At 44.1% G+C, this 100,952-nt stretch overlaps 12 protein-coding genes, 2 non-coding genes and 1 pseudogene across 16 annotated transcripts; 4 read left to right on the top strand and 11 right to left on the bottom strand.

Annotated features, from left to right (window-relative positions):
• Nucleotides 17,080-21,636, top strand: LOC8079372 (serine/threonine-protein kinase STY8). The gene is made up of 11 exons (XM_002463190.2): nt 17,080-17,551; nt 18,280-18,354; nt 18,883-18,999; nt 19,112-19,206; nt 19,367-19,487; nt 19,571-19,650; nt 20,285-20,344; nt 20,424-20,545; nt 20,645-20,730; nt 20,817-20,929; nt 21,027-21,636. The coding sequence occupies exons 1-11, from the start codon at nt 17,216-17,218 to the stop codon at nt 21,148-21,150; spliced, it is 1,329 nt and encodes a 442-aa protein (XP_002463235.1). The 5' UTR covers nt 17,080-17,215; the 3' UTR covers nt 21,151-21,636.
• Nucleotides 21,857-24,536, bottom strand: LOC8079371 (transmembrane emp24 domain-containing protein p24delta9). Its single transcript, XM_002461034.2, has 4 exons — nt 24,106-24,536; nt 23,786-23,995; nt 22,371-22,447; nt 21,857-22,282 (listed from the first exon to the last, which is right to left on the bottom strand). The coding sequence occupies exons 1-4, from the start codon at nt 24,361-24,363 to the stop codon at nt 22,138-22,140; spliced, it is 690 nt and encodes a 229-aa protein (XP_002461079.1). The 5' UTR covers nt 24,364-24,536; the 3' UTR covers nt 21,857-22,137.
• LOC8079370 lies at nt 27,545-36,130 on the bottom strand. The gene is made up of 20 exons (XM_002461033.2): nt 35,899-36,130; nt 35,721-35,790; nt 35,236-35,278; nt 34,875-34,952; nt 34,672-34,756; nt 34,490-34,572; nt 34,301-34,358; nt 33,589-33,699; nt 33,274-33,331; nt 33,005-33,101; nt 32,473-32,508; nt 32,249-32,385; nt 31,302-31,372; nt 31,164-31,217; nt 30,888-31,030; nt 30,637-30,783; nt 29,646-29,876; nt 29,459-29,518; nt 28,508-28,732; nt 27,545-28,081 (listed from the first exon to the last, which is right to left on the bottom strand). Exons 1-20 carry the CDS (start codon nt 36,017-36,019, stop codon nt 27,947-27,949), a joined length of 2,043 nt encoding a protein of 680 aa, XP_002461078.1. The 5' UTR covers nt 36,020-36,130; the 3' UTR covers nt 27,545-27,946.
• LOC8079369 lies at nt 38,203-40,713 on the bottom strand. Its single transcript, XM_002461032.2, has 2 exons — nt 40,253-40,713; nt 38,203-38,469 (listed from the first exon to the last, which is right to left on the bottom strand). The coding sequence occupies exon 1, from the start codon at nt 40,696-40,698 to the stop codon at nt 40,261-40,263; it is 438 nt and encodes a 145-aa protein (XP_002461077.2). The 5' UTR covers nt 40,699-40,713; the 3' UTR covers nt 38,203-38,469; nt 40,253-40,260.
• Nucleotides 42,069-44,170, bottom strand: LOC8079368 (RNA-binding protein CP29B, chloroplastic). The gene is made up of 4 exons (XM_002461031.2): nt 43,732-44,170; nt 43,274-43,375; nt 42,591-42,908; nt 42,069-42,499 (listed from the first exon to the last, which is right to left on the bottom strand). Exons 1-4 carry the CDS (start codon nt 44,053-44,055, stop codon nt 42,437-42,439), a joined length of 807 nt encoding a protein of 268 aa, XP_002461076.1. The 5' UTR covers nt 44,056-44,170; the 3' UTR covers nt 42,069-42,436.
• LOC8079367 (exosome complex component RRP41-like) lies at nt 44,501-47,474 on the bottom strand. The gene is made up of 7 exons (XM_002461030.2): nt 47,199-47,474; nt 46,795-46,873; nt 46,030-46,132; nt 45,829-45,949; nt 45,262-45,350; nt 45,015-45,164; nt 44,501-44,931 (listed from the first exon to the last, which is right to left on the bottom strand). Exons 1-7 carry the CDS (start codon nt 47,350-47,352, stop codon nt 44,842-44,844), a joined length of 786 nt encoding a protein of 261 aa, XP_002461075.1. The 5' UTR covers nt 47,353-47,474; the 3' UTR covers nt 44,501-44,841.
• Nucleotides 47,915-47,988, bottom strand: TRNAI-AAU. Its single transcript has one exon. It is a non-coding gene; the product is annotated as a tRNA-Ile (tRNA).
• On the bottom strand, nt 49,014-50,148 carry LOC8063517 (probable calcium-binding protein CML45). The gene has a single exon (XM_002461029.2). The coding sequence runs from the start codon at nt 49,875-49,877 to the stop codon at nt 49,251-49,253; it is 627 nt and encodes a 208-aa protein (XP_002461074.1). The 5' UTR covers nt 49,878-50,148; the 3' UTR covers nt 49,014-49,250.
• LOC8079365 (E3 ubiquitin-protein ligase RING1-like) lies at nt 65,907-66,975 on the bottom strand. The gene has a single exon (XM_002461028.2). The coding sequence runs from the start codon at nt 66,742-66,744 to the stop codon at nt 66,139-66,141; it is 606 nt and encodes a 201-aa protein (XP_002461073.1). The 5' UTR covers nt 66,745-66,975; the 3' UTR covers nt 65,907-66,138.
• On the top strand, nt 67,534-71,768 carry LOC110432493 (defective in cullin neddylation protein 1). Of its 2 annotated transcripts, none has more exons than XM_021453001.1 (9): nt 67,534-67,805; nt 68,435-68,519; nt 69,109-69,157; nt 69,270-69,345; nt 69,442-69,524; nt 70,211-70,304; nt 70,434-70,479; nt 71,096-71,163; nt 71,245-71,768. In XM_021453001.1, the coding sequence occupies exons 1-9, from the start codon at nt 67,733-67,735 to the stop codon at nt 71,556-71,558; spliced, it is 888 nt and encodes a 295-aa protein (XP_021308676.1). In that variant the 5' UTR covers nt 67,534-67,732; the 3' UTR covers nt 71,559-71,768. The 2 variants fall into 2 exon arrangements, with proteins under 2 accessions (XP_021308676.1, XP_021308675.1); XM_021453000.1 differs by having other exon boundaries at nt 67,535-67,805; nt 70,208-70,304.
• LOC8063516 (probable mannan synthase 7) lies at nt 71,861-76,830 on the bottom strand. Of its 2 annotated transcripts, none has more exons than XM_002461027.2 (10): nt 76,595-76,830; nt 76,108-76,448; nt 75,837-75,935; nt 73,941-74,193; nt 73,350-73,460; nt 73,103-73,239; nt 72,897-73,010; nt 72,611-72,810; nt 72,326-72,517; nt 71,861-72,234 (listed from the first exon to the last, which is right to left on the bottom strand). In XM_002461027.2, the coding sequence occupies exons 1-10, from the start codon at nt 76,701-76,703 to the stop codon at nt 72,069-72,071; spliced, it is 1,722 nt and encodes a 573-aa protein (XP_002461072.1). In that variant the 5' UTR covers nt 76,704-76,830; the 3' UTR covers nt 71,861-72,068. The 2 variants fall into 2 exon arrangements, with proteins under 2 accessions (XP_002461072.1, XP_021308674.1); XM_021452999.1 differs by having other exon boundaries at nt 71,940-72,234; nt 76,108-76,445.
• LOC8079364 (malate dehydrogenase, chloroplastic) lies at nt 82,189-85,821 on the top strand. Its single transcript, XM_002463188.2, has 2 exons — nt 82,189-82,334; nt 84,456-85,821. Exon 2 carries the CDS (start codon nt 84,489-84,491, stop codon nt 85,653-85,655), a length of 1,167 nt encoding a protein of 388 aa, XP_002463233.1. The 5' UTR covers nt 82,189-82,334; nt 84,456-84,488; the 3' UTR covers nt 85,656-85,821.
• LOC8079363 lies at nt 85,781-86,931 on the bottom strand (annotated as a pseudogene).
• On the bottom strand, nt 89,152-90,362 carry LOC8063515 (ribonuclease 1). Its single transcript, XM_002461025.2, has 2 exons — nt 90,158-90,362; nt 89,152-89,997 (listed from the first exon to the last, which is right to left on the bottom strand). The coding sequence occupies exons 1-2, from the start codon at nt 90,245-90,247 to the stop codon at nt 89,332-89,334; spliced, it is 756 nt and encodes a 251-aa protein (XP_002461070.1). The 5' UTR covers nt 90,248-90,362; the 3' UTR covers nt 89,152-89,331.
• TRNAL-CAG lies at nt 92,379-92,459 on the top strand. Its single transcript has one exon. It is a non-coding gene; the product is annotated as a tRNA-Leu (tRNA).

The raw sequence follows: 100,952 nt of genomic DNA, 5'->3' as shown, positions 1-100,952 counted from the left end.
CCAAATTAACAGAAAAGGTGGTAAAGGAAGACGTTTACCATATTTTTCGCCCTTGATCAATTTTCGGGCTGCAACGGTCTTGTTTAGTTTCTAATTTTTTTCGGGTAGTATAACACTTTCGTTTTTATTTGACAAATATTGTCCAATCATGGACTAATTAGACTTAAAAGATTCATCTCATGATTTACAGTCAAATTGTGGAATTAGTTTTTGTTTTTATCTGTATTTAATGTTCTATGCATGTGTCGTAAGATTCGATGTGACGGCCTTTGTACGTGAAGGATGGTCAAGAAGTCATACCAAAGCATATGCTTTGAGCCTTTGCGCAGGGAAATGCTCTAAATTTCCTTAACCTCCCGTCTGATCTTTAATCGAGCTTTACGTTCCAAAAGGATATGCTCAAATACATTTGTTTAATTTCAGTGGTTTCTGACTTGAGCCATTACCTCGCCCGATTCCGGAAAGAGGTATCCATCGGCAGTGGTGCCAAAGCAGCGTGCTATTTCTTAACACAAAAAACTTGGTCCTCAATGCTTATCTCTTGTACGGCAGGCACCCATGCGTTGAACCAATATTTATTGTCACAAACTATGAACAGTTCGAAAGCTCCGCTGCGGACGTCGGTTATTGGATAAGCACGATTAGCCCATGCACGGTCACCCTGAAACTTGCCGGCCGCCTGCGTACCGTAGAGAAATCTAGCCACTCATTAGAACGGGGATGATCGCGTAATTAGACCGAAACACAAGTCATCCTTCGAAAAAACAAACACAAACGCAAGTCGGGCCTTGTTTAGTTCCAGGCGAAATCCGAAAAGATTTCGGCCTTGGGCCACTTTTCCGCTTTTCGCATCTAAACGGGTCTGGGCTAAAATTTCAGATTTCGGGCCGCACTGTTCACCAGAAAATACTGTGCTGACCGGCCCCTATAAAAGCGCGGACCGGCCGCCTTTCTCCCTCTCGCGTCTCGGCTGAACCCTAGCCCTTCTCCCCTCCGCCGCCGCACTCCCTCTCGCGTCCCGGCTCAAACCCTAGCCCTTGTCTCCTCATCTCGCCGCCGCCGCTCTCCCTCTCATCCCCCGCCGTTTAGCCGCTCCATTAGCGATTCCTGCAGCAGATCCACCGGCGGTACGTGGAGATCCGACGCGTACGCGTCTAGATCCGGGGCTTCATGGACGGCTTCAACGACGACGGCTACCACGGCGATGCCTACAACGCCGACGACTTCTTCGGCCATGACAACACCTACGCCGGCACCTACGTCGAGGACCGCACCGCCCGCGACTTCCTCTCCGAAGCGCCGTCGTTCCGGGCACCTTCCTCCTCGCGCCAGCGCTCCGCTCCAGCGCCAACCCCGACCCCAAGCCACCTTGGGTTCTCCAACCTCGACCTCAACGTCGGCGAAGGGTGGCCTAGCATGGACGCATATGGCGACACGTTCAGATCCGGTCCTGAAGAAGGCGGAGCCGACATCACCTCCGCTCCTCCGCCCGTTCGCGTGCCGGCCCCCAACACCGGTGCTGCACCTGTCTTCCGCGCGGGTCGTGGCGGGACAACGGCAGTTCGAGGGCCCGGACGACGTCGTCTCGGGTCCATGGATCCAGAGCGCGCTGTTCCTATGGGTCCTCCAAGCGCCCCGCGTGCCCGAACTGGAAGACAACGTCGCTTCCGGCAGTCGCCGCCGTCGGACACGTTGGAGGACAGCGACGACAACCCAAACCCTAGGATCCCAGTAATTGTCCATTATCCCTTTCTAAGCTACTTTACATTTTTTTGATGCTGCTCTATTACACACTTTCGCTGCACTTAGCTGTGGTCCAATGTCTTACGTGTACTATGTGTTCTCGCTGTGCGAATGTTCTTTACACATGTCTATTTCAGCACGAAACTAGCAGGGCCAACTGGACTTCTGAAAACACACAGACTTTCTGTGATATTTATTGCATGCAATTAGATTTAGGCCAGTGTGTTAGGGGTAGCATGAGCAAATGGGGATGGAAGGATGTTGCTGAAAGGTACTACGCAGCAACGGGATTAGTTCATGACAATGAGCAATTCAGTAGTAGAGTCAGGCAGTTGAGGGCCATGTGGCATTTCATTAACGACCTGCGAACCAAATGCACGGGTCTCGGAAGCAGAAACGATGGCTCCATTCTTGCACCAGATTCATGGTGGGAGGACAAGTGTGGGGTAAGTGCCTCTGCTCTTCCATTTACCTACAATCCATACAGTAACTACAATTGCAACACTTATGCCGATTGCTACAATGCAGAAACATCCAGAGTGGAAGAAGCTCAAGGATGGGTGGCCTACGTACCTCCCACAGCTGGACCGCATGTTCTGTGGCGTAGCAGTCGACGGAACAACATCGTACGCTATGGGACAACGTGACCGCACAGAGGTTGTCCTCAGCGACGACGATGACGACGAGGAAGAGGAGCAATTCACCCCTGTCAGCCTGAGTAGCAAGAGGAGCAACAGCTCACGCAGCACAGCCACTAGCCCCAACAAGAAGTCCAAGAAGCAAAGCGTTGTACGGGCTATGCAGCGAGACATTAGCAAGGTGAGCACTATCATGGAGTCTAAACATGAAACTATGAAGGGACTGTTGGCTGCCATTGACAAGGATGACCAGCACCAAAAGGACAAGATCAAGCTAGTGCAGCAGCTCACACGAGAAGCTGGCGCATCGGAGGCCAACCCAAGGCTGTGGCTTGGTGTCATGAGGATCGTCCTAGTGCCGAACCTCATGGAGTTCTTCATCAACTCCACCCGAGAAGGCAGATTGGCCGTCATCGAGCACTATGCCTCGGTCGGCAGCTAGTCCTCCTCATGCATGCATATATGTCGTGCAGCATTAGAGTAGTCATGTGCTGTGTTTTTATTAATGTCTGTTGTGTAGCACTTGTAGAGAGTCCGAGGGATGCAGTATGGTATTGTATCAGGTTTGTTGAACCTTTATTTCATGAATGATATTTGAATCTTATTTTCACTTGGCCTGCCGATTAGTGATTAACAGTTCGAAAGACTTTTTTGGGGTGCGCTGCATGAAGTCATTTGTATGCCTGAATTTGAACTCATTTGTTTGTTGTTGTTGTTCACATGAACAGACACCGGGAAGTGAAAGGTCCTAATATGGCTAGAGGGGGGGTGAATAGCCTATTTAAAAAATTCTACAAACCCACTAGAGCAAGAGGTTAGTAAATAACAAAGCGAAGCTTTTTGCTCTAGCTCTAATGGGGTGTTTGCAAGCCACCTATCCAACAATTCTAGTTGATATAATCACTAGGCACACAAGAGCTATGTTACTACTTACACTAGAAAGCTACCTAAAGTTTCTATACAAGTAAGTAAGCTACTCTAGTTTGCGGGAATGTAAAAGAGATGGTTTGAACTTTATACCGCCGCGTAGGGGGGATGAACCAATCAATAATATGAAGTCCAATCACCGGGAGAAATCCAATGAACAATCACAATGAAGACACACAATTTTTCTCCCGAGGTTCACGTGCTTGCCGGCACGCTACGTCCCCGTTGTGTCGACCAACACTTGGTGGTTCGGTGGCTAAGAGGTGTAGCACGAACCTCGTCCTCACTAGGACACCACAAGAACCTACCCACAAGTGAGGTAACTCAATGACACGAGCAATCCACTAGAGTTACCTTTCGGCTCTCCGCCGGGGAAGGTACAAGACCCCTCACAATCACCGGGAGATGGCCACGAACAATCACCAACTCGTGCCAATCCTCCTCCGCTGCTCCAAGCCGTCTAGGTGGCGGCAACCACCAAGAGTAACAAGAAAACCGCAGCCAAATCGATCCCCAAGTGCCACTAGATGCAATCACTCAAGCAAATGCACTTGGAATCACTCCCAATCTCACAAAGATGTTTAATCTATGAAGGAGATGAGTGGGAGGTGTTTGCTTAGGCTCACAAGGATGTTATGTATGCTAGAATGCCAAGAGGGTTAGCCCCAAGCCAGCCAAACACGTATTTATAGCCTCTCAAACAAATAGAGCCGTTGGCTCTTTTACTGGGTGAAATACGGGGTCACCGGACGCTCTTAAAGGGGCACCGGACGCTCAACACCAGCGTCCGGTGCTCCAACATCAGCCACGTGTCACGCTCGTGTCAGAATCTAACGGTCACCTGCAGTGCACCGGACGCTGAGCAAGTGAGCACCGGACGGTCCGGTGCACACCGGACTCATGCGCAGAGAGCTCCGCAAACTCGCAGGGTCACCGGACGCAAGCCACCGGACGCACCCTGAGCGTCCGGTGCTCACCGGACTCATGCGCAGAGAGGTTTGCAAAACATCCTCACACCGGACGCACACCACCGGACGCTCCAAGCTGCGTCCGATGTCTATCGTCCGGTGCCTAACCCTAACCGAGTCAGGCAGCCTGCACACCGGACGCTCAGACACAGCGTCCGGTGCCTCTGAGCCAGCGTCCGGTGAGTGTTCCTCAGCGAGAAACACTCCCGCGACTTCTCCAATTTTCCCACCGGCGCAATAGAAAGTATGCACTTCATTTTCTCAAAAGCTCTCTAACCTTCAAACTCCACCTCCTTCTCAAAGTGTGCCAACACCACAACGTGTAAACCAACATGTGCACGAGTGTTAGCATTTTCACAATCATTTTCTTTGAAGGAGTTAAGTTAGCTCACTAGGTTCTAAATGCAAGCACATGAACAATGACACCTAGTGGCACTTGATAACCGCTTAGCCAAAGCATTCCCCTCTTTATAGTACGGCTATCTATCCTAAATGTGATCACACCCTCTATGGTGTCTTGATCACCAAAACCAAAACCCTAAGCAATACCTTTGCCTTGAACTCCATAGGGTTTTGTTTTTCTCTTTCTTCTTTTCCAAGTTGAGCACTTGATCATCTTGTGGTCATCACCATCATCACCATGATCATCACTTGCTCCATCACTTGGCATGGACCAACCTCATTAAGTCTACACATACTTAGCATAGAGGTTAGTACTAGGGTTTCATCAATTATCCAAAACCAAACTAGGGCTTTCAATCTCCCCCTTTTTGGTAATTGATGACAACCCTTTTTACAAAGATTTTCAATAAAAATTTTCTTGGATTCATGTTGCTTGCCCAAGCATTTTACCATGTGCAAAGGTTATGGACAAGTTTCATAAACCCAAATTGGTAGCAATTGCTCCCCCTACATATGTGCTAAGAGTTTGGATTTGAAAGCTTGCACATATGCTTGAATAGGAAATATAGGAGTCAATTTCTACCAAATGATGCTAAGGTGTAGAGAATGGACCTTTGAAGCGTGATACCAATCGGAGTTGCCAATTTACACCATCCTTAGCACCATTAGTAACTAGACATTCACGAAACTAGAACACCCCGTGAGATCAACATTATAAACAAGGTTCTAATACTACTTGTGAAGCAAATAAAGGTCTAGTTACACTACCTATGTATGCTAGTTTTTCATTTTATCAAGCAAACCTATAACTAGCATACACCACACAAGCAAGGTATCAGAGAGAAAGCTTCTAAAGCTAAATGCAAATGCAAGCAACCATATGTGATGCACATACAAATGCAACATACAAGTTTATGAGCTTGCTCCCCTTACTTGTGTGCTTCAAAAAATTTTAATTGATCCTCTTCTTTTATCATCTTAATTGATCCCCTTCTTTTATCATGGTACCTTCTTTTATTTGATCCCCTTCTTTTAATCTTTGGGAAATTCTCTCCCCCTTTGTCATCAAAGACCACAAAAGGTGAGCTCAAATTTTAGAAAGGTTAGTGTGAAACCATGTGAAGTGAGATCATCTTACCAAATTGGTCCAATCTAGATTACTTGCCTAAGATATTTAACTCGGTTTGATCCAAGGACAAGCTTCTTCACACCTCCAAATAAGGGTTATCTTGTACCATGTTGAGTTAAACACTTATAGCTCATATTCTAGATCAAACTCTAGGATTGCAAGCCAACAAACATGTCATATGCTACCACTAGATCAAGTCAAGCATAAAAGCAATAGTGGTACCATACAAGCATCAAATTCATTTGATTTTCATGAATGAGCCTAAGACATGTAAGGAATGACTAGATGCACTAAACAAGTCCTTAGCAAAGATGGATGACATGTCAAACAATTTCACCTTGCTTTGCTCGAAGGAGAGGCAAGTCATAAAGTGGGGGTGCATCAACACATATTTGAGAAGTCAAGTATGTTCAATTCATTCCTTAGCTTGCAAAATCTCTTCTCATCAAGTGGCTTGGTGAATATGTCGGCAAGTTGATCATCGGTGCCTATACTCTCAATGCAAATGTCCCCTTTTTGTTGATGATCTCTTATGAAGTGATGGCGGACATCTATGTGCTTTGTTCTTGAGTGTTGAACCGGATTGTTGGTGAGCTTCACGGCACTTTCATTGTCACATAACAATGGCACTTGTTTGAAGTTGATTCCAAAATCCTTCAATGTTGCCTTCATCCATAGAATTTGTGCACAACAACTACCGGCCGCAATGTACTCCGCTTCGGCGGTTGATAGTGCAACACTATTTTGCTTCTTGGATGACCATGAGACAAGTGATCTTCCCAATAGTTGACATGTGCCCGATGTGCTTCTTCTTTCAACTTTGCATCCCGCATAGTCCGAATCGGAATATCCAACAAGTTCAAACTTTGCACCTTTGGGATACCACAAACCAACATTTTGTGTATGCTTCAAGTACCTCAATATTCTCTTTGTTGCTTTCAAATGACTTTCTCTTGGTGAGGCTTGGAATCTTGCACACATGCATACACTAAACATGACATCCGGTCTTGATGCGGTCACATAAAGTAGGCTTCCAATCATAGATCGATACAACTTTTGATCCACCATATTTCCACTTGTATCACTATCTAGGCTTCCATTTGTTCCCATTGGAGTGCTAATTGATTTTGCATCATCCATACCAAACTTCTTGAGCATGTCTTTTATGTACTTGCCTTGACTCACAAATGTGCCATTCTTCAATTGCTTGATTTGAAGACCAAGGAAGTAGCTAAGCTCTCCAATCATTGACATCTCAAACTCATTAGCCATCATGTTGCCAAACTCCTCACAAAATTCTTGGTTGGTTGATCCAAATATGATATCATCAACATATATTTGCAACACAAACAAGTCCTTGCCAATCTTCTTGGTGAAGAGAGTGGTGTCAACCTTGCCCATCTTGAAACCTTTAGAGAGTAAGAAATCTCTCAATCTCTCATACCATGCTCTAGGTGCTTGCTTCAAACCATACAATGCCTTTCTTAGCTTGTATACATGGTTGGGTTTCTTGTCATCTTCAAAACCGGGAGGTTGCTCAACATAAACTTCTTCATTGATATATCCATTGAGAAATGCACTTTTCACATCCATTTGATATAGCTTGATGTTATGAGCACAAGCATAGGCCAACAAGATCCTAATTGCTTCCAATCTTGCAACCGGGGCATATGTTTCACCAAAGTCAAGACCTTCAACTTGAGTATAGCCTTGTGCTACCAATCTTGCTTTGTTCCTTACAACTATCCCATCTTGATCTTGTTTGTTGCGAAAGACCCATCTAGTACCAATGACATTATGATCACTAGGCCTCTGAACTAATTCCCATACTTGATTTCTCTTGAAGTTGTTAAGCTCTTCATGCATAGCATTAACCCAATCAACATCTCTCAATGCTTCATCAATCTTCTTTGGCTCAATGTGAGATACAAAGGAGAAATGCTCGCAAAATGATGCTAATCTTGATCTAGTTTGCACTCCTCTTTGAATATCACCAATGATATGATCCAATGGATGATTTCTTGCAATGTTTGTTGGTTGGAGTATTTGCACTTGATTGCTTGCACTTGGTTGATCATGAGATGATGTACTAGCTTGTTGATCTTGCACTTGAGTATCACTTGTACTAGCTTGATTTTGATCATGAGAACCACTAGCTTGCACATTAGAGGTAGGAAGCACTTGATCTTTGTCATCTTCAACATCAATCACCTCTCTAGGCCTTAAATCACCAATGTCCATATTCTTCATTGCATCGGCCAATTGAGTGCCTCTCACATCATCTAGATTTTCTTCTTCCTCTTGAGAGCCATTGGTTTCATCAAATTCAACATCATGCACTTCTTCAAGAGTACCACTAGCCAAATTCCACACTCTATAAGCTTTGCTAGTAGTAGAGTAACCAAGCAAGAATCCTTCATCACATTTCTTTTCAAATTTACTCAATCTAGTGCCTTTCCTCAATATGTAGCATTTGCAACCAAAAACCCGAAAATATGCAATGTTGGGCTTTCTTCCATTCAAGAGCTCATATGGTGTCTTTTCCATCATTGGGTGACAATAGAGTCGGTTGCTATAGTAGCAAGCCGTGTTGATTGCTTCGGCCCAAAAAGAATGACTCACATTGTACTCACTCAACATTGATCTCGCCATATCAATCAAGGTTCTATTCTTCCTCTCAACAAGACCATTTGATTGTGGAGTATACTTGGCCGAGAATTGATGCCTAATGCCAAATTCATCACAAAGCTCATCAACTCTTGTATTCTTGAATTCACTTCCATTGTCACTTCTCACTTTCTTGATGGTTGTTTCAAACTCATTGTGTATTCTCTTGACAAATGATTTGAAGGTTGCAAAAGCATCACTCTTGTCACTAAGAAAGAATACCCATGTGTATCTTGTGAAATCATCCACTGTCACAAATCCATATTTGTTTCCACCAATGCTTGTGTATGTGGTTGGTCCAAATAAGTCCATGTGCAACAACTCAAATGCTTTGCATGTACTCATGATGCTCTTCTTTGGATGAGTGTTGCCAACTTGTTTTCCGGCTTGACATGCACTACAGAGCTTGTCTTTCTCAAATGTGACATCTTTCAATCCTCTAACAAGATCATGCTTGACTAACTTGTTTAATTGTTTCATTCCAACATGACCAAGCCTTCTATGCCATAACCAACCCATGCTAGATTTAGTGAGCAAGCATGTTGACAATTGAGCTTCACTAGCATTGAAATCAATGTATAGATTCTCATATCTAAAGCCTTTGAAGATCAAGTTAGAGCCATCTACACTTATGATCTCTACATCATCAACTCCAAATATGCATTTGAAACCAAGATCACAAAGTTGAGCTACGGATAGCAAGTTGAAGTTCAAGCTCTCTACTAGTAGCACATTGGAAATGCTCAAGTCATTAGATATAGCAATTTTACCAAGCCCTTTGACCTTGCCTTTGCCATTGTCACCAAATGTGATACTATCAACACCATGATCATCATTTTGATTGATTGAATTGAACATTCTTGAATCACCGGTCATGTGTTGTGTGCACCCACTATCAAGCACCCAATGCCTTCCTCCGGCTTTATAGTTTACCTACAAAACAAATCAATGTTTCTTAGGTACCCATACTTGCTTGGGTCCTTGGAGGTTAGTGACTAAGCTTTTTGGTACCCAAATGGCCTTCTTCTTTGGACCCACAATTGGTGTACCAACAAACTTAGCATGCACACCCTTCTCACCCTTGGTAAGCACATAACAAGAATCAAAAGGAATGTAAGGTACATTAGCAATTTTCTTGTTCTTGTTCATTTTGTTGCAATTAAGCTCTAGGTGCCCAACTTGCTTGCACTTGTTGCAATACCAACCATTGCTTTTCACAAAGCTAGGCTTGTGAGTTGCAAAGGCTTTCTTGCCCTTCTTGGGGGTATAGCCTAATCCCTCTTTGTTGAGAGAAAACCTTTGGCTACCCAAGCACTTTAGCAAGCGGGCCTCACCACCATAGGCTTTGCCTAGGGCGTGAGTGAGCTCATCCACCTCTCTCTTGAGAGTCTCATTCTCAACCTTTAGTGAGGTATCACAAGTGACACTAACACTAGAAGTAGAGGTAGAGTTGATGGTGGTGGATGAAGGCCTACATGAAGAGTTAGTGGCAACAACAATAGGTGGGTTGGGTGATTCTTTAATTAAGTCACATGTTGTGCCCACATCACATGATACAACAACCTTTTCCTTGTTCTCTTCTAACAACAAGGAGTGAGCTTTCTCAAGCTTGGTGTGAGCCTTGCCAAGCTTCTCATGGGCTTCCACTAGCCTCTCATGATTAGCATTGAGCTCATCAAAGGATTGCTCAAGAGCTTTTAACTTCTTGGCCAATTCTTTGCACTTCTTGTTTTTAGATTGAATGAGAGAATCGGCTTGTTCTAACATGTCCATGAGTTGTTCATTAGTGAATTCATTTTCATCATCACTATCACTATCATGTTCATGTTCACTTTCACTTTCACTCTCATCATATTGTACCTTGTGGCCCTTGGCCATGAAGCATGAAGGAGTGTCGAAGAGTGATGGCTTGTTGTTGATAGCAATGCTAGCAAGTGCCTTCTTCTTGGATGCTTTGTCATCATCACTTGAATCATCATCCGAAGAGGCATCACTATCCCATGTCACAACATAGGATCCACCCTTCTTCTTCTTTTTGAAGACCATCTTCTTCTCCTTCTTTTCTTTCTTTTCCTTCTTGTTCTTCTTGTCATGCTCATCATTGTCACTATTGTAAGGACAATCCGCCACAATATGATCGGGGCTCTTGCACTTGTAGCATAGCCTCACATGCTCCTTGTTCTTGAAGTGATCTCTTCTCTTTCTTGTGTGATAGCCCTTCTTCTTCATCATCTTGCCAAACTTGCGGACGAAGAGTGCTAGTGCTTCATCATCACTATCATCATTAGAGCACTCCTCATCACTTGATTCTTCCTTCTTGGCCTTGCCCTTGTTCTTGCTCTTGGATGAAGAACTAGCTTTGAATGCTACACTCTTCTTCTTCTTGTCATCATCATCCTTCTTTATGACCTCATCATCATCATTATCGTTATATTGATCTTCGGTCATGACATCTCCAAGTACCTCATTGGGAGATACACCGGTCAATCCACCTCTAAAGATGATTGTTCTCAATGTCTTGAACCTCTTGGGCAAGCACATCAAGAACTTGTGAATGAAGTCCTCATCCTTTACTTTCTCACCAAGGCCCTTGAGATCATTGATGATGACTTGGAGCCTATAGAACATCTCCGGTATAGACTCATCATCCTTCATCTTGAAGTTTGAAAGCTTGTCCTTGAGCATGTACAACTTGGCACTTTTTACCGTTGTAGTTCCCTCATATGTTTCTTCAAGTCTTGTCCATACTTCACTAGCCTTCTCAAGATCTTTGACTTGTTCAAATACTTTTGAATCAATGCCATTGTATATTGTGTTGAGAGCCATAGTATTGCATTGCTTGTTTGCTCTCTCATTGTCGGTGGGGTTAGCGGGGTCAAGGATCACAAAATCATTCTCCGTGACTTCCCACACTCTATCATTGATTGATCCAAGGTACATCTTCATTTTTCTCTTCCAATAGTCAAAAGAGCTTGTGCCATCAAAGAACGGTGGTTTGCCCCCAACATGGTTGAACACTATTTGAGCCATAATTTGAGCACCGAGGTTGTTAAGCCTTCACAAACGGTGACCACGACTCTGATACCACTTGAAAGGTCCTAATATGGCTAGAGGGGGGGGGGTGAATAGCCTATTTAAAAAATTCTACAAACCCACTAGAGCAAGAGGTTAGTAAATAACAAAGCGAAGCTTTTTGCTCTAGCTCTAATGGGGTGTTTGCAAGCCACCTATCCAACAATTCTAGTTGATATAATCACTAGGCACACAAGAGCTATGTTACTACTTACACTAGAAAGCTACCTAAAGTTTCTATACAAGTAAGTAAGCTACTCTAGTTTGCGGGAATGTAAAAGAGATGGTTTGAACTTTATACCGCCGCGTAGGGGGGATGAACCAATCAATAATATGAAGTCCAATCACCGGGAGAAATCCAATGAACAATCACAATGAAGACACACAATTTTTCTCCCGAGGTTCACGTGCTTGCCGGCACGCTACGTCCCCGTTGTGTCGACCAACACTTGGTGGTTCGGTGGCTAAGAGGTGTAGCACGAACCTCGTCCTCACTAGGACACCACAAGAACCTACCCACAAGTGAGGTAACTCAATGACACGAGCAATCCACTAGAGTTACCTTTCGGCTCTCCGCCGGGGAAGGTACAAGACCCCTCACAATCACCGGGAGATGGCCACGAACAATCACCAACTCGTGCCAATCCTCCTCCGCTGCTCCAAGCCGTCTAGGTGGCGGCAACCACCAAGAGTAACAAGAAAACCGCAGCCAAATCGATCCCCAAGTGCCACTAGATGCAATCACTCAAGCAAATGCACTTGGAATCACTCCCAATCTCACAAAGATGTTTAATCTATGAAGGAGATGAGTGGGAGGTGTTTGCTTAGGCTCACAAGGATGTTATGTATGCTAGAATGCCAAGAGGGTTAGCCCCAAGCCAGCCAAACACGTATTTATAGCCTCTCAAACAAATAGAGCCGTTGGCTCTTTTACTGGGTGAAATACGGGGTCACCGGACGCTCTTAAAGGGGCACCGGACGCTCAACACCAGCGTCCGGTGCTCCAACATCAGCCACGTGTCACGCTCGTGTCAGAATCTAACGGTCACCTGCAGTGCACCGGACGCTGAGCAAGTGAGCACCGGACGGTCCGGTGCACACCGGACTCATGCGCAGAGAGCTCCGCAAACTCGCAGGGTCACCGGACGCAAGCCACCGGACGCACCCTGAGCGTCCGGTGCTCACCGGACTCATGCGCAGAGAGGTTTGCAAAACATCCTCACACCGGACGCACACCACCGGACGCTCCAAGCTGCGTCCGATGTCTATCGTCCGGTGCCTAACCCTAACCGAGTCAGGCAGCCTGCACACCGGACGCTCAGACACAGCGTCCGGTGCCTCTGAGCCAGCGTCCGGTGAGTGTTCCTCAGCGAGAAACACTCCCGCGACTTCTCCAATTTTCCCACCGGCGCAATAGAAAGTATGCACTTCATTTTCTCAAAAGCGCCGAATCCCGCCTCGCAAGCTCGGCGGGAGGGAGAGAGGAACCCATCCTCTCTCTAACCTTCAAACTCCACCTCCTTCTCAAAGTGTGCCAACACCACAACGTGTAAACCAACATGTGCACGAGTGTTAGCATTTTCACAATCATTTTCTTTGAAGGAGTTAAGTTAGCTCACTAGGTTCTAAATGCAAGCACATGAACAATGACACCTAGTGGCACTTGATAACCGCTTAGCCAAAGCATTCCCCTCTTTATAGTACGGCTATCTATCCTAAATGTGATCACACCCTCTATGGTGTCTTGATCACCAAAACCAAAACCCTAAGCAATACCTTTGCCTTGAACTCCATAGGGTTTTGTTTTTCTCTTTCTTCTTTTCCAAGTTGAGCACTTGATCATCTTGTGGTCATCACCATCATCACCATGATCATCACTTGCTCCATCACTTGGCATGGACCAACCTCATTAAGTCTACACATACTTAGCATAGAGGTTAGTACTAGGGTTTCATCAATTATCCAAAACCAAACTAGGGCTTTCAGGAAGGCACGAGGATGTCGGAGAGATTGGCAATACCCTTGGTAGGCAGGAGTCTCGACGTGCTAAGTTGTTGAAATTTCTGATGTTAGACGATGATGACGATGAAGTTACTGTTCTCATGACCGGTACGTACATGTATGCCACACATTTAGAGAAGTACTGCAATAGGGGTCCTTATAGGGTTCCACCTTTGAGTGGGTTGGAATGGGTACAAAGGAAGCTTGCGAACACTAATTCTTGCTACAACATGTTTAGGATGACCCCAGATATGTTCTTTAGGCTACATTCCTTACTGACAGATAGATATGGCCTCAAATCGAACCCAAAAACTACCTCTATTGAAGCCCTAGGAATGTTCCTGTGGATGGTAGGTGCACCACAATCTGTTAGGCAAGCTGAGGATAGATTTGAGAGATCACTAGCCACTGTTCACAACCTTTTCCATAGAGTGTTGAAGTGTGTCATTAAGCTTGGTGATGACATCATTGCCCCCGGGACCCACTATTTAGAACAATGCATGATAGGCTGCAGAACCGTAGGTTTTTTCCATTCTTCAACGGATGTATAGGGGCTATAGATGGCACTCACGTTCCTATGGTTGTGCCATCGGACAAGTTCATTCAGCACCTGTGTAGGAAGGGCAAAACAACACAGAATGTGCTGGCTGCATGTGACTTTGACATGGTCTTCACATTTGTCCTGGCTGGGTGGCCAGGATCAATGCATGACATGAGAGTCTTCGATGATGCTTTGACAATGTACAAGGATGTGTTTCCTCATCCCCCTACAGGTATACAACTAGTACACAGTTCAATATTTTTGTCTAATTCAACCATTGACGCTTACAGGAACTTGGTGGTGCTCTAGGGAAATACTATCTGGTGGACTCGGGCTATCCAAACCGACCCGGATACCTAGCACCATACAGGGGAAGCAAGTACCATCTGCAAGACTTTCAAAACGGCGCAGAACCTCGAGGTAGAAAAGAGGTATTCAACTATGCCCACTCGTCTCTAAGAAATGTGATTGAAAGGGCCTTTGGCGTAATGAAGATAAAGTGGCGTATATTGTTGAGTGTCCCTAGCTATCCACCGGAAACCCAAACACACATTATAGTTGCTTGTTGTGCTCTCCATAATTTTATGAGATTGAGTGGTGCATTTGATAGTGACTTCGATCGCCTTGACCGTGATCCAAACTTTGTGCATCCGGAAGCATATATGGATCAGCCGGAGTGTGTCCCTGCGCCCGCCTCTGCAGAATATGAGCAGATGAATGCATTTCGTGACTCCATCGCAAATGGTTTGTTCAATAGGTATTGATTTGTATGATTTCTATTTCAAAGTGTTGGACATGTAATTTGTTTGTACTGCATGCTGGCATGTATCAGTTTTTGCCGGTTGTATCTTTACATTTGTTATAGACATTTGTGCAATGTATTTTTATTGGACATGTACAGTTTGAACATGTAATTTTAATTGGACATTTGTAAGTTCATAAATTTGTAATAAGATGCTGCATGTTGTGCATTTTCAGATGCACAGCTGTTGGTACTGCATGTCACTGCAACATTAATGCAGTGTACTATTCATTGTTAGGTTTTTGGTTGAACAGTATCCGAAAATTTGGTTGAACAGTACGAAAACTTTTCAGCTGAAAAATTTTGCCCGACAAAAACATCACCATCGCTATCCTTTCAGAGTCTCAGGGCCTGTGTTAGTTTCTAGTATAATTCAAATGTCAATTACTTTGAAACGATAAAATATAAAATACTAAAATTTTCATGGTTATGTTTAGTTGTATCTAAAATACAAAATTTATTGTCCTTATTATGACCTCTAGAAGCTTTTTTTTGAGCTTTTTTTAGTCTCTTGAGACTAAAATCCAAAATAAAGAATGACAACTATTTTATCAAAAATTTTGTATGATATTTAATTTTATTATCTAAAATAATAGACCAAAGCCTAGAGAAAAAGATTTTGGATTTCGTTATTGTAGCATTTTCGTTTGTTTGTAGCAAATATTGTCCAATCATAGACTAATTATGATCAAAAGATTCGTCTCGCGATTTACAGTTAAACTGTGCAATTAGTTTTTATTTTCGTCTATATTTAATGCTTAATGTATGTGCCAAAAGATTTGATGTGACACAGAATCTTGAAATTTTTTTGGTTTTTTTGTGTGAACTAAACAAGGCCTAGTCGCCTCATCAGAAAACCATGGAAAAGCGCGGCGGGGACCGGTTCCGCACCTGCTGCAAAGCCAAAGCATTTGCCAAATCCTGGGCGGAATCCATGTGCCGCACATGGAACCGCCCGGTGGCCCCCTGTCCCGGCCCACCGCTTCTCGCCTGCTTTGCCGATCGATGGACGGTGATAAGTGCACCGCCCTCTCGCTCTCAGCGCGGAATCGGGATGGGAGCACCGCACCCAGCGAGAGCCGAGAGATACGATACGCCGCCGCATACGCAGCAGCGTTTGTCACGCTCAGGATGGCCCCAAAAGGCATGGGTGGAAAAGGTACGCAGGAATGAGCGAATGGCAATCGCCTCCTGGGACCGACCGGAGAAGGCAGAGCACAACGGGGACCGGGGAGCACTAGCTCTCGTGCGTAACGAGCGCGGGCAGCGCTGCCTGCAAATTTTGCATAGCAAGTCACAATTGTCGTTGTCAGGTCAGCACACCTGCCTTGTAGTTCTAGGTTCGTTATTGGTTGCCTACCCCATCTTCTGCGCGATATGAGTTCGGTGCTGGGTTTCTGCTGGCCTGTTTAGTTCACTCTAAAATTCAAAATTCTTTTAAGATTTTTTCTCATATTAAATCTTACGGCACGTGTATGAAATATTAAATATAGATAAAAAATAATTAATTATATAATTTGTCAATAATTTATGAGATAAAACTTTTAAATCTAATTAATCTATAAAAACAAAATTGTTACAATCCTAAAAAAATTTCCATTCCTCAAACAGTCAGACTAGGCGCACAGTTCGTACAGCGCGTGCGGACCAGTGCAAAAATGGCACACCATCTGGCGGCAATTTCCCAAACAAACTCGGATATCTTTGCGCGACAGGCAAAACAGACCGCAAGGGATGGGAGCAAAGACGGCGTCAGCTCGAGCTCCACCTCCGTGGAAAAATCACCGGTTTTTGGATGCATCCGAGCCTGACTGATCGGGGGTCGCCCATGCCCATGCCAACCTGGCACATACGACAAGTGGAAGTCGGCTAGCGGGTTTGTTAACGAAACGGCTATGGTAGTGTCAATGTATAGTTTCATGCCACAATTACCAAGACTGTAAACTAGATAGGGATGAAACTCCTCTCTCATATGATGAAACTTCTTCATTTAATGATCCTGCCAAGTCAGCAATTTTACTTATATGGCACCCTATTTAATGTGCATGGCACTCTTATGAAACTTATACTGGCGCTTGACGCTGTGATCAGACGCTAAACAGTCACGCGGGTCGGGTCAGATTCAGAGATCAGATTCAGATCTCGTGCCCTGCACGCGGGCCGAGGGCGATTAAAAGTCCCCCAGCTCCCCGCACCGGAATAGTAGGATTTCCAGAGGGAGAGACAGAAACAAACGGAGAGGCAGAGAAACCCTTTCCACGCAGATTCATCCGGTCCGGTTCGGTTCGCTTCGGTTCAGACCACGCGGGCGCGGGCGCGGGAGAGATGAGCGCGTCGGAGGAGGACGCGGCGCCCGCTGCGGCGGATGGGGGATCCGGAGGCGGGAGCAGCGGCGCGGGGTCGTCGGAAGGGGGCGCGCGGCGCCGGTTCGACGACAAGGGCCTCGTCGCCCGCACCTCGCTCATCCTGTGGCACACGCACCAGAACGACGTCGGCGCCGTGCGGAAGCTGCTGGAGGAGGACGCCGCGCTCGTCAACGCCCGGGACTACGACAGCCGCACGCCGCTCCACGTCGCCGCGCTCCACGGCTGGCACGACGTCGCCGAGTGCCTCATCGCCAACGGCGCCGATGTCAACGCCCAAGACCGCTGGCAGAACACGGTGGGTGGGAGTGGGATGGGCCAATCTTCTCCGACGATCCTCCCCTGTACCTTGCATCTGCGTTTGATTTGCATGCTTTGTCTGTTCCGATGGTCGTGGGCTCGATTTGGGTCGGTGCTGCACTTGGTCTCTGTTTGTTTTCGTGCTGCAACGATTATGAGGTTTCAGATCCTACTCGCTTCTGTTAGGATACGATTTGGTTTGTCGAATTTGGAAAGCAAGCGATCAGCTACAGCCATCACGCCATGCTCTGCAGCTTTTCATCCTACTATTGGGTGGTACTCTTGTCATCTTCTGCGTTGGGTGGTACTCTCGACCTTCCTACATTTCAGGAATTTGCAAATTGTGCTGCGAATTTATGGGGCCTCGTGCTATGTTGGCTTATCAAATGTTGCCGGTGCTACAATGATCGGTTCATTCCACTCTTAAAGCATGTTTTTTTGTTGCCTCACGATGAGTCTTACTTTCACTCAGTCTCGATTGTTGCTTATTTTTTTGGTTTTCATTCAGTCTCGATTGTTGCTTATTTGGTTCGTTTTGGTGTTAAGTTTTGAGGTAGAAGCGTGACATGTTTCTGTCCAGTGCACTTCTAGGTTTCTGCTTGCGGATGGGTTATATTTGTGCTGCAGTGCTGTAAATATTGACTGGCTTCGTCCAGACTCTAATATTATGATGTCGCACTTAGGACCATTGCTAATCATGCTAACATTTCTTTGGTTTGTGTACAGCCACTAGCTGATGCGGAGGGCGCAAAGAGGCAGTCCATGATTGAGCTGCTCAAGGAGCACGGTGGATTGACATATGTATGTGATCAATAACTTGATTTAACAGGTTGTCTTGGTTGTTGGATTGCAAAGTTTTAGGGTTGTATAGGTTTGACCTGTAGCTCAAGATTACTGAATCTGTAACTTGAACACCAGGTATTCCAATTCCACCTGTCAATGTAGGTATTCCAATTCCACCTGTCAATGTATGGTATGGATTTAGTGGGTGAGTCCCCTGTATATTGCTCTGCAGCTGTTATTGATGCAATGTTTCTAAATACGTATTCAGGACACATGATCCCCAATATTGTTGTCGGAAGTAGAGGTGTCCTTTCTTTCTTTGGAAAAATATTAGGTGACCTAAGGGGAGGGCTTGGTGATTTACACATGGCTCTGTTTAATTGATAGTTTTGGTTGACCTTTTGCTTGCAACGAGATTAGTCATGCTATACTGGACCTATTGCTGAATGATATGATTTGGCGATTGTAAATATGATATGATTTTGCAGGTTGATGCATCATGTGATTGTTCTCATCTCCTTTGAATTTTTCCTTTTTACCCTGTAGGGGAAAACTGGAAGCCATTTTGAACCAAAGACGATTCCACCACCTCTAACAAATAAGGCTGACTGGGAGATTAATCCACTTGAATTGGACTTCACAAAAGCACTCGTTATCGGAAAGGTTTCAAGTTTTGAAACATCTCTTACTCAATACAATTATTTGATAAAGTACTTAGTGTAGTCCTTTTTGTATTGGATTATCTAAAGTTCGTCAAACCTGCTACCTACAACAGGGCTCTTTCGGTGAAATTCTGAAAGCAAATTGGCGAGGAACACCTATTGCTGTCAAGCGCATTCTTCCATCCTTATCTGATGACAGGCTGGTGATGTAAGTCAATCATATAAGAATAACCATCAACCTCCTTGCTTGTTCCAACTGATTGGCTGTACACCAACTTTTCATCAACCGTAGTTGACTATGGTGTTCTAGTTACAAGATACATGTTTACGTATGCATATTTATGTAATTTTTTTTTCTTTTCCTGCAGCCAAGACTTTAAGCATGAAGTCAACTTGCTAATAAAGCTGAGGCATCCAAATATTGTCCAGTTCCTTGGAGCAGTTACAGAAACTAAGCCTCTAATGCTAATTACTGAGTTTCTACGAGGAGTATGTATTTTTCTTTGTGTTCAAGTATCATTTTGCGTGCACTATTTGGAACCTGGTCATGTTAAGTTAAATGCATTTTTCAGGGCGATCTTCATCAATATCTGAAGGAAAAAGGTGCACTCAACCCACTTACTGCTGTTAGTTTTGCGCTGGATATTGCAAGGTACTCTCACCTCATGTGCTTGACTCTTAGTGCATACCCCCTCTGTTTCACTGTGTTTCTCCATAGCACAACATGCACACCAACCATGTGATTAGGGATGGTCATGCGCTCTCCTATTAATTACATGATACCATTATTTCTCTTGTTTCAAAGCACTTGATTCGGGATAAGGAGTGAAAACATATATACAATAATTACACAATTGATGTTCCAGCGAAATGTCCTCGAGTAAAAATGTGTGCTCCTCGAGGCCTTTATAGTTGCAATATAGTTGTTATGAACAGCCTTGACCATGAGTACCTTGACTCTGCAGTTACAAATACATCTATTTATCATCCTCTCGTGAGATCATGTCAAATCTATGTAGTTAGAAATACAGCATTATAAACTTATAGTAACACTGTTGGATCTATTTTAACTGTAGATTGAGATGGCATGCCATAATAGTATATGCATTCTAGTTATGCCAGAAACACCATGTCCTTGAGCCTTCATATACTGCCTGCATGTATTTCTGACTCACCTCATTGCATACCACTATCACTCCTCCAATGTATTAGCTGGATTTCTGTAATTCTTAGCTGTGATAATTGATTCTTGTGTTATTATCTTCATTATGTTTTTTCTTTTGCAGAGGAATGGCATATCTTCACAATGAGCCTAATGTTGTGATTCACCGAGATTTAAAACCAAGGTTCGTTTTGGGATTGCTTGCTTTTGATAATGTGACAATATTTTTTTGTCCCAGTCTAACTCAATGTGTCAACTTCTAGAAATATTCTTCTGGTGAATTCTGCTGCCAACCACTTAAAGGTTGGAGATTTCGGCCTTAGCAAGATCATCAGAGCGCAGCATGCGAATGATGTATACAAGATGACTGGAGAGACAGGAAGCTGTAAGCTTCAGGAGCTACTACTCTCCTTTGAATATCTTCTCTTGAATTCAATATATTATGCAATTGTTAATTGTTATGTTTAACTTTGGACAAACATAGATCGGTACATGGCCCCTGAAGTTTTCAAGCACCGGAAATATGACAAGAAAGTTGATATCTTCTCTTTTGCCATGATTCTATATGAGGTAATTTCATCCCTAAAAGTCGAAGCCACCACCCAGCAGTAAGGTGGTATCACTGAATGACCTAAGATTATTCTGTATGATCGTAGATGATGGAAGGTGATCCACCCTTCTCCAGCTACGAACCTTATGAGGCTGCTAAGTACGTGGCAGATGGGCATCGCCCCATTTTCCGTAAAAGTCATACCAATGAGTTGAAGGAGTATGTATATAAGTCAAAAAATCCTTGACACTCTTACAATTGCCACGTTAACATGGAGAGTGTGCTGCAGTATTTTAACTTGTTTTTCTTATTGCAGTTTGGTTGAGCTATGTTGGTCTGGGGATATCAGTCTGAGACCATCTTTCTTGGAGATCCTCAAGAGGCTTGAGAAGCTTAAGGAGCATTATTCGCATGAGAACCACTGGCATTTGTTCCAGTAGCAGTGCTTATATATAATTATATATTCTTTACTACAACTGGTGTCTTGAATGGGGTTTTCTCGGGAGATCTGACATTGATGAATGTACAAAATTAGCTGCCTCGAGAAAGGTCCACTGAGACTGCAAAAATTTTCTTGCTGTTTTACGTCGATGATTCTGCTAAACAAAACAGAAGCTTTGTTTGTACCACATCCTCTGCAACTTTGTCTTTAGGTTTTCTCGTTAGTTGATTCTCTCCGTGAATTATGAAAAATCTTGAGCTATTAGACCATAGTTCTGCAGCATATAGGTTGATACGGGGGGTTCATAGATCAGATGGTTTCCTTTTTCTATTCTTTTCTGTTGCCAGGATCTTTATATGCTTATTATTGAGAACTGTCTCATTGGCAATGGGAAGTAAATTTACCGTGCATATTCTGTAAGTGTTACTTGTCAAAGAAGTTACTGTAAATTTTATACAGAGAAATATTTGCGGATTACAAATTTTGTTGTGATTACAATATACTATTACCTTTGTCAACTGGAGAAGGTGTTCTTTGCCTGTAACTGTTACGATGCTGCAGTCAGGTTACCAACATATAATAGTTATCATCAGGTTACCAGCCATCAATCATTATGATGCAGACTGCACCCAGACTATTCATGTGGAACTGGCGACTAGAGTCTAGTAACGTCGTGCTTTTCATTGCTCAAACTAGCAGGTAAATAAAACAGGCGCTCAAGATACACAACTATCACGTAAAGAAGAGTCAACACGGTGCTCCAAAAGTACAAATTACAACACAAACTATTGCACGGAAGACAATTTAGTTTCTATTTTAAGTTTCTTATAGAAGTTCAACCAGACAGGCTAAAGCATAATGAAGCATATTTCTCTAGTATGACATACCAGTTTCTTACATGGGATTCCAAGCTCTGTAACAGATCGACATTTCACCCAAAAATAGGTTACACCTGCGGTGAGGTCTACCGTGAATCATGGGGCAACTACAGCAACTTCTTCCTCTCAAAGAAGGTCTTCAGGTGCCACAGCTGCAAACCTGCCACTGATAAGCAGATGCCAAGGGAGAGGAACCCTAACCAAGCCATCCTTGAGTTTGTTCGCCTGTTCAGGTCCTGCATTTCCTCTTCCCTGGACACAAGACATGGCCATGTGGTATCAGAATTGCTTTTTAGTTTTCCACAAAATCCATTTTCTCGCTGACTTAGTAGACTACTACCTTTCACGCAGATAAAACATCTCTTCATGTATATTTCTAATAGTTTCCTCTAGCTTCTTCAGCTCCAATTCCATCATCTGCAACATATGAGTAACAGACATGCATGAACAGAGGAACTAAGAAACATGGCAAAAAGTAGTACTATTCTCACAAAAATAAGACAACTTGCTCAGTCTCAGGAATTGATTATGACTTATGAGCAGTGTCAACACGACCAATAAATAACTAGAGGAGCAAATGTTATATTGGACACATTATTAGCAATATAAATCCTAGATAGCACTCAAAGTTTAAATTACAACCCAATAACTTGCAAATATGAGGTGAAAAGCAGGTAAGCTACACATAGCCACCAAAATGCCCAGTTTCAAGTTCTATTAGGTCAGCAAAAAGATAAGTCTTCTTTTCTCCCATTCCTTTTTCTTTCAATGGGAAGTTAAAAAAAAATACCCCTGATCAACATTAACATATAATAGTTCAATGCTGAAACCATGACATCCCACCTTCATCACATATCATCTCTCTGAGATCACTTCTCTAGAATTTTATGCCAAGAGACCAAACTCATTTAACATATGTTCAATAAGAATCCGACTATAAATCACACATGATGTTTACCATTAAGTCATGCATAATTAAAACAAGATAAAAAAAACAAGTCAGAGATTAAAACATTACAAATGTCAATTGTGTACCTGTTATTCATTCAAGCACAGTCAAATTGTGCACAACTTGTATGAAACTAAGTACACATTGCAATGGAAACCAAGAAAAATACCACAAAAAAAAGTAACAAGCAACCTGTTGGTTACTAAGCTTATGACCTTTCTATATCCACATTGAAGAACATATAATAGAACTGTAGCAATTACTTACTAATATCAATATACTTTTAAAAAATGAGCTTCTTGATTCAAATTACAAAACTACACAAACATGTATTTTTTTTCAAAAAAATCCAGCCCTACACGTGTACCATACTTGAACCCAGCACCAGGGCTAGAAAATATCAATATAGCACAGGTCGCAAAACTAAAAAGAACTCATTATGACCACATAAAACAGGCTATAAAAGCATACACAGTCCATACCGAAATTGAACCTAACTTATTTCAGAAAATTGAAAAGCTCTCACCAGTAAAATCTAGCAGTCCAACATACAAATACACCAAAGTCACTAACAAGCTGAAAATTGCAAAACCAAATGCTCTTCAACATCAATGTGAAATAGAATTGATCAACAAACTGTCAGCATCTGTAATTATGCTGCCACAAGTAAATGAGAACTCATGATCTATTTTCTTAACTCCAAAAGGTGAAGCACTAAACATCGCTGTATCTATCGACGTGATCAGATTGGTGGTGAATTGACCAAAACAACAATAGGAATCTGGAGGGCGAAGCGAAATACTCACATCGACCTTGCCCTTCTTGGCGACGCTGGGATAGTCCTTGGCGGAGACGCCGCTCCTCCAGTCGAACTCGAACCCGATGGTGACCGGAGGCTTGTGGTCGGGCGCCCAGAAGCAGGCCAGGTAGTCGCCGGCCTCCGCCGCGGTGAAGGCGAAGTGGCCCGACTGCACGTTCTCCGCGTAGTGCATGCTGTTCCCGTACGGCGACGTCACCTGCCCATCAATCGAAGGAAAGCGCCCCCAGTCATCACACGCACATCGCCATGGGTTCCCCTCCCAAGCCAGATCACCCAATAGCCGCTTGGCGCTGCTCGCTTGCTTACCCTGAGGGAGATGCGGTGCGATTCGGGGAGCTGGGCGTCGGGGAAGTTGGGGTCGGGCCCGACGATGTGGTACTTGCCGACGGCCATGGCGTTGACCTTGATCTCGTCGGAGATGCACTTGGTGTGGCCGGACTCGAGGTCGAACCGGAGGGCCCTGGCCGGCGACGGGGCCAAGAGGAGAGCGGAGGCGACCAGGAGAAGCAGCGCGGACGGGCGCAGCCACCTGGAGGCGGTGGATCCGAGACGCCGCGCGGCCATCGCCGGAGATCGGGGAGGTCACGGGGCTGGAATTCGCGTTTGGCTTGTGGAGAGGGGAACGCGATGCGCTGGGCCGTGTCAGAGAGCCGACTAGTTGAAGAGGTTTCTCAAGTCTGACGTCAGGGGGCTTAAAGCTGCAGTGTATATGAGTCCTAGCTTGCAACTGCAGATCAATGGCACTATAAGAAAATTTGCTACTCCAGATACTTTGTTTAGCCCTGTATAAAAACAGCTTAATATACTTTGTTTAGCCCTGAATCTGCCCCTCTTTTGAGATGGTCACCATTCTCCAAACTCTGGTAGAGTACCATAATGCTTGATTTTCACCAAAAGTGAAGTCGTTCTAGTTTTGTCTTAAGTCAATTTTTTTAGTTATACAAAATAAACTAACATATGAATAATCTCACAACCTCTCAGTGAATTGAGTTATGAGAGTATTGTTATTTTGTCATATATAGAGTTTGATTGATTGTTCAACCTAGCATTGGTATGACTATGAGCCAAAGTGCAGGTTCAATTTAGCTAGAACACGGAGATGTAATTCAAGGTACTTGGTTGGCACCCTAGCACGAGCCAGGCATACATAAGGCCAGGAATAATGTACGCTAACAATTGTGTTGGCTTTAGCCCAAGGCCTTCCACAATGTAAAAAGTGAAGCCTAAAAAGTTATGTACCTCATCACTCAAGGTCTTCCACGATGTAGGCATCAATTTTATTGATGGACACATCAACCACTCGCAGGCTTCTTTCGCTTATGGCACACCTGGACAAGCTCCAAGGCGTAGACAAAGGTATCAGAGATGGATTTGCCCCTGATAAAAATCGTTTGATTGAGGTCGATGAGATTCGAAATGTCGTCTTGCAGCCTCCTGGTGAGGACCTTGGACAGGATCTTGGGACTGCAATTTTGCAAGCAAATCGACCTGAACGCATCGACGTCAACAGCTCCCAGTTTCTTTGGGATGAGAACCATGTGTCAGCGATTAAATTCGCTCGAGCTGTGCGTCCCTGCAGTGGAAGGCCATCATGAAGTTCATGATCTGCATTCCCAAGCGGCCTTGTAGAAGGTCGGTATAAGCCGTTCGGGCCAGGCGCACTATTCAGATTCATGGACTAGAGAGTAAGCTTGGTTTCGGCTTCCGTAAAGGTCTTAGTTCGGCGAGGGCTATGGTCGTCCCACATATAAGTTGTCCAAGTCAGTAGCCACCGAGCTCCTAGGTACCCTGATAAAGGAACTGAAAAAACTAGTGAGGGCTGATGTTTTTCCATCGTGGTTGACAATTTCCTCTCCATTGACTCACACCATACGAATGAAGTTGTGGCGCATGCGCTGAGTTGCCTGCGCATGGTGGAAGGCGGTGTTGCAGTCTCCCTCCAGGATGGCTCTGTTCTTGCTTCTATGTTGTTGCTTTGGCCTTGACAACCTGCTCAAGGCCTTCCTGTGCATTCTTTCTGACCTGAAACTCATTGTTGGATAAATGTCGTGTTTCTTCAAAGTAATCAAGTAGCTGAATTAGGAATTGGCAATTATGGATTAGGTGTGATGGTGTCTTGTTACACCGCGCCCAAACCTTGGCCGCTGCTCTTGTCAACTTGATGCAGGGGGATAGCTGGCCAACTGCCTCTGTGCGAACCGGTGTTTGCTGCCAAGCAGGGAGAACAGAGGGTAGGAAAGTTTGATTCGTAGTTTTCGAAACGGAAGAAGCCATCTTTAGGGAGGGAGGTGGACAAAGCGAGGAGGAGAGGTGTGTGATTAGAACTAGGTCTAGGGAGAGAGGAGAGATTGGTGAGGGGGAAGACAAGGTTGAGGGAGTTGTTGGAGAAGACGCGATCCAATTTGGCAAGGATTGAAAAAGGTTGCTTATTGATCCAGGTGAAGAGACGATCGGAAAGATCAACCTCAGATATGTTTAAATCCTCGATGGCGTCATTGAAAGTTGTGGCAAGGGAGGAGTTGTACTGCCCATTGTTCTTGTCTACATCTGACACGGTTGAAGTCGTCCAAAAGAATCCACGGACCACCAATCAGAGGTGGAAGCTCTTGGAGGTTTTGAAGAAAGGGCAGCGAGCCTGAATGGTCCGAGGGCCCATAAGTGTTGGTGACTGTGAAATCCAAGTTAGAGGCGTTGCAAGAGAAAGAGGTAGTGAGGGAGTGAGGTTTTAGAAAAAGTTCGTAAGGGAGAACAGAACAGGGTCCCAACTCCCAAGCAGTAAGAATTCCACCTCTAGTGTCATCCACCGGTGCGAATACAAAGGTGGATGCAAGGTTACTAGGCAAGAAAGATTTAGCTTTGAAATGGTTGACACAATCCAGTTTTGTCTCCTGGAGGCAAATAATAGAAGGTTTTACATCAAAGAAAGCATTGCGAACGATGGTACTTTTGTCCAAGTCGCCAAGGCCGCGGACGTTCCAAGACACAACATAAAAACACCGATTCATAGTTCCAGGTTATAGCACCGACAAGCACTGGTGGTACTAAAACGAAGGCGAACGCCCCAAGCACAAGGGGAAATGTAAAAGGCATTGAGCAACATGATCCACTACGATAGACGCACCAACAAAATAAACTTCCCAACGACCGTTGGGTTGTTGACGCAAGCCGCCACAAAGAAGAGACTGTTGCAAGATCATTCAGGCACATTAGGCGCCGTGTCGGCAACGTCAATGTTCTTGCAGCTCAGCCCCGTGGCCGACACCAGCTTGCGCAGGTCCGCGACCCCGATCAGCAGCTTGTTGCGAGAGAGAATGTTCTTTTTGGTGACATGCTTTTTGAGGCTGGCGGAGCAGCCAGACAGCAAGTTGAGCAGGGCCTTGCGCTGGAATGCCAACATTAGAATTTAGAACCACAAATTTGGTGGCACTACTTTTGGCTTTTCTCTCTTCACCAATTAGAATTACCAACTTCCTAGCAGAATGAAGCAAACTTGATAACAAACCAAACACAACAATAAACCTAAAATTTTTACCACTCCCCTTAAGATATTAACAACTTTCAAGCTGATCTGCGTTTGGTTTGAGTTTTTGCCCAAACTAGCTCTCCTAAATCTCAGCCGGTGTTTGGCAACCTGCAGTTTGATCGAGCATTGCAGCAAATGCACGCGGCATGCCTGAACGGCATTATAATTTTTTTTTTATAGAAAAAAATCAAAACATTGAAGCCCGTATCACAATTTTAGCTGTTTTGGCTTGGACACGACGCAAATACATGCCAGCTTAAACCAAATATGCATGTACGTTGTTTGTTGTGGGATACATCATTTACATATTCTAGAGACAGACATGTTCCTGTCTACTATAGTTCACTCCATTCTGAGATCATAGTTTAACAGAAATCTCCACCAGGCTTGTCAGTTTACAAGCAGGTGTCAACATAACAATAGCAAAAATATGTCTCTGGATTACTTCAGAGATCCAACTGTTTTCACTATAACTTGATTACTTCAGTGATACAACTGTTTTCACTAAATCGGTTATACTATGCCTCATTTGCCAAAACTAGGGCCACCGCACTACTATATATAGTTTACTAAAGTTTAACACATCCTTGCAGTAGGTCAGGTCCAAATGTAAGGAGCAAGTCATTAGTCTGAATCCGAGTCTGACATCTCCCACTGACGAGCGTCTTTTGGGTCAATGTCTGCGACAGAAGGTTCACCGAAGAGCGACGTGCTAAGCTTTGGACGAGGCCTCTTTGTCTTGTCTTTCGGAGCTTTCTCCTGTGAGATGACACCACATACTGTTAGAGTTCTGAATGCTGAGTAACAAGTAAAACATAAACATACTTTCTTAAGTGTTAAGAACGTGATGTTTCGATTTGCAAGGAAATGAGTCGGTTTTATGGAATGTGAGAACCTTCAGATCAAATACCACCCAAGTGACTTTTTTTTGTTGGAAACAAATGAATAGTGAATCATGTGGGAGTGTAACAGTTAGATCAGCGACATCACAATTTATTCAGATTGTATTTCTATGGTATTTTGGGTTTACAAATTCAGGTGTATGTAGTGTAGTAGTAGACAAAACCTACATCACAAACTAACTGTAACTGACTGATCAACATTAAGAAAATTGAGCATAGACATGGGGAGAACTCAGTAAATAAGGTAAATGCTCATCTAATTTTAGATCAAACATGAAACTACCTGTCGAGTACTTTGAGTTGATTTGTTGTTCCTGAACCATATTATTCCCATAGAAATACATCCGCACATAAGCAAATATGAACCAATCATTGGGTGGGTTAGGTAATCTTGGACATGGAAACCAATGTTATCTTTTAGACTTTTCCCTGCTGAGCGGATACTTTTAGAACTTCTCAGCCATTCTTTGTTCGTTTCCTCTGGTACAAGGTCTGGCACCTTTGAAGTCTACACACACAAAAGAACACCGCAAAGATTAACAGTATGGGGGATATGGTATACACTTTGTGCAATGTGACTGCTCAGAAAGCATTATTTTCAGAAGTTAAGTGAAAGCATTTTCGTCCCTGGTACAATTAATGCTTAGACCTCAATTGCATATAGTAATTGTTAAGCCATGGTGAATTTTTACTGCTAGTGCCAACAAGTTTCTAGGTGCTTGGGTAGATAGAACGGGTGTTCATACAAAAATGGTTAGAGGCAACTTGTATCGACCAAATAATGTTGACTGTCGTCGAAAGCAGGAGATACATTGGACAAAGACTGGATCAAGTAAGACAAGTCAAGCAATTGAGTCAATCGTCCTTTGGTGTATGTGGAAGTACATTTCATTTCTTATATATTCTTACCCCTTTCATTTAAGGATACATGCCAGGGAGACTATTTCTTATATATTCTTACCCCTTTCATTTAAGGATACATGCTAGGGAGACTATAAGAGCATTCTTTAACTGAAAAGGCAATCTAATTCAAAATCATTAATGGAATGGGCATTCTTGAAGTCTACATATGTCTAGCTAACCTTAAGACGTTTTAGCATTTCTATAGATGCATAGATTTTGCTATGCGCTTAGATATACACTATGTCTAGATACATAGCAAAAACAATGTATCTAGAAAAAGCCAAAACGTCTTATAATTTGGAACAGAGGGAGTAACATGCAAGAGACTTACAAAGTAAGGAATTTCTCTAGTATCTCCATCTTTGATAATCTGAGAGATCCACCTATTTATCTGCAATATTAGTTAAAACAGGTATAGAATTAGCAGCGATCTTTTAGTGTTGAGGTACCAAACCTGACATAATTATCAGAAGACACATAGATAATGCACTAGAAGGTACAAACCATTAAATTCTCACCTCTTCAATTTCATCTAGACCCTTGTACCTTGCCACTAGCTGGGACGCATCAGTATGCTGTCCCTGGAGAACGTCCACAAGATTGTTCTTTTTTTCAGCTTTCAGTGCCTCATATGTTGCATTTCTTTGGAATCGAACAATGAAAATTTCAGGTTTATCATTGTCATCTCCAAAGTCTCTAGGACCACAGGCTCCAGTATAATCAGTGGCAAGATAGAAGGCACAAATTTGCTGCCAAAATATATGCTCATGATGTTATTCGTATTTACAAATATAAGAAAAGCAATTTCATTGCTGACACTGGAATGGCCCACACATTTGCTGAAGTCAGGATCTGATGTGTTTCTGTTGCTCAGGTTCCAGTGACGTACATGGGAATTAAGGACAACTATAATATAACCAGAGGTCCGGAGCATTTCATTCGGTGGGAAACACATATTTCAGAATCAACAACTCATTATCCTCTAAGCAATTGGAGGACAACTTGAAGTTCTAAAAAGGCTACAAGTAACAAATAGACAAAAGCACAGACCAATCTCGCATGTAGTGTTTTTTCACAGAATCAATGAAGCACGCACTGTAAACTACTGGTCCACATAATTGTTATGACTACCACAGAACATTTTGAATCAAATCCATTATGGTTCTATCCACAAGGGTCTAGTATTCTGGCCCCTAAGGTAGTACTTGTTATGACCATTAGATCATGTCGGGATAACCATCGCAGGCAATGAGGCCGCATGGCATGGCTTGAAATGGAGGGACTTTGGGAGAAACTCAGGCTGGTGGATACTTCTTTGATTCATTTTTCCTTTTTTATATATAAAAAAAGTTTAATACCATGCCTTATACAGAGCTGGTCCTAACAAATCAATCTATACCTGCCAACTAACAAGAGATAACATTCCAAACTGGATAAGATCCTATCCCCAAGATGACTTATAGATAATAAGAGATAAATAGTAAAGTTCGAAATTATAAAGCACTCTACCTTTTGTACTTCTCCATCTAACCAAACAAAGGTCAACCTATCATCTTTGAAGGCAGTTGCAGCACTTGATGTCTCTACTGAATTATCGACTTCCCCAGCACTTCCGTCAACATCACCTAACAGTTTGTCTTGGGCCTTACGCAAAATCTAGTTTCAAATGCAAACCAATATACTTAGCAAACTAGTAATGAAGATTATTCAGATAATAAACCATACCAATTTGTGCATTGCAATTAACTATGAAAACTTACTTGTCTCTTCTTACTTAATTCTGCACCCGGACGACCAGCGACAATTACACAATACCAAATTGCTGCATCATTGCCAGCACGTGAATGGCCTCTAGCATCACAACCCAGTTCCAAAGATGTGTCACTTCTTAGCTGTCGCAGTTCTAAACAAGAACAGTAAAGGAGTGAATGTGGTGATAAAGAAATGTTTTGTTTCATTTAAGGAAACTGCATCCTAAACAATACTACGCGGCTTGATAATTCAGTACAATTGGTTCAGAAACTGTTCAACAATACCATGGTGCTTGTGCTCCTCCATCATCTCTATGAACTCTGACTTGCTAAAAATTCCTGAATGGGGATGTCAACAATCAGCATAACCTCTGCATTGCAAAAATAAAAAAAAAAAAAAACTTAAGGGGAGAGGAATCTTGCCATGATGTACAAAAGGCTTTGTGCCTGGTCCCTTCAAGAAAACAAGTGCTGGAGCCGATTCCACCCCTAACCTGATCCGAAGTAGACAAGATTGTGTGACCAATTTTACCATGTGTACTAACAGATGGGACCATAATAATGTTTCGCTTCATTAAAATGCGGTAGCTCAATTGCTCAATGCTCACTGATCTTGAAATCAGTAAATCACATGCTGTCGATCTAAGTAGCTACTATTGTGGCATCAGCATTCAATTGTCAGACTGTAACACTAATTATCTGATTAAGAGTTTCTTTGTAGCCAAAAAATGGGAAACTTTCAAGTCAAGGCATATAAACATATCCAAAAAAAAAGAAAAAACAAAGGATCAGGAAATAGATCATTGACAAAGCTGAGTTGAGACTATTTTTGAACTTAAGGTTGGATGCACCATCATATGTAAAACCATATATACATGCACGAAATGGTATGTGCAATAAGACTCTGAACAATGAAGATGATTGTAATAGTAGTATATAATACCACTTTGAAACAATAAAAGCCGCAGGATGGGAAGGATATGTTCAGACCAGCAAAAAGCAATTTGGTGATTCTTATCCGCTATATCTAAATATATTTTAGCCAGAATATATCTAATGTCATCTGAGAAAATTTGATGATCAACGATTAGTAGCTAAGTATGAAATAGTTACTGTAAATAGGAAGTGATGAATAATTGTGTAAAATGTGCAGACTCTGCAGAATGAATTTCTGCAACTAATAGAGCCTTAAATGCTAGTAATCAATAGTTTTAGTAAATTGTATCAGTTGATAAAATTTTTCATATTTATTTACTCATTATAAACATATATATAATATTAAACTGTGATAAATAGCTACTGTTAATAGATTATACAAAGGCATGATTTATAGATAACAAAAAGTTGTACAAAACTCAAAAAGCACATACGAATTCCACCAAATCTGGGATTCATCTTCTCTCCATAGGACAAATCCAAATGATGAATAACTTGAAAACTCTTGGGCAGCTTGGCGAAAGAATGGAGCAGCACGCTGTCCAGTACTTGAGAAAAAGATAACTTTGACCTACATAATGCATGCAAAGATGGTATGAGCAATTGTGAGTGGCCAAAAGCCCAAAAGGTAAAGGTGCTCCAGCAAAAGCTATACAACCTTATGATGGCCGCTCTTCCCAATGAATTGGGGGCCCTGGAAATAAAGCTCTGCATTAGAACCATAATTCCTCTCAAATGAAGCCTATCAAACCTAACTGCAATTGCTGAATAATAACACTGAGCGGGGCAGCAATATGCAAAGCAACAAGAACAATACGTAGAGGAGTGTGTTGGTTGGTTACATTTATATTACAATTTAGCCATAAGGATTGTATAATTAAAATAGTTCCATGATGTCATAAGATAAACATCCCAAATAAGTGGGTGAGAAACCTAGTCCTGAGTCCTGACTGCTCCCCATGCAAGAAATGACAATTTTTCACTAACCATACTAGAATCTGTATCTCTAAAAAGGAATTGTGGATGCAGATTCATACTGATGATTCAGTAAGTCACATGCATCTTAGTTACAAACTCAAATAATAGATTACATTTCGAACAGGCCTCCAATTTGCTTTCAATTTCAAATATTTAGAAAGAACACATCGACATAGGATAAATAAAGAAATAGAGCTAATCATAAGGCTCACCAATGTCTCCTTTGAATAGTACAAGATTCGAGGCAACCCTACAACTGATGTTGCAACCCAATCAACAACAGAATCGACAAAAAGCCCACCTGGGTACCTAGGCATAGAAAACATGGTTATTTAGACCGTGTACCGAATATGCCATGTCTTCAGCACAGATGGAAAATGGCGTGGCATAAAATCTCAACATGGGAATGCTGATATATCAGGAAAAGAGGAATCACAGACTTAAATATGATCAGGAAACTGAGTCTGGCCAAAATAGTCACCTCTTGTAACAGGATGAACTTTTGCAGTTAGCAGGGTATGCAACAAGTGTTGGTACACCTGCACGAGTATGGAATGAATGAACCATAGAATAAGAATACCTTTTTTCTCAAAAGAAAATTGAGGACAGAACTTCTCCACTACCAAAAAATAGCAATCCACTTCCCTCACTGACCTACTCTGTTTGACAAAACCATGTAACAAACTAACAATGTTTCAAATAGAGGGTCAGTATGTTGAAGTGGATCACCTGTGAAACCTAAACTAACTTAAAGTTCGCATCATTATGACTAACAAGACTTGTTGCGTTGACATACCATTACGGAAAAATGGCTGTTTGGAGAACCGTTTTTCGGCGAAATAACCTGCCACTTGTGAATCACCAACTTCTACCATAGCAGTTTTGGCGATTCCATCCAATTGAGTGCCTAGACCATGCAATCAAATATTATGAGGGGGGGAACCAAGTCGGAGATTTTTTCTTGGGAATTCTAAATTCACAATGTTTGTCAGTAGTTATTGTTGGAAACACCAAATAATTTCTAAAGGAACAGAAAATACTGTCGAGTGTCAACTAAACTGCCAAAAGATCAATAAAGTACCTCCCAGACAAAACACTAAAATTTCAAAGCTTGCTCACCTGAGGAATATTCTCAGTCTTAAAAATAACAAATTCTAAGTAGACAAATTCGATTATATGTATATCAGCATATGACTTTCTCATAGCATGCCGCTTGGCAGTTAAATAGTAAAGAATGTTTTTTCTAGATCTGACCATGCAATTTACTGCAATTCCAATTTTCATCATCCTTCAATACTGTTAATAACTACTAAAGTCAATGCACTTACCCCATCAATAGTAAATAATTTCATGTAAGACTATCAGTGTGAAGCAACAAACAAAACAGCAGCCAAATGTGTAATCCTACAATAGGTTGCATTTTCCATTAAGTATCTAAATGTGTTGGTTTCTTTCCAAACGAAGCAACAAACTAAAAATAGCATCCAAGTCAGAATGAAGAAACATACCAATTTGCTTCCAGTACTCAATAAATTGAGCACACCGAGGACTGCCCTTTGAATATACCTAGAAAACAGAGCAAGAATCAGCAGTAAGTTCAGTGATTCGTTCCAGAAGAAGATACTAAAAATATGCATAAGTAATGTAAATAAAACAACGGAAGCTTAATCGCTTATAGAGGTAGCATAAAATCTAACCAGTATGATTAACGGGTGTTCTTCATTAATAGCAGACATGAACGACTCATGTGTGAGTACATTGAAGGCATCATCAATCAAACCTAACAAATTGACATAGTTTTATGCCAAACATAACAAAAGCAAAGAAATACATCAGTAGTCAGTACAATTTACAAGTGATTAGATAGGCGGGAACTTACTGACTACAGAGTCTTTTAACAATGGGAGATCAATTTTGAGAAAGTGCTCCGTTTGATATTTTTCTTTGACTCTCTCGAGGACATCCTACCAGATGGAAGGGGAAAACTCTTAAGACCAATAGGGAAATAGAAGTGATAAAACTGAAGAAACTTTCAACTGATAGGCGTGCACGCAAACGGAGAGAAGGGGAGAGAGTGGTCACCTTATGCTCATCCAGTCCAAAAAGATCATAGTCCCTCTTTAAAACTGGATTTGTCAACAGCTCATATGCATAACGGATCTGTACGAACCATCAAAGACTTGTGAAGTTTCATATATTACTCTCATAGCAAGCATTTGGAGGGAAAACAGAGAAAAAGTTGGATTATAATCTCAATGGTTCTTAAAGTTGAAAGACAGAAGGTGTGAAAAGTTTATGACTACATAGATACATGAATGGTCTGCTATGGAAAGTTATTCCCATGCCTAGGACGTAGGCAATTCTTACAAAACAATTACTATATTCTATGCAAACATTACCAACTACCAAGTCTAGTAGACTGAGCTCTAGATTTTGACCTCACCTTTATAATATCAACAGTTGGTTGGTGATTCGTTTCAGATAGCCTGGGTTAACATCAACAAAAGATTCACTCAGATTCTGTAAAGCAGGTATGCAAAAGAACAATATCAACCAGTATAAGCAACAAGCAAGCAATCATCCTCAGTATCTTACTAATTTCTCTCAAACAAACAAACAAACAGTGTCTTACTAACACTGGAGTGGAGAAACGAGTGATGCGTCTGCACTATCTCAAAGCTGGTGATTCAGGCAGGCACTAATCATACGTCCCTCTCATTCCATGTAAACAAAAGCAAACCAGACTAGATTTTGCACAAACAAGTGCAGAAACACCAGCAAATTCGTAAACTCCAACTAGATTACCCGTTACGACTTGCAATAGTCGTGAAATACACTCCCCAGTTCCCACAACGAACTCCACAGAACAACACACTTCCAAATCAATTCAAACAGAAGCTATCAGTAAGTCGCATCAATAGCACTCACCACTCCTTGGAGAGCGACTCGTAGGCCTCCACAACCCGCTCGACCGGCGCGAACCTCTCGACTCCCAGCACTGCAAACCACACAGCACGACCAATCCAAAAAAACCAGTTTCAGGAGCCAGAACGCGGCCGAATCGGAGAGCGCAAAGCGGGAGTGGGGACGGCGGAGGGGCTCTCACCGTCGTAGTGGGTGGGCGGGAAGTGGCGGGGCAGGACGACGACCTGGAAGAGGAATCCGGCGGTGAATAGGAGTATCGGCAGCCAGTAGCGGCGCACCTGCGCTGGAATCTCCATCGCCATCGACGGAGACGGACGGCGCGGGCGGAGAAGGCGAAGGTATCGGGGTTTGCGTGGGGGCGAGGGGTTTGCTTTGGTTAAGCTTTTTTTTAGGAGGCGCTTAATTTTAAGATCAGTTCGCGTTCCAAGGAGAAGATCAGTCTGTGCATTTTGGAAGGTCCAGATTAGGCTGGGGTTTCAGTAGAATTTTGGACGAATCTGCATAGTGATTAGTGATTGAGAGTGCAAATGCACCTTTTATAAGAAACGTAAATAAAAAGTGATTATATGACTACATCTTCAATGGTATAAAGTATAAACCTATACACAACTCATTTTAGCTTCACCAGTCACCATTATGTGAACCATTACATAGAATGACATATGGTTATTGGTCGTTGTCATGTATGGTATATCTTTCGGTATTCTTTTTGTAAGTGAAACTTGTCTTTGATGCTTAAGCTAAAACTAGTTGATATTTGCAGAAAGCTGCTATATCTTTCGGTATTATTACAATTTTTAGAGTATTTTGGTCCATGATATGGAATCTAAACAAAATATGCTCTAACGGGACTGGATAAAGAGATGAGACGTGCTAAATATGGCATGGAAACTTTTCCATTGATAAGGAAGGCAATCTTACTAGTCATCGTCACTTTATGCTATATTATTTTTTTAGAATACAACGTAGACAATTACAACGCACGCACACTTATCTCTATGAACACTTGAACATAAGCGCTACCACTATGAACATATATGATGGACTGAAGCACTGAGCCGACGGATTTAGAGATTCACGAAGGCATCACCCTCGTTGTCGATGGAGACATCGTCTAGCACTAAAAATCATAGTGGTGTTTAATCCTGAAATAGATCTAGAAAAATACAAGTACATGTGCCAAGTCAAAGACTTGAACCCAAGTAAGTAAGTTCCACCACAACAAGCTTGTTTATGATGCTTTAAGTTAAGGCCCCCTTTAGAACGATGGCCATACACAAGATTAGTAGAGATCAAAATCAAATGGCTCATCAGCTAGCTAGACAGACACATAGGGAATTAGTTTACAATCAAAACATTTTCAATAGTGCTTGTTGTCATCCTGCTCATGAGCAAGAATGTCCATTAGTTTTGGCACTCCAAAATATAACTATTAATTTTGTAATGGTTCTAATAACAAGCTACTATTAATCAATATAGTTTCATTGTCAAAAAAACCAAGCCATAGGGTTTGTTTAGATTAACACATTTTAAAAATGGAGTAAAGTGAATCGGAAGGATCAAGGGTCCATTTGGTAGGGACCAAATTCTTGTTGTTTAGTTCACTCCAAAATTTAAAAACTTTTCAAGATTCTCTATCACATTGAATCTTACTACACATGCAGAGCTTTAAATATAGATAAAAAATAACTAATTATACAATTTGTTGTAATTTGCGAGATGAATCTTTTAAGCCTAGTTAGTCTATGGTTAGACAATAATTATCAAATACAAATAAAAAGTGCTACGATATCAAAATCCAAAAACTTTTTGGATCTAAACCAGGCCTTAAGAAACTGAAACATCCCAGATGATGAATCAGATTAACTTCGTAGGATTTTTTTGGCTAGTAAGCTAAATTCTGACTAAGAACATTATTTTATTCAAATTAGTTATATAAATGAAAATATTTATAAAACACTTACAGAACTTTTTGGTGGGTGAACAACTTAAACCCATTTAAATTTATATCACTTAAAAAGATTAACTAAAAATATAAGGGAATCCATACAAAACCCACAGGCCGTTTCTAAACTTTTAAAAAAAAACCTGAAACGTTTCAGCTCCGAAATCCACGCCACAGTTCCAATTCTGCTATCAATGTGGCACCGTTTGGTACAACAACCCTATAACCAAGCTAATGCTGATATGAAGAAAAGAAGAGACGAGAGATAGCTTGGCTCTTATATAAGCACCAAGCTAGCCACGGATGCATATGTAAATAGTGAACCCAAATAGCAAGTGTTGTGAGAAGAAATAGAAAAGAGAAGTGTTTTATAGACAAGCATGAGACAACTTATTGTATAACTTGACTCTAATTACTTGGCTTATAGCCAAGCACTTGGCTCTATTATTGAACTTGCTCTCACAATTTGTAAGTTACAGTGCTAAAGGCCATACACTCGTACAAGCTCTCCACCCCTCATTTTCAAATAGGCTGCAATCATATAGCAAAATCTTCATTTTCGCCACCAAATCGACAGGATTAGATGCAATCCCACAACACCGAGGCCACACATCAATATTTTTCAATCAGAAGCTGATTGCTGTTGGTTCAAATCATTTGCCTCTTATTACATAAAAAGTGGAACATAGAGTGCAAGCATTTCGATTAAGAAAAACGAAAAAGAGGGGTCTATTTCTTTTCATTCAAAAGCATAACAGAATTGGCTGGCCAAACAGGCATTTCTGAATTCTGGCACAACTCCTTCACCTGCAAGGGAATGAAAGCGTTAGGATTACACAAAACTGTAGGGACAGGTATGGGCATGGGCCTATGGGGTCCCAGATGCACAAGGGACTATGAATGGCATGGGCAAGTGAGCAGTGGTAAACAGGGGCACAGATAATGTGAAGTGTGGCTTTTAGCAGTGACAACTGATACACATAGGTGATCCTCCCAGCACTACTAGAACCTAATGCCAATGCCCTTTTACATGTTGAGAGTTTAATTCTATCCATGGACATCTCAAAACCAACAATCAATGTCCAGTTTCATTAGCAAAATATCAAGCCAGGAGCACAGATAATTTAGATAAGGATTCAGTTGCTGACCATGGTTTTGGTTTGGTTTTGCAAGGCAGGGTTAGCAAAATATCAAGCCAGGAGCACAGATAATTTAGATAAGGATTCAGTTGCTGACCATGGTTTTGGTTTGGTTTTGCAAGGCACCCTGTAGAGTCTTCATTATAGGTTTCACAATACAAGAAACCTTGTTAACACCTTTTTACCATAAACCATAGATTGCTTAACATGTGAACAAAAACACAAACAACTACCAGTTGGTTCCCTTTTGGCTGTCAGTGAATCCTTCACAAGTGCTAGCTAATGCACAGTTTAATGCAAAAATACCCTTGCATCGTATTCTCAAGTAGTCAAGTGAGACACTGACTATAATATAGGAACAGAAACTAAAAGAACACAATGATCTTGGTGTCAGTTGAGTAAGATGGTGATGGGCTGATGGCCAATTGGCCATGTTCCGTTAGGAAATGTTAAGAAATCTGAAAGAGGGGAAACATTTTCTAGTTCTGTGCAACCCTGAGAGATGTGAAATTGGATGACCGAATTGCTACTAAGAGAATTTGGAGCGCAGAGATGTATTTCAAGTCAGGGCCGTTCTTGTCAGAAGATTCCATTGTCCTTTTACAATGAGTTGAAAGTTCAAATCACTTGTTTCATTCGGTTAGATGGATTTGGAGCATTGCTGTTCACTGTTTTCAATAAAGCAAGATCTGTTTCCTTGTTGGTCAGCAAAGAGTTCATGAATTCATATGTTCCATCTATTTGGATGGACTGGACCAGCAAACTGGGAAACCGTCGAATATAGGTGCCTATTTCATTTCATATTGTGCAGGACTACAAAACTGAACCTGGCAATGGAGTTAAATATTTTTTACTCATCATTATTTCCTTTTGACAAGGGCAATGGAGTTGACTAGTTTATGCTTGGCTTGCTGGTTCGTGCTGGACAACTGCTTAATCCTCCAGCTCAAGGATATCAACAGACAAGTAGTTTTTTACCAAGTGCCACTGCTAGTTGTTTGATACCTTGCTAACAAGTACAATGATTCTACTAAGGTTCACACACGTGCTACTGGCTGATACTAATAACATGTCAGATAAGGTCAGATACAGCTAATTCACCCAAAAGCTGTTTCCTGAGCCTCATATTTTTACTGGTCAAATTGTAGGTTGTAAACATCGACGAAAATTAGGCAGAGAAACAATAGAGTATACCCAACAAAATCCGCTATAAGAGATGAATAAGGTCATCAAAGGGGTCAAGGGTTACATGGACACCGCCGCACCGGTGCCGGTGCGGGTGTCCGATCGCCTGAATTTTTTTGGGACACGCCGAGTAGCACCCGGAATCCGACACGGTTGCGAGGAATCCAACCAAGGCGAGATGTATGCATCACAGAGGAGCGCAGATGCAGATCTACCTCGTATGTGGAGACTGACTGGGGACGGGTAAGAGCGGATCGAGGCATCACCTGGTTCGTCAGTGCCTCTTGTGCTCCTGGACGAACTTGGAGTTCTTGAGGTCCTCCTCGGTGAAGTTGGCCGTCATCTTGGTGATGAGGAAGCCGGTGATGGCGAACCCCGTGAGGAAGGGCCAGTTGCGCCTCCACTCCCGGCGGAAGAAGACAGGCCACGGGTCGAACGTCTTCATCTTCTCCGCCTCCGGCTTGCTCGAGATCGCCTTCCTCCTCCGCTCCTCCGCCTCCGGGCTCCGGCTTCGCTTCTGGTGAGAAATGGATGGGGGCGATTGGAATCTGTCCGTCCGCGCCGGCGACGCCTCCGTGCGAGCTCGTTTGCGTGGTGGGAGGGGGACGGGCCCGTAGCGATTGGATTGGGCCTCATCCTCATGGGCTGTTCGGTGGCTGCTGGCCTGCCATTCGCTCAGCTCGTTTACAGAGTTGTTTAGAGAGAGTTCCATAGCATTTGCATTTTAGGAGAAAAAATCTTTACTTCTGAACTATTAACCATATTAATTACCTCCCTTACCCAAATAAATGTGGTTTCCAAGGATTTTTTATTATTTTTTACTTTAAATTTTAATAGACACCTGATAAGATTTTTAAACCACGAAAAATGTTTCTAAGTTTATAAGTTATGATGAGAAAAAAAAACATATAAAATATCCAGAGATCATGAAATATCTATAGAAGTTTCAAAAAAAATATATTTAGCCCTAGGTAAATGGGAAAAATATTATTGGAAATAAAGAATCCAAACGTTATAATCTGTCTAGATGCATTTAAAAAACTTTCCACAACAAAAATACAACATGCAACTAGCATTAAATGCAAACATACATCAATGTTGAATACATCCATAGTGGTTCCCTCTTCTGTTTTTGTTGTCAAAGTTTTGAAAGAACATACAGACGTCAATTAGAATGCTTTGGTTTTTTTTTAGTTTTTTTCAAGATATATCTTTCCATTTCTTTTGAAGCTAAATCAAATTTTGGAAACTTCTAGAGATTTTTTCATGAGTTTTAAATAACTGGTCTGAATCTCTAGTTCCCCAATATCTCAATGGCTTTTCTCCAAATTTTTAAAGCTTAGAGATATTCTTTTCATGATTTTTAAAAACTTGTCAGGTGTTCACTAGAATTCGTTTAGCTAAAAAAGATAGAACCACATTGAAAACCATTTCTAACCAATGCAAGGAGAAGTTGAAACGGTTCTGATAATTAAGTGAGCAAGATGTTTAGTTTTGGATTTCGAGAAGAAAATCTGAACTATGGTGATAGTTGAAGGAGGTAAAAGTGTCTTTTTTTTTCTTCACATTAGGGAAAAAGTATTAAAACACTGCAGTACAACACCGAATTGTAAAAGCAAAAACAGAAAACAAACTGACAGAGAAAAACAAAAACAAACACACCACCGACATACCTAGAGAAGAGATAGCAAAAACTAAACACACGCGCAAAAACTAAATACATGCCTTAGAACATAGATAGACGACCTGGAGGAGGGATAAGGTCACAGAGAACAAACCTCTTTGGCTCTTTGCTCTGGCCAAGGCCAACTACCAAAACCTGCTTTCATCTTTGAAATTCTAAAACACAAACCGTGTATTTGGAGAAGCACCGAACCAAACCGTATTTGGAAAAGCACCCTCAACGCAGCTATTTCAATGCTTCCACAACCACTACGCCACAAGAATTACCAATGAGTTGAAAACTTTTGTAAGTTCTCCAGGCAAAGTCGATTTTCATTTTGAACTGAATACAAGTTTTTTTTTTCTAGAGCTGGGCTCAAGTACAACAGAACGACGCAGTCAAAGCTTAGAATCCGTCAGTAGACAATGGCAGGGAGATTTGAATTGACAATTTTGTGGTACAGCTGAAACAAATAAATTCATCTTTCCAGAAGGATCATACGTACACGATACATTCATACATGCCATCACGAACATTCAGAAAAAAGTGCTCTTGACTGCCTGTTGTGTACGCATGTGGCACAACTTTGTTAAGATTTCTACTTCTGTTTGAAGGCGCAATCGTGTTCATTGTAGGGCTGGGAAAAATATTTTCCTGTGTACAGATATTTCACTTCCAGTTTCTCATTATCAGCATCTTCTTGTTACTCATATGGAGGAAAGAATAGACGCTACAAACTAAAACTTGTGAAACACACTATTAACCTCTAAACTGCGTAAACAAAATCTCAAAATTGACGCCTCGGCTTTGATTCTGCAACCGTGACTCGGATCTGTCTACCATCCAAGTCCTGCATTATGATAAAACATTCAGATTAGCACATCCTCTATGCACAACAATGTACAAGATACATGAAAGGATCAAAATGGCATAGAACTTACGATGCCATCAAGGTTTGATATGGCATTGTTGACCTCCGCGGCTGTGCCATAGGTGACGAAACCAAACCCCCTTGACCTGCCGCTCTCCCTGTCATAGATGACCTTAGCATCAAGCACCTGCCCTTGCTCACTGAATAGGTTCTCCAGAGTTGAGTTATCAACGCCCCATGCAAGGTTCCCCACATAGACCTTGTTCGCTGAATCGACAAAGCTACCACCGCCACCACCACCACCACCACCCCTTGGTGCTCTTGGTGCGGATTCATCTCTAGGCGGCGGCGGTCCACAGTTCACCCTCAGTGGTCTTCCTTGAAATGTCTGTTTGCATGGCAAGGTTAATTAGTCAAGAATCTTATCTGCAATGTGACTCAATAGAAGCAATTCAGTCCCAAACAGCTAGCCGGAAACTATGACCAATGATTAGTTATAAGGTATGATTCTGATTTCAGGTTTTTTAGTATTGCAAACTTTTACGTTGAAAAACAATGTATTGCAAACTTTTGTGCAAACCCTGAATCTGAAAATCCTAAGAGCTGGCATGAAACACCAGCATTAGAATCTAGTATAGACCACTGCCTTATCATTAGTGCTGCATATATATTTTTCTTCAGTTGAATAGCTGATCATCAGATTCAAAAGCATGCCAAGAGACAGTTAGCTTAAAAGAGTGGAAGTATCCTCACATAACCGTTGAATTGCTCGACAGCAGCTCCAGCTTCTTCAGCTGAAGACATTGTCACGAATCCAAATCCACGGCTCCGTCCAGTCATTCTATCATATACAACCTGAAACACGAAGAAATCTTAGAGGGTCTTCAAACACAAAAACTTAACGCATCCATTATCTATGTGGTTTGGAATTGACAATTTGAATAACATGATGGTTCTTGGCATTTTATTCACTTACTTAGTATTTACTGTAGTACGGAACCAATTTAGACATTTCAGATGTTTATAAACTGCATGTAGATCTAACTTAACTCGAACCAGCCCAATTGTAACAATACGCATCTAGTGACCATAGCACAGCAGTCAGAAATTTGTCATTTTCAAATACGAGTACAAATTGAATTTCAAGTAAACACAACTGACGACTAGTAATTACGAAGACGAAGACCGGAAAACTTGTATATACGGTATACCTCGACCATCTCGACGGAGCCGGCCTGCTCGAAGAGCCCAGCGAGCTGCGCGCTGTCGACGCTGAACGGCAGGTTGCCGACGAACAGCTTGAGGTCCTCGGAGAACTCCTCGGCTCCCTCCTCCTCCTGCTCCGCGCCCTCGGTCTCGTACTCCGACGACACCGCGACGGCCACGGGCTCGAAGACCCGCCTCCCCGGCGCCGACACAGCGCGAAGCGGCAGCCTGAAGGGGAGGAAGGCTGAGGCCGCGGGCGCAGCCGGCTTCGCGGAGGATAGGGCAAGGAAGCGTGGCGAGAGCGAGGTGGAGAAGAGCGCGGCCGCCATGACGCTGGGGATGGGATGAGGATTTGGTGATAAGGTTCCGGGGCTTGGAGAGAGCTGGAGGTGAATGAATGGCGATGGCACGGGAGGACTGGGAGAGTGAGGAGGGGCTTAAATATCTCACGCCACGGTATGGGATGGGGGAACGGCTCGCGCCTGGCTGTTCGGATATCTGTCAGAGTCGAGATATTTTTGTGGTGCCAGGAAGAGGATTAGGAACGTGTGGCCCACTGTCAGTGCAGGTAAGACCGGCCGACTGTGTTGCTGGTCGACCTGCTACCGCGTAGCGCAATGCGCCAATGCTGAATGGATGGCTCATGGCCTCATGACTCGTGAGCTACAAGTTCGCAACTTGCAATTCGTCACTAGTAACTAGGCTAGAAAATTCATGTAGCAAATCATGTGAAATTACCATATCTGAATCGGACCTAAAACACGGGGAAACAAGTGGGTAAAAATCTCAGAGCGGCTCAAAATGTTTTTCTCACTCGAACCAAAAATTAAGGGCAGTATCAAAAGAATGCAGGTCATTGTAGAGCAAGGAATATTACAGTAAGCAGAAAAAAGCAAGATACAGATGCTACATGAAGCTAAAGGTCAGAAGTCAGGAGATGTTACATGGCAAATACACACTGCCCTGCAATTTCTCCCCAGCTTGACAGTTCACCCTTTTGCCATGAAGGAGACAACCATGCATGCTTACTCAAACATCAGGCCAACAAGCCTCCCTTGCCTACAGATTTTGTACAGCTAAGGATATCTGTTGTTGCAAGTGTTGTCTCTGCCACATCATTCACTCGTCAAGGTGGCGGTATCTTTCAAGTGGTCACGCAATATGTCACCGAGCTTACTGCAAGCATCCATACAGAGCTCTACTGCCTGTTGACAAAGGAAACAATATGTTAGTACCTGTTACAACTTTGATACCATTCTCTTCTAACACAGCAGTATGTAGGCCATACATTGGTTATTCTGCCATCACTCCACTCTCCGGTGAGCGTGAGTTGTGTGATCTCCTTGCGGGCTGGCATGAAAGCAACCACAAGGCTTCCATCTTGCCATGCTTCCTCGTCTGAGGTTGGGTCGATGATGATGTTCTTACCAAAACAGGACTGGACAAGGAAGTAAAATCTGATCATCCTCAAGCTTAACTAACTGATGCTTTAGGTGCGAGTAGTATTATAGAGCAAAGACAACATGGGGCCATACCACGGATACAGATGTAACAAGGTCATACATCATGATTCCAGCATCTGCCAGTGCAAGACTAGCGCATGATATAATGATGGGAAGATCACCTGAAATGAAACAACTGCAAGTAAGGTCCAACATTTTAACAAGGAAACTTATGCAGAAAGAATTGGTCACGGAAGAAAGGTTTGAAACAATACAAACATAGAATTGAGGATGGGCTGTAAAAATTGTCCTTTTAATTGTTTTTTAAAAAATGTACCATCAATCCATCCATTATTCTACCAACAAATTAGCAATATCTGACTTACTTAAGAATTATCAACTCAAAACACATTAACCTCATACAGTTTTGTAAAATAAGAAAATACTATGATAACATGTTCAAACTATGTATTTGTCATTTACGGCTTAGCTCTAACTTTAACTCATTAGACCAAGGCTATTACAGACTGTAGCATGTTATGAAGATGAGCAGCATTTCAATATTTTTACTTCTTAAACATGAACAGAACTTCCACATGTAGAACAAATCTAGTTTATTATATTTTACACAAGAACATCAAGGCTAGAATAGTATCATACTGCCGCCAGACTCAAGAACCAAGGCAAAAACATCAACAGTGGTCTTTGGAAAAGTGTGTAGCATTACTGCGCCTTCCAAAGCTTTATAAAGCATTGATGAGTACTCTTTGTTGTCTGCTCCCTGGAAATAAGATGATGCAATCAACTCCAAATACCTTCCAACAGTTAGTCCAAACAGAGATACAAGAGCACATGGTGTACCTGTCCACGCACTGGAGTGGCAAAGGTTGTATAGCTAACATTGCAATTGAGCCTACCAATATCACTGTACATCATTGCTTTTTTACTTTCCCTTGGTCCAAACCTGCGAAGGTAGTCATGAAACAAAGAGGAATGGTCAACCAATAATACAGATTCAGGATAAGTAAAGAATCTCACAAGTCGTCAAGTTCAGAGACAAAATAGAGGAAATACAAATATCACAACGCTAAGAAACACATGCTAGAGCAAGTAATTTCTCCAGTGAGCAATAATTGACCTTATAACTAAACTCATATGTGGATTTCTCCAGTGAGCAATAATTGACCTTATAACAAAACTCATATCCGGAGCAAGGAAATAGAAACGACTCGAGTCTCCCCAACGCTACATCGTTGATTTCTTCCGTTTTTGATCCACGAGTAGACGTGGTTTCGTGAGAGAAAAACCATTTCTTCATTTTCTAATCTCTCTCTACATTAATTTTATTGCCACATCAGCAAATTTCTTAGCTGTCAAGATAATTAAAGCACATAGAAACTACCTTTAGTTCTCGATTGGGAGTGCCCTAAAGTTACAGGGCTGCTTTGATTGACCCAGACTTGCTCATATTTGATTGCAAAGACACCAATATAAACATTTAACAGGCAAGGAGAGTACATTGATGTGCGGAATATTTAAGTGAAACACTATCTTTTCGCATTTTATATTCCAAAACATAAAACATACTATGAAAAAACAGGTGGTACCAAAGGATGTTGCACTTACACCGATACAATGACCTTTGTCTTCCCAAATTCCGCATAAGCAGACCCTGATGCAGCAGTAGTTGGTCCTGTCTGCATAACTGCAAGACACATTGTAAATTACCAATTAATTACATAACCCATAAATGAAGACTGCTAGTTTCAAATCCACAGAACAACAGGTAGTATCGTTCAAATGAAGGTTAAGATTCAAATTGTCGTCTAAAGAGGCATGGAACCCAAGCAGTAGACGACACAGTAACTAAACGGAGTTCAACCCAACGAATGCCATGTAGCTCAGACACGCCCTCACTCATCACGCATAACGTCGAACACCATAAGTACGGGGCTGGCAAGAGCATTACGAGAACCAAAATTCTCAAGCAAGAGTAGGTAGAGAGAGGACATGGGGCAGGGTGTAGTTACACGCTGGCCGGCAGTCGTGGAAGGAGCGGCCGTCGGCCCGGGGCCAGTCGGCGTCCTCGACGAGGTGGCGCCGCAGCTCCTCCTTCCTCTCCCGCCGCTTGTCCCCTGCGGCCACCGCCGGGGAGTACGTCCCTGTACCCGCCTGCGCCGACATGCTGCAAACCACGAGCGCGTCGCGCTCCGGCCGCCTGGTCGAACTACGGCGGGGGAACGGAAGCTGCGCCGGACTGCTGGAGAGTGGAGACGCGTGCTTTGCTTCGATAGACTTCCACTGTGGCTTTTGCTAGGGTTTTTGATTCGATAAGTGGGCTGTGTTCTCTCGCTAGATGAAACTAGGACCAGAAGCCCAACAGGTGGTAACCTATGGGCCAGTTGTGTTATAGAACTCTAGGCCGAAGCGAAGCGTGAATGTGTGTGATTGGCCCACGTACAAGTCCAGAGTTCATTGTACAAAAAAGTAAAAAATAAGGTTCAAGTCCAGAGTTCATTGCAGGCCCACATAAAGCCCAGAGCTCGAGGTCATTGCAGGCCCACGTAAAGTGCACAAAAAAATTTTTAAAAAAATAGCCCACGTAAAGCCCGAAGCTCGAGGTCATTGCAGGCCCACGTAAAGTGCACCAAAAAAAATTAAAAAAAAAGAAAAAAAAAGCCCGAAGCTCGAGGTCATTGCAGGCCCACGTAAAGTGCACCAAAAAAATTTAAAAAAAAAAAGAATATGGCCCATGCAGGTCTCGAACCTGCGACCTTCGCGTTATTAGCACGACGCTCTAACCAACTGAGCTAATAGGCCTATTTGTCTGCTTGAAACAGAAAATTTGTATTTATATATTATTAAAAAACTGGTGATAAAAAAAAGCCATGGAATCGTATACCGCACAAACGGTGATACAAAATTGATCGTTTTAAATTTATACCAAGGAGAGTGAACATCACTGCATATCTCGCGAGCCTCCCGCGACCAGATTCTGAGAAGAAATTAAAGCGGGCAGGGCTTCGCTCCTCCTCTCTTTCTGATATCGAGAATATATTCATGGATGCGACGGAGACCAGCAACTGCCCATCAGAGCGTCGTTTATCATGTGACTTTCACCTCACAATTACAGGTCCATGACACTGCATCCAGACTCCAGAGAGCGGGGGGCTGTCTGGTGTGTTCGTGTCCACCTCACCTGCAGCCCAGGCTAGCTTCGTGACAGCTTCCAAGCCCGTGCAGGGGATGCTACTGCTACCGCTAGCAAAACGGGTCTCCTACGTACCCCGGCTTGGACCGTTCCGGGCACGTCGGTGTCATGCCGGCAAGTTTCCAACGCCCGCCAAGTAGCGACCTCTGCAGCAGCAGCAGCAGCAGCAGCCCCTGCGAAACTTCGTGGAAGAACGCCGCCACAGCAGCCTCTGGATCTGGCCGGCTGGCATCAACGCCAAGTAATGACAGGAACACATCAAAGCTGTGACCCTGATGAAACGGACCCGACCAAACTCGGCGAAATCGGTGGGCACAGATCGACCCCAGACAACGCTTTGAAGGTTGAAATCATTGCGCTTGAACTTTTGACCGAAATTTGCAGAAATTCCAGTGCGCGTGGTGGACTACGAACAGTGAGTTCCAACAAGTTCTCCCCCACAAGGATTGACCTTTACGCCAATGAAGTGGATTGTCTGTCTGACGATCATCAAGCGATCATGCTAGAAATTAGTAAGAAATTATATGTTTTATCGTCGATTCAGAGAAGGCATTCGAGTTGGCAAAAATAAAAAGAGAAAAAGAAGGGCATTCAGGATATATCATCAGTACTGAAAGACAGTACTAGATGATCATGTTTGCAACCGGCAAATTAGTTCCATTAATTTGATTGTTCTTAACTTGGGAATTAGTGCGTTAATTGCTGCACAGTCCACCCCCAAAACTCATGGCAGGAGGAAAAACACACACCCGACGAACACCCCTCTGAATGGTACACTCTCTCATCTCCTGCCACGAGCAGCTGAGGCGACGAAACGAAGAAGAAAAAAAAAAATGAAGGAACGGTCAGCTCCTCCGGCCCTGCAGCCTCATCAGCACAGGCCGTTCTCGAGGAACCTGACGAACTGGAACAGGTTCATCCGGGCGTCCCGGCCACCACCGGCCGCGACGACCATGGCGCGGCACGCGGCGGCGTCCTGCCGGACTCCCAGCCGCGCCAGGGCGCCCTGCAGGTCCTCGGCGCCGATAAAGCCGTCGCGGTCAGCGTCGAAGACCGCGAAGACGGCCCGCACCTCCGCGAAGCTGGGCTCATCGGCGTCGAAGAGGCCGCGGACGTCGTCGAGGTCTATGGCGGGCGCGAGGCCCTCGCCGCGCCCAGCCGCCGCGAGGCCGATCGTGGCCATGATCGCCTCCACCTCCGCCTTGCTCAGCGCGGCGTCCTCGTCCTCGCCGTCGCTGTCGTCCGGGCACGTCGCGGCGGCGGCGGCGGTGGCAGCGGACGACGGCGCGTGCGGCGCGGCGGCGTGCTTGGCGTTGGCGGGCGGGAACAGCGCCCTGGCGAGCGAGTGCAGCAGCGACGAGTGGCTGCGGGCCAGCGCCGACGCCGCGGCGCCCAGGAAGGTGAGCAGGTACGGGATGACCAGGAGTGGCTCCCGGAACGAGAGCATCCGGCGCAGGAGTGGCCGCGGCGCCGCCATCGTGTTTGTCGTCTCAGCCATATCGGTCGATTGAGCTTGATTATTACCCTGTCGTGCGAAGGAAGGCGCTAGCTTTGCTTTGCTTGCTCCGACGAGTTGCCGCCGCTGCGATGCGCTTGGGTTGTGGTTGGAGAGATGGTGGTAGGGGTGGAAGCGAGAGCTTTATATATACGACCCGACGGCGAGGGCAAGGAATATTGGGCGGCGTGACAGCTTTAGGGCCGAGCGGGAGGAGGAGGAGGAAGGTCCCTTGCATGGCGTGATGGCGTCGGCTAGGCTCGTCCTGTCCTGGCAGCGCGCAGGAAGGTGCCCGTCTGTTTCCTCGAGTACTTGGCCTAGCGACTGCGAAAGGGAGAGCTGACGCTACCACTTGGCCCGGAAAATCCCCGAGAAATTCTTAAAGAAAAGGAGTGGCGGATCGGAATAGGTGCGGCCTCGAGAAAACGGGTGGAAATTGGGGGTGGCCGGGGTGGTTGCGTTTGGGTACGGCTTCGTTTCGTCGTGTGATCCATCGCGGTTGACACTGGACGATACCACACACAGCACTGCGCTGCTCTCTCGGCAGACGACAGGGGCGAAGCTTCCGGGAAGCGACGCTGCGTGGTTAGCTAGCTTAGCCGGCAGTGGTGCTGGCTACCAGCTCGGGATAGTGCGTGCGTGCTCTGCCAAACTGGTCGATCGGAGGCAAAATCCCAGAGTCCACGCACTCAATTTTTCTGGATGTTGCTGTTCCGATGGGCCTGTCAGTGTGATTCCGACGTGCTTGGCATACGACTATACGAGATATCGGATTCGGATAGTGTGAGACGTTCGGATAAGTCGTGCGTGGACGAGCTTCCTGTGTTGTGTGAAGATGCACGCAAGTTTCGTGCGTGGTCAGGGTAATTGGTGTGGAAATGCGAAACTGTGCGCCGTACGAACCGGACCAGCCAACCATGCACAGTGTGAAAAAAAAGGACTCGATCTCCCTCGTGCAGTCGGGTTGTGTTGTGTTATTGTGTAGTTTGGGAAATGGGGTGGAAGATTCTACAGTTGACAGTCGAAACCTTGAGTTCAAACCAAAACAAGTTAATAGTCGATAACACCATGTATTAGTTTACCATAAACGTAACGAGTATAACAAAGCAACTTTCTGCTGCTTCTGCACTACATTTACCATCTCATATACTTAGTACATTCTAGATTTATTAATTAGCTCTGTATTTCTACTACCGGTATAAGAACGAAAATGTAGCAAATGTAAAATATAAGAATATATACATACCTTTTTTAAAAATTCTGGATGAAGCCATTTGAGTTGTTAAGCAAGTTTCTCTAGCAGTACAGACTTCGATAAATAAACTAATAAAAAGCACGAGCAGAAAATTTAGTTTATGTTAACTATGAAGCCATTTGTGTTGTTAACCAAGTTCCTTAGAAGTACAAGTAAGAAAGCATGAGAGAATTTAGTTTAGGTTAACTAGGTTAAATTCCTTGCTTTGATCCTTATAGTGGACTATAGCTTGGATTAAGTTAATTACTATATTAATTAGTATTAGGCTATGTGTCAGTTTATAGAAAGGAGCCAACCCATTATCTCTCCATAGGGATGAGCATGCATGCGTGTGTTATGAATATGTAAAGTTCTATACATATCAACAATATGATGTTGATATATCATGAGATTCGTCACAGAGCAAACTATCATAATATAACTTTGTTCTTTCAATTAAGGTGATATATGTCTATAGGTAATTAGGTATTGCTAGTTAGAGTGTTATAAATTACAGATTGTCTTGCCACATAGGTGAGCTTTGGTGTGAGCTGAGCCACTCTATGTTGTGCCCGTTGTCCTATTGTGGAGGTAATATTGCCCACCCCTAGCCCCGGATCCAGCCATGCCGACTGTTCCTGCGGCTGCATTGTCGATTGTTGAAAGTTTGGAGGAACGACTATGTCTTCCTTTGCAGCTGCCCCTCATCCATGGGCCGCCGAGGTTGCGCAAACCTCGAACGCCGACTCCCGTCACGTCGTTGCGGCGCAGTGTGCGTATTGCTGCCCAACCGCGTGAGGCTGACTCCACCAAACAAGCTCAACGTGTCCTCATACAGAAGCTAGGATTCGAGGCGTCGTCCCCCATTGTTGGCTCCGACACGGTGCGCAAGTACAAGGCGGCTTTCCGAGAACCGCTTTCAGACTCCACCTATCACGCGCTACAACTTCTTTTTGGTGGGGACTTTGACCCAGTGGCCATGAAACTGGACATGATTGGGTTGGATGATGAGGCCAACTAGCCCATCGTCACTATCACCTTTGTCGTTATAGTTTAATGTAATCACAATCTCGTGCGAGTGTTGTTTGGGTGTAGGGTATGATTTTGGTAATATCTGGATTACCATAATTTGACTCTGATTGTAACAAAACTACTTTATTCTCCTTAATGAAATACGTGCTACACCATGTTCTCGAAAAAAAGATTAAGCTAGGACACTTTATTTAGCACTCCCTCCCAGAAAAACATACAACTATATGGGTTGTGTGCCAGAAAAGGTAGTTCATATTTGACCAAAGTTTATAGTGTATATTATTCATATTTATGGCTCCAAATCAATTTATTATGAAAATACATTTCGTAATTAAACCAATAATATTTTATTTGATATCATAAATATTGATATTTTTTATCTATAAAATCAGTCAAACTTAATATACTAAAATGTGACACTGTGCTAGAAGTACATGTTTTCCTGGATAGAGGGAGTACAATGAAGTAGAGGAACAAATGCTAGAAGATACTTCATTCCATCATTTTTCACATCTAGCTCCTTTCAAGCTTATTTGCTTGTAATTTTGGTGGTGGTGGTGGTTGATATGTGGGGGAGAATGATTAGGGTGGGCCGGTGGGGGCTCCTGCCCTACGGGTGCCCTAGTGCTAGAATCCGCTCTTGTGTACTCCCCCCGTCCAAAAAAAGTGTCGTTTTGGGTTTTCGTGCCACAACTTTGACTCAATTTGTAGAAAATATGTGCAATATTTATATCTCTAAATAAATTTGTTAAAAAACTAGATTTAAAGATCTTTCCAATGATACTAATTATGTACAATAAATATTAATATTTTTTACTATATATTTAGTTAAAGTTATTTTTCGGAAAGCGTAAACGTCACTTATTTTGGGACAGAGGGAGTACACGTATTTTGATGGTTTCACCTCTCCTTTTTGTCTTATTCATGTAACTTTGTGTAATATATAGGACTGTGTCACACCATCATATGAGCCAAAAAAATCAGCCTATAGTTGTGAATTTGATTATGATAACATTAACTTAAAAAATGGAGATCATATTATGCTCTTATGAGTTTTATATTTTTCTCATATATTATTGTAATATATTAAAACTTGTAGCATTTGTAAAGTACTTCTCTAATCACATGTAAGTGACATTTTAGGCATCGACATGGTCTTAAAAAACAATTTCGAGCAATACCTTTTATCACAGAATGTTAACAAAGGTGTAATTTTGTGTACTACTTTTTAAATTAGGTATACACGTGTATATTTCACAAATCCAAACTTGGATGTAAAGGACAATAAGATGCTAGAATTTGAAATGGCTAACTTAAAGTGTCGTTTTTTACTTTCAAACTTTTTATTTGACTGTTTGTCTTATTTAATTTTTTTTGTATAAATATTTTTTATTATGTTATGACTTCTTTTGTCAATAAAAATAATTTAAGAATGGTTTATTTATTTTGTTATTTGCATACAAAGTTAAATAAGGCGAACGGTCAAATAAGATACCTAAAAGTTAAAAACGTTACTTTTAATGGTTGGAGGGAGTATGTTAAATTTAAGTTAATTTGACCGACACAAATCACATAGTTGATTTTTTTTAAAACGAGAGTGCATGTAGTGTACGCACTATGATTCGCCCAAAAAAATATTATTGTTTTATTTTTACCAAACATTAAGTCATTCGAGTTGCTAAGCAAGTTCCTTAGCATCATATCAGCACCTACTTTCTTTTTGCAGGTACTATACTTAGCAGCACACACTTTACGGTACAAATAATATAAAATCACAAATGTCGATCGTTAAGGAATGCAAGTTTCTTAGCCGCGCACACTTACATAAATAATAATCCTCCTAACATGAAAAGCACAAGTGTACAAAAATGACGACCATTAGCTGCCGGTTCAACAGGTACGGCCGGCAAAGGGAATCCCGTCGAAATTGCCCCGAGCCTCCCATCTGAAAGAAAACCCGCGGTCTCGCCAGACGGCCATGCCGGCGACGTGCGAGCCACCCTGTCCAGCAAGCATTCGCATCGCATCGCACGCACGCACGTCGATAATATAAGCACACACACTTGATTGATTGATTAATACGTACTAAAACTAACCAAGACAATTAGGCATAAACTAGTGCGGATCCAGGGCATCCCCTGCCCATTTAATTTCTTATGGCATGCACGTACGCTGATCCGGATCTGGTGTCGGGCTGAGCCAGGGTTAGCGCTAAGCAAGATCCGGCCAGTGGCCTCGCTGGCCCGTACGTGTGTCGGCACACTGTCGCCGGGGGGCCAGGGTCAGTACAAAACCTGCTCTGTGTGTGTGTGTGCACCCGGATCAGGCCAACTTGGTTAGCGTGCACGAGCGAGTCGTGGAGCTCGACGAGCGAGCCAGCCGGGGGTCCGTACGTGTGTGTCCCCGCGTACGCCGTGGACATGACCTGACGCTATCACGCTGCCACGTGCGTGCGAGCGCCTCGATCGTTTTTGCTTCTTGAAAGAACGGGGTTTAGTAGCTGGCATCACGCCGGCCGCTGCGATAACCCCAGATCTGGTCGAGCGTACAGTATGTGCTAATTAAGACAGCTATAAGCGAGAGTATAGTTTTATTTATGTGCAGTAGTAAGCAGAGAGCCAGAGATGGGGGTGTCTGCGAACAGGCCGGACGTCGTCGCGCGCGTCTAGCTGGACCTTGCAATTTGCAACGACAGTGACAGATAATGCTGCGGATCGACAGCTATACTACGTGCATGGATCGATTGGCGGCATGTAATTTGGCGGCAACGTAGCGTTCGATTTGGCATGATGGCCGGCGTGGTTTGAACTGGCTGGGCTGCTGGTGCTTGCATTGCATTGGCATTGGCATTGGCATTGGCATTGCATCTTAACGGGCGGAAAAAAATATATAATTGTTGGTTGCAGCGCGCAGCAGGCCGGCAGCGGCAGGAGATGGGTCTGAAAGTTTGCTTTTGAACGAGTACGGACGATGCTCTGCTTGCTCGACCCCGTCGCCAGTCACAACTCGTTCTCGTTCGTTCGTGTGTGCTCGTATATATCCTGATGATCGAGTTATGACCTGATCATTACTACGGGTACGGTTGAGCAAATCTTCAGCGGCCGGCCGGCCGGCTACGAAAATACTTTGAAATAACGGCGCACCCTGGGCCGTTTCAAATCAAATGCTTGGGGGAGCGTACGTTGCTGCTTATTGTACGCCTACCTACCTAGAGTGAGCACACTCCTCACTCTTCTTCTGTAAAATAAAAACGCCAGGTGGGTCCGTGGACTAGCTAGCTAGGACGTGACAGATCGACCCATGGCTGCTAACGACGGCGGACAAGGACACGATCCATGGAACGATGATCCACGGACCACGGCTGCTGCATGCCCAGCAAGCGGTGAACGGGCTCGATTGGCCCGGCCCCTTTGTAAAGGCTTGTGTTGACCTCATCAGCCAACGGTTTATGTTTACGCAGCAGGAGCGCGATCGAGCCCGTGTACTTGGACGTACTTACGTGTCTTGACGACTGACCAGGCATACGCAAAACGCAAGACTAGGCGCGCTAGCTACGCCTTTACCGCGAAAGCGTCCAACAAGGCCCGGTCGGTCGGGTGATCGATCGGGTCCGATCCATCAGCTTCGCACCTGCTTCCATTCCTCTCCGTCCGTCTTGGGTACGGTCCGGCCTCGCGCTCGGTCGCCGTTTTTTCCACCGGCCGCTAGTCGTCCGGGAAAGATCACGGCGCGCGGGCGGATGGACGGCGCGCTGCTTCACTTGACCTACTACTACTATAATATCTGCCCGCACTACGGTCTCGAGGAGACTTCGATGAAACGAAACGAGCGAGGAGACGGTCCTGCTCCTGCCCGATGCAAGAGCGCCCTATGTTATACGGATACTCCAAGGGGTGACGTATTCGTATCCAATACAGGATACACAGATAGTTTCTCAAAAAAAAAAGGATACACAGATATAGATACTCGAGTATATTATTTTAGTGGATTTTTTTTAAGAAAGTGTATATTCACGTATCTTGTCTCGGATACTCGTACCGTACTCGCGTAAAGCGCCGGCGCCCTCTTCTCTGGTGGAACGGTTCGTGGGCTCATGGCCCGTAGTGGGAGCATGCGGAACTGCTGTGGGCCGTGGGATCGAGATCCACTGAACAACGTTTGGGCTCGTTATTCGGTATAGTTTGCCTGCGTGGGGCAACCGCAGTACACATGGGTTTCTAGTGGTGCAACGTTTCGGCTCATGGGCTGCCGTGGGAAACAACGCAGTACGGATACTCACGTGTCACGCGTCTCGTCTAAGGCCACCATAACTCAATCGTACATGATCTATGACTATGAGCATGAAAATTTTCTTGGCCTTAAAAAAAAGCATCAAAATTTTGTTACAGCAATGATTAGTTTTTCAAAAAATTGCACCACAATTGGAGAAGAGAAACTACAACTATAAATTAATTACAGAAAAACCGTAGATCTAAAGTTATATAAAAAAATTTATACTAATAACATCATATCACATGTTCAATTTGTAGATCTAGTCATGTATAGTTAAACACAATTGCATTTTTTTGTTTATGATTTTCTGTAATTTACTATGTTCTTTCTTTTTTAAAAAAAACTGCTGAAATAAACATAAAAAAAGAAATAAGAAAAACAACCGAGGAAACAACCGTGGGTCAAGTGACCGGTTACGAAAGATGAGGGAGGAGTTTTTGTGGTTTTCAAGCTGAGAAAGGAAAAACTAATCTATTTTTTGAGAATTAATTACATGCTATAACATAAACGTCTACAACATGCGCGCACATACTCGTTGCTATGAACATATGTACATCTCGAGATTCACAAAGTCATCACAGACACCTCGCTATCTCCATCACCTACTAGATCTTAAAATTCACGAAGTCACTACAAGCGTCTTGTCGTCGACGAGGACGTGACCTACCACTAAAAGTATAGCATCGCTAAATTCTATAATAAATCTAGGAAGATTTAATGCAAGCACTCTTGCCAAGACAAAAGGACTTTATCTCGGTTGGCCGCAGTGGCGGACCTAGGATTTTAACACAAGGTATGCCGTACAAAAAAAGTTTATGCAATTTGGTAAAATCATTTCCAATTTGGTAAAATCATGTGCATTAGAGATCAAATAAAAAAACCATGTGCACTAATAACATGATAAGACTTAATTTTAAAGATTAGCTAAAAACTATAACAAATTATGATGTAAAAAAATACAAATAATTTAAAATAATACCCATAAAAGAGACTTACAACAAGATGGGATGAAAAAAATAGTAAAATAAAGGATGAAATATGTTATTTATAGTTATAATATCTAGAGTGGAGAAAAAAATAAAAATAAAGACACATAAAGTCTCATGGGATACAACAAGAGGGGATAAAAAGACCTAGGATTTTAACACAAGGTATGCCATACAGAACACAAAGAAATACAAAACCAAAAATGAAAAAAAAGTGCAGCAGCAAGGTTTGAACTAGCGACCTCTTGATTAAAAACCAAATGACTTACTAATGGGCTATCAAAATATATGAATAATATGTGTTGCCAGTTTCTATATGTAGATATAATACATTGTTAATAAGTAGAAGACTAACCCACAGGTATGCTGTGGCCCACCTGGCATACCCCGTGGGTCCGCCCCTGCGGTTGGGCATGTTCTACCACAAAAAACTCAACCAACTGATAGCTGAGTGAGACAAAAATGTTCCTTTTCCAATGAAGTTGCATAATCAAGTAGTTGTTTGAGCGTGAAATCCTGTATTTTAGAGCATCTCTAAGAGTACCCAATAATCATTCTCAGATTTTTAGGAATAATGAAAAAAATTTATCTCCAACAACTTCCAAACTGATATCCCAATCTTTTAGCACTTGAGGAAAAAAGGGTGGATGTGTGTAAAGATGCACGGACGGGCCGTCACGTGTACTATCCGTCCTCCCCTATGCGCTCTCCACTTCGTGCCATCATTTTCTTACACGGTCTCGAGAAAAAAGGAGGAAAGATAGGGTTCTAGGTGAGCAAACCGTAAAAGTGAAAGATATGGTGAATGAGCTTAAATGTGTATAGAAACAAACTCAGAATTCATGATGCAAAACATCATAAACTCATGGGACTACCTATTTTTTGATTTTTTTAAAGTAGAATATTAGAAACTTTTGGAAATGAAGGTCTTTGTTCCTCTTAATAGTTTTTTAGGAGTTGGAAACCATGATATTTCTTAAAAGAAAAAAAAAATTCTTGGAGATGCTTTTACCTGCGCTATGTTACAGAGGCCACATTTGAACGGCCTAGTCTGCTTCTTATATCTGGGCTGGGTGGGAACAACCTGGCTCGCCTTTGGAGGCTGGATTGTTTGGGCCACCTGAATAGAGGCCGCCTTCCAAAGGAGGGCCCGAGAGACAGCGAGCGCGGCGGCGGACTCAGGCGCAGTAACAGTTGATTCATCGGTTTTATTATTATTATTTATTTTTAACTAGCAAAAATAATTGTATGATTAAAAAATTAATAAAAATAGACGCTATTGTCTATCAAGTGGCGATAGGACATGTCCCCTATTGGAAAAGATGACAAGGGACTTATCGCACCTCTTGGATAGGCAGCCTATTCCCTTGGCAAGTCATGGCAGTGCTCTAATTTGTTGTAAAGAAAAACGCTGCTAAATGACTAAACAAACAAGTTGGATGGATACCTCTCGACGTGCCTGAGTGTAGCCTGGGCTAGAGCCACCGGTCAACCAACAACGTCCTCACCACGGTGTTGGCGAGCGCAAACCACGGGCTCATCTTGAAAGTGCATTTACCCCCTTTTGTGGTTGTTGGTGTATTGATGACATCTAAATTAGGGACTAATGTGATCTTTATGAGATACATTGTAACTTTAGTCCCTTATGGCACTCACAATGTAGATTCTATCATAGAGTCTAAAGTTATTTATTACCTCGAACAATGTGGACTTAGAGTCTAAATAAGACTTGGAGTCTTATTTTTTCTACCTCTTTCTTCAATAAATATGCTGCCACATCAGCAAAATACAATAAATAATATGTAACTAATTGTCTTGGACTCTGTGATAGAGTTTTGCATTGTGAGTGCCCTTAGAAGTTTTAAAGAGTTGATCTAATATGAAATGGTATCCTTTAATTCTTAAAGTTGAAAAAGGTGTCGAACTCAAAAGCGGAGCTTCAAATGTTTTTCTTTTTATTTTGGGTTTAGGCATGCCACACTTAAAGAGGGATAAAAAATTAGTTGGTCTGAGAAAGATAGAGTGCTCAAGTATTAAATCTACATCGAAGAGAGATACTCTAGTACTTCACGAGCACGTATAATAGTTTTTTTTACTTTTGATGTCGAAAATCCCAACGTGAGTCGAAACTCCCTACGTGTTGCGCTGTGACCTTGATCGGGCGTCGGAAGTCGGAACTCCCGATGTAAGTCGGAGCTCCTGACGCTAAACTCTGCTCACGTAAGTCAGAACTCGCGACGCTAGACTCTGCTTGCTTGTCGAAGTCCCGACGTTCGTCGCAATATGCTGCAATGGATATGCTCAAGAGTGGCAAAGTTTGCAACTTGCAATTCGTCACTAGTAACTAGGCTAGAAATTTCATGTAACAAATCATGTGAAATTATCATCTCTGAATCGGACCTAAAACACGTGGAAACAAAGTGGGTTGAAATCTCAGAGCGGCGAAATGTTTTTTTTTTTAACATGTTCTCATCGGTAGACGTCGGTGGCTGCTATCCTCTTTTTCGTAGGACATCAATCCACTTCGAAAATCCCAATATGGCATTAACGCACCTATGAGTTTCAGGAATTCAGGTTATAAGCAAATCTAAAGGTCTAGCGACATGTACAACTATTACTCCAACGCTATGCATATTAGCACCGGAGCGATATAATGCATGGAACAATCATCTCTGCATCCTGTGAAGTCCATCATGCTGCCTAATTACCCCAACATGGCATTGCTCGCATGTACTCCAAACACTCACTGATCCTGCACCTGAAAGTTGACGCGATTCACTCTTCCCTCAGAAAACTGCATACTCACAAAAAAAGGTGATTTATTATGTGCAGAATCCACACATGATTCAGCAATTAATTAGCGCAGTGCCTGTTTGATTTTGAACCACTCGTTCAGGTACCCAAGGGTCAGAATGAAGCAACTCCAGCTTACTAGTACATCAACTTGATTCGTTTTTTTCAGAAACCAAACCGCATGATGAACGCGGTTGACCTTATGGGTACATCTGCCTTCATCCTAGTGGCCACCAGCCGTTTTCAGCTATCTCTCATTCGTGCCCATGCAGTCGTGTCGCGCATAACATAAGAGATCGACAGTGGCGAGAGCTGAAAAGGAAAGACGGCATCTGCTAATATACCAGCAATCAGCATGACGCTTCTGACCACAAAATTTCTCCGAGTCATTAATTACAGTCTGTTTCATTCGTCCACAGACTACAACGCTTTACCAGGGACGATAGTAGTAGCAGTGGTAGTAAGCAAGTCGTGCCAGTCACTCTAAAGAATAAAGATGACACATATAGAAAGCTGTTAGATGTAACAAAAACACCAGATAAGAAAGAAGGATGTGTGATGTGAGTCTGACCCACGGCAAAGCAGAACGTAGCTAGCTAGCTAGGGTGCCCATCAGCACGTCAGCAGATGGAGAGATCTTGGGACGCTACCCTTGCTTGGAGCCGTGCCCCGTGCGGCAAGGTCATCGATCTACCAGACGTACTACCAGTACCACTGCTAGCAGCTAGGGCTGGGACTCTCTTATCTTCTGCAGCACCACCAGCAGTGCAGCGATCACTGGTCAGTGGTGGTGGACACAAAGCCGTGTTAGGTAGGCGGCCAATTGCGTTGGTGGTGGGCGTCAGAAAATGACTTGTTTTTCTCTCCGCGTGTTTTTTCTTCCAGTGCTCCATGATTAGCTGTGGACTCTACGAAGACGCAAGAGGGCGGGGCGGAGCGGACAGCCGGACACGCACGCCATGGCCTCGCCGGTCGTCGCAGCTATTTAACCTCGCCGCCTCCTACAGCCAAGGGTCAGATACGCTCCTGGCTCCTGCTGTGTCGACGTGGAAGAAGAAGGCAAAGGCATGGCAAGGCTGCAGGCGGCCCGCCGGCTGCTGGTGATCCTGCTCGCTCTGATCTTTCTCCTCGTCGTCGCGCCCGCTCAAGCCGCTCGTTTCACAAGTAACCTTTTGGCCCCGAACTATTTGTCCTCTCTTCCTTTCATGTGTGTTAATCTCGCTACGTACTAGATGTTCTGGAGATCTGAACTGCAGCTGTGGTGATTTTGTTGTGGACGGCGCAGGGGGCTTCAGAGCGAGGATCGGTGAGGCTCCGGCGTTAGAGGGTGCGCAAGTTTCAGCAGAGGTACAGGTACTTGACTATCTAGATGCAGGAGTCCGTAGTACAGATAAAAAGCCTTAAGAGGTAGCGGCATATATATATATATTTTTTGTTCAAAGTCGGATCTTTTTTCTTCTTCTTTTTTGAACAAAATATGGCCTGGAGAAATTATTTGTGCCTTTGTATAGTGTGGCTAAGAGCAGAAGTTAACGACACATGCATGGTTCAGGGCTAGATGTCTGAAGCTATTACATGTGAGTGCATAGTTGAGTTATATATCTGAAAGAAGGTGATTTGATTCGAGGTGATCATTTGTGCATTGATCTTTCTGTCAAAACTACAGGTTACGTACTAAAAAAACAGTTAGGTCAAACAATGATGTCATGGTACAAAGTAAACCATTTTCTGAGCATGATTGAAAGTTGAAAGAGTAAAACCATGTTCATGATTTAGGCCCTCTTTAGAGTCTTACTCCAAACGTTCAGAGAAGCCCGTGTGTGTGTGCGCTTGTGTGAGCCATTTCTTAGACCTTGTTTCTCTGTTTTTTTTAAAAAAAAAATCTGTATAGGGTTCCTAATTTCTACAGTACATTACAAACGGGCCTTGATGTTACCTGTCGTGCACAAAATATTGCAGGATAACTGGAGAAGCAACGCGGTGGTTGAAGAGATGTTTGGAAGGATGGCTCTGCAGATAACTGACTACCCAGGCTCAGGCCCGAACGATCGTCACACTCCCAAAGCACCGGGCCCATGACGACAAAGACAGAGACAACTACTGAACCCTGAAGATTGTGCACAGAGATTTCAAGCTAATCTGGGTCTTTTGGCCTGGAACAAATTCAAGCTAATCATAGATCGGCTAACGCCTTGAAAATCGTAGTAGGGACCTGCAAGTGTAAATATACATGTAGTGTACCTGTGCAGCCTGAATTTCTACGCTGTCTGTTCTGTGACACGCTGATTAGCTGTAGAGTAAGAATTGTATGAACAAAAGCTTCTGAAAATTCCCTGAAAAGACAGGTATTCAGACCTTAAACCCTTCGATCAGTTCTTCAGTTTTTTTACAAGAAACAACCTTTATTATCAGCAGCAAGCTGCATGCATGATTCACATTGGTACAGATTGCACTAGATTGATTACAATGATCATCAGTATGTCTAAAAGCCTGAGTACCTAGAGCATGGCTGCATGGGCTGTAGCATTGGAGGTCCTCGTGATCTTCAGAACTTGAAGTCTCAGGAACCTTTGAGTGAAAGGTTTGATTTCCTAGTGGGGAGGTGAGCCAAGGTCACTGCCATTGAAGAAGTTGACGAGGACTTGGCTATCAGTGAGGAACGAGGCCTCAGATATGTGGAGTGAGGAGATGATTGAAGCAGCTAATGGAAATTGCAAAGCCAGCCGCCTCAGCCATAAGGACATAAGTCATTTGGTGGACCTGGGCTTTGATGAAGAATTTGCAGTGAAGCATGTGGTCAAATATGAAGATTCCTAGATTCTAGGAAGCAATATAGGAAGCCTGCAAATGGTTCAACGACTGGGCAATCCCAGCCTGAACTCATTTTGGGGCCAAGTTATCTAAGCATGCGCATCTTCATCTTGTGTACCTGCAAGGGAAGAAATTTGTGACCGCATGGTGGTTGCTATCCCAGCGCCTTGAGCTCTTCCTTGATTGCCTGCAATAGTGTCCTTTTGAATGTAGTTAGACACGACCCGACCTCAGTGTCTGTCTCTACTGTTTGATGTCCCTACGAAACAGATCATTTTTTTTCCCTGTGGAAGCAGAAATCGTTTCTACGTAGCCTTCACCGTAACGGGTGCCTGATGCTCGAGCTTAGGAGGGCTAAAGAGTTGGTTGGAGGGCGAGTTTGCTTCAGCCCATGTCAAAGCCGGCCCACCGAAAGAGGCATGTGGTGCCCAGCCCCCCCGGACGTCAGAAAGTGCAGCACGACGCAAAAGAACCAGAAGCTGTTGTTGAGGTGTTGCGGTCCTAGGCCCGGCCAAGTTGGACTGTTGTTGGGTGCAGTGCAGCCCTGAAGGCCACAGGCAGTTCTTCAGTTAAGAGTTGTATCACTGTAGAGGCCGAGATAATAAGATCCACAGACCTGCATTTCTTTTGTGTGCGCGCGCTTATATATGCTGAGCACGTCACATCCCTCGATAGGATGGGGAGGGTTGCTGAATTTTTAGACCTCCATTAGAACCTGATCATAGCAGACCTTAACACAGCAAGATGCATGAGAAAATGCTCAATGGAGTGGATCCTCTCGGCAGCACAGAGGCAATGACTGAAAATCCATTGTCCGTGTTTCCCCTTTGCCTATCCAAACACATCCATGAAAAATTCCTATGTTTTCTATTCATCTGTTTTGCACTAGCATTCATACTCTATTCCTATGTTTTATACTTTTTCTGTGTTTTATCATTACTGCAATCCAAAGGAGGCCTGAATATGACTTCCTCTTCTCTGAGGCCTTGTTTAGATGCGAAAAGATTTTTTAAATTTCGCTACTGTAGCACTTTCGTTTGTTTGTGACAAATATTGTCCAATCATGGACTAACTAGGATCAAAAGATCCATCTCGCGATTTTGTAGATAAACTGTGCAATTAGTTTTTATTTTTGTCTATATTTAATGCTTCATGCATATGTCGAAAGATTCGATGTGACGGGAAATCTTGAAAATTTTTTGGTTTTTGGGTGAACTAAACAAGGCCTGAATATGTTCAGTCTTGTAAAAAAACTTTTGCAATGTGCTTTGCCTTCAAATATTTCCTCTGTCCAAGAAAAATACAAATATCTCTAAATATATGATATGGGTTGACTATTATTAGATTATGATAATTATTTTTATCATAAAAATATTTCTATCTCTATTGCTATTAAAAGGTGAATCGTTGCTCTGAACCCTTTTTCCCAAAAAAAATTATCTTTAGTTCAGTTCTTTCCTCCTATTTTTTCTTTGAAACTTTTTTCAAAAAAAACCTTTAATTCATTTCTATCATCCTTTTTTTTCTTCTCAAATTATCCTCATGTCTTCCATGTCTCGTTATACGAGTTAAAAGTATAATTTACGTGCAGCTATAATACATGTAGTTCGATTCCCAAATGTGTTAATTTTAGTGATGAAATTGCATCCCTAGTCTCACTGGGGTTTCACTACAATGTCATGCACATTTATTAGAACGTCATGTTAGCAAAACTGCACTTTTTGCATGAAACGATGAGGAGAGAGAAGGAAGTAGTTTCACCATGGTGAAACTCCACTGGCGTTGTTTCCCACGCGGTGAAACAGGACGAAATCCCCACTGAGGACTAAATCGTTTCACCATCTTGCATGTGATCCAATCATTTTGCAGTAATTAAATATTTTGCCCAGCCTAGGAAACATCAAAGTAAAACTCATGCATTGTGGAGGTTGTTTCATTGTTTATTTCATTCATGCTCTGTCAGCAGATTTGTTTTGGAAACAGTGCATTGAAACGGACCATTGACACTGGCCTAATTGAATTGCGTGCAACACACATACGGCTGTCCATTGTTAGCATACTCCCTCCGTAATTTCTAGAGTTGTCCTAAGTCAAACTTTTTAAACTTTGACCAAATTTCTAGAAAAAAAATGTTAAGATTTATAGTATCAAATTAGTATTATTAGATTCATCATAAAATATATTTTCATATAATGTGTATTTTATATTATATATGTTGTTACTCTTTTCTATAAAGTTAGTCAAACTTTAAAAAGTTTGACTGGTACGGATCCTAGGAATTGATTCTTTTAGGGACGGAGGGAGTAATTACCAAGGCATTGTTTACTTCCACCCAAAATACAAAAACTTTTCAAGATTCTCCGTCACATCGAATCTTTAGACGCATGCATGAAGTATTAAATATAAACGAAATTAAAAACTAATTGTACAGTTTGGTCAAAATTTACGAGACGAATCTTTTAAGTCTAGTTAGTCTATAATTGGATAATAATTAACACAAACAAAGGAAAGTGCTACGGTGTCCGAAAAAATTTCGGCAAAGAACTAAACAAGGCCCAAGGTAAGATATACTACATTCTGGAAACGGAGGGGGGTACCAGTAGCAAATTACGCTTTGGATAGTTGGATTCTATTGGTATCTGACTATCTGTATAGGAACTAGAAGCCCGTGTTGCTCCCGTCGGTTCCAGAAATCCAGACTCCTGATTTAGGCCGAACTGTAGATTGAGGGCACACGCTCTTAGCTTTTGCTTGGAAGCAAATCTGGAAGCCATAGAGCAGCAGAATACACAGAGCAAATTCGACGCTTTTTTTGTTTGGAAAAAGCAACTCGGAAGCCATAGAAACAACACAGTACTACACAGAGCATGATGAAATTTGCGAGAATTGCACATCAAAACAACAGAAGAAGAAACTGCTTCTCATTTTCGAAAACGCGTATTTAGCATTGATCAACAAATTGAACTTCCGTTGTACAACGTCTTCGACATCTTGAAATATTCACATTTTTCCTTCTCCATGGCCAACACTCATCGCACTACTAGTATATATGCACAAACCACCTCCACCATCAAACCAATCAGTGAACCAATTGGAAAGCGATTTTAGAGGCCTAACCATATAGTATCTCCTAATCCTAATCCACGTCCTCTATCCTAATGTTCCACGGCTCCTCTCTCTCCGGCCCCGGCTCCTGCTGCGCCTGCGCCTGCGCCTCCCCACCACGCTCGCCTCCGAGCACGAGGTAGCTGACCACGACCGCGGCCCTGGGCCTCCGCCTCTCCTCGCCGCCGCCCTCCATCGCCGCCGCGTTGTCCTCCTCCTTGGCCGGCGGCAGCTCGCGGCGGCACACGGGGCAGTTGCCGTGCACGCCGAGCCACCGCTCCAGGCAGCCCCCGTGGAAGCGGTGCCCGCACGGCATCTCCTTGCCGGCGTCCTCCACCCCGTCCAGGCAGATGGCGCACTCGCCCAGCTCGCCCCCGCCCTCGACCTCCCCGGCCTTCACCTCCTTCAGCGCGGCGATCGCGGCCTTCGACGCCGGCGGCACGCCGCCGCCGACCCCGCCCGAGAACAGATCCCCGTCGCCGTCGAGGAAGACGTGCTGCACCACCACCAGGCCAGGCCCCCCGGCACCTCCGCCGCCCCGAGGCAATGCCGAGGCGGGCGCCGCCGCCGCCATCCCCATCAGTAGCCGCAGGATGCCAGCCGCCGCCGCGCGATCTTCGTCGTTCGCCGAGGCCATGGGGGGAGGAAGGAGGAGGAGGAAGCGATCGATGGAGCACGAGAGAGGGAGAGAGGTGTGGGGCCGTGAAAGAATCGAAAGAATCTGGGTGTGTTTCTGGTGTGATTTTTCGGTGCCTTGAATTGGCGGGTATATATATGATTGATTGATCAGGGGAGGTTAGCGCGGTGAAGGTTCTGGAAGGTTCCCGAGCTGGCTCCTCGTCTCTCTGATCTGTGGGCTCTAAACCAGGCGGGGCCCGTCGGGCGGTTGGACACCGCTGTGAAATCCATGTTGGGCAAGTTTTCTGCGCGCTGTCAAGGTAGCTGACATGTTCCGTTGGGTTCGGTTAGGAGCGCGTGGTGAAGGCGCGAGGTGGTTCCCGAAGGTTCCAGAGCCCAGATATTTTCGTCGGCTGCTGGGTCACTGACATGCGGGGTCAACGCCCGGTGCGACGGCGCTCGACAGCAGCTTCTACACTCCGCTTGAAGGCCGCGGAGAGGTGGAGGACGGAGACGGATAGGGCTATGCGGCCATGCGGGTCGTGGCGGTTGGTTATCTGATGGGCCGGGCACATAAATGTAGGCCCATTGGGTGAAGTAATGATCCAGGCATTTGATATGGACCGACCCACCGAAGAAAGGCTGCTTCTTACAGGCCCATTATAAAAGAGTAAAGTAGATTTAGCCCAAATATCCCGTTTATCCGCTGGCAAACCGTCCAGTGACAACGTGCTGACAGAAACACTGACGTGTGGACCTACACTAGACAACTTCGGCATTATAGGAGAGAAGATGCCTGACACCCTGGCCCTCCACCGAACTCGACGTCTCTCTCCCTCTCATCTCCCTTTCTGGCTCTTCTTGCCTTCTCGCGCTCGCCTCCGTGTCGTGTCGGCTCGCTCTCACGTGAGAAGAGATCGAGGAGGTAGTGGACTCGGGGTGGTTGTGGCGTCGGCGGCGAGCGGCGGGGGGCTAGGGTTTCCTGGTTCGGATCCGCGCCCTGGCCCATGGGATCCGAAGGCTTTGCGGCCGCGGCGGCCGCTTGCCCCTCCGCCGCCGAGGCCTTCCTCAAGTACTATGGTGAGCTCCCCGCCGTCGAATTCGCTTGCTCGCGAGTGTTCCGGTCGATCCGTCGTTCCAGGGTTCTTTCGGTAGCCGCTTACGGGGTTTGGAGCTTGCGGTTTTTGGGGTTGGTTTAGTGGGTAACTTTTTTGGATTTTGGTCTTCCTTTCTTTTTGCGAATTATGACGAACCTTGTGGTTTCCATGTTGGTAATTCTGCTAAATGGGTGGGTTCGAGTACTGAAGAAGTGATCTTGAACGTTAATCGGTGGTCAATTGTCTGACTTCTTGACGAAAAATGGGTCCTTCTCTTATCGGTTCTTGCTTTCTTGGGTGACGAAAAATTCAAAGAAGTGTTAGTTATAGCTAGGCAGATGCTAGCGAAACGACTCGTGCAAACTGATATGTTGTCCTTCACAAAAGTTCATACTTCGAGGCTGTACGTTTGATAGTTTCTGCAATTCGATCATATCATCCTTCTTTGGCACCTAGAGTAGACAAAATTCTCAGGAACTGGAACCAAGCCTCGTGCATAGTACAAAAGTTAAATGTGCAGTAAACGGTTCTCGTGTTCACATTGTTAGTTCAGATTGTGTTTATTGGGGCACTATATCGACCTATTGGTTCTTTTGGCCTTTGTTTTGCTAGGTATCGTATCAGGAGGTACAAGTGTGGAGACAAGACAGGGATTGGTTGAGCTTTCACTAGCTATAGATGGAATTGAAGGAATGAGGTTTGCATCTTTGAGAGTTCTTTTCATTATGATATATCCTGCACCATGGTGAAACTTTATGACAGGATGCATGCTTTTCTACTTCTTGCTTGCATATGTAGAGTTGAAATATGAAACCTTGTCTGAGAATTAGAGAAATCTATTGACCCTTGTTTACTCTCTGTTTAGAATTTGGCTGAGGTGTAATTTGACGAAGATTTAAACGCGAATTGAACAATATGTGAATATTAATAGTCGTTGTACTTTTTTCTCTGTTGCTGTAAATATATAAATCTTTTGGAGTTGATTTTCCTGTGTTAATGTTACCAGCACATTGACATTTAACTGTTTTTACTTGGAAGTAAAAAATATCATGGTGGCTATTCAATGTTGCAAACATCATGGCATTTTAAATTTGCTTGTCGCTCGTATATCCTGGCCAAGACACAACACACAAGCGCACATCCTTAATCAGCCCTGATCACATAAACTTTCATAACCTCCATATCATGTGAATGTATGATTCTTTTTTTGTATCATGTTTGGTTCTGTTTTATTTTCTCATCCTATGTAGCCTTTCACATGATTAAGCATCCTAATGTTGATGCAGGGATGTGATTTTTGCTGATATCCCAAAGCTCATTCCATTTATTGATTTGGTGAGTGACGCTTTCCAAGCTGATTGAGATTTTTTTTGTCGATCTTTACTACCTTATGTTAATTGAGAGCCTTCTTCACTACCTTATGTTAATTGAGTGCCTTCTGTTTTAGGAGGATATGACCCTATTCAGTTGCTTCTACGATTTTGTCTTCTTCATCTGTCGTGAAAAGGGGCAAAAGAGTATCAGTAAGATCCTCTATTCTCAATGTCTACTGGTATCCTAGTATATACTTCTTATACCGATAGAACACTAACTAGGAGTTTCCTATTTCATTTGCATAGCTATTCAGAGAGCTGTGGCAGCATGGAAGATTGTTCTGAACGGAAGGTTCCGTTTGCTTGATCGATGGTGTAACTTCGTTGAGGTATAGAAATCGCTCTGCTTGGCCATGATATGACATCTCCATGATTCAACTCAAATGTGTGTTGTTCTGATATTTGTTTTTTGTGATAGTTTATTAAATTATTATTATTAGTGCTCCATTCTTATCCAGTAACCCTAGAGAATAATAAAAGCAATATTGACATGGATATTCTATAGTTGTCATTCTACCGACATTTACTAAGACATATCATATATGTATGAAGATAAGTACTTCACTCTAGTTGAAAGGCTGGCTTATGCTGTAAATTATATGGTTTGATACACGATGACTATTGACTAAATAGAAATGTTGAATATTGATGCACGTGGTAATTATCAGATGCTTGGTTTCCAGTTGTGCTATTCTGGCTAATACTTATGTTCTTGTCAAACCTAAATTTGTGTTGCAAGATGCATAGTTTAATTAGCATATTGCAGAATGCATAGTTGCTTTAGTTATCATTTGGCATCTTTTGTTTGGAAGAAATGCTGAAAACCTAAGAGTTGAAATACTATAATACTGCTTTGCAACAGTTCAAATCTTTAGTCCTCAATAAACCATTAATATTCTTTTTCTTGATTATTTCATGACTTACACCCCCTTTTCCTATGATGAACAGTCATAAATAGACTTCACTGTTTTTTTCTTAGCTAAAAGCCTAAAACTATAATACTCTTTCTCAGAAGTACCAACGCCACAACATATCCGAGGATACTTGGCAGCAGCTGCTAGCTTTCAGCAGATGTGTAAATGAAGATCTGGAAGGTTATGACCCACGAGGTACAAATTCTTTCTACATGACTATATCGATTTTCAATTCTATATGTGCAGGCTGCAGCTGTCTTTATAGCGTAGCTCTATGATAATTAAGAAATTTTCTTAGTTCCTGTTCCCTGTGTCTTCTTTCAGGTGCTTGGCCTGTTCTGATTGATGATTTTGTGGAGCAAATGCACAGGTTTGCTGCCACAACATGATTATATTCTCTTGCAGTTCAGTTTATATATTTTCTTCCTGTTGTCAAACATAAAGCATAACCATTAAATGGATAATGCAAGGGAAGATTTTGGGAAAATCTCAAGACCTATTTTACTCATGTAACATTCTATAGGAATATAGGCCTACACGTGGCTTGCTTACTAGCTTTTTGTAGAATTGTTTATTTTGCAAAGCTCTGTGTGATTGGTGCATACTACTGTCTATTCAAAATCATAATGACAATCTATACGGGGTAGCAAGTTAAAAAAACACTGCAGAAACCAGATTGGCTTTGTAGAAATTACAATAGGATGGGGCTCGCTCACAGAAGTTGCTGATGAGCGCTGATTCATCCATAACTGTTGCATGTCAGTTCTTCTTTTAAACGTGTAATGGGAAGCTTCCCACGGGGGAAACCCTGGCTTCCGCAGAGAAAGAATGATTGGGACGTTTGTTTTATGCAATAGCTAATTAGCTACATAGTTTTAGTGAATTTGTTCTTCATAATAAGCTAATTTAGTCTTCTTGTTGTCTCGGAGAGTAATGTTTCTTCCTAGTTGTATGCTGACTTATGTGTCTCCACTTGTAAAATGTAGAATTTATCACTCTACTGACTGCAGCAGTGCGATGGAAGCACAGTGTAGCATTTCAAGTACATTTAAAGGTATTATTTGGAGCATTGTTATTTTTATTTCTTCTTTTAGCCAACTTGACATTACACACCATTCTGAATCTGCTGTTACAGGACTGGATCCTCTACCTGGATCAAAGAGGAAATGTCCTCACTTCAAGTCCAATGAAGAGGATGTAGAACTCTCGGATAGTTTTACACGCTCCGTCCATCTTACACCAATAAAGCGACTCAAGGAAAGTCACGACGCTAGATATGGAGTGGGGGAATCCCACAAAGTTATCCATTTTTCTAGTAGCTCCTCAGATTACCACGAGGAGACGCATTTACACAACTCAAGAGGTTGTCTTCAGAACTCCCCTTGTAATGTTGAGGATGCCCTGTCGAAAGGGTTTGAGGGTTGTATTTCGATGAAATGCCCTTTTTGATGTAACCAGGAATGAATAGGTTAGTCATTCTTGTGGCAGCCCAGAAAACATTCCCACTAGCTCCAAAATCATCTTGTGTATTTAGTCCTTTTTTCTTGAGAGGTCATATATCCGATTGTGCCTGAATGATGATGATCTGTAACCCGCAACGGAGTATATGCAATTCACGTCCATTGCCATTGAATGTATTTTTTAAAAAATGTTTTTAAATGTCGGATGTTACTGTATTAGCATCAGACCTGTTTTTCGAGGCATCGGACTTGTGTTTGCTTGACAGCATACCCCTCCGATTCAATACACGATAAAAGCACTTTCTGATAATTGCAGCCACCACGTTCACATCCTTGTAACTTTGTGATGACAGTATTGTATTACAAGATCTAAATCACTGAGAGCATGCAGAATAATGCCATCTTTCTATGCATCTAAGATCAAAACCATTTGAAACGTTTACAAACGGATGCCAGAAAATGATTATAAATCAGCAATTCATACAGCTTTGACATGCTGTCATTGGCAACAAGAACAAGTGCCAGTGAAGTTAAGCCCTAGTAACAGAAATGCTAATCCCTGAAGGTACATATACAAGTAGTAGCTTCTTGTCCCATGGAACACCAGGTTGTATGACGCACAGAGGAAGAGAAACACCGAAAATCCAATCTCAAGGAAATTGACTCTGCAAGAAAGAACAGTATCAGTAATGTAACCCAGTCTGCTACCTTTCATAATTTGTACTAATCCAGAAAACCTTAGTTGCGAGTTTTCACCTGTCCCTTAGCCTTTTCCGGGTTTTCTGAAGCAAAGGAACTTCAGTGTCCTCGAGATCATTCCCCACCTTCTTGGTCACAGTCCACTGGTTGAACCCTTCTAATTCCAGCAGTCCAGTCACTGCAGCTCTCATGCGATGCAATGTCATCACACTCTCAAACAAAATCCAAAAAGGCATTATGTGTAGATTTCTGCAAAGACAAGTTGAAGTTCATTAGCTGTGTTCTGGTGAAAGGACAGATGAGCAATGTTGTTCTAGAACTCACAATTACGAAGAAACTTACTTTGGATGTCTTATAACTGTGACTATGGTAAGCACCATGGGAATATAGGCAACACCCCACACTGGTAAGTAGAGCTCCGGGACTGTGACTGAGATGGGGATTATGACATTGAAGAGAATACAGGCAGCCGTTGGCGCTACAACTCTCCTCACAAAGAAGAAGCTATAGAGCATATGGATTTTCTTGACGAGTGATATGTCCTATTGGAACAAGTGGGGCTAATTTTTAGATTTTTCCCCAAAGACATGATTTGCCAGAATGGGAACCTGGGCGGAGATATGCTCACCTTGGCAAACAAAACATCCTTTGCCATCTTACGGAATAAGTTTGCACCACCACTAGACCACCGGAATTGCTGCCGACAGTAGGCCTTGTAAGTGGACGGCAGTTCACTCTTGACCTGTAAATATAGCATGTCTGCATAGTCAAATGATCACATCAAATCAAATATACAAATTTCCCCAACACTGTTATATGTTAAAATATACTCACCCTAATGTCCCCAACATATACAAATTTCCAGCCCTTTAGGGTTGCTCGAACTGCCAAGTCCATGTCTTCAACTGTAGTTCGGTCCTTCCAACCTCCTGCATCTCTTATGGCTATGGTACGCCACACTCCAGCAGTTCCTAGAATAGACATGCCATTAGGAAGATTGTATTGTTTTGAAATCGACATTCTGGGGTTGTCCCTCTTTTTGGGAAATTGTACTCTTTAGAGGTTTTCAAAAGATGCGTACCATTGAAACTGAAGAAGGCAAAGGTTGCTGATCCCGCTTCTTGTTCAACTTTGAAGTGGTAGTCGTAAAACATCTTCTGTACCCTTGTCAGCAGGCTTGTGGTGCCATTCACTGCAAAATTCTGTCAATTAAGAATTGGACCGATCAGAGTGAATAAAATATTATATTGCTTGAGAAGCTTATGCACTAGCATTTTCTTTTTCATGTTATATTATCTTTGAACAGTTCTATACCACCTTTCTGGCATCATCATGAACCATTGGAGAATATGGAAATATATTTTAATGTCATCATTATGAAAGGTGATGTCTATATCCGGAGGCCAAAACAGTGAGATTGTCTGTTCCAAGTTCCTTGTGCTAGTTGCAAGAACTATTTGTGCATTTGTCACAAGAAAAAAAATCTGAAAATGGTTAAGTATTCCATTGTGGTGATATACTGAAATGTGGGAGCATATCTGACAAGTTTGGCATGAGGTTTAAGAAATATTTCCCATAGTATTTTTCTATTCCATAACTAAATCCCGTGCACTAGTGATAGACGGGTAGCTGGAAAAGTGTGCTCAAGACTAACAGGAAATGCAGTACTTACCAAAGGACCACCGAGCTTGAACAAGTGCAACTTCGGGATTGTGCAGAAGGAATGGGACAGTTCGGAGCAGAAAATCTGGTTCAGGCTGGAAATCAGCATCAAATATGGCAATGTATTCGCTTTGCCTTGCATAGTCACATTCCATTCCTTTCTTCAGAGCCCCTGCCTTGAACCCCTTGCGGCTGGTTCTTGTGGCATACTTAATATTGACGCCTTTGTTCGCCCAGTGCTCACATTCAAGCTCCACCAAATTCTGCAGCAACAAGTAATCCCAGTCATCAGATATTCTTTTTTTGTTGGACCCAAAAATATTTTCGATTATCTAACTCACAATGATAATAAGATGGTGGAACTCTTGTGATAGCAGTTCAGATAATGAAATGCTAGTTGTACGCTATCTGAAGATAGGTTGGCAAGTAGCTGCTATGTCAACACAAATGGATAAATCTGATGGCAAGAGGATTGTCTTCTATTTGCTTGGGAGGCCATTGGTACTTCATCAAAGGTTCCTTGTGCAGCTGTGCTTGCAAACTACTACTGCCCCCATCACACTAAACCAAGAGTACTCCTAAACCAACCCATTCGCTGACACAATTCAATCAAACTAGATAGATCAATCAATATTTGTATTACTATAGATCAATCAATATTTGTATTACTACTGCCACCCAGAGAGGAATGGCATGGACATCGTTTTTCCTTTTTCAATATATAATTTACTTGCTCACATTCTTGTTTGAAATTTCATGTTCTGAAAATGGTGCTTCATGAAAAATTGCAAGATTTTTGGTTGAATACAGATCATAAATTTTGATTTCTTGTTGTGTAAACAGATTGGATTTTATAGGAGCAGTGCTTGATTTGCATGAATCTAACAGGTACTCCAAATTATGAAGTGAAACTTTTTGAGAGGTGAGGAAGATCCATTCCAAAGAAAAATATCCCCACCAATCATTGAACCGTTCCCTCAGATCTATGGTTCTGAATAAACAAAGACAAGTGAACAGAAAGCCAGAGAGGGGGCTCATGATGCCGTGAAATCTCAGGAGACAGTAATTACTCTCATGTGGCTGTACCATACTGCGTGTGCAGATCTCAGTACCTGAAGGATCAAGGGCCAAACTCCCCATGGTCCTGCTGACAGACTTTAATGATACTGTTAGTCCAATACCCCACAGTGTTTGATATTGTTAGTTTTGGTATGGTTACTCAGTTCTAGTAACCCTATTTTCGCTGGAATATTATTTTTACATAAACAAGGCTGCTAGAACCTAATAGACAACGGCAGGAAAACCCAGACAGCTGGGCCCGACCTGCAGTTGGCCATGTGAGTGTATGGTACAGATGACTATTCACCTTTGTTCTCATTCTCAGCCTCGTCTCTTCCTTCGAGTTGTTTTCTTCTACAAGTTCTGCATTTACCTCATCAAAATATCTGATCATTTATCCCTACTTTGATGATGACTTGTGATTGCGAAATATTTTATCAGGTGAGGCAACCATTTCAGGTTCCCTTTATGCCAAATGCTGAAGTAGCTTTCATGTAACTAATCTCATAAAAGCAGGAGCATCTTTTATGCTAGGTACTCACTTCACATGTAAACATTCTCTCTGCACCCACTCAACCGGCCCAAATGAGTGACTAGCATGCCCCTATGAGGCTATTGCAGTTAGTCTCGTGTCAAAACTACTAGTCTCGTGTCAAAACTACATCATCCTCCTGGTATTGATTCCACAACAGGTCGAGTTTGAGCATTCATCTGCTATAACAAACCAGTTTGATGTTTCACTTGTTCTGATAGGATCTAACAGCACCAAAATTAATAGTTTCTCCACCAAACGAAGGGCTCTGTAGGAATAATCCCCAGCCATAAAACAAGGAGCTCTGCAGGTTACCTTGATAAAGGGGTCAGTGGAATCGTCCAGCACTTGAACCATTATCCTGTCCTTTGGCCACTGCAGCCCACATGCTGCCGCTATTGACAGCTTGTACACCTAAGAGCCCATACCACACACCGAATAACAAACCACATCAAAATAATATTTAATCTCACAAAGCAACAAGAGGAAGAACAAATCATCAAATAGTCAGTGGATGAACAGTTAAAATTCTCCGATACGAAATACGATTTTAGGGACTTTTTTTGTGGTGGTGGTCTGTTCTCACCTCCAGCTCATTGTACATGGGTATCTGGACTAGGACCATAGGGAAGTGGGCGCTCCCCTTCTCCTCGTCGGCGCCGTCGAGGGGCTTCCACTTGAACCTCCACTCAGGCCGCCACCCAATGGCCTTGACGCCGAGGCTGACGACGCTGTTGTACACGGCCTCCACCACCAGCATCACCGACATCACCATGCACGCCCACACCGCCACCTGCAGCACCGGCGCGATCAGCCCGGCCCGCACCGCCACCCACGCCCCGTACACGTCCGCCGCCGCGGAGGACGTGCCATCGAGGATGCCGATGAGCCAGGACACCGCCCCCTGGAAGTCGAGCGGCGAGCCTGCTGCGGAACGAAGCAGGACAAAACCAGCGGGCGGCGGGCGCAGCCGCGCAGGGCATGTCAAATCACGTGAGCTGTAGCGCGGCCGTCCGAGCGAGAGGGGTGGGGGAGAGAGAAATAGAATGGGTGGGAACAGCGAATGTGTGTACCGGTGAGCGGGCGGCTGAAGTCGACCGCGCCGACGGACACGGCGACCGCGACGGCGGCGGCGGCGGCGAGGACGAAGAGGAGGGCCCCTCCGATTTCCCCAGCCTCCATTGGGTGGTGACCGGTGGTCTGGTGGTTGCGGTCGCTGACGGAAGGGGAGGTGGGGCGGAGCCGCGGGGGTAGCCGAGGACGACTGCGCGATGCGCTCGATGCCACTGGGGCTTTTCTTAAGCCCACGCCACTCTTGCACTCCTTTTCTTCTTAAGTTGTGTTTTGCATTGAATTGTTAATTGACAGCGTCTGCGTGTACGCGTGTTGAGATTAAGATCTAATTGTTTTTGTATTGTATGTGGTCTTTGTTTGTTTGAGCTTATCAGTCATTCAGCATTGTTTTTGTCTCTCAACAAATCAGCCAACAATACTTTCAGTCATGGCTTATTAGCCAAACGAACAAAAAATTTTATGGGAATAGATAGAGTTTCATGAGGATAAAATTCTTCTACACTGTTTCTAAAATATGGATGTGTTGAAAAATGAGTCATAAAACCCTCACTGAGGATGGCCTAATAGCAACTTTCTTGGTGGCTTCATTGTGTTTTAGAACGGATTATTTGAGGGAGAGATCCTGGTGTAATAGGACGGACAACAAGAATTTTACGAGAAGAGTATTGGGGCCTTGTTTAGATCCATTTTTTTTTATTTTGGCACTGTAGTATTTTTGTTTTTATTTGACAAATACTATCCAAATAAGTAACTAGACTTAAAAGATTCATCTCGCGATTTACAGACAAACTGTGCAATTAGTTTTTATTTTTCATCTATATTTAATGCTTCATGCATGTACCACAAGATTCGATATGACAAGGAATCTTGAAAAGTTTTTGGTTTTGGAGGTGAACTAAACAAGGCCTGGGTCTATGAGAACAGCATGAGTAGGGAAGTGAGCTCAGCTCAATTGATTAGGTGGAATATGTGGTGACGCATCCATTTGCTTAATGTTCCTATTTAACTCAAATTAGGTGTATATTTTTCTTCTTAATTAAAAAAATGTCAAGCTGCTCCTATGTTGATCACATTTTCCAATAAAGAAGGTACTTGTCTTGAATTTGGATGTTACATGAGAACCTCACGTTTGCAGTAGCTTATGAATTCCTAATGAAAGAGAGATAAAAAAACATATGTAAAAAATATCTCCAACAAATTACTTATCCCATACCTAGTAATGCAAAAAATGCAATATAAGGGATTATAGTTGTTCCAACAAATTATTCATCCTATACCTGGTTTCTAAAAGTTTTAAGTAGTTACTCAAAATCTATTTCCCTTTCCTTCAAATGTAGGAGACCCTTATCTCCCCTATCTATTCTTAAAATATTGACAATTTGAATTTATCAGAAGAGAAGAAGTAAAAAATACACTACTAATCATAAGATATGAGATGAGAAATAGATAATCTTGGAGATGCTCTAATCTTTTACTTGTTGAACATGTGAGGAGGTAGATAATCTATATAGAGTAGGATTATATATGGTACATGCATTAAATGAAGAACATCCTATGGGTTATAGTTTAGACTATAATTTAGGATTATATATGGTACATGCATTAAATAAAGAACATCCTATGGCTTATAGTTTAGATTATAATTGTGCTAGAATAAGTTCCAACTTCCAAACTACAGATATAAGAGGATCATACCCTACCTCCTCGCATGTGTCCCTAGCATTTCTACTTTTGACGTACTGGCCTCGTTACGACTGGCTGGAGTACACGACCTCGCATGGTGCCGTGTGGGCAGATGCAATGCAAAGGTATACAAGGCCGACGACAGCATCTTCTTCGTTTTGGTGGTCCCTCCCCTATTTCGTCACAGAGGACGACGATAAAAACCCAAACGGGCCATGTCCGTAATTCAGATCGGGAATCAAAGCTGATCAAGTAGGCTGGATGGGCCCTGTCCCTGCAGTGATCATGATGATACGAAGGAAAAAGGGCACATTTCTGCTCACCCTTTTTTGTTCATGGATGGATTGCTCATAACCTCGAATCACGTCAATGATTGGAGTGGCATGAATCATGATCCCATCCATTTGGTAAAGATATGTCAGTTTTTATACAGGAAGACGCCGTGGGGTTCTCTGGTCAGGAATATGCATCTCTTCTTCGCTTCCAGAAGCGTTAGCTGGCCTGCTTGGTTGGTTTTGGAATAACAATATGTACGTAACGTATGTATCCAGCTCTGATTTGTTTGATTTCATAATTCGACACCTGTATTTGCCTACTTTTGTCTGTACCCTGAGCCCTGTGTCTCAATTGCTGAGCAGGATGCTGCCTGCCCTGCCGTGTCAATGCTGAAGTGGCGAGTAGGTACTCTCGAGATGATACTTCAAAGGACAACTGCTGGTCTCCTTTACTTTTTTTTTCTCGAATATGCACGAGAGTGTATATCGTTATATTAGAAGAGAAGAGTTTGGATCTTACAAGAGTGCCGCTCCTAGCGTTAGTATTTTGCGGTAAGCTACATCGCGAAGGAAAACAACCAGAGCTGAACGCAAAGGGCTAGGGACTATCCCTGCGCCAAAATTTTTAACCCAGGAGCTCCCGCCTGTATCCATCGATCGGCTTCATCCTTGATTAGCTGGAGCAGTTCGGCGATGGTTGCAGAAGACTGCCTGAAGCACCGAGTGTTGCGTTCTTTCCAAATTGTCCACGAGACTAGCGCGAAGAGGGAGTCCGCTCCTGGTTTGCGGATACCAGAGAACGTAGAGCGCAGCTGTCTCCACCATTTTAATGTCGTCGGCTGTGCTTGTGGTAACTGTTGCCCGAGCGAATGGAGGATGTGAAACCAAAGCTCTCTTGCCAGCGGGCATTCAATGATGATGTGGTCAATGGATTCCTCTGCCTGATCACAAAGGTAGCAGCTGGCCTGTGCATCTAGACCATGCCTCCGTCTTCTATCTCCGGTCCAGTGTCTCCTTCTGAGAGCAAGCCATAGGAAGATTTTGATTCTCAGTGGTGCCCAAGTTTTCCATACAAGCTTGTGTCCACACATCTTGATTGAGCCAACGTGCATCATGGAGTAGGCTGATTTGGCGGTGTATCTCCCATCTTCTGTCCACCGCCAGACAAGCCGATCTGGAGCGTCGGTGAGCTCGTAGGAGTTGAGAGTTGTCCACAGATGGAGGTATTCGATGACCTCTGTGACTGAAAGGCCGCCACTGATGCATCGAACCCAAGTTCTGTTATGCAGTCCTTCCCTGACAGTTTGCCGCATTCTTACTCGCTTATGCACTCGCCCATGGATGTAGGGCGCTATGTCTTCAATACTGAGGCCGTCAATCCATCTGTCCTCCCAAAACAGTGTGCGGCGCCCGTCTCCCAGTACAGTGAAAGTGGAGGGTTTGAAGAAAGCCTGAACCTCCTTTGAGACCTTGAGCGGTAGTTGACTCCAAGCTCTGTCTTCATCCGTCTGTTGCAGCCACAACCATCTTGTCTGGAGGGCATTCCCGGTTAGGCGTAGATCGCTGATCCCTAGCCCACCCAAATGAGTCGGTCTGCAGCACGTTTTCCAGGCCACCATGCATCGACCTCGCACAGATTGATGAGTACCTGTCCAGAAGAACTTCCGGCAAATGGAGTCGATCTCTTTGGCTACCCAGGGAGGAAGGTTCTCGGCCATCATTGCATAAATTGGTACGGATCGCAGCACTGATTTCACCCATATCAGCCTACCGCTTCTGTTCATTAGCGATGCATGGCTTGACGGCAGCTTCCTTGCCACTGCTTCCACCAGTGCCTGCTGGTTGGCCTTTGGTATTGTTCTTGTGCTGAGGGGCAGCCCCAAGTACCGGATTGGAAAATATTGCTCTTGGCACCCTAGAATTGAGATGATTTGTGGCAGCACTGCTTCTCCGCCATAGATGTTGGTTACTGAACATTTTGCCAAGTTGGTGCATAGTCCGGATGATTCTCCGAAGATGCCAAAGATGTCTTTCACTGCCAGTGCTTCCTGTACTGTTGGCCGGATGAACAGGATTGTATCGTCCGCGTACAAGCTGCATTGGAATTTGATTTCCTGGATCGGCATTGGCCGAAGCCTGGACCGCCTTCGCTAGCAGCCGGTGTAAGATATCCATGGCAATTATGAATAGCATTGGGGAAAGAGAGTCGCCTTGACGGACTCCTCTCATGTGCCTAATTGGAGGTCCCTGGCGTCCATTGAGCATTATTCTGGAGGAAGCAGAGCTGAGTAGCGACTCAATCCAGGAGCACCACTGTGCGCTGAATCCATGTGCTCTAAGTGTCTCCAAGAGGAACGGCCAGGAAAGAGTATCGAAGGCCTTTGAGATATCTAGTTTGAGTAGTAGCATAGGAACCTGCTTCTTCCTGATAAGAGCTGCAGCCCTCTGAACATACTTGTAATTGTCATGGATTGATCGGGCCTTGATGAATGCATTCTGGTTTTTACTGATCAAGTCTGGTAGCCGCGGCGCAAGACGCAAGGACAGAACCTTTGAAATTAACTTGGCAAAGCTGTGTACCATGGTGATTGGTCTGAAATCTCCAGGATTGGTAGCGCCCATTTTTTTTTGGAAGAAGAGCAATGACTGCGTTGTTCAAGAGGTTCAGGTGCCTTGAATTCCCCTGCTCGAACGCGCGAACAGCAGCCATTACCTCCAAGCGAATCACAGGCCATGTGGTCTTGTAGAACATGCCAGTAAATCCGTCCGGCCCCGGCGCACGGTCACTCGGCAGCTCTTTGATCGCGGCACAAACCTCAACTTCGCCGATGGGAGCATCGAGTTGGGATAGGTCGATTTGATTGACGCCGAGGCTCGTGAAGTTCAGTGAGATGGTGTCTCTTATGTTAGCGTGTGGCACGTACGTACGTGGTGTTGGAACGTTTTTCTTTTCCTTGTTTGCGGTATACTAAACGAACGGTAGTACTGACACGACATCACGTACGGTGACATCCATCCACTTAATTAAGAGAAGTTGTTAGCGGTATACCAAATGAACGGTACTGGCCACGACATCAGGTGACATCCACCCACTGAAGAGAAGTTATGGAGATATGGTTTCATGCATGACTCGTGAGAGTATATGAGACGGAGAAAAGGAATGGCTTAGGCTTTGTGAAATTGCGTCTCTGATGCTACGTGATGGTGTTGGCATGACTCTCCTCCGATCCAGATGTGGAAATATTTGTCACTCTTTCAAATCATCGAATGCACGGGCACGACTCATTCAAAGAACCTTGCATATGGTTGTGATCCGGAATGGCTCCACTATGTATTTCACTGAAAAAAATCAGGGAGAAAGAATGCAGTTCCACTGACGAACAAACCATTTTCAAGATTGGCGTGCGCGGTTCAGAGTGCTAGCTAGTGTTGCTTTTCAAAACATACATTTTTTGTTTTTGTTGATAGAGATTCAGTAGACAGTGAGCTCCCCAAAGCGTTTTAGTGGTGCTTTTCAAAGTGTACTGATAAATAAATTTGTGATAGGAAGGAAATAAGAGCCGAAAAATCCACAGCCACATGCACAATGCCACCATCGATCCTCTCCGGCTGTTGGCCCCGGCGAGGTATAGGCTTCCCGCTCTAGCTCGTAACTTCACCACGCCACTCACTTGTTCTCTCCCGCGCGCCACGCGGCCACGGCCACGGGCAGCCGCCGCGCCGCGAGCCACCACTGGGCACTGGCTCCATCCTCCGTTGCTCGCGCTCTCCCGTCCGTCAGGTGCTCGCCACTTTCTCCATCTCGATCCAGTCTACTTCTCTACGTACTACAGTAGTATTTCTCTTCCCTCGCGCGTCGTATCTGCATGCTTTTGGGTGTGGGGGCGCGGGCGGACGGAGGGAGGCCGCATTAGCCAGCACCAGCAGCCGTCGAGAGCTCGATCGATCGTCGCTATTTGGGTGTGAAATGATGATGAAGCGGTGATCGGAGAGGCAGAGCCGGTGGATTTGCGAAGGTGAGCTCTCGCGGAAACGATGGATCATCGCGAGACCGCATTCTTCCCTGCCAACAACTAGCATTGCGCCTGCCGGCCCGGGCGTGGGCGCTCCGCGCTCCTGCAGTCCTGCTCGGTGGCGTTGGGTCGGGTGCGTGGAGAGCAGGCCTGCGGTGTTGGGCCGGCAGCTGGTAGCATGCGGGCCGAATCCGGATCGGGCATCACGATCCAATTTTTGATGGGCTGAATACTTATGCTGTTCACGACTGATAGTAAAAGTCTGTTTCGCCTGCCTTGATTTATCTCCCTCGGTTACAACTTACAAAACCAGTTTTTAGACTCCTCTAACTATTGAAATCATCTGATTTACCTCCCTTGTAGCGTTTTTAAGAGTGGTTTTAGCCAACGTAGTGCCACATCAGTCGTCCTACATGGCGTCAATTCAGCTACAAGTACATTTTTTTGTAGAAATTTGACCCAATTACTTGGAAGTGGATAGCTGATGGAAAGTAACCAGCACGATCGGCATACAGGATCCAGTTTAGGGGGCCACACCAAAAATTCCAGCGCTTGTGGAGAATAAATGCAAAGTACTCACCTGGATCCTCATGCATGGCAAAGTACTAACGACGGGCAATCTTTTTTTTTTTCGATAAGGAATGACGGACAATCTACACAAGAAGGGATGGCAACATCAGGACCACTATGTGTTGTGTAATGGACCTTTAGAGACATGGCTTCACCTCTCCTTGCTTTGACCATCTGCGAAGGTCGTCTGGGGCCAAGTGCTAGTTTGGGAAAGCATCAATCTGCAGCTGCCGTAGCAAGACCTAGCTTGCATTGCTGATTGGTGGCATGACGCAACAATCAACAAGGTGCCAAAGCATGATCGGGAGGCGTTTCAAGGGTGATTATGTGGAACTTGTGGAAGGAAAAAAATAGGAGCGAGTATTTTAAAAAACAAACATAAGACAGCGTCGCAGGTAGGTCTGGATATCGAGCCAGCTCGGCTCGTTATAGCTCGGCTCGTTACACTAACGACCTAGAACAGCAGCTCGGCTCGGCTCGCTAAGTAGCTCGAGCAGCTCGTTTTGGCTCGTGAGCCAAACATCAAAAACACATTACAGCAAGATGCAACTGAGCAACAAGCCAAGAAACAAAATAAGTGATCCATAATTTAACTGATAGACAAGAAACAAGCCAAGAATATATCAAACCATCCATTGATCCACAATTTGTAAAGTTTAAAGGCAGCCCACTACGCACCACAAATCTAAGACCATTACATAATTTATCATCCATACAAAATTCATCAAAAATTGGGCTGGGCCAAGGTCACCGCATGGAGCATGGGATGCACAACCATATGGCCATATGGGCCAAGCTAATTCGAGTTTTGGCTTGTGAATTTACTAGCTCATACGAGCTAACGAGCTGCTCGCGAGCTAGCTCGAGCTGGCTCGTTATAAAACGAGCTAGCTCATTATAAAACAAGCTGGCTTGTTAAGAAACGAGTCGAGCTCGAGCCGAGCCATTAACGAGCGAGTCGAGCGAGCTACCGAGTTTCGAGTTTTTCGTCCAGGCTTAGTCGCATGTCACTTCCTTGACTAAAGAAGACATAGAACAAAGACACGCAGAGCGTTTTCCTCTATAGGGTAATCCCTGGGAAGGGGATGGTTCTAGGTGGGTCTTCGGATCGCTGTGTTTGTCACCTTGATAGTCATGTGTATATAATAACTTCCTTCTCCCCGCTTAATTGAGCGGCAAAGTTTCTGTCTTTTTTTTTTTCTTTCATTTTTTTTAGAAATTAGTAATATCATGCTACTGACTTCTCATTTCGAGCACCCTCAACTTCTGGCACTACTAACAGCTGGATACTTCTGCATTGTTTACATTTTGTTAAACAGATCCTCAGAGATCTTCATAGAGAGGGGAAAAGGATGGCAGCGGCTGCAATCGCGACCCTATCCTTCAGTTCAGTTCCTTGCAAAAAACGGCCCCGGCATGGCGCTAGTTCCTTCGACGCACAACAGTTCAGTAACTCCAGTTCCTACTGTCACTCTCTCACTCTAAGACCAAGAGTGCCAAGGTCCCGAGCCGTGAGCCGGGTCGTCGTCGCGCAGGCCGGCAGCGGCAGCTACAAGGTGGCCATCCTTGGCGCGGCGGGAGGGATCGGGCAGCCTCTTTCTCTGCTGGCCAAGATGTCCCCGCTCGTCTCGGCGCTGCACCTGTACGACATCGCCAACGTGGAGCCCGTGACCGCCGACCTCAGCCACTGCAACACCCCGGCGCAGGTCGCCGGCTTCACAGGTAAAGACGCGCTCGCGGGGTGCCTATCGGGCGCGGACGTCGTGGTCATCCCCGCCGGCGTGCCCCGGAAGCCCGGCATGACGCGGGACGACCTGTTCAGCGTCAACGCCGGCATCGTGCGCGACCTCGTCGCGGCGGTGGCGGACCACGCGCCGGGCGCGCTGGTGCACGTGATCAGCAACCCGGTGAACTCCACGGTGCCGATCGCCGCCGAGGTGCTGAAGCAGAAGGGCGCGTACGACCCGCGGAGGCTGTTCGGCGTCACGACGCTGGGCGTGGTCCGCGCCAACGCGTTCGTAGCGGCGAGGAAGGGCCTCCCCGTGGCGGAAGTGGATGTGCCGGTTGTGGGCGGCCACGCGGCGGCTACCATCCTGCCGCTGCTGTCCAAGGCGCGGCCCAAGGCGGCGTTCACGGACGAGGAGGTGGAGGAGCTCACCGCCAGGATCCGGGACGCCGGCACCGAGGTGGTGGAGGCCAAGGCCGGCGCCGGGTCCGCCACGCTGTCCATGGCGTACGCCGCCGCGCGGTTCCTCGAGGCGTCGCTGCGTGGACTCGACGGCCACGACGACGTGTACGAGTGCACGTACGTGCAGTCGCAGGTTGTGCCGGAGCTCCCGTTCTTCGCGTGCAGGGTGAAGCTTGGGAGGGACGGCGTGGAGGAGGTGCTGGGTTCAGAGCTGAGGGGACTCACCGACTACGAGGCGCGCGAGCTGGAGGATCTCAAGCCCAAGCTCAAGGCCAGCATCGACAAGGGCATCGCGTACGTGCAGCAGAACCAGGAGGCAGCGTTGAACTGAGCCTGTCAGCCACAGCCTCTGCTCGAGCTGTCGAATTGGCCGCTGTCTCGTCTCAGCTTTGGGTGCTTGGCTGTGTCAGTTTTGTACGTTGCATAGTGCACGCCGCCCTGTATGGCTGCATTCATTAGTGGACGTTGAATGCTACAGTCAAAATGGTTGAATCTTAGCGAGGTGCAAATGCCGAAAACACAACGGCTCAAACGAGAAATTCAGCTCGGCTTCGTTCAAGCAGATCAACAGAACCAAATGCTTAGAACGGTGGGAACTTGACCATGTCGGTGCACCTGCGGTGCTCCGGCGGTGGGCAGTGGACGAGGTCCGTCCGTCGAGGCCGACGCACTGGAACACCTGGTACAGCTGCGTCTCGTTGCGCCCGTTGCGGTTGCACTCCAGCATCGGCGCGGACCCCGTGGCCGCCGCCACGGCGTCCCGGATGCTGCGGAGGCAGTACTGCTTGTCGTCGGACGGCACGACGCCGGCGTCCAGCAGGATGCGGGTGAGGTTGAACCGGGCCTTGAGCTCCAGGGCGGCCAGGAAGTAGGAGTGCTGGTCCATGTTGGAGCAGGTGCCGTGCCGGCTCCACTCGTGGCTCCAGAACTGCGTGTTATTCCTGTTCTTGCACGACAGCGTCCCCCAGTTCCGGCGCAGGTCGCTGTCCAGGTCCCTGATCTGCACAGTGCGAGTGCCGAGTGCCGTCAGACCATGGCCATGGTGGATGATGCATAGTGCGGGTGCACGGTGCACCGGTACTGAATGGTAGTGTACAGTACAGTGTACGTACCTGTGACAGGTCGAGAGGAGCGGTGGCGTTGCAGGAGTCCGGCCAGCAACTGGTCTTGTTGGGGTTCACGGCGTCGGGCGGCACGCGGCGTACTCTGGCCAGAGGCCGTGGATGCCAAAGTCCGCCGCCGACTTCTTGCCGCCCGGGAAGCAGCAGGTGGCATTTGTGTTTGTGTTGCAGTAAGAGCCGGGCCACTGTACAACCAAGTAACAGCAGTCAAAACAGTATGCGTATCCAATTATCCATAACAATCTGCTGGACGTACGCCTGGACGTGGTGGCAATGGCAATGGACCGGAGATTGTAGCTACCTGCTGAACGTGGTGGAAGAAATCGAAATCGGTTGCCGCGGAGGCGGCGACGAGAGGAAGTAGGAGGACGGCGACGACGGCGAGGGGGCAGTGGAGAGCCATGCTCTTCCTCTCGTTTCGATGCTCAGACAGCTCTCGATTGCACTCCGTTTGGCTCTGTCACTGTCTGTGGTTTAGATTCAGTGGTGTTGGACTGCTACCCGGCTGGTTGCTTGACACTGGATTTATAGGATCAGCATGCGCGTGATATGGCATTAGCACACGGTTGTTGGGAGTTTTTCTAGTATAAACAGTGTTATTAATAACAGTTGGAGCAATACTTTATCTTAAGCTTCGATACGAGATCATCATGCCAGAACGCCATTTCACTTTACAGCTGAGACGAGATCCTGTGTTAGCCAGCAATACACGCAGGAACGTGAAAGAGCTGCGCGCATCTATAAATATAAAAGTATATTATATGAACCACGAAGAAACGGAGGAGGTATTTATAAAAGAAATGGAAGCGGAGGAGAAGTTCAGGTCATCAGGTATCCTTTGGCAATTGACTAACAGAAGATCTCAATGAATCGGATAACCGAAACCTAGAAATGGTAACAGGTTTGTTCGATAAAACTTACCGAGTACTAGGAAATTGACATTTTACAACTAGCATGCGATGGGCTCCATGAGATAGTCATGCTTGGTCGTTCTTTTTTTTTCCCTAAAAAAACTAAGCTTCGAACCTGGAGTCTGAGACGGCGTCGATTTATACCAAACGGCCCAGAAGGGCCCATGGGTCGTCGGCTTAACTGCAGCTGGAGGCCCGCCAAAAGGAGATGGATCATATAGCAGCCCACGTCCCGGATCTCCCAGCCTCCCAGCGGCTCAGGCGCTCAGCGGGCTGCCGGCGTCGTAGCCCCAAGGCCAAGAGCCCAAGATGGAGGAGGAGGAGGAGGAGGAGGAGGAGAAGGCGTCGTCGCGTCGCTGAGCATGGCACGATCGAGCGAGGCCATGCATGCCGACCGCCAGCGAATATGCGATGGATATACTTTTAATTATTAGTTCATCATCATGTATAGGGAATCAAGGTCAAACTAACGAGCAGCTGGCCAGGCACAGGTCTGATACTCTGATCCAATCAGCTGTTACGACTTCGTTTATTACATTGTTTTCTCAGAATTAGGAATCTGATCGCTGGATCAATGGGCACTCAGTTGGCCACCTTGCGCCCTACTTACTGGCTCTGGTGCCTATCAGACTTCGCCGCCGCACGGTCGACTCGGCCTTGCTCAACCGCGCATGGGCAACTGACATCAGAGGAGCTCGTACGGTCCAGGCTATTCTTGGCTTCCTAAGAGTGGACGAGCTGGTGCGTGGCATGGTGCTGCAGCCTGACACCGAGGATCACTTTGTTTGGCGGTTTGGTAGCGATGGTGTGTACACTGCTTCCTCAGCTTACCGTGCAATATTCTTTAGCTCCGTCAAGCTTAGGGGGTGCCAAGCAATGCAGAAGTATCCAGCTGTTAGTTGATTCGGTTACATTTTGCTCACGTTTCTTTCATTTTTTTTGGATACTTCCGTCAAGCGTATGGACATTGTGTTCACGTTACTTGATTCGGTTGCTTGAGTGGCCACGCCAGGTAGCTAGGTGAGAAGACGAAGAGACCATAGATCTCAGGGGGACATGAAACGAAAAAAAAAAATAGCATCTGTTCTTATTTGGCGTTATTATCAACTGAAACTTTGGTCTACGAAACTACCAACGATTTCTCTCAAAAAGAAAAAAAAAACTAACCAACAACCTAGAGTTTGCCAGCGAAATAATATTCTCCTAATGCAATACGGAGTATTCATCATTGCATAGAAGTTGATCATCAAACAGTAGGTCGTTCACTGGATTTTGTGACAAGTGTACGGTGTGCTCTTGAAGGTCGTCACGCGCATGCAATTGAAGGAGTGTCTCTATGAGGCATTCAATGCAAGAGTTCTGCCAAACTGCACTGAAGGCCTTGTTTTTTACTTCCACCCTAAAATTTAAAGTTTTTGAAGATTCTCCGTCACATCGAATCTTTAAACATACGCATAGAGTATTAAATATAGATAAAAATAAAAACTAATTGCACAGTTTGGTCGAAATTTACGAGACGGATCTTTTGAGTCTAATTAGTCTATGGTTGGACAATAATTACCACAAACAAACGAAACTGCTACAGTGTTACGAATTTTTTCTCTTCACCAACTAAACACGGCCTTGATTTTTTTTGGTGCGACACAAATTCAACTTCTTTCTCATCTCAAACGATCCTTCCAATTGGTCTCCGTCTCCTTACCGAGCGTTGTTAAATTTTTCCCTCACATGATCCCATTAGAGAGAAAGAAAACTGACCTCACCAATTAATGCACGGTAAGAATTAGGGTTGTGATTTTTAAATTCAGCCATTACGTCGTGAGTGTCTGCGTTGTACAGTATAATTTAAAAAAAAAATCACAAAGGGAAACGTACATATTATTCGAACCCGCTTTCGAAATCATATACTACGCACACATGCATGTATCCATGGATCTACATCCGTTTTACAATTACACAAAACGACAACTCGGAATCAGAAGACGGGCAACTTGACCCGGTCGGTGCACTTGGTGGGCATGGCGAGCGGGCAGTCGATGAGCTTCTTGGCGTCGCGGTCCACGCACTGGTACACCTGGAACAGCTGCGCCTCGCCGTCCGCGTCGCGGTTGCACTCCAAGTTGGCCACGAACCCGGTGCCCTGCGCGATGGCGTCCCGGACGCTGCTCACCGTGTACGTCTCGGTGTCCGACGGCACGATCCCGGCGTCCGCGAGGATCGCCGCGAGGTCGTGCTTGGCCTTGAGCGCCAGCGCGCGCGCGAAGTAGTCGTGCGGCTCCAGGTTGGAGCAGGTGCCGTGCTTCTTCCACTCGTAGCTCCAGAACTGGAAGCTGCGCCGGTTCTTGCACGACAGCGTCGGCCAGCTCCGGTCCAGCGACGCCACCAGGTCACGGATCTCCCACGGGCTCAGCTCGTTGCCGTCGTCGCAGTACTCCGGCCAGCACTTGCCGCGCCGCCCCACCGTGGAGAGGAAGGCGTCGTCGGCGCCGGCGGCGTCGCCGAGCATCGCGCGGGCGAGGCCCTGGCGGCCACGGCACTTGGCGTAGTTGGGCCACATCCCGTGGATGCCGAACGCCGCCGCCGGCTTCGTGTCATCCGGGAAGCAGCAGCCCTGCCTCGTGTCGCAGAACGACCCCGGCCACTGCATGAGTAATGCCATCAACGAGGGAGGAAGTCAGGAACACATGTTAGATTATTAGATTATATATATTCCGTCGTCGTTCCTGGATTAAAATCATGAGAGGCCGATCGATCGATCGATCTCTCTCCCCGGTCACGATAATACGCATATGATGCATCACCTGTTGAACAAGGTAGAAGAAATCGAACTTCTCCGCAGTGGAGGAGACGGCGAGAGAGAACACCACCAAGAAGGCGATCACAAGCTTCATCCTTGCCAATTGGCGATTTCCTGCGACAAAGTTTCTTGTGTAGCTGCAGCGACAGATTCGACCAACTAATTAAGTGCTTATATACTACTCGGTATAACGTACATTATATTGTAATGTAAGAGAACATGACCACATCCCAACACGACGTGTCTATCTATACATCAATCTACCTATATGACTATACGAGCCAATTAGTATCCTGCGTAATTAAGATATTGAGTTGGATCCGGTCCAGCGCGAATATGCTATGCTAGCTGATCAGGCTTCTCTGGCTTCGCAGAAACAGCGTGAGTTCTTGTAGAAAGCGGGCAGAGGCTAGCCCAATCAATTACGAGTTCGGTTGCATTGTTTTTTATCGGAATTCGGAAATTTTAGGTCAATGTGTGAACGTGTGTGTGTGTTCATGGCAGTACACTGGACTGGTCCTTGGTCATGTTACTTCCTTGGCCACGCCAGGTGGTTGAAGGAACAATGGATCTGAACAGGTAATGCACAAAATTGAGTATAGTTTTGGCAACTTCCAGTGAAATGTAAAACTGCCACACCACATGACCACATCGGACGGCTCAGACCGGGCAAACAAGCTAAAAGAACGACGTGGACCGGTACTGTTTTGATTTGACACGATTGTAGGTCTAAACAAGTGCCACTGGTTGCGTCATCCGCCAATAAAAATGGCTCTGAAACAGCAGGTAGAAATCTTTGCTGCACTAGTACATGGTATGTTTTTATTTATGCACTTGCCAGGACTATGACAGGTTTAAGATTCAAACAATGACAACCTGTGGGTAACGGGTACGTCAATGCCGGCCAGCGGCCACTATTTGTCCTCATGTATATGTTGGTTGGTTGATAGTACTACGTCATAATTTTGAGCAAGCTCCATTTCCAATGTCGGATCATATCGGTGTCACACGCCTGTTCGTTGGTCTCAAAAGTCAAGACTGAAATTACTGTCGGCTAATTTACTGTGACTTTGTGAGAGAAAAACACTGCTAGCTGGTCGAAAAAGTACGGCTGGACTGTTATCTTTGTTCGCTAGTCTAAAAAGTCAAGGCTGAAATTAATAGTATTGTTTTCACATGGATGTTACCACAGCACAAGTAACTGAAGTACTTTGGAAGAAGTGTATTCTAAATTGTTTAAAATGGTACTATATTCTAGACCAGCAAACAACCAGTGAAATATGAAGCTGCCACTGCCACACCACACCACCACATCGGACGGCTCTGACCGGGCAAATTAGAAGAAAAAAGGATGACGACGTGGATCGGCAGACGAAATAAACTGCTGCAAGGGAACTGGTACTCTGTTTTGATTTGAGAAAGAAGATTGTCGGTCTAAACAAGCGCCAATTAAATATGTTTAGGCCTTGTTTAGTTTCAAAAAATTTTAGAAAAGGAGCATCGTAGCACTTTTGTTTATATATGACAAATATTGTTCAATCATAGACTAACTAGAATCAAAAGATTCGTCTCGCAAATTACAAATAAACTGTGTAAATAGTTTTTTTTCGTCTTCGTCTATATTTAGTGCTCCATTCATATATTGAAATATTCAATGTGACAGGGAATTTTTAAAAACTTTAGGTTTTGGGAAGAACTAAACAAGCCCTTACTTCTGTATGTACTTGCCAGGAATATGACAGGTTTATATATAAGCTTCAAATAATGACAACCTGGGTACCGGATAGGTAAATGCCGGCTACTAGCTGTCCTCATATGCGTTGGTTCGTTAAAACTTCGTCATATATTTGATGCAGGAGTAGAGTAGATGAGTTAGTCCATGATTGAACATTTGAACATACTTTTATTACTGTGGATGTTGAAATCGACACGAAGGAAACAGTGCGCGTGGTTAGAATCGGTGTTCCACTTTCACTTCAGTTGCTTTTTTTTAGACCTAGTTACGCAGTGCTTATATATATGACCCATTCACCTCTACCAAAATAAAAACAATCTATTTTGACTTGCATGAATCTTGATATAAATTGAACTGTTGGATAATCAGTGTTGCAATACATAGTTATTGAAAATACACCGAAGTCTTGGGTCCAAAGCTTTATTGTTACAATTCTGCTTTGGTGGAGTTATCGGATTAATTAGATTATATTCTAGACCAAAAGCAACATGTCAAGATGGCCGAGTTGGTCTAAGGCGCCAGTTTCAGGTACTGGTCCGAAAGGGCATGGGTTCGAATCCCATTCTTGACAAACTATTTTTTATTTTTTTTGTTCACTCTCTTTTTTTCCTTTTTTTTTGTTTCTGTCCTTCCTTAACACAAGACAAGTTCTCTCTCTCTTTTTCTTTTTTTTTTTGTTTTGTTTTGTTTCTTTCCTTCCTTAACACAAGACAAGTTTCCTGATTGGCAGACCTCTGCTCCAAAAATGAAATACCCTTCATGTGTCGAGTAACATTCCAGTAGCTTAGCTTCGCTAGAACATGCTTCCAGCTAGCTCCAGCGTCTTCATCAGTTAGCCAAAACATTGCTCCATCGACATGAATCAATACGCCAAAGTTCTTCACATCTTTCCATTTGTCACTAGCTACCAAGCGTGTAAACTTGAATATTGAAGGAGTCAAGGAGCCTTGACAATAACTGTTTTGATTCTCACCAAGAAGGTGTGCAACTTTGTACTCCTTTTGTCTTGTGACAGGGTGAAATCCAAACGGTAGAAAGAGAAGTGATCACCCTTCTATTTCTTTTACAGGTTTGTCAAGATGCAGGCATTCAGTAGTTGCAAGTGTAGCCCATTGCCTTTGTGTATAAGCAGGGAAGCCCATTACATGAGCCGCAACGAAAACCATCCGGCCCAATCCCACGGCCTACGTTGACTCTGACTAGGCTTTGATTCTTCAGGCTTCATCAAAGATGATAGAAGTGCTCAAAAAAGAATCAAAATATGATAGCATCACTAGGGTGTGCAGAGGCGAAGCTAGGAGCAAACGAACCCTGGTGCACTATGTAAGTAACTTACAAAATTTTAGTGAACATATGGTGAAAAAAATGTCATTTAGTAGCAAATTTTTTTTTACCCTGGTGCCTGTGCACTAGGTAACTTCAACGTGGCTTCGCCCATGAGGGTGTGTGCACGCTAAGCTCTCCATTGGCGGTGATGTTATTAGAGTTTTAGAGAGAAGGCAACGGAGAGAGAGATGTCCACGTCTTAGGACTTATTTGGCACAGCTCAACTTTATTGGTAAAGCTGTTTTTTTAGAAAATAGCTTCATGAGTGACTTTCTAGATGAAGCTGAGCTGTTTTGGAAAAAGTATTTGGCAAAATAGCTTCATCGACTACTTCATGCATAGTTGAGAGAGAGAAATGAGGGAGAAAACTACAATAAGCTACTTTTTTCAGCTTCATCCAACTTTTGTCTTTGTGAGAGGAGGAGAAAAATAGCTTCACCCATAAAGTTATTTTGAAAATAAGTGTTCGGCAAAAAAAAAGAATAGCTCACAACAGCTCATGCGCTGTACCAAACAGGCCCTTACCATACAATCATCCCTCTCAAAAGAGTAATTAGGGTCGTTCTATATGATGAAGGAACAGCTAGCAGGGCTTTCATTCCGTGCATTGTCTTCCTGATGGAACTTATTGTCGAGCTCATCATGGCAGTAGGCAGCAGCAGCCACGTTTTCTTCGCTCTGCTACTGCTATGCTAGTACAACTACAAGTAGTTTCACCAATCACTAAATTAAAAACCCCTGTCACCTGTGCGGCTGTGCCTGCAGCCCTCAAACTAGTTTCAAACCTGTCTGGTTGATACAATTAGTAAGTTTTTTGACTGATAGCGATTTCTGCACTGCTCAACGTTCACTTCTTCTGGCCCACAGAACTTCTATTTTAGAATTGATTGATTGATACTCATCAATCGGTACTGCAATCCGTTGTTTTTAAGGAGATGTACAGTTTGTATAAGTAGTTTTACTATCAACCACAGATTCAGAGTTGAAGTTTGACACCTGAAGATAAATATTCGCTTTCGCTAATATGATGTTATCGAATAGAACAAACTCAAACTAAATAATACACACAGACCAAGAGGCTAAGTGATCAACACTAAACAGTACTAGAGAATCCATATTTTTTTTTAAAAAAAATCTTTCTTTCACATAAAGAAAAGAAACATCTATCGTCTGTACTGTTTCGCCTTCTTAAAGATCTTTGTGTATGAACCCAAATTCCCTAACTGAATAAGGGAGTCAAATGTTGGTTCAGACCAGCCAGACGCTCATGCCAATTCTAATATCAATCGCACAATCTAACCAAAGATTCACCAGCTCCTTGCCTCCTTTCCAATTTTGCGTCTTATAGGCACCTTATTTATGACTTATCAGGTTTTTTTTTAATAAAAAGGAGGGGTTTTAATCAGGATTTCAATGCCTGTCTGATCAGCAACCCGTGCTGCGGATGCAAGTGGCCAAGTGGGTACCCAATGGCCAATGGATAGTTTTGGGCCTGTCTTAGCCACTTTTCTATCTTTGAAATCCGAATTTGTTCATTTGGATCGACCCATTTAATCGGAGAATAAAAAGAGTAACATCGCTAACCTCTGCTTAAAATTGCCAGACTACTCCATTCGACAAGAAAAGGTACAGCAGTTGCACGCGAGTTTGATGACCGGGTGGGGTGAGCGCCATTTATGATCTGTTTACTTAGGCGGCAATATCCTTGCTGTCAGTATCTTCTCCGGGAGAATGATGGCGAGCCGGCAAAGGACAGAGGTCCCCCAAGACCATAGTACTAATCGCTTTCGGAATAATTGGGCCTGTTCTCCTCGATGACGAAGCAACGTTACTGGTTTCTGTTGTACTGTACTCATCGTGAGCGCACTATCGTCTCGCTAGTTATGGCCACTGCCATAAGTTCTTCAGCTCCAGCTTGGATTCCTACTGTGCTAAACCTGCTTCTAGGCTTAGGCTGTTCCAACTATACCATGTCAGCAGTTCATATTATGTTTTGTTCTTGTCAAAAAAAATACTAATATACTTTGTTCATTTCCTGACCAAAATTCAGTCATGAAATAGAAAAAACTTGACTTGGCATTACCTAGTTTGATCGACAGGAGAAGAGAGTGAAAGATCCATTCTAAACCTGTCAAACTACACTATACAGCTATCGGCAACTTCTCTTGGAGCATTAATGGTCAACATTCATTCAGTACACTGTATTTGTGTTGACATCATTAGCTGTTGCTGTCTTGCTCTGATCTTGTGGTGGCAAATAAAGGGACAACGCTGACGAATTGCACACTTTGACAGTAATACTACCGAAATACTTGTATTAATCAGTCAGTTTGTTAGCTAGTCAATTCCTGCAGCCATATCAAATTGCAAACCCAATTAAAATCTCGGCCATCTTCTCCTGAAACCCTGAAGCTAGTTTCAGACCGCCATGTGGCTTTGTGAACTTAAAATCTTTTTTTTTCAGATCGACGATTGTACTGCTCAACTTGGCTTCTTCTAAACCAATCAGCTTCACAAAACTTTTAGAATTAGGTTGACGCTCGTCAATTAGTATTGTCGATCCATAAATGGAGTTTGACACCTGAAGACGACTTCTTCTGAAGAGTTTTCAGAAACTGCACGCTATGGACTGACTCCAGGATCCATGCACACAACATCACCAAGGAGTGTGGGCAAGTGGCCCGTCGCAACAGGATGTATCATCAGCTCTTCTGTATAAAAATGAAGAACATATCATTTGCATCACTTAGAGTTTAGTTAGCAATCTTGAAAGAAGTGTATGAAGCAGTATGAACCCTGATAAATAGCTGCTAGTTCAGTCTGATGAGTTGGGCCAGATTTATGATGGGCCCTCCTAGGGCTCACCTTATCAATGCACTTGTCGGGTACTCCACACGTTCTTTCATCATCTTGCTTCTTCTTCTCTCACGAAATCATTTCAGCTTATTTTTGCCAGCCAAGAGTTGACGTTTGGGTGCAAAATGTGGGCTCAACCAACCTGTTTGTTCTTGTTGTTGAGCAGGCATAGTGCGAGCCTAGAATTTGTCATCTGTGATCCGTCCTTTTTTCTCAGAAAAAAAAAAAAGAAGTGATCTGTCCTTGCTTATGTTCTCTGCTTCACGCATAGTCGCATAAGCATCAGAATCATACAACCAACGAGTGAAGCAACTGTATTATTCTTTTTTGTTTTCCTTGATGAAAAATGGAGAGATAAGAACGTTGCTTGACTTATGGATCATGCATTTATTGGTAACACGACCAATTGGACCGAAAATTCAGATGGCGATAGAGAAAGGACAAACAAAGCCAATCACCGCATACACGTATCTTGGGTCTTGTACACGCACCAAATGCGGCCTTGAACCCTGTAAAAGAAATGGAGCAAAATGGTGTCGCGTATGGCGTACTAACGCTGTCCAGATTCAGGAAACGTCCGGGCAAATTCTAAGAAGCGGTTGACTTTTTTCCTAGCATTGCTCATGGTCAGCTTCGAATTGATGGTGGCCCATGCTCCTCTGGAATGGGCCTCGGCCCGTTCGCTACAACGTTAAAACGACCATCTAAACATGGGAATTCCCTAAACATGTACTAGTATATCCACCTGGCCTCACTGTCAGTCAGCAGGCATCGATCGCCGCCGCTGCTGCTGCGGTGCTGCCTGTTGGCGGTGGTGGACCACACCACACGGCCGGCGGCCGGCAGCGGGCCTGCCCGGGCATGGGCGCGTCCGGCCACGGACGGCCCCACGCGGGCGAGCATGGCGGGCGAGAGCGAGGTGGCGGCAGGCGCCATGGAACGCGACGGGACGTACGAGCCGACCGCGACGTGGCTCCGCGTCCGTCCTCCTCGGACGGTCGGTACTACGGGGGTGCGCCCATACGCGCGCGGCCGTCCTCGCTCGCTCGCCGACATCGTCGTCCCGCCGGGGAGTAACGCCGGGAGCCCAGAAAGTCTCGTCTGAACGGAGACCCGTACGTAGTATGGGAGCTGGAGGCGTGCCGCGTGCGCGTGTCTGCGTGTATGGGAGCTAGCTAGGGCCTAGTAGGGGCGTGCCGCGTGCGTGTGTCTGCGTGTGCGCGCGTGGTGCCTGCTTGGCGATCGCTCGCGGCGCCAGCCGTGTGCGCGGCACGTCCGTGGTGAGTCCACGTACTACACGCGCGAGGTCGATCGAGCTGCCGGCCGGGACGGCGGGACGTCTCGCGGGGGAAGGAGTGGGGGGCTCCGAGATCCTGCTGCTGCCTTGGCAGGTTCTGGCTGATGGCTCCGGCAAGTCCGGGGCGTGGACCGTGGCTCCGGTCCGGGCTCCTGGCTCAGCAGGGAGGAGCAGCCAGGAACCAGCAGCGGACGCATGGTCACGAGTGACGTCGCTGCGAAGGACATGCATGCATCATCAGCGCAGGCCGCAGGCGCGCAGCTCTGTCAGCTGCATGCCGTACGGCTGCTGGTCATCGTTATCGTATTCGTACATGCATGCAGGCGGCTGTGCCTGTGCCTGTGCCTGTGCTGTGCCTGCACAGCGGTCAGCGGTACCAGCAGCATCACTGCGAGCGTCACGCATGGGCAAGCTCGTGCGTGGTTTCCAGCCATGGGCCATCGGCTTGCCACTCCGATCGCGCTCTTCAAGCTGATCCTGCTATGCACCAAGGAGACCCTGCTGATCCATGCATCACCCGTAGCACAGGAGCATGCAGGCAGAGTTACATCCTGCCCTTCCATCAGAGAACCAGTGGACGCCAATGTATATATGTACGTTGACGGAGGTGTGGCATGGTCGCATGGACGTCATCGACGACGTGTCTCCGATCTCCAACCATCATCGGTCCGGCCGGCGGATAGAGCTCGATCGATCAATTCCCGGAGTTTAGCTAAGGCTTTGTTTAGTTCCAAATTTTTCAAAAAATAAATAGTGTAGTATTTTGTTTGTATTTGACAAATATTATCAAATCATAGCTTAAAATATTCGTCTCGCAAATTATAGATAAACTATGTAATTAGTTATTTGTTTTATCTATAGTTAATACTCTATGTATTTACTGTAAGATTTGATATTACAATAAATCTAAAACAATTTTGTAAAATTTTTTAAACTAAACAGGGCCTAAAGCTAGCCGAATCCATGAGCAGCCTCCTATAATATGCTGTTGCTGCGTCTCGATCGGTTGCTCCTCGATATGACAAAGACACTCACGTGTTAACAGATGAACTAATTACGCCTGGCTCTCACGATCACTTGACGCGCGCAACTGGCCTGTCCCTAGCGCTGCAGTACCAAGAACCAGGGCGGTTGATTTCGGATTGACTCCAGTCGTCGGCGCAGTACCTGCTTGCGTTGCGTGGTCGTCGTCTATCTGCATCTGGACTGGGGTCGTGTGAACCCGCCATTATTTCCATGTTTTCGGCTACACCTTTTATAGTTATCTCAGTAGCCGAAATCTAAAAACTTTTCAAAATTTCTCACTACATCAGATCTTACGACATATACATAGAGCATTAAATATACATAAAAAATAACTAATTATACATTTTACATGTAAATCGTGAGACAAATCTTTTAAATCTAATTATTCCATAATTGAGCACTAATTAAAAAATACAAACGAAAGTGATATAGTAACCAAATTAAAAAACTTTTCAGAACTAATCATGGCCTATGTGGATCGCAGTTACTTTGTAGTACTTTCTTCCTACTCAAAGAGCAAGTCCTTGATAATGGCACGTTATCTAAAGTTTTATTTCGACTTCTTATTTTTATAAAAATATTTATTAAAGGTGTATATGTATATTTTATAAAAAAAAATATTTTTCAAGACAACTCTATTTATATGGTTTTTACATTTCTAAACTTAACAAACTAAAAGTTTTCATGATTTATATTTTTAAACTCAAATTTTGTTCAAAATGACTTCTTTTATAAGTATAGGAGTACGTTGTTTGGAGTAAAAATTTCTACCAGTAATTACTCCTACATCATGACTGCCCCGTTGCACGAATTAATTAACCAGGTCATTTCGATCGATCAACCAACCAAACAGGCTTATGTCTTGTTTAGATTTAAAAAGTTTTTGGATTTTGACACTATAGTACTTTCATTTGTATTTGATAAATATTATTTAATTATGGATTAACTAGGTTCAAAAGATTCGTCTCGCAAATTACGGACAAAATATGCAATTAGTTATTTTTTAATCTATATTTAATGTTCCATACATGTGCCGCAAGATTCGATGTGACAGGAAATCTTGAAAATTTTCTGTATTTTGAAGTGAACTAGATAAGGCCTTAGTTCACCCTAAAATCTTAAAAATTTTCAAGATTTCCCGTCACATCGAATCTTTGGATATATGCATAAAGCATTAAATATAAATAAAAAATAACTAATTGTACAGTTTGTCTATAATTTGAGAGATTAATCTTTTAAGCCTAGTTAGTCTATGATTAGACAATAATTGTCAAATACAAACTAAAATACTATAGTAGCCAACATCAAAAAATTTCACCAACTAAACAAGGTCTTAGCTACTAGTAGTAGTAACGCTAACCTAGTTAGGTAAGGCCTTGTTTAGTTGGCGAAAAACTTTAATTTGGGCTATTGTAGTATTTTCGTTTGTATGTCTGCTCACTAGTCGTCTATCCATATGTGCAAAAGACAACACGTGTTGCTATTAGTTACAAATAAAATTTGACTTAGGGTTTATTTAGATCCCTTCAATATTCTAAAAGTTACCAGATTTCCTATCACATCGAACCTTATGACATATGCATGAAGAATTAAATATAGATAAAAAATAATTATTTGCATACTTTGTCTTTAAATTACAAGACAAATCTTTTGATCATATTTAGTCTATAATTAGATACTATTTACCAAATACAAACGAAAAGTGCTATAATATCGAAATCCAAAAAATATGGATCTAAACACACCCCCGGTACTGTGATATGCAGGCTGCGTCGATCGATCGAGTAGCACCATAGGCAGCAGATGCATTACGTTCGTTAGAATCAACATTGAGCCAGCTAGAATCAACACTGACTCTATCCGCTTAAGCTTATTTATTAAAACTTCTAGTAATCTAGTAGTGTTTTTTCTCAAAAAAAAAAAATCAGTAAGCAGTATTTTTAACTATGACCTTTTAACTACGAAACAATATTTCATTTCGCAGCAAATCAATATTAACATTAGCATCAGCAACGGTCGCACCAACCGTCAGCCGAACAGCCCCGCGAAGGGGGCACGCTAGCTGTTGCCCTAACCGATCGACTTAATACTGTGCATTATGGCGGCGATGACGCTAGGAGTCATGATTTCACCTCGTACAGTGTACGCGCCGAGAGTACAGGCAGGCCGGTCACGCTCAATCGCTGGCGCTACAGAAGAAAACGTTTTCCTATACTCCAGGAGCACTCTCTCTAGGAAGGAGAGGCAGCCATCGATCGCACATTGAAGCTGAGACAGAAACCACCTTCAATTTGGTGTCCGGCGCGGCGACTCCAGTACCATGTGCTCCTACTAGCTTAAACAGAGATAGATACTGTGTATATATAGACGATGCGATGCCGTACCGCGGCAAACACTGGCTTAAATATGGAATGAATGATACGATATCGATGGAGGCTGCTAGATATACTCGTCGGAGTATAGTAGATGGTGCATTATCAGACGTTATTACACACATTGACGCTCCAATTGCAATTGGGATTTTGGGATGTCCACCTCCTTCCAAAGTGAAGCACTAGA

Source organism: Sorghum bicolor, chromosome 2 (assembly GCF_000003195.3).
Source record: "Sorghum bicolor cultivar BTx623 chromosome 2, Sorghum_bicolor_NCBIv3, whole genome shotgun sequence".
In the NCBI taxonomy this organism is placed as follows: Eukaryota; Viridiplantae; Streptophyta; class Magnoliopsida; order Poales; family Poaceae; genus Sorghum; species Sorghum bicolor.
Note: the sequence above shows the minus strand (reverse complement) of the source record. Positions and strands in the feature narration are given on the sequence as shown.

What these genes read in the sequence shown, in the direction of transcription:
- LOC8063516 (XM_002461027.2), bottom strand. Translation starts at nt 76,703, where the DNA reads ATGGAGGCTGGGGAAATCGGAGGGGCCCTCCTCTTCGTCCTCGCCGCC. An exon ending in AGGATGTTTTGTTTGCCAAG is followed by an intron (nt 72,811 to 72,896) that starts GTGAGCATATCT and finishes TTGTTCCAATAG; the next exon opens with GACATATCACTCGTCAAGAA. An exon ending in ACAGTTATAAGACATCCAAA is followed by an intron (nt 72,518 to 72,610) that starts GTAAGTTTCTTC and finishes TTGTCTTTGCAG; the next exon opens with AAATCTACACATAATGCCTT.
- LOC8079372 (XM_002463190.2), top strand. Translation starts at nt 17,216, where the DNA reads ATGAGCGCGTCGGAGGAGGACGCGGCGCCCGCTGCGGCGGATGGGGGA. An exon ending in TCTGATGACAGGCTGGTGAT is followed by an intron (nt 19,207 to 19,366) that starts GTAAGTCAATCA and finishes CTTTTCCTGCAG; the next exon opens with CCAAGACTTTAAGCATGAAG. An exon ending in TTTGCGCTGGATATTGCAAG is followed by an intron (nt 19,651 to 20,284) that starts GTACTCTCACCT and finishes TTTCTTTTGCAG; the next exon opens with AGGAATGGCATATCTTCACA.
- LOC8079370 (XM_002461033.2), bottom strand. Translation starts at nt 36,019, where the DNA reads ATGGCGATGGAGATTCCAGCGCAGGTGCGCCGCTACTGGCTGCCGATA. An exon ending in CAACTGTTGATATTATAAAG is followed by an intron (nt 34,953 to 35,235) that starts GTGAGGTCAAAA and finishes TGGTTCGTACAG; the next exon opens with ATCCGTTATGCATATGAGCT. An exon ending in ACTATTCAAAGGAGACATTG is followed by an intron (nt 32,509 to 33,004) that starts GTGAGCCTTATG and finishes CTTTATTTCCAG; the next exon opens with GGCCCCCAATTCATTGGGAA.
- LOC8063517 (XM_002461029.2), bottom strand. Translation starts at nt 49,877, where the DNA reads ATGGCTGAGACGACAAACACGATGGCGGCGCCGCGGCCACTCCTGCGC.
- LOC8079364 (XM_002463188.2), top strand. Translation starts at nt 84,489, where the DNA reads ATGGCAGCGGCTGCAATCGCGACCCTATCCTTCAGTTCAGTTCCTTGC.
- LOC8063515 (XM_002461025.2), bottom strand. Translation starts at nt 90,247, where the DNA reads ATGAAGCTTGTGATCGCCTTCTTGGTGGTGTTCTCTCTCGCCGTCTCC. An exon ending in TCTTCTACCTTGTTCAACAG is followed by an intron (nt 89,998 to 90,157) that starts GTGATGCATCAT and finishes TTACTCATGCAG; the next exon opens with TGGCCGGGGTCGTTCTGCGA.
- LOC8079371 (XM_002461034.2), bottom strand. Translation starts at nt 24,363, where the DNA reads ATGGCCGCGCGGCGTCTCGGATCCACCGCCTCCAGGTGGCTGCGCCCG. An exon ending in CCAAGAAGGGCAAGGTCGAT is followed by an intron (nt 22,448 to 23,785) that starts GTGAGTATTTCG and finishes CATATGTTGCAG; the next exon opens with ATGATGGAATTGGAGCTGAA. An exon ending in ATGTTTTATCTGCGTGAAAG is followed by an intron (nt 22,283 to 22,370) that starts GTAGTAGTCTAC and finishes TCTTGTGTCCAG; the next exon opens with GGAAGAGGAAATGCAGGACC.
- LOC8079365 (XM_002461028.2), bottom strand. Translation starts at nt 66,744, where the DNA reads ATGGCCTCGGCGAACGACGAAGATCGCGCGGCGGCGGCTGGCATCCTG.
- LOC8079369 (XM_002461032.2), bottom strand. Translation starts at nt 40,698, where the DNA reads ATGGAACTCTCTCTAAACAACTCTGTAAACGAGCTGAGCGAATGGCAG.
- LOC110432493 (XM_021453000.1), top strand. Translation starts at nt 67,733, where the DNA reads ATGGGATCCGAAGGCTTTGCGGCCGCGGCGGCCGCTTGCCCCTCCGCC. An exon ending in AAAGGGGCAAAAGAGTATCA is followed by an intron (nt 69,346 to 69,441) that starts GTAAGATCCTCT and finishes TCATTTGCATAG; the next exon opens with CTATTCAGAGAGCTGTGGCA. An exon ending in GGAAGGTTATGACCCACGAG is followed by an intron (nt 70,305 to 70,433) that starts GTACAAATTCTT and finishes GTCTTCTTTCAG; the next exon opens with GTGCTTGGCCTGTTCTGATT.
- LOC8079368 (XM_002461031.2), bottom strand. Translation starts at nt 44,055, where the DNA reads ATGGCGGCCGCGCTCTTCTCCACCTCGCTCTCGCCACGCTTCCTTGCC. An exon ending in GCTCCGTCGAGATGGTCGAG is followed by an intron (nt 43,376 to 43,731) that starts GTATACCGTATA and finishes TTCGTGTTTCAG; the next exon opens with GTTGTATATGATAGAATGAC. An exon ending in TATCAAACCTTGATGGCATC is followed by an intron (nt 42,500 to 42,590) that starts GTAAGTTCTATG and finishes ATCATAATGCAG; the next exon opens with GACTTGGATGGTAGACAGAT.
- LOC8079367 (XM_002461030.2), bottom strand. Translation starts at nt 47,352, where the DNA reads ATGTCGGCGCAGGCGGGTACAGGGACGTACTCCCCGGCGGTGGCCGCA. An exon ending in CCACGACTGCCGGCCAGCGT is followed by an intron (nt 46,874 to 47,198) that starts GTAACTACACCC and finishes TGTGTCTTGCAG; the next exon opens with TTATGCAGACAGGACCAACT. An exon ending in ACAAAGGTCATTGTATCGGT is followed by an intron (nt 46,133 to 46,794) that starts GTAAGTGCAACA and finishes CTACCTTCGCAG; the next exon opens with GTTTGGACCAAGGGAAAGTA.